The following is a 128,607-nucleotide window of genomic DNA, read 5'->3' as shown; positions in this document are numbered from 1 at the left end:
CAAATACGTGTGCCAAAAATTGTGAGTATCGGTCCATATTTTGGTATAGCCCCCATATAGACCGATCTCCCGATTTTACTTCTTGGGCTTATAGAAAATGCAGTTTTTATTCAATTTACCTGAAATTGGAAATCTAGAGGTATTGTAGGACCACAAATACGTGCGCCAAAAATTGTGAGTATCGGTCCATATTTTGGTATAGCCCCCATATAGACCGATCTCCCGATTTTACTTCTTGGGCTTATAGAAACCGCAGTTTTTATTCAATTTATCCGAAATTGGAAATCTAGAGGTATTGTAGGACCACAAATACGTGTGCCAAAAATTGTGAGTATCGGTCCATATTTTGGTATAGCCCCCATATAGACCGATCTCCCGATTTTACTTCTTGGGCTTATAGAAACCGCAGTTTTTATTCAATTTACCTGAAATTGGAAATCTAGAGGTATTGTAGGACCACAAATACGTGTGCCAAAAATTGTGAGTATCGGTCCATATTATGGTATAGCCCCCATATAGACCGATCTCCCGATTTGGGGTCTTGGGCTTATAGAAACCGTAGTTTTTATCCAATTTGTCTGAAATTGGAAATCTAGAGGTATTTTAGGACCATAAAGGGGTGTGCCGAAAATGGTGAGTATCGATCCATATTTTGGTATAGCCCCCATATAGACCGATTCCCCAATTTTACTTCTTGGGCTTCTAGAATCCGAAGTTTTTATCCTATTTGCCTGAAATTGGAAATCTAGAGGTATTTTCGGGTCACAAAGAGGTGTGTCGAAAATGGTGAGTATCGGTCCATATTTTAGTATAGCCCTCATAAGAACGATCTCCCGATTTAACTCCTTGGGTTTCTAGAAACCGTAGGTTTTATCTGATATGCCTGAAATTGTAAATATTCTGGTATTTTAGGCTCACAAAAACGTGTATCGGATTAAGTTTTTATCGGTCCACTTGGTAATGCCTCCATATAGACCGACTTCACTTCTTGAGGGTGTAGAAGGCGCACTGATCATGAAAATTGCTTGAAACTCAATGTAAAATTTCCAGATTTTACTTCTACAGATTTAAGATTTCAAATGAAGACGTTATTTTATAATTTTCTTGCACACTTACAAGAGATGTTAATGATTCCTCTAAACCTCAAACAAAAATGGTTCTTATAAATCCAGAATCTGATATAGTCCTCATAGGTGAAATCTTTAAATTTATCTTCGGGTTGTGTCCTCAAGTCCTCAAGCCCTCCTGAAATTTCAAAGGAAACCCTAATATTTGGTTCATGGTGGTGGGTATTTAAGATTCGGCCCGGCCGAACTTACTGCTGTATATACTTGTTATAGAAAATTTTGTCAACATTTTATTTCTATAGAAAATTTTGTAAAAATTTTAGTTCTATAGAAAATTTTGTCAAACTTTCATTTCTATAGAAAATTCGGCTCACTTTTATTTCTCTAGAAATTTTTGTCAAACTTTTATTTTTATAGAACATTTTGTCAAAATCTTATTTCTATAGACAATTTTGTTAAAATTTTATTCGTTGAGAAAATTTAGTCAAAATTTTATTTCTATAGAAAATTTTGTCAAAATTTTATTCCTAGAGAAAAGTTTGTCAATATTTTATTTCTAGAGATAATTTGTCGAAACTTTATTTCTATAGAAAATTTTGTCAACATTTTATTTCTATTGCCGAAAAAAAAACTTTGTGAAAATTTTATTTCGATAGAATGTTTTGTCAAAATTTTATTTCTGTAGAAAATTTTGTCAAAATTTTATTTCTATAGAAAATTTTTGAAAAATGTTATTTCTATAGAATTTTTTTTTCAAAATTTTATTCTTATAGAAAATTTTATCAAAATTTTATTCCTATAGAAAATTTTTCAAAATTTTATTTCTAAAGAAATTTTTGTCAAAATTTTATTTCTATAGAAATTTTTGTGAAAATTTTATTTCTATAGAAAAATTTGTCAAAATTTTATTTTTAAAGAAATTTTTGTCAAAATTTCATATCTATAAAAATTTTTTCAAATTTTATTTCTATAGAAATTTTTGTCAAAATTGTATTCCTAGAGATAATTTGACAAAACTTTATTCCTAGAGAAAATTTTGTCAACATTTTTTTTCTATAGAAAATTTTGTCAAAATTTTATTTCTTTACAAAATTTTTGAAGTACCTCTTGGGTGGAAATGAATATTTTGCAAAATCTACCAAAAAACATCAATAACCCTACCAATCTACCTAACCGTAAAAAAATTACCATTTTTGATATAATTCTACCAACTGTGGCAACCGTGATTTCAAATGGGCCATATCGGTCCACTTTTAGGTATAGCCTCCAACATATGACTTCTAAAGCCTCATGAAGGAACAAATTTCATACGGTTGATATTTTGGATCTCTCATTACACTGAAAAGAAAAAAATATGCCCGGTTCCAAAGATTTTGTCTTTACCCTAATGATTTTGGTAATGACTGACTCGACTTCCAGTAGAAATTAAACTAAGTTGAGAAATATGTTCTATTTTGAACACTTTTTTGCATTGTAGTCAAGATGCAAAAAGACAACAAGTTTAAAGACAATTTCATTAAGTTTAGAGAATTTTTCTGAATTATTAATGTCAGTCGAAAAAACATTTTCTTTCATGTTATCATACCCATTTTTAAGTCGAATCACTTAAAATTTAGATGATTTAGTCGAAATTTCATTTCAGTAGAAATTGTTATCAAAATTTTATTTATGTAGAAAATTTTATCAACATTTTTATTTTTATAGAAAATATTGTAGCTATTGAACTTCAACCCAAAATTTTGAGAAAATTTTCAATAGAACTAAAATTTTATGGGAGGTATATCTAAATCTGAACCGATTTTAATTTTTTAAAATTTGGCATACATAACGATACCTATAAACGTACCTCTCGTGCAAAATTTGAAGCAAATCAAAAAGCTGGCTTTTGAGGCCATATAAGTGCAAATCGGGCGAAAATATATATGGGAGCTATATCTAAATCCGAACCGATTTCAATCAAATTTCGCAAGCATTGGTAGAATGCCAATTCTACTCTCTGTGCAAAATTTCATAAAAATCGTTAGTAAACTTTGGCCTCTGTGGTCATATCAGTCAAACTCGGACGAAATATATATATGGGAGCTATATCTAAATCTGAACCGATATGGCTGATATTTGGCAAGTTTTTCCAGACTCATAAAATATTCGGATGTACGGAATTTGGAGAACATCGGTTGATAATCACGCCAATTATGACCAGATCTGGGATAAAGATATATGTGCAGCTATATCTAAATGTGAACCGATTTTTCTCAAAATCCATAGCGATTGTCTTTGTCCCAAAAAACGAGCCTATACCAAATTTGAGGACGATCAGACTTAAACTGCGACCTGTACTTTGCACACAAAAATATATGAACAGACAGACAGACGAACGGACAGACGGACATCGCTAAATCCACTCAGAATTTAATTCTAAAACAATCGGTGTACTAAACGATGGGTCTGAGACTTTTCCTTCTTGGCGTTACATACAAATACACAAACTTATTATACCCTGTACACTGAAAAAAATATTGTCGTGAGGTCAAAGATTTCATGTCTTTAAAATACGAATACAAATTTTGCTTAGCATAGAAGACGCATTTCTCTAAAATAAAGTTATTTTCCTTGTCGAAAAGTCGATAAACTTTTCAATGAAGTCGTATTGTCCTTATAATTAATTGATTTGCCTTAAAAATGGGTATCTTAACATGAAAGAAAAAATTTATAGGCTAAGGTCAACTTGACTTTAATAATTCAGAAAAATTCTTTAAATTTAATGAAATTGTCTTTAAATTTGTTGTCTTTTTGCATCTTGACTACAAAGCAAAAAATCGTTCAAATATAGGACATGTTTTTCAAACCATTATTTTAAAGAAGTTTTTTACTTCAAACATAGCATAATTTCTATTGGAAGTCGAGTCCTAATTTGGAAAATAAAGTTGCCGTTAAATCGTTTTTAAAGGATTTTGATAGCATATGAAGAAAAAAAGCTGAGAAAGCGAAAAATTAAAATTTGCTTCCTAGAAGCATGTACACAAAACCTAAATTTAAAATTCTCCGCTTCTTTGGCTCGGAATCAATATCAAATTTTTTAAAGTAAAGACAAAATCTTTGGAACCGAGTATGTTTTTTTTCAGTGTACCACAGTAGTGGTGAATGGTATAAAAAGTATTTGCAGTTCTGCCATAGGTTTTTGCGAAGCTGCACTCTTGGATTTTGTTTTCAATGCGATGAAAATGTTTTCTATTAACACTTAATTATCTGGCACAAATTAACGTATAGTCTGTATCTTATAACCCTATAAACCTCATATGTTTGTTATAGTTAACATGTTCGCAGTGCGGTATGTGATTTTATGCTACCGTATGATCATTATTGTCTCACAAAGCGAAAGGGTTGACATTGGCGTCTGCCTGAAAGAAAAGAAAATAAATTGTGCCAATTCATTACAGTGTAACACTCACCTTCTGACTGGCCAACGGCCTAACTGCCATTCGCAGTTAATAATAAAGAATTGGTGTAAAATTGTTTATTCGACATAGATCACTAAGTGTGTAGGGCACAGATATAAAGATATTTGGCATTCGAAATGAAAAAAAAGCAACTATAAAGAAAAGCACTCAGTGGCAAGCAGCTGGATATGTTGTTTTTGTTCTTAAAACCAGCTTATGACCAGGCGCATTTCGAATGTGAAGTAGGGAGTATGAACTATAATTTTGAGTTTATGTTTAAGTACACAGAAATACCCATAGTAATCAATTAAAATTAAAATTTTACAGAAATTAATGTTTATTCTTTGAAAAATGGATTGGCATGGTCAAAATATTTATGTCTATCTTTCCGCAATTACATTACAATTATGTCAGTATTTCCGGTTTAATCGTTGAGATTCAATTAGTCATTCGGAAGTTTTTTTTTTGATATTTTATTATACCCCAAACCACATAGTGGTCAGGGTATAATAAGTTTGATCTGCCAAAAAATGTGCCTACCAGAAATATTGATTTTAGACCCCATAAAATATATACCGATCGACTCAGAATCACCTCCTGAGTCGATCTAGCGCTTGGTGTCCGTCAGTCCGTCCGTCTCTCCATGTATTTGTTGTTCACAATTTTCAACCGATTTTGATGCAATTTGGTACAGGGTGTTTCTTTTTTGGCACAAGGACGAAAGCTATTGAATTTGGAAGAAATCGGATCAAATTAAGATATAGCTTCCATATATATGTATCGCCCGATTTTGACAAATGGGGCCACGTTGCACTTTTTTACCAACCGATCATCGTCAACTTTGGCACAAAGTAATCTTCTGCATCACCCTTTAAGTCTGCAAAATTTCATCGAAATGGGTTCAGATTTAGCTATAGCTCCCATATATATGTTTCGCCCGATTTTGCCAAATTTGGCCGTAAAACTCTTAATTATCAACCGATTGTACTCAAATTTGGATAAATGAAATCTTCTATAGCACTAACGGTATGTGCGAAATTTCATTGAAATCGGTTCAGATTTAGATATAGCTCCCATATATATGTATCGCCCGATTTTGCCAAATTTGGTCATAAAACCCTTATTTATTAACCGATCTTATTCAAACTTGGCTTAATCTAATCTTTTATAGTGCTAACAATATGTGCAGAAAATCATCGAAATCGGTTCTGATTAAGATATAGCTCCCATATATATGTATCGCCCGATTTTGCCGAATTCGGCCCAACAACCTTATTATACCCTCCACCATAGGATGGGGGTATATTAACTTTGTCATTCCGTTTGCAACACATCGAAATATTGCTCTAAGACCCCATGAAGTATAAATATTCTGGGTCGTGCTGAAATTCTGACTCGATCTGAGCATGTCCGTCCGTCCGTCCGTCCGTCTGTTGAAATCACGCTAACTTCCGAACGAAAAAAAGCTATCGACTTGAAACTACGCACAAGTAGTTGTTATTGGTGTAGGTCGGATGGTATTGCAAATGGGCCATATCGGTCCACTTTTACGTATAGCCCCCATATAAACGGACCCCCAAATTTGGCTTGCGATTGCTCTAAGAGAAGCAGATTTCATCCGATACGGCTGAAATTTGGTACATGGTGTTAGTATATGGTCTCTAACAACCACGCAAAAATTGGTCCATATCGGTCCACTTTTACGTATAGCCCCCATATAAACGGACCCCGAAATTTGGATTGCGATTGCTCTAAGAGAAGCAAATTTCATCCGATCCGGTACATGGTATTAGTATATGGTCTCTAACAACCATGCAAAAATTGGTCCATATCGGTCCATAATTATATATAGCCCCCATATAAACCGATCCCCAGATTTGAACTCCGGAGCCTCTTAGAGGAGAAAAATTCATCCTATCCGGTTGAAATTTGGTACGTGGTGTTAGTATATGGTCTCTAACAACCATGCTGTTAGTATATGGTCTCTAACAACCATGCAAACGTTGGTCCATATCGGTCCACTTTTACGTATAGCCCCCATATAAACGGACCCCCAAATTTGGTTTGCGATTGCTCTAAGAGAAGCAAATTTCATCCGATCCGGCTGAAATTTGGTATATGGTGTTAGTATGGTATCTAACAACCATGCAAAAATTGGTCCATATCAGTCCATAATTATATATAGCCCCTATATATGTATATATTACGGTATTAGGAAGTTTTAAGATACACAGAGAATACAGATTGGTTGTGATAATCGAATTTATTGCCAACCTCATTTTGGAAGTTGCAGCAACTATCTGTTGGCAGTTGTGTCACCTAAGTAATTCGGTCGACACAATCGAATGATGGGAGATGCAACTAATATCACTTCTGGTGTTGGTTGTGTCAGCCGATGAAATAGGTTATGGGTGACTTCGTTATTCGATTGTACCACCCAACCACATTAATACACCCTATCGAATTGAAAAGTAGATACATATATTTTATTAAATTACAAATTATAGGTTTATTATTATTTAGAGCATAATACAGAAGCACAAAAAATGATTATATGTTAGACGGCATACCCGGCCCAAGGGAAGTACATATGCCATAAGAGATTGAAATTTGCGAACGAAAATCTTTGACTTTTCATCATTACCCATGACACAAACACCTCCTCAATGAAAAATTTGATGAACAGTTCAACGAATGATATAGCCTTTAAAACGCCTTCAAAATAAAATCCGAATCAAGTTAGCGCCCATAACCCACCGTAGTATGCTTTACGGTCCAAAAACTAAACTTGATTTCCTCAGTCCGCATTTGATGATTTCATTGATTCCTGAAATTCGAAATTTTATTTTGTGTCCTTAAGCATAAACAGCTACAAACCATTGTTTGTTATTCGGTTTCAGTCCATTGCGAGCTTTTGAAGATAATACCTTGTATGCGGCCCATGGAGGTTTTACATCTTGGCGGTATTTTCCACCATATTTACTGGTTTTGAATTGAAATCCATGTTCACATGTTATGGATTTAATAATACAAAATATAATGAATTTAACAATGATGACATTGACATTTGAAAAATTATTCAAATCGAATTCGGCTGTGGTTACCAAATGTGAGTGATGATTACTAAATAACAGTTGAGAAATTTCTTTACGGTAGGTCGTACGTACCGATGTCAGGAAATATTTTTTATAGAAGAGACATTTGGTTGCCACAACTATTTATCTTGCAACACACAAGAAAACTTATTGGAATTTTCACCAAATGGTTGTAGGGGACAAAAAATATTCTACAATACTGGGAAACTATTGAGACAACTTATATTATGTTCTGAGTGTCGAATATTAATTACTGCAAACGTTTTCCAACCAATCTGTTTTCTGTGTGTACCTTGTCATCGGCAAAAGTTACCGCAACCAAACTAATTCGATTGTGGATGACAGTCTTCAGTAGAAGTTTCTACGCAATCCATGGTGGAGGGTACATAAGCTTCGGCCTGGCCGAACGTACGGCCGTATATACTTGTTTTTTACCATAGAGTCCTCATTTATTAACGGATCGTACCCAAATTTTGCCCAAGGTAACCGTCTGTGGTATCAATCATACCTGCAAAATATTATACAAATTGGTTCAGATTTAGATATAGCTCCCATATTTAGCTTTCGCCCGATTTACACTTATATGAGCACAGAGGCCAATTTTTAACTCCGATTTAGTTGAAATTTTGCACAGGGAGTAGAATTAGCATTGTAGCTATGCGTGCCAAATTTGGTTGAAATCGGTTCAGATTTAGATATATCTCCCATATATAGCCTTCACCCGATTTACACTCATATGACCACGGAGGCCAATTTTTCACTCCGATTTAGTTGAAATCTTGCACAGGGAGTAGAATTAGCATTGTAGCTATGCGTGCCCAATTTGCTGGAAATCGGTTCCGATTTAGATATAGCTCCCATATATATGTTTTTCTGATTTCGGCAAAAATGGTAAAAATACCAACATTTTCCTTGTAAAATCGCCACTGCTTAGTCGAAAAGTTGTAAAAATGACTCTAATTTTCCTAAACTTCTAATACATATATATCGAGCGATAAATCATAAATAAACTTTTGTGAAGTTTCCTTAAAATTGCTTCAGATTTGTTTGTTTCCCATATTTGAATATTACTAACATTGTGAAAATGCGGTTTATCACCCAAACCTATACCATTGATACCCCACAAAAAAATGTCTACTAATTTAGTAGGGATGGTTTATGATATAGTCGTCCCCGCCCGACTTTCTACATTACTCACTTGTTTCTAAGTAACATTTTAGATTGATATAAAAATATGCTACAACCATAATATTCTGTATTGAAATTCATAGAGAGTTTAGCTGGAACGGTTATCACAATGAACTTAATAGTCTAAGGGCGTTTTCGATTCGCAAAAAATATATTGACTTGGTGTTACACTACTTTTTCCCTAATTGACATTTCGGCCAAATGATAGTGTAATTCTAAAGTTATTATTAATTTATAATATTGTGAAGTATAAAGTATCCAAAATCTATGACAGTGTCCTTGATATCTTGCAATCAATTTCGAGAATATTGCACCTTTTTTCCCAATCGAAATCGCCGTAAGTGAGCCTGAACATTAATCGGACTGCCACTTTAATGTTTAAACAATTTATACACAAATGTTTAAAGAATTTATAAAAAAATTGATATAAATACGCAAATGTTATATCGGCTCAACGTTAGCTTAGGTTAGGTACAGTGCCAGTCCGATATTCACAGGCTCACTTAGACTATTCAGTCCATTGCGATACCACAGTGTTGAGTTGCTCTCTTATCACTGAGTACTGCCCGATTCTTTGTTTAGCTCAATGACAAGGGAGCTCTTTTTTATAGCCGAGACCGAACGGCATTCCACATTGAAGTGAAACCACTTAGAGAAGCTTTGAAACACTCAGAAATGTTACCAGCATTACATTAAAGTTTATAATCGTTGCTTCAAACAATTTTTTATTAAATTTAGGACACACATTTTGTTAATTTTCGTTCCTCCGCATGTCTTTCAACTAAGGCTAATTTTCCTTAAAGTAAAGAAACACATTTTTGATTTAAAGAAATTGTCCTTAAATTAACTGAAATATTAAAACTTTAGATTTAATATAAAAACGCTTTAAATATAGGCTAAGATTTATTTTGAGGACTTAGCGTCTTTCGATCAAAGCTTTTTTGGAATTAAGAAAACATTTGTTTGTACGTGAGTACCTTTACTAATAAATCGCGAAAAGAGAATGAAAATTTGATAAATGAGATCGGTATCCCAATTTTAATTTTATTTGTCCTAAATTTAAAGCCAGATAGGTCGCTAAAAAATTTCATTATTTTAAAGAAGCCGCATCTTTGGCTCGGAATCAATACCGATCCTTAAGGGAAGGTCAACATCTTTGGATCCAAGTAAACTTTTTTTTTTGATTGTACATAGGTTGTCAAACAACTGTATATCGATTGGTAAATACCTGGTCTCTAGCCGTATAAAAGAGCGATCTTTACCCGTTTCCAAAAGACGCATAGTTTATATCACTCCTCAATGAAGGCACGTGCAGAAGTGGTCAAATCGGAACCAAAATTTGCATTTCTCTTAGTTTTAGCCATCAACAAGGCTCTATAAGGTGTCACCTTCCTAGATAGCCTTCTTCTAACTTTGTCCATTCATTTTATGAGCCGTTGTAAGGCATTTATTTTTAGCCAACTAATAATACCCTGAAAATTGTGATTTAAGAGACATCCTCCACAGATATTGACAAGTCTGGCCTATATTATCCACCTCTGAATGTGAGTGGAGGTGGAGTGGAGAGACTACTTCTTCCTAAAAATATGCAATAGCCCTTTTCCGTATTAATTTTTGAATTGTACAAAGTATTGAATTTTGAATTGTAAGATTTTTTTAAATTTCGTCTTTGCCGACTAACTTTTTCCTCATTTTGCAAAATAATTAAAATCTTGAAATTAAGTGGTAAACTTAATATTTATTAACAACATTCCTAATAATAATTATGTTTTCACAGCATGGTCTTTAGTGATGGGCAATATAAGCGGCGGGGGTGGCAATATGAGCTACAGGAGCAACCGTCTTGACAACAGCAGCGGGAGCAGCATAGTGAGCTACAGGAGCAACTGTCTTGACAACAGCAGCGGGGGCAGCATAGTGAGCAACAGGTGCTACAGTTTTGACTACAGCAGCGGGGGCAGCATAGTGAGCAACTGGAGCAACGGTCTTGACAACAGCAGCTGGAGCAGCAAAGTGAGCTACGGGGGCAACAGTTTTGACAACAGCAGCGGGAGCAGCAGCAACAACAGCCTTAGCAACCAAAGGTTCACGATGGACGACAGCATTGAAACCATTGACATCATCAGCGGTATATTGGACAGTACGTTTGAAACCATCAGCATCGACCAAAGAGTATTCACCACGTACAACATCTCCATCACGTTCCTCAATTTGGCTCTTAGAGTCACCAGAGACAGCATCTTGGACATCGTAGGCGTATTTGTATTGGGGATGGGGATCGATTTCTTCAACGGTCTTTGTAACAACGGGATGAGCAGCAACAGCTACGGGTGCTACAGTTTTAACAACAGCAGCAGGAGCAGCATGATATACCTCGGCAGCTGGTATAACACCAGCACTTACAACAGAGAACAAAGCGATGACAGCAATGAACTGCAAAGAAATTTAATGATTTAGTAATTTTTTAAACAATATCCTTTTTGGGGATTTTATTTGTAATCCTCGGTCTTACCTTGAAGGCCATTTTGGTATATTTTGCTTATGATGTGGGAGTTGTTTAATTGATTTTGACTTCAAACAGACTATGCTCACATGTCACAACTTGGCAGTTTTTATACTAAATTCTCATAAACGGCAATCCACCACGATTTTTTCTTGGAGCATTTTCGTCTTGAGGGCTGAAACGAAATTTTTTGACAGTATTTACTTGTTTTGGCTTTAATCTCATTATTCACACTTTGTTACTTACATATACTTGTTTGCAGAGCAACAACAACAACAACAACAAAAATGTGTAATTGAGGCATTTGTTTTTTGTTTTTGTTTTTTTTTTTTTTTTTTTTGGTTACTCATGACATTGAGTGACATTGTGCTATGTACTTGTCAACATGGACATTGAGGGTTTTTTCACCTGTGGATTAGATTATAATTCTGGAATTCTTTAAATGTAACAAATACTGTATATCATAAAGATATGGAAATAACTTTTCTACTCCCGAATAAAATATTATTCAAATAGTGGTTTTAAAAATTGGAGATTTTGAATTATTCGATTTTCAGGCCTAAAAATTTACAGATTTCAGACCCAATTGTCATATCTATTATTGCTTATATTTCAAATAAAAAAAACAGTACGATGATTGCCTTTTATGCTTCGGTATTGGGCAACCCTACGAAAATTTAAAACTTTTATCACAAACAAAATTTGTTTTATTACAAAATTATTATTTTTGCAAAAAAATAGTATTTGATCCAAAAACACATTATATTTCTTTTATATCAAGCACTGTTCTTTTCTGACTGTAAGTCTTTAATAAGACATATTTTATAGGAGAAAATTAATATAGTAGTATGTCATTTTTGGAATATATAACTAAATGTATGGTTCTGCTAAATAAACTTTATTTACATCGACTCGTGGGCGCCCAAAACTATGTACTATAAATATAACTGCTTGACTGTATACGATGCTTGTGCGTTGATGGCTATAGCGATCATTGTCTGTAGACAATAGCTTGTTGGCTTACCAACTGTATGGTCCGCGGTTCGATTCTACGTTCAGGCGAATGGTAAAATTTAAAAATTTATAATATCTATTAATTTCTTCTACACTGTTTGTATTACACTGTATTTCGCTGTAAGGATGATTGTTTGGAAGAAAAGTATATACTTTTTGTGATAAACGTTGATTCTACTACGAGATGTGAAAACAATTTCATAACGACTAACTCAAAAATTTTTTTCTTTTCAGCTAATTGAATCGCCCTCACATCTTTCTCACTTCCACGAAGTTTTTTAGTTCTTAGCACCTTTTTCTGTAATACAAACAATGTAGAAGAAATTATACGATTTTATAAATTTTTAATATTTTTTTACCTTTCGCCTGGACGGAGAATCGAACCGCGGACCATGCAATTTGTAAGCCAACACACTATCCACTGAGCTATGTAGCCGTTATTGTCATCAATAGCTAACTATCCATATAAGTTATATTTATATAGCATAGCTTGCGGCGCCCACGAGCCGATTAAACAAAGTTTATTTAACAGAAAAATACATTTAGTTGGGCACCGTGGAGCAGTGGTTGCTACGTCCGACTTGCATGCCAAGGGTCGTGGGTTGGATCCCTGCTTCGACCAAAGTTTTTTTTTACATATATTCCAGATATGGTCGGAAGATTCCGAAAAAATGTTCAACATTACATTCTATTATATCAAATTTTTACTATGAACTGTAAAATGTGTCTTATTAAAAACCTAAAGTCAGAAAAGAACAGTGTTTGATATAAACGAAATTGACTGTGTTGTTGGTTCAAAAATAACTTTTTTTATTAAAAAAAAAATAAACATTTTGTAACAAACGAATTTTTTGGTGATAAAAGTGTATACTTTTCGAAGCAATTCAAAAAACTCTAACAAAAGAAAAACGTTTTCGGTACACGTTTTGCAAACGTTTTTTGTTTCTTTGCGTGTACCTTTCGCCTGGACGGAGAATCGAACTGCGGACCATGCAGTTGGTAAGCCAACACACTATCTACTAGACTACGTAGCTGTTGTCATCAACAGGCAATTATCGCTATAGCCATCAATGCACAAGCATCGTATACAGTCCAGCAGTTATATTTATAGAGCACAGTTCGTGCGCCCACGAACCGAGGTAAAGAAACTTTATTTAACCGAAACCTACCTTTAGATAGGCACTTTCTTACACGCAAAAAAAATAATTCTTTCCTCCCAAACGAAATTTTAGACAAACTAAGTTCGTTTCTCATTTGCTTTTCGCTGTAAGGAAGTGTATTTGGAAGAAAAGTATATACTTTTTGTGATAAACGTTTATTATTTTCCAGGATGTAAAACCAATTTCATAAAGACAAACTCAAAAAAAAAAAAAAAACATTGTTTTCTTGCTAATTACATTTTCCCTCACATCTTTCTCACATCCACGAGATTTTTTAGTTCTTAACACCTTTTCCTGTTTACCTTTCGCCTGGACGGAGAATCGAACCGCGGACCATGCACTTTGTAAGCCAACACACTAACCACTGAGCTATGTACCTGTTATGGTCATCAATAGATAAATATCCATATAAGTTATATTTATATAGCATAGCTTGCGGCGCCCACGAACCGAATAAACAAAGTTTATTTAACAGAAACAAACATTTAGTTTGGCACCGTGGAGCAGTGGTTGCTACTTCCGACTTGCATACCAAGGGTCGTGGGTTCGATCCCTTCGACCAAAGTTTTTTTGTTTTGTTTTTTTTTTTTTTTTACATATATTCCAGATATGTTCGGAAGATTGCGAAAAAATGTTCAACATTACATTGTAGTATATTAAATTTTGAACTGTAAAATGTGCCTTATTAAAGACCTAAAGTCAGAAAAGAACAGTGTTTGATATAAACGAAATGGACTGTGTTGTTGTTTCAAAAATAACTTTTTTTTTATTGAAAAAATAAAAATTTTGTAACAAACGAATTTTTTGGTGATAAAAGTTTAAAATTTTCGAAGCAATTCAAAAAACTCTAACAAAAGAAAAACGTTTTCGGTACACGTTTTCCAAACGCTTTTTTTTTTTTTTTGTTGCGTGTACATGTGGGAGCTATATCTAAATTTGATCCGATTTTTCCAAATTCAATAGTTTTCGTCCCTGTGCCAAAAAAGCACCACATACCAAATTTCATCAAAATCGGTTAAAAATTGCGACCGGAATCCTGCGAACAACAAATATATGGACGGACGGACACCAAGGGCTAGATCGACTCAGGAGGTGATTCTGAGTCGATCATAATATTTTTTATGGTATATATATAATGTCTGGTCTGGTAGGCATATTTTTTGGCAGATCAAAGTTATTATAACGCTATCACCAATTTGGGTAAGGGAGATCCCCCTCTCCAGGAATAGGAAACACGTTTCCTATAAATTTCAATCAACTTAGATAAATTAAGTTTTATAAATATAATACAAAACCAGACCGCATCTTATATACACTCTAGTATGGATCTACCAAAGTCTACCAAAGCCTGTATCAAGTTTGAAATCGATAGCATGTTTCGGTCCAAAGTTAGCGTGATTTCAACAGAGGAGTGGATGGATGGATGGCACGGCTCTTTATGCACCAATATATTCCAAATTGAGCACAGCCTAAAATACCCAAATTTCAAGCAAATCTGATAAAAATTGCTGCTTCCTTAAGAACCCAAATCCGGAGATCGCTCAATATGGGGGCTGTATCAAACCATGGATGATATGTACAAAATTCAGCACAGCTCCATAAGAGTCTAAAAAACTTCCGGATTTCAGAAAAAAATTACGGTTTCTACACTCATTAGAAGTTCAATCGGGAGATCGGTATTTATGGGGGCAATATTAAACAATGAACCGATATATATTAAATTCAGCACAGTTTCATAAAAGTCTCAAATACTTCCAGATTTCAAATTTTATGGAAGTCGGATGAAAATTGCAGCTTCATACCTCCAAGAAGTCAAATCGAGAGATCGGTCTATATGGGAGCTGTATCAAAACATGGACTTATATATAGGAAATGTAGCACAGTATGGACCTAAAATATTTCCGGATTTCACAATTCAAGCATACCGGATGAAAATTCTGCTTCCATGCCATGAAGAAATCAAATCGGGAGAACGGTTTATTTATATAACGGTTTATCCGATATAATACATTTTCGAACCTGACCAGCCTGCAGACCGAAGACGAGTTTGTGCAAAATTTCAGCACGTTAGCTTAATTTTTGAAGGCAGCCAGACGGACATCGTTGGATCATCTTATAATTTCTCCTTGATCAAGAATATATAGTATACTAGCGTAACCCGGCCCGCTTTGCTGCTCCTTCCGAAGCGTATTTGGAGAAACATTTTGCATTAACTTAGTCAACTATATCCTTCGTGCTGAAAACAAATTCGAAAAGATTTGAATTCTTTTAAACAAATCGGACTACTTGATTTTTCGTTTATAGGTACAAATACGGCGGGAGAGGGTGTACCCTTTCCTCCAAATTTTTTAAATAATGTTCTGTATTCAAGTAGTTGGACAATCTTCGATATTTCTTGTGAATCTGAAAATTAAGCACTATATTATAATAACATACAACGAATTACTCTTTCCCATCCAATAAATCGGAAAAAGCAAAAGTAGTGAAAAATTTTACCACATTAACATTTGCTAAAATGTTGGAAAATGATGCACCCTCTACGTTGGCTGTCAATTTCATGTAAATTTAAGTTCTTTACTAAAAAGAAGTCTGGCAGAAGCCTGCGCAAAAATCATAAAATTATGTACCGACTTCCCATTTACGGACAACCCTCTACTTTCAATTTAAGAAAAAAAAACGGACAAAAGTGAACCCTCTCCCCACCTTCGCTCCACTCCGACCTGATATCAGACTATCACGTACCCTATATTAATTTCGCAACGACTCAATGGTCCCTATAAATTCTATCGAAGTAAATCGACAAAGTTTATTTCTATCCCCAACCAGATATCGAAAAATCATATACTAATTTTAAAATCATGTATAAATTTAATCACCTCCTCCCACGTCCCTGTAAATTTCAAGTAGATCGGCGATGTTTAAATTTTGCTCTACTGTTTTAAAGGGACGTCACTTTCCCCGATACAATATCGACAAACACCGTAGTGAATAGCACCCCTAACCTTCCCTGAAAATTCTTGAAACTTTCCTTCAAGTCTGGGGCAAGGAAGGTTGCCTCTTCGTTCATAAACTTCCCACTGCCTACGTAAATTTCAAGAAAACTTAAGAATTGTTGTTTTTTTGCAGTTTTAGACTAAATATCGAAAAGTGATGTAGCGTATCTTTTGTAAACATCCCAGAAAATGTCAAGCAAATTATAAGCCTAAAAGGGCGGCCTCTCCTCCGTCCAAATATCACAAAATCAGGTATCAACTATTAATATCGTAACCTCTCCCCAGTCCTCTGTAAATTTCAAGTTACTCGGTAAAAGTTTAATTGTTTCTCTGTATGTACTTAAGAGAAGCGGATGTCTCCCTATGCCCTTTTATTTTTATTAAAAAATTAAGAACCTGATATAAATTTCATAACCCATTTTTTCCGTAAAATTTCAGTCGGGGGAGTTTAGTTTTGTTTGTACTTTCAAAAAAAAAAATAAAATTCGGGCAAAGACCAAATATCGAAAAATAATGTAGCGGATTTTTGTCTAGATGCCAACCCCAACATTCAATAAAAAGTTCAAGCAAATCGCATAATTTTGTTCCAAGTTTCAAAAAGTAGGGCAAGGGGGAGGTCCCCATCCACATATGAAATCATCGGGTACCCCATATTAATTCCATAACCTCACCACATGTTCTCTGTAAATCTCAGATAATTGAAAGAATTTTAGTTTTTTCACTGTACTTTAAAAAAGTCGAACAAAGGGGAGGCCCCCCTCCGCCACCAAATATCGAAATAAAAAGTAGCGGATCTTTGTCTAGATGCCAACCCCAATCATCAATGAAAATTTCAAGCAAATCGGTCAACTTTGGTCCAATTTTCAAAAAGTCCGACGAAGGGGAGGTCCCCCTCCGCGACCAGGTGTCAAAAAATGAGGTACCCTATTTTCACCACATGAACCCCCCTACGATCTCTGAAAGTTTCAAGTAAATCGGTTCAGCCGTTTCGGAGCCAACTCGGAACGTACAAACAAACAAACATAGATTGAATTTTATATATATAGATATATATATACTTTATATAGTCGGAAATAGATATTTCGATATGTTTTAAACGGAATGACAAACTTATTGTACCCCTCCTTACCATCCTTTGCTTGTGGGTATAAAAACGAAAGAATTTAACTAAAAACGGTTTTTAGGTTTTTAAAAATGTTCAATTATATATTTTTTTGCTATATACAATCTTAAAACTAATAATACTTTTAATAGATTATGATAATATTCACTAAATAACAATATACTGGAAATATGAGGAGTACAAATGAGGCGTACGGAAATGATAATAATGCGAAATCCTTTGAAAATCAATTTCATGTTAAAATCCATAAGCTTCTCAATGTTGATAGTGATCATGGATTTCATGTTGATTGGGTTCATAGGTTTCATATCCGTGATGTTGCTGATGTAGCTGTTCTGGATGGGCATGATGATTTATTGGATTTTCGTAGCCCTGCACTTGAGAATAATCAACTTGGGTATTACGAACGCTGGGAGTAACATAAGCAACTGGTGCCGCCTTCACTATAGCAGATGGTGCTACATGAGTTCTAATCACTGATGGCGTGGCGTGATGATATTCAGCAGGAGCAGAATGAACTTGATAGGTTGGGGCTGCATGAACGGCGGTGCTCACTACCTTATGCTCATGAATGGGTTCACGATGAACCACAGCCATGAAACCATTAACATCATCGGCAGTATATTTCACAGTGCGCCGGAAACCATCAGCATCGGTTAGCGAATATTCACCATGAACTATATCACCATCACGGGTCTCTGTTTGACTCTTTGAATCGCCGGATATGGCATCCTGAACTTCATAAGCAAAATTATATTTTGGATGTGGATCATGGGGATAATCTTCGTGTTGATTACTATGTTGATTGTGTGACAAGACAACGTGTTGAGTAGGAATCACTTTTTGATAGCCTCCATGTTGATATTCGTCACTTCCATGGGAATGTTCTTGTATGGGAATAAAACCAGCTCTTGTGACTGCCACTAATGCTAAGATAGTAAAAAACTGAAAGGAACAGATGGAGAGAGAATTTTAGAAAATATTTGACACTAAAAAGTAATGAAAAATAGTCGGGCTGAGAAGATTCTCATCAAAAAGAGGACGAAATTCTCGCTTTGAATTAAAATTTATGAATATTATACGTATGCTTCGTGTTAAATTTTCGTGTGTTAAATTTTCTACATAAAAAGTACGAAACATTTTCGTTGAAATTACCAAGAAGTCTCATTGATTGATTTTTGTTTCAATTAAAAAATTTGTTGAATCAATTAACTTTTTAATTGAATATTTTTTAAAACTCAATTAAGTCCTTAATTGGGAAAAATTTCGTGAATTTTTTTCTGTGTACAGTAGCTATATCCAAATCTGAATCTATTTCAATAAAATTTCGCGTACTTTAAGTGTGCTTAAAAAAATACTTTGCGTTCAATTTGAAGACGATCGGTTAGTAAATACTCGTAAGTGTAATACGACCCCATTTGCAGAAATCGAGCGGTATATATGTACGGGGGCTGTATCTAGATTTATATTCGATTTGTTCCAAATAATATAGTTGTTCGTCCTTGTGCCAAAAAATGCTCTGAACCAAATTTCATCAAAATCGGTTAATACTTGGGACCGGAATCCTGCGAACAACAAATACATGGACTGATGGACACAAAGGGCTGAATCGACTCAAATCAATATTTCTGGTAGGTACATTGTTTTGCAGATCAAAGTTATTAAGTTAATTTCATTAATTTAATTCGTTATACTTGTATTACTGAAATGCATAGTTGTGTTTGTTAATTTATGTTTTTATATGAAATAAATATTTTTGTGTTGTTTTAAACAAATAAAAAAATATATTTTATTTCAATATTATTTATATTACCGATTGTTTTTGACGATTTTTAAAATACAAGTGCCGATTATGACAATTTTTTTTGAAAAAAAATGACAATTTTTCTTGAAATTTTATTGGCAGCTGTGACTGGTCAATCGAACAAATTACGTTCCAAAATCGTGAACGGACGGTAACAAAATAAAATGGAAATGTTCATGAAAAATCAAAACTGAATGGTCACGATTTCCTTCACGGGCATTCACGATTTCTTGAACGGGTTTCATTTTGCTTTGACCAGGAAAAATCTTAAAATAATCTTTAGACGTTCTCCGTCGGTGGACCAATATGCTAAAGCGACAGTTAACGCGTATGGAGCAGACAATCAAGGACAATCGAGTCACGGAAGCGGATTTTTTTTTTATAAATTTGTAGCCCTTACGTTTTCAGATCATGAACGCTGGTTGTTGTTTCAACAATGCATGGTGTCATTTTATCGTTGTGAGATTGACACTGTCTGTTCTCAGTTTGACCCCTTTTTTGACCTTTTGATAGCCTCCACCATAGGATGGAAAATATATTAAAATTGTCTTTCAGTTTGTAACATATCGAAATATTGGTCTCAGACCCCATAAAGTATAAATATTCTGGGTCGTATCTAATTATACAATTATTCTTCGAGCTTTATGGACAGATATAGATTAAGGAACATGGTTAATAGAGCCATTGAAAAGAAAACGCCAGATACAAATCTATACACGCCTGGACTGTACATGTTTCGGTTTGGGCGAATGAACTTACCACAGCCTTTAGTATAGATCTGGCTGGGAGAGATAACTCAATTTTGGGCCCTTTATGCTAACTCCTTATGGAGAAAACATTTGGGAAATTTCCTCTTACAAATTGAATCATCTTTTCTCCCACTGTACATCATCTTTTAATATAACTTACAAGTCCCTTAATCTTATTTTTATTTCGTTTTGTTTCATAGTAATGCAACAACACTAAATTTATTTTTAGAAAGCTAATTTGTTAGAATTCACCTAAGTGGTGAACAGTCGAACAATGCTTATTGTTTCTACAGTCAACTACTACAACATGTGACAACTTACAGAAACTGGTTGATCCAATTAATTTTTAATTGAAATACCTACAATCACAAAAACGATAGTATCAATCACCAAAGTTAATTAAAACAAGTATATACGGCCGTAAGTTCGGCCAGGCCGAAGCTTATGTACCCTCCACCATGGATTGCGTAGAAACTTCTACTGAAGACTGTCATCCACAATCGAATTACTTGGGTTGCGGTAACACTTGCCGATGGCAAGGTATCTTAAAACTTCCTAAATTACAAGGTAGTCCATACGTAGTATATATTAAACTAAAAACGGTATATAATTAAGTTTAAGTTTCTATAGAAATAAAATTTTGATAAAATAAAATTTTGACAACATTTTCTATAGAAGTAAAATTTGGAAAAAATTTTCTATAGAAATAAAATTTAGATAAAATTTTCTATAGAAATAACATTTTGAAAATGTTTTCCATAAAAATAAAATGTTGGTAGATTATTTATGGCTCGAGTGGCAACCATGAATATGAACCGATATTGACCAATTTTTGCGTGTTTGTTAGAGACCACATTCTAACACCATGTTCCAAATTTCAATCGGATCGGATGAATTTTGCTCCTCCAAGAGGCTCCGGAGGACAAATCTGGGAATCGATTTATATGCGGGCTATATATAATTATGGACCGATATGGATTGGGGATCGTCTATATATAACTATTGACCGATATGGACCAATTTTGGCATGGATATTAGCGGCCTTATACTAACACCACGTTGCAAATTTCAACCGGATCGGATGAATTTTGCTCCTCCAAGAGGCTCCGGAGATCAAATCTGGGGAACGGTTTATATTGGGGCTATATATAATTATGGACCGATATGGACCAATTCTTGCGTGTTTGTTAGAGACCACATTCTAACACCATGTTCCAAATTTCAACCGGATCGGATGAATTTTGCTCCTCCAAGAGGCTCCGGAGGACAAATCTGGGAATCGATTTATATGGGGGCTATATATAATTATGGACCGATATGGACCAATTCTTGCATGGTCATTAGAGAACATATACCAACACCATGTACCAAATTTAATCCGGATCGGATGAAATTTTCGTTTCTTAGAGGCTCCGCAAGCCAAATCGGGGGATCGGTTTATATGGGGGCTATATATAATTACGTACCGATGTGGACCAATTTTTGCATGGTTGTTAGAGACCTTATACTAACACCATGTACTAAATTTCAGCCAGATCGGATGAAATTTGATTCTCTTAGAGGCTCCGCAAGCCAAATCGGGGGATCGGTTTATATGGGGGCTATATGAAATTATGGACCGATATGGACAAATTTTTGCATGGTTGTTAGAGACCATATACTAACACCATGTACCAAATTTCGGCCGGATCGGATGAAATTTGCTTCTCCTAGGGCGATCGCAAGCCAAATTTGGGGGTCCGTTTATATGGGGGCTATACGTAAAAGTGGACCGATATGGCCCATTTGCAATACCATCCGACCTACATCAATAACAACTACTTGTGCCAAGTTTCAAGTCGATAGCTTGTTTCGTTCGGAAGTTAGCGTGATTTCAACAGACGGACGAACGGACGGACATGCTCAGATCGACTCAGAATTTCACCACGACCCAGAATATATATATACTTTATGGGGTCTTAGAGCAATATTTCGATGTGTTACAAACGGAATCACAAAGTTAATATACCCCCATCCTATGGTGGAGGGTATAAAAATAATTGCTCCAAGTAAAAAATTAATTGATATTACTAATTCTTGTGATTGATTTTTATTTTAATTTAAAAAAAAATTGGTTTTATTAATTAAATTTTTAATTGACTATTTTTGAAAATTCAATTAAAATTTTAATTGGAAATATTTTGCTGAAAATTTTTCTGTTTGTAAACCGATCAAGTACTAAAGAAGCTTATGCAGGTATTTAAGCTGCCTTTATATCTAACAAATAATCCATATAGACTAACATGTAATTTAGAAGATTTGTCATCGGAAATTGTTACCACAACCCAAGTAATTCGATTGAGGTTGACAGTCTTTAGTAACACTTTGTACGCAATCCATGATGGAAAATATTTGTCTATGAAACACCAAGAATGTCGCAAGGTAGTCCATATTGTCCTTAGGCAAAAAATCCAAAAATTCGAAAATTATCTGTTTTCGTTCAGTTCAAACAATTTCAAGATCATGTCTCCGCATTTTCAAGGACTTCCTGAGAAACATATTTGCAAACTAAAAAATGTATGTTTGCATTTTTTAAATTGCGTTCACCACAATATTTCGATTTGCACTTAAATGCAATGAAAACATTTGAATTTGCAGATCAAATGAATGAATTGCATTTTTTCTGCTATAAATTAAATTTGGGCCAATATCACTAAAAGGCCAAGAAATCATACACACAAAACCGCAAAAGTTCATTGTTTAGATACAATAAAGCTACCACGTTTGAGCTACAATAACCAAAATCCATTTGAAAGTGTTACCAAGTGCAAAAAATAAATTGAATTCCGAAAGAAACAAAACAAAAACACACACACAAAGATATTTTACAAACACAACATAAACAACAATGATTTTCAATAAACGCTCCGTTTTTTCGATTTTGGATGATTGAAGGCAATTCCACAACAATTGTCGCATAATATAAAGCACCGAAATTCCACAACTCATTTGTTTTTTTTTTTTTTGGTTAGAGAGTAGACAAACATGGGCTACCACCCTCTCAAGCAGCTAACTTACCTTGAAGGCCATTTTCGTTTGGTTTGGTTCACGGGATCGCAGACAAGAAAAAAAATTGATTAACGTTTTATCCACTGGATTACTCGTACTCTAATATTTTGAGAGGAATACTCTATCCGTATATTATTTTGGCCCGAGACGAAAGACTATTAAACTCTAAGTCCTAACACTTGGATGTACGCGATTTGAATAATAATTGAAGTGAACATTGCATTTGTTTTTATACTCCCTTTTTGGGGCTTATGCGAAGAGCCAGGTATTATTTGTTGTTGGTACTCCCCATGTACTAACCATCCATCCATCCATTGATCCATTCATGTGTTCAGTACATCCCAACATCTATCTTAACATCATCCATGTATCCCATGAAATCATAATAAAAAATCTTTTGTTGCCATTGTTGATGTATGGGTATTTCTTCTATTTTTGCTTTTTTGATGATGGAAGGTGAGGTGTCTATGTGGATTCGCATTAAAAAAAATCCAAAATGTTTTTGTGTTCTGTTTTTTTTTTTATTATTTTTTTGTTTTCTTTTTCTGGCTTTTGCTTTCGGCATTTCACTTTTTATTTGTCTGGTACTTAATTTTTTGGGTTTTAAATCTTAGTTTATTGAAAATTTAAGGCAAAGGCCAATGCCAGGTAAGTTTGGCTATATTATGCCCTACAACACAATCAATACACTTGTATACCGATGTACAGAGTGGCTGCTATTTAATGCAAAAAAATAAAACGCAATATTTTTCAATTTCTGTATATATTTTTTAAAAAGCAATCATGTCTAAGTAGATGTTATTAAATTTTAGAACCAGTTTAGATTTCTCCAAATTGGCTACCATCGGCACTAATTATGAGCGACAAAGTCGTCATACGCTGCACAAAAGCGGCTACATGGTGTTTTGGTCCTAGTCCTAATTTTTAGGGCCAACCTTACCCTATCAATTTATCAGAGGTGGAAAAGTTCTGGAGATTTTGGTGACCATTGTGTGGTAGAAATGAAGCGACCGATAAAGCCATCACATGCTACACGAATGTGGCTCTGTGCACGGATGAAAAATACCATTATTCATATGTTTGGGTGTAAAAATTATATGTTTGGAACTCAAATTTTTTAACACAATATTTTTAAGTACAAGCATATAATGTTCATAAGCTAGCATAACATGTTTGGGACATATATGTTAATATGTTGCAACATCTTATGTTTGGGACATAAAATGTTTGTAAATATGATATGCTTAGATGCAAACATATATTAATTTAGAAATAGTCTATAAACATATCTGTGTTTAGAAAGAGAGACCTAAACAGTAAGCTGCATGTAAAATAATGGAAGTAACCAATTGGCGCCTTAAAAATATATCCACACAAAGAAAATTTCATTAAAATTTTTTTCTACCAGTGTATGCCCTAAGTTGAAACATAATATGTTTGAACAATACAAACAATATTTTGTTTGGACCTGTTTGTCCTGAAAATACACATGCTTGAAGCAAAATGTGTTTGTGGTATATGTTACACAAGCGTGTGGCTTTCAGACGAACCGTCAACTTAAATTAACCAATATTTTCGTATTTTGTAGGGCCAACCTTACTCTCCTAAATTGTCCAGATACAAAAGTTCAACAGATTGCACTTGAACCTAAAATAATTAAAATTTTGAAAATTTTCTACCAAAAAACTACCAAACAAGAAAATTTTCTATAGAAAATTTTATCAAAAATTCATTTCTATAAAAATTTTCACAAAATTTTATTTCTATATTGAAAATTTTGCTAAAATTGTTAGGACTGAGAGTTTAATAGTCTTTCGTCTCGGGCCAAAATAATATACGGATAGAGTATTCCTCTCAAAATATTAGAGTACGAGTAATCCAGTGGATAAAACGTTAATCAATTTTTTTTCTTATTTTTTTCCTATTTTGTAGGGCCAACCTTACTCTCCTAAATTGTCCAGATACAAAAGTTCAACAGATTGCACTTGAACCTAAAATAATTAAAATTTTGAAAAATTTCTATCAAAAAACTACCAAAAAAGAAAATTTTCTATAGAAAATGTTATCAAAAATTCATTTCTATAAAAATTTTCACAAAATTTTATTTCTATAGAAAATTTTGCCAAAATTTTATTTCTATAGAAAATTTTGCCAAAATTTTATTTCTATAGAAAATTTTACCAAAATGTTATTTTTATACAAAATTTTGCCAAATTTTTAATTCTATATTAAATTTTACAAAAATTTTATTTCTACAAAAAATTTTGTAAAAATTATATTTCTACAGAAAAATTTGTCAAAATTTTAATTCTGTAGAACATTTTACCAAAATGTTATTTCTATAGAAAATTTTACCAAAATTTTATCTCTATTGAAAATTCTGCCAAAATTTTATTTTTATACAAAATTTTGCCAAAATTTTAATTCTATAGCGATTTCGGCCAAAATTTTATTTCTATTGAAAATTCTGCAAAAATTGTATTTCTAGTGAAAATTCTGCCAAAATTTTATTTCTACAGATAATTTTGCAAAATTTTATTTCTACAGAAAAATTTGCCAACATTTTATTTCTATAGAAAATTTAGCCAATCTTTTTTTTTTTAATTTTGCAAAAATGTTATTTATACAGAAAAATTTGTCAAAATTTTAATTCTGTAGAACATTTTGCCAAAATTTTATTTCTATAGAAAATTTTACTAAAATTTTATTTCTATAGAAAATTTAGCAAAAATTTAATTTTTATACAAAATTTTGACAAAATTTTAATTCTATAAAAATTCTGTCAAAATTTCATTTCTATTGAAAATTCTGCCAAAATTTTATTTCTATAGAAAATTTTGCCAAAATTTATTTTTATACAAAATTTTGCCAAAATTGTAATTCTATTGAAAATTTTTCCAAAATTTTATTTCTATACAAAATTTTGTCAAAATTTTAATTCTATAGCGAATTCTGCCAAAATTTTATTTCTATAGAAAATTTTTCCAAAATTTTAATTCTATAGAAAATTTTGCCAAAATTTTGTTTCTATAGAAAATTTTGCCAAAAATTTATTTCTATAGAAAATTTAGCCAAAATTTTATTTTTATACAAAATTTTGCCAAAATTTTTATACTATAGAAAATTCTGCCAAAATTTTATTTCTACAGATAATTTTGCCAAAATTTTATTTCTACAGAAACATTTACCAAAATTTTAATTCTATAGAAAATTTTACAAAAAATGTATTTCTATAGAAAATTTAGCCAATTTTTTTTTTGAAAATTGTGCAAACATTTTATTTCTATAATAAATTTTACCAAAATTTTATTTCTCTTAAAAATTCTGCCAAAATTTTATTTCTATTGAAAATTTTGACAAAATTGTATTTTTATACACAATTTTGCCAAAATTTTAATTCTATGGAAAATTTTTCCAAAATGTTATTTCTAAAGAAAATTTTGCCAAAATTTTATTTCTATAGAAAATTTAACCAAAATTTTATTTTTATACAAAATTTTGCCAAAATTTTAATTCCATAAAAAATTTTGCCAAAATTTTAGTTCTATAGACAATTTTGCCAAAATTGTAATTCTATAGAAAATATTGTCTAAATTTTATTTCTATAGAAAATTTTGACACAATTGTAATTCTATAGAAAATTTTCTCAAAAATTTACTTCTATAGAAAAATTTGTCAAAATTTCATTTTATATAGAAAGTTTTGCTAACATTTTATTTACATTTCGTCCAAATTTTATTTCTATAGCAAATTTCGTCAAAATTTTATTTCCAATAGAAATTTTTTAGAGAAGAATATTTTCCAGAATCTACCGAAACAACAAGAATTCTACCAATTTACCAAACAGTAAAAAATCTACCATGTTTGGTAGAATTCTACCATCTATGGCAACCGTGATTGAGCTCCGGAGATTGTGGGGCCATTATGTGGTAGAAATGAAGCCAAGAATTTTCGGAGTCCTGTTAAAATGTCCACACCCTCAAAAAATCGTTTCTGTAACATATACTCCCAAACACATTCTGCTTCAAGCATATATATTTTCAGGATTGGTCCTACCAAAATATTGTTTGTACTGTTGAAACATATTATGTTTCACCTTAGTCTACACTGGTAGAAAAAAATCTTTTAATGAAATTTTCTTTGTATATATATATATATATATATATATATATATATATATATATATATATATATATATATATATATATATATATATATATATATATATATATATATATATATATATATATATATATATATATATATATTATATAAGTTAACACCAAGCACGCTATGAATTAATTTATAAACAATATTACAATTCAAGTGGGACATAGCTGACAATGCATTTCCCACCAGGTTAGGCAATGCATTGTCCGAATAACATCAACAAGCCACAGACGCTGACACAGCTACACGCGCCGATGACCGACACCCAACAACAAGGAACACTAGCCACGAGTGCAGAATATAGTATAAAGTCAGGGTAGCATTAAGAATTAGTGCTTTTTTCGTATCAAACGTCCGTAAATAAAGAACTCTGCTCATAAACGGAAGTTTGTGGCAGAAAAAAATATTTTTTTAAAAACTTTCAATTAAAAGAAGTTTAATATATATATATATATATATATATATATATATATATATATATATATATATATATATATATATATATATATATATATATATATATATATATATATATATATATATATATATATATATATATATATATATATATATATATATATATATATATATATATATATATATATATATATATATATATAATATATATATATATATATATATATATATATATATATATATATATATATATATATATATATATATATATATATATATATATAGGTGGCAAAAATGTTTATAAAGATTATATGTTTGCACTTAAAAATAATGTGCTAAAAATTTAATTCGAAGCATATAATTTTTACACCGAAACATATGAAAAACATACTTTTTTCTGCAAGCACGCTTGAATTCCATGACAAATAATCTTATTTATGAATGTAAACAATAGAATGAACTGTCACTGGAATAAATCTCTCAGCTGTCAGACGAGCAACAGACAGTTTTTTTCAAGTGATGATGTCATATTTTATTTTTTTATAAAAAAAATGTTCAATTTTTGTGTCCCTTTTAGAAATTAGTGACCCACAATATTTGACTGGAATAAAAAGTTTGACACGCCATAAGAATTAACCGGAGATCCTATGTTCAGGTGATATTTTGATTCAATGCAAATGTTTTCGATTGAATCAGACCGAAGCAGTGTAAAATCAAAAGTTGACACATTTCATAATGGAAGGAATTTGTGATCATTTAGAAGATTATTTCCTGTCTGAATTTATGGGCCTCATGTTCATTTCCGAAGCTACGAATATAATATGAAAATATTAGCTAAACGATTCAATTGTTACAACTGACAAAACAAATCTAACGAACAAACCCTATCTGTAGGGTTACACATAATTAAAAACAATTGTAATTGAATGCATGAAGGGACGCACACACATAAAAAATACATAACTTCATGCCAAACTCTATATAGAAATAAGTGATAATAAGAAAACCACCCACCCACAGGTCAGACACCATGTCAATGCCTTCACACAAGTGAGCGTAGGACTTGTTTGTATTACCGCATAACAACAGACCATTGATGGTCGAAACATAAAATCACCAATAAATGCAATAGTTGTATGTGTATTGCCCGTATGTATGGGATATCGCAAAACAAAAGACTTAAGCGAGCAACTTGATATTGATGGATTATACACGAGCTGCATGTGAGGTCTGGATAGTGTTGTCTGTCCCTTTGAACGACTGGCTTACTTATCAACTAGCATCGATTCATTGAAACTTTTTTTTGCCACTTGTGGCTTTAATCGAAGTGTTATTTTGTTTTGTATCGAATTTGAAGTACTTCAAGTATGATTGGATAGGTTTCATTTGTAAAGTACACTAATAAAGATAAAGCCAATTAAGTATTGCAACGATTTATGTGATGACCTGCTATGTTGATACTTTAGTCTAGGGCCTACAAAGAAAAAACTGTTTATGGGAAAAATGAGCTACCTCATGCGAAAATGTAACTAAATTGTATTCTATGTTTTTTTTTAGATTTCCATAATAGGTTGTTAAAACAACGGTAATTTTTTGATATTTTTGTATTTTCACACAAAAATCAATATCAATTAATTTTCTTGTCAATATAATTATGTTTAAATTTGAGCTAACAATGTAATTTGTAAATACAATTACGAATTTAGTAATATTTCGCCACATTAGCAACCAATTTTGTTATATCAACAAAAATTGTGGTTAACATAAACATTTTCTCTAACAACAATTTATTGTAAGTTCAAAAATTATAATATTATTTTGTGTCTTTAACTATCATTTACAAAATTCTTTTTATACCCACCACCATAGAATGGTATAATAAGTTTATCATTCCGTTTGTAACACATCGAAATATCGATTTCCGACTATATACACGCAAAGAAAAAAAACGTTTGGAAAACGTGTACCGAAAACGTTTTTCTTTTGTTAGAGTTTTTTGAATTGCTTCGAAAAGTATACACTTTTATCACCAAAAAAATTCGTTTGTTACAAAATTTTTATTTTTTCAGTAAAAAAAGTAATTTTTGAACCAACAACACAGTCCATTTCGTTTATATCAAACACTGTTCTTTTCTAAATTTAGGTCTTTAATAAGACACATTTAACAGTTCATAGTAAAAATTTAATATAGTAGAATGTAATGTTGAAATTTTTTTCGGAATCTTCCGATCATATCTGGAATATATGCAAAAAAAAAAAAAAAAAACTTTGGTCGAAGCAGGGATCGAACCCACGACCCTTGGCATGCAAGTCAGACGTAGCAACCACTGCTCCACGGTGCCCAACTAAATGTATTTTTCTGTTAAATAAACTTTGTTTAATCGGCTCGTGGGCGCCGCAAGCTATGCTATATAAATATAACTTATATGGATATTTATCTATTGATGACCATAACAGGTACATAGCTCAGTGGTTAGTGTGTTGGCTTACAAAGTGCATGGTCCGCGGTTCGATTCTCCGTCCAGGCGAAAGGTAAAAAAAATTTTAAAATTTATAAAATCGTATAATTCCTTCTACATTGTTTGTGTTACAGAAAAAGGTGCTAAGAACTAAAAAACTTCGTGGAAGTGGGAAAGATGTGAGGGAAAATGCAATTAGCCAGAAAAAAATTTTTTTGAGTTAGTCTTTATGAAATTGTTTTTACATCCTGGAAAAGAATAAACGTTTATCACAAAAAAAAAATATACTTTTCTTCCAAATACACTTCCTTTCAACGAAAAGCAAATGAGAAACGAACTTTGTTTGTCTAAAATTTCGTTTGGGAGGAAAGAATTATTTTTTTGCGTGTATAGTATATATATTCTTGATCAGGGAGAAATTCTAAGACCATATACGCATGTCACCAATGTGGTATCACAATGGACTGAATAGTCTAAGTGAGCCTGAAATATCGGGCTGCCACCTAACCTAACCTATGTCCGTCTGTCCGTCTGTCCGTCTATCTGTCTGCTGTAATCACGCTACAGCCTTCAATAATGGCGCTATCGTCTTGAAATTTGGCACAGATTCGGTTTTTGTTTGCAGGCAGGTCAAGTTTGAATATGGGCTATATCGGTCCAAGTTTTGATATAGTCCCCATATAAACAGACCTCCGTCTTGAGATTATAAAAACCGTAGTTTTTATCCAATTTGTCTGAAATTGAAAATCTAGAGGTATCTTAGGACTACAAATTGGTGTGTCGAAAATGGTGTCTATCGGTCCATGATTTGGTATAGCCCTCATATAGACCGATTTCCCGATTTTGCTTCCTGAGCATCTAGAGACTCTATTTTCTATCCGATTTGCCTGAAATTGAAAATCTAGAGGTATTTTAGGACTACAAATTGGTGTGTCGAAAATAGTGCCTATCGGTCCATTTTTTGGTATAGCCCTCATATAGACTGATCTCCCAATTTTACTTTTTGGTCGTCTAGAAACTGTATTTACAATCCGATTTGCCTGAAATTGGAAATCTGGGACCATATTTTGGGACCATTAAAAGGTGTGTCGAAAATGCTTCGTATCGGTCCATGTTTTGGCATAGCCCCCATATAAACCGATCTCCCGAATTTACTTCTTGGGCTTCTAGAATTCGTAGTTTTTACCCAATTTGTCTGAAATTGAATTTCTAGAGGTATTTGAGGACCATTAAGAAGTGTGTCGAAAATGGTGAGTATTGGTCCATGTTTTAGTATAGCCTCTATATAGACCTACCTCCCGAATTTCTTGGGCTGCTAGAATCTGCACCTAGAGGTATTTTAGGACCACAAATATGTCAGCCGAATATGGTGTGTATCGAACCATGTTTTGGTGTAGCCCCCATATAACAGGTTGACTGATAAGTCCCCGGTCTAACAAAGAAAAACACATTTTTTTGTCAAAATTCGTTTTTATTATTCAACATAGTTCCCTTCAAGAGCGATAAAACGAATATAACAAACTTCAAATTTTTATATACCATTTTGGTAGTACTCCTTCGGTTTTGCCTCAAAATAGGCCTTAGTTTCGGCGATCACCTCTTCATTGCAGCCAAATTTTTTCCCTGAGAGCATCCTTTTGAGGTCTGAGAACAAGAAAAAGTCGCTGGGGGCCAGATATGGAGAATACAGTGGGTGGGGAAGCAATTCGAAGCTCAATTCATGAATTTTTGCCAACGTTCTCAATGACTTGTGGCACGGTGCGTTGTCTTGGTGGAACAACACTTTTTTCTTCTTCATATGGGGCCGTTTTGCCGCAAGTTCGACCTTCAAACGCTCCAATAACGCCATATAATAGTCACTGTTGATGGTTTTTCCCTTCACAAGATAATCGATAAAAATTATTCCATGCGCATCCCAAAACACAGAGGCCATTACTTTGCCAGCGGACTTTTGAGTCTTTCCACGCTTCGGAGACGGTTCACCGGTCGCTGTCCACTCAGACGACTGTCGATTGGACTCAGTAGTGTAGTGATGGAGCCATGTTTCATCCATTGTCACATATCGACGGAAAAACTCGGGTGTATTAATAGTTAACAGCTGCAAACACCGCTCAGAATCATCAACACGTTGTTGTTTTTGGTCAAATGTGAGCTCGCGCGGCACCCATTTTGCACAGAGCTTCCGCATATCCAAATATGGATGAATGATATGACCAACACGTTCCTTTAATATCTTTAAGGCCTCTGCTATCTCGATCAACTTCATTTTACGGTCATTCAAAATCATTTAGTAGATTTTTTGATGTTTTCGTCGGTAACCACCTCTTTCGGGCATCCACTGCGTTCACCGTCCTCCGTGGTCATTTCACTTGAATTTTGCATACCAATCAATTATTGTTGATTTCCATGGGGCAGAGTCCGGAAACTCATTATCGAGCCAAGTTTTTGCTTCCACCGTATTGTTCCCCTTCAAAAAACAGTGTTTTATCAAAACACGAAATTCCTTTTTTCCATTTTTTTCACAATAACAAAAGTTGCTTCACAAAAGACGCTCCATCTCACAAACTAATTGAGTTACAGACGTCAAATTTTGACACGAATCATTTGAAGGTTGGTACTATATAAAAATAATATGCGTTTAATACTAGCGACGCCATCTATGTGTCAGACCGGGGACTTATCAGCCAACCTTAGACCGATATCCCGATTTACCTCACCGGGCTTCTAGAAACCGTAGATTTCATCCGATTTGCCCGAAAATGTAAACATACCCTCAAAAATCGGTATCGCATTTATTTTTACCGGTCCATTTGGTAAGACAAAGTAAAGTAGTTAAAATCTACAAAATTAAAATGTCAAATCAAGGCTTCTTTCATCAATTATACGATATGTTTATGATTTCTCTAAAACTCAAACAAAATTGGTTCTTATAAATCCAAAATCTGATCTAGTCTTCATAGGTAGAATCTTTAAATTTATCTTCGGGAAGCGTACTGGTTGGGAGAATATCTGTCATCAACCCCCCTGAAATTCTATATATTATCAAGTAAGCCGCCACGACGAAGAGTAAACTATTATATTTGATTCATGGTGGTGGGTATTTAATATTTGGCCCGGCCGAACTTACTATTGTGTATACTTGTTTTCCATAAAACCAAAAATTAACAAAATGTAAAGATCACATATTTTTTTTTTCATTTGGTTGGAAAAGAATATAACTTCGCTTGTATAAATTTGGCAGAATATAAAATAATTATTTGGCATGTGTCACCTTTACACCACAAGCAAGTGAATAAAGCCATTACTTTCATAAATACCTTAGCTTATTTTTACGTGGATTACTGACCTAAGACAATTTTGAATGCGTTGTGGGAATTTCCATTTATTAAACAAATGCTACGTGGAATATTTATGATTTGTTATGAGCCCAACATTAACATACAAAGTTTCCGATTCAAACCCAAAAAAAAAAAAACAAAAACAATATTATTGAAAAAATCATTGTAATAATGGGATTGGGTTATTTGGGGGGTATTTGTTTTTGAAAGACAAAAATGATTAATTGTATTAGTTTTTTTATTGGAGCATAGGTGTTATTATCACATCTGAATTTCTGAACATTTTTTAATTGAAAAATAAAAACAATGCACAATTTGGAGAAAAAATTTGAAAACAATCATTCTTAACTACATTAAAAAACATTTATATATTAATTTGAGATTTATGTTTGTGTAAAAATAAGTATTAAGTTTTGATGAATAATAATTATAATTAATTTTATTATTAAACAATGTTATTGTTTTTGTATATCCCGCCATCTATGGCCACTCCTAAATGGCGAATAAACTACATAATGTTTGTATGGTTCGTAAATTATAAGAAATAATACATAATTAGTAAATAATTGTTGCACTATGTTCTTCGACAATTTATCTATTTCATGAGTTGCAATACACTTGAATTATGTAGGAAATAATGACATTGAAAGAAGAGTCACTTTAGACAAACTAAGATTTCTTTTGAACACTGGAAAAAATATTGCCGTGAGGCCAAAGATTTCATGTCCTTAAAATACGAATGCGAATTTTGCTTAACATAGAAAACGCATCTGATATAAAGTTTTTTTCTTGTCCAAAAGTCGGTAAACTTGTCAATGAATTCGTTTTATCCTTATAGTTAAGTGACTCGTCTTAAAAATGGGTATCTTTACATGAAACAAAATTTTATTTGACTAAAGTTCACTTGGCTTTAATAATTCTGAAAAATTCTTCAAAATGAATGAAATCGACTACAAAGCAAAAAAGCGTTCAAAAATAGGACATGTCATTCAAGATGATTTTTACTTGAAACATAGCAAGAATATTTTTGGTTATTTTTAGATCTGTTCTAAAATGGGCTTTCAAGGTCTCTCAATATGCAAATAAAAATACTTTATTTCATATTTACATTCGACGTTTCGTTGGTGATTTCCAACTTCTTCTGGGATGATTTTTTTATAATTAATTTTATATTGTAAAAAACAACGGCAATGGCACAGGAACACCACGACATTAAACAAATATTTAAATTAAAAAAATAATTACAATAATTACAAAACTAAATATCACAGATGTTTTTCCTTATGACTACGATCATAGAATATTGGACGTAGAATATGTTTCCTAGAATACGCAACACGTAAATTAAAAGAGAATTCTTTTCTCCTAGCTTTCTACCAAAAATGATAGAGTTTTTAGTGGATTTTTGATGTTTTGGCAGATTTTTACATTAATTTTCTATAAAAATAAAATGTTGACAATATTTCCTATAGAAATACGATGCTGACAAAATTTTCTATGGAAACAAAGTCTTAACAAATTTTTCTTTAGGAATAAAGTTTTGACAAATTTTTTTATAGAAATAAAATTTTGACTAAATTTTGACAAAATTTTCTACATAAATCAGAAAAATTCCTATAGAAATAAAATTTGGACAAAATTTCCTATAGCAAAAAAAATTCCTATAGAAATGACATTTTGACAAAATTTCCTAAAGAAATGAAATTTTGACAAAATTTCTTATAGAAATGAAATTTTTATATAATTTGCTATAGAAATGAAATTTTGACAAAAATTTTTATAGAAAGGAAATTCGAACAAATACTTCTTTAGGAATAAAATTTTGACAAAAATTTTTATAGAAATAAAATTTTGACTAAATTTTGCCAAAATTTTCCACATAAATAATATTTTGAAAAAAATTCGTACAGAAATGAAATTTGGACAAAATTTCCTATAGCAAAAAAAAAATCCTATAGAAATGAAATTTTGACAAAATTTCCTATGAAAATGAAATTTTGAAACGAATTCTTATGGAAATAAAATTTTGACAAAATTTCCTAAAGAAATGAAATTTTGACAAAATTTCTTATAGAAATGAAATTTTTATATAATTTGCTATAGAAATGAAATTTTGACAAAAATTTTTATAGAAAGGAAATTCGAACAAATTCTTCTTTAGGAATAAAATTTTGACAAAAATTTTTATAGAAATAAAATTTTGACTAAATTTTGCCAAAATTTTCCACATAAATAATATTTTGAAAAAAATTCGTACAGAAATGAAATTTGGACAAAATTTCCTATAGGAAAAAAAAAATCCTATAGAAATGAAATTTTGACAAAATTTCCTATGAAAATGAAATTTTGAAACGAATTCTTATGGAAATAAAATTTTGACAAAATTTCCTAAAGAAATGAAATTTTGATCAAATTTCTTATAGAAATGAAATTTTGACAAATTTTTTTATAGAAATGAAATTTTTATATAATTTCCTATAGAAATGAAATTTTGACAAAAATTTTTATAGAAATGCAATTTTAACAAATTTTTCTTTAGGACAAAAATTTTTATAGAAATAAAATTTTGACTAAATTTTGCCAAAAATTTCCACATAAATAATATTTTGAAAAAAATTCGTATAGAAACGCTATACATAACGCTATCACAGAGTACAGACGCGTTTATTTTCGCTCCGATAAAACATTTAAAAACTAAAGTTCTATACCGAGTTATCCAAACTGTGCTATATTTGTTGCTGATTCACAAAAGGGGGAACCGTTGAATTGTATTGCTGCGGCCTGCTGTTGGTGTTATTGGCAAGTTTGAACACTCAAAATAAATCAAATTATTTTGCAAAACACAACAAATTGGAAAAATCACTGGAAATTTATACTTGTTCTGTTAACCGATTGCACATTTCTTTGGTATTATCCTCATTCCGTAAACAATAACAGCTGTTAACAACAATCTGTGATTGAGTTGAATTATTATACTCAACACTTTTAACTACCTGTGTTGAATAAAAATACTCACCATAACTAGAATCATCTGATCTTAAATTTGCACCTAAAGGTATGCTTTAATATTCAAATATAATTACCCATCATAACTGCCAATATCAATTCGAAACATAATAAACACTTCTGCATAAGAACAAAAAACAAACATATATATCCATATCTAAACATGAATTGCTCAAATCCGAAATGTTCAATAAAAAAAATTGAAGAACCAATGGTTTCATGTTGGCTATGCTATACCACATATCACGCCAAGTGTGTTGAGTTGGCAGCTCGAACTGCGGACAATCTTCGTGAAGATAAAGGTCTACGTTGGTGCTGCAAAAAATGCAAAATATTCGATGTGGAATTCTATGCATTCTTTAAAAACACTCGTACGGAATTTGAAATCATTAACAAGGATCTTATTGCATTGGTTGAGAAATTTGAAAAATATAAAGCTGTATTTGAAAATGCTTCTTGTTTAGAAAAATTTTTACAGTCTCCCATTGACTCAATTCGCAAGCGTAAAAAACCAACAATTCGTGCTGAAGATACTGAGTATTCCAATAATGTAGCTACTAACTCGAATATTTCTACTGAACCGAATAATCAATTAAACAGTGCTGTATCGTTTTCTTCTGACCCAATACAAATAATTTCACCGTGTAATATCACTTCACCACTAACAATTACTCCTTCTACTTCCACTACATCTACTCAACAAACTACAGCGACATCTATTTCAAATGTTCATACCTTACTTACGGCAACACCTTCTGGATCCAACAGATACCACACACCATTAACCTCACCTTTACCAACTGTTTCTCCAAAACCTTTAGAAGTGGTTACACCCAAAAAAACAATTTTTGCAGCAAGATTTGCAGCTCAAACTACGAATGAAGACATATCCTATTATATTAAATCTAAATTAAATAGAGATTTTGCAATAAGCGTTTTCAAATTTAAATATCGTGAAAGGCGAAGCAAATCATCCTTCAAAATTATTGTACCAATGGAGATCTATGAAACAATTGTTAATCCAAGTTTTTGGCCACCAAATGCATTCATTTCCGAATATGTCTACAAGGACACTCCTCGTACAGATATTGCTTACTTACCATCCATTAATGCTCCAAAAAACTAATAACTTCTTCTACCGATCTTATATCTATCGTATATCAAAATGTTAGAGGCTTAAACACGAAATTAACATCTCTTTACTCAGACAGTTTTGGTTTTGATTTCCAAATCTTTGCCTTTACAGAAACATGGCTCCAGAGTAAGATTTACGATATGGAAATATTGTGCTCAAAATACAAAATTTACAGGTGTGATCGGGAAAGCAAAGTTAAGAAGACTGGTGGGGGTGTATTGATCGCAGTCTCCACCGACTTTCCTTCAGAACAGATCCTTGTTCCAGTTATCGATAATATTGAAATTTTGATTCTAAAAGTAAATTTGGCTAACTTTTCATTATATATATCTTGCTCTTATGTACCTCCTTCTTCTGATAATGAAATCTATTCACAACACCTTTCGGCCATTAAGTCTGCTTTCAATTCTTCTTTACCGTCCGATGTTTTAGTCGTCTTGGGTGACTTCAACTTGACATCAGTATCGTGGATATTTTCTTCAGACTCTAATAGTCTTCTACCAATAACTTCTAATAGATTTTCTAACGATTTTCTTCATTCCTTGTTCAATTTCGGACTTTTTCAAATTAATAATATATTTAATTCCTATGGCAAACTACTTGATCTAGTATTTGTCAATCATACATCGGATACTTACCTTAAATCATGTGAACCAATAACCCTTCCAGCAGATACTTTTCATCCTACCCTGAGTGTAAATATATCTACCCCGAACCTCACACCACTAAAAAGCACCACAGTGAGGAAAGAATATTGCTTCGCGAAGGCAAACTTTTCTAAACTTAAATCATTACTTTCAGAAATAAATTGGAGTGACATATTAACTTCAAATTCGATAAACGAGTTGTCATCATGCTTCTATAAAAATGAAATTTTGGCAAAAATTTTTATAGAAATGAAATTTTGACAAAATTTCTTATAGAAATAAAGTTTTAACAAATTTTTCTTCAGGAATAACATTTTGACAAAATTTTTTATAGAAATAAAATTTGGCTAAATTTTGCCAAAATTTTCTACATAAATGACATTTTGAAACAAATTCCTATAGAAATGAAATTTGGACAAAATTTCCTATAGCAAAAAAATCCTATAGAAATGAAATTTTGAAAAAAATTCTTATAGAAAAGAAATAAAATTTTGACTAAATTTTGCGAAAAATTTTCCACATAAATGATATTTTGAAAAAAAAAATCCTATAGCAAAAAAAAAATTATAGAAATGAAATTTTGACAAAATTTCCTATGGAAATGACATTTTTAAAAAATTTCCCATGGAAATAAAATTTGGACAAAATTTCCTAAAGAAATGAAATTTTAACAAAATTTCTTATCGAAATGAAATTTTTATATGATTTCCTATAGAAATGAAATTTTGACAAAAATTTTTATAGAAATGAAATTTTGACAAAATTTTCTATAGAAATTAAATTTTGATTTTCTACAGAAATGAGAGTCACCGTGGTGCAATGGTTAGCATGCCCGAACACCAAAAAGTTTTTCAACGGTGGATTATCCCACCTCAGTAATGCTGGTGAGATTTCTGAGGGTTTCGAAGCTTTTCTAAGTGGTTTCACTGCAATGCGGAACGCCGTTCGGACTCGGGTATAAAAAGGAGGTCCCTTGTTATTGAGCTTAACATGGAATCGAGCAGCACTCAGTGATAAGAGAGAAGTTCACCATTGTTATATCAAAATGGACTGAATAGTCTAAGTGAGCCTCATACATCAAGCTGCCACCTAACCTAACCTAACAGAAATTACATTTTGACAAAATTTCTTAAAGAAATTAAATTTTGACAATATTTCCTAAAGAAATGAATTTTTGATAATTTTTCTTAGAAAACAGAAATATTGACAAAATTTTATATAGAATTGAAATTTAAAAAAAATCCTATAGAAATGAAATTCTGACAAAATTTCCTATGGGAATGAAATTGTGAAAAAATTTCCTAAAGAAATGAAATTTTTACAAAATTTCCGGTGAAATGAAATTTTGGCAAAATTCCTATTGAAATGAAATGCTGACAAAATTTCCTATTGAAATGAAATCTTGACTAAATTTTCCTAGGGGAAATGAAATTTTGACAAAATTTTCAATAGAAATGAAATTTTGATAAAATTTCCTATATAAATTAAATTTTGACAAAATTTTCTAAGGAAATAAAATTTTGACAAAATTTATTATAGAAATAAAATTTTCCAAATTTCTAATAGAAATGAAATTTTTACATAATTTCCCATCGAAATGAAATTTTGACAAAATTTTCTATAGAAACGAAATTTTAACAAAATTTCCTAAGGAATGAAATTCCCACAAAATTTCCTATGGAAATAAATTTTGACAAAATTTTCTACTGAAATGAAATTTTAACAAAATTTTGACAAAATTTCTTATGGAAATAAAATTTGACAAAATTTCCTATGGAAATGAAATTTTACAAAATTTTCTATACAAACGAAATTTTGATAAAATTTCCTATATAAATTAAATTTTGATAAAATTTCCTATGGAAATGAAATTTTGACAAAATTTGTTATAGAAATGAAATTTTGCCAAAATTTCTTATAGAAATGAAATTGTTACATTTTTTTACATAATTTCCTATCGAAATGAAATTATGACAAAATTTTCTATAGAAACGAAATTTTAACAAAATTTCTTAAGGAATGAAATTCCGACATTTTCCTATGGAAATGAAATTTTGACAAAATTATCTATAGAAATGAAATTTTAACAAAGTTTCGTATGGAAATGACAAAATTTCTTATGGAAATGAAATTTTGACAAATTTTCCTATAGAAATGAAATTTTGATAAAATTTCCTAAGGGAATGAAATTGTGACAAAATTCCCGGTGGAAATGAAATTTTGGCAAAATCTCCTATTTAAATTAAATTTTGACAAAATTTTCTATAGAAATGAAATTTTAACAAAATTTCCTATGAAATGATTTTTGAACAAAATTTCCTATGGAAATTAAATTTTGACAAAATTTCCTATGGAAATGAAATTTTGACAAAATTTCCTATGGAATCGAAATTTTATAAAACTTTGAATAGAAATGAAATTTTGATAAAATTTCCTATGGAAATGAAATTTTGACAAAATCTCCTAATGAAATGGAATCTTTACTAAATTTTCTATAGAAATGAAATTTTTACATAATTTTCGGTCTAAATAAAATTTTGACAAAATTTTCTATAGAAACGAAATTCTATGGAAATGAAATTTTTACATTTTTTTACATAATTTCCTATCAAAATGAAATTTTGACAAAATTTTCTATACAAACGAAATTTTAACAAAATTTCCTAAGGAATGAAGTTCCGACAAAATTATTACTATGGAAATGAAATTTTGACAAAATTTTCTATGAAATTAAATTTTAACAAAGTTTCCTATGGAAATCAAATTTTGACAAAATTTCTTATGGAAATGAAATTTGGCAAAATTTCCTATAGAAATTAAATTTTTATAAAATTTCCTATGGGAATGAAATTGTGAAAAAATTCCCGGTGGAAATGAATTTTGGCAAAATCTCCTATTTAAATGAAATTTTGATACAGTCTCCTATGGAAATCAAATTTTGACAAAATTTCTTATGGAAATGAAATTTGACAAAATTTTCTATGGAAATGAAATTTTGACAAAATTTCTTATGGAAATTAAATTTTGACAAAATTTCTGATGGAAATGAAATTTTGACAAAATGGAAACGAAATTTTAACAAAATTTCCTAAGGAATGAATTTCCGACAAAATTTCTTATGGAAACGAAATTTTGACAAAATTTTCTATAGAAATGAAATTTTAACAAAGTCTCCTATGGAAATCAAATTTTGACAAAATTACTTATGGAAATGAAATTTGACAAAATTTCCTATGGAAATGAAATTTTTACAAAATTTTCTATGCAAACAAAATTTTTGATAAAATTTCCTATGGAAATTAAATTTTGACAAAATTTTCTATAGAAACGAATTTTTAACAAAATTTCCTAAGGAATGAAATTCCGACAAAATTATTCCTATGGAAATGAAATTTTGACAAAATTTCCAATGGAAATGAAATTTTGACAAAATTTCCTATATAAATTAAATGTTGATAAAATTTCCTATAGAAATGAAATTTTAACAAAATTACCTATGGAAAAGAAATTTTGACAAAATTTCCTATAGAAATGAAATTATGATAAAATTTGCTATAAAAATGAAATTTTCTTAAACCACACAATAAAAGAAATAAATTTGCATTTATCCTGCAGACTTCTTAAATTTATTGCAATATATACAAACAATTTACAAAACAATCATATAACAATTATATAATATCCAACGAACCATTTAGTATTTTATAATTTCATCAATGATGACGGAAAGGAGCAGCACCTGAGTAGTGATCGTAGCTGTTAATCGCACGAGCAGGAGCAGTCAAATGTGATTTTACAAGAATAGGTGAAGTATGAAATATCTTCGATAAGGGTTCACGATGGACTACAGCATTAAAACCGTGTATAGAATCAGCTGTATATTTTACCGTGCGTTTATAACCATCAGCATCTATAAGAGAATATTCTCCACGAACTACATCTCCATCACGTTCCTCGTATTGGCTCTTCGAATCTCCCGTATGTTGATCATCAACACTGTAGGAGAATTTATACTGGGGATGAGGATCATATTCATGTAGAGATTTTGTGTGGCCATGATGGGGAGGAAGGCTATGGTAGATTTGATGTTGAGTTTCAGGATGTTGATTAAAATGAGGATTTCCAATAAATCCTGCATTACTAACGGCCACTAAAGCCAAAATAGCAAAATACTGAAATGAAAAAAGTTAATTTAAATAAACAAAAATTCAATTTAATTTTTTTTTTTTTTCAAATACCTTAAAAGCCATTGAATATTCCAAAGTGTTCCGTATTAGAATTTTATTCTTAACACTTGTATTAACAAATTAAAAGTGATAAATTTAAATACTAATTAGCCAGCTTATATAGTGATTAACAATATTTTTAAATCACAGCTGGAGTTGGCAAAGATGGCAGAAATTATCCCCAAAAAATGTTTGCTCTAATTTAATTAATCTATTTTTTGTTTGTATAAATATAGCAAACAAAAATATATGTGTAATTGTTTTATGTGTTATAATAAACAATATAGCAACAACCATTGACTTGGTAATTAATTTTGTTTATTATATCACAGAAGACTTATAATTTTAGCTTCAAATGAATCATATCTAAGGAATGATGACGATTATATCTAGTGTAGTAAGTGTTTATTGTACAGTTAAAGCAGGCACTTGATGTTTGTAAATGAAATACCATAAATGTTACTAATTGCACACCAGGGGTCTCATACCTCTAGCAGGTGCATATCGTTTTGTTTTAATTGATTATTCTGTTCCAGCAAAACTGGGTAAGAGGAAAAAAACTTCACAAGAGGAATTTGCGAGGGACGCAAATTCCAAATTTATTTAGTTAGTAAGTTAAAAAAAGGATTGCGTTTTCTTTTTTTTGATCATGTCGGCTGACCATCGTTGCCAGAATTGTTTCACCAAAAACCGCTAGATTTGCCCAAAAAAAGCTAAAAAATAGCTAGAAAAAAAGTTAATTTTTTTTTGTATCAAAAGTTACATTTTTGATTGAAATTTAGCAAACTTAAAGGCTTATTTCACTTAAAATGCATATAATTTTAATTGTATTGATTTTAATTCTACTTCTGTGAGACTATGTTATTTTAAGGACATGAACTCTTTGGCCTCACGACAATATTTTTTCAGCGTACAAAGCAATTCACATCTACTATTTTAATTTAGTAATATCATAATAAATTTAGAATATTATCTATATATAAAATTCAATCTTTGTTTATTTGTTTGTTTGTTTCTATGTTCCGAGTTGGTTCCGAAACGGCTGAACCGATTTACTTGAAACTTTCAGAGATCGTAGGGGGCATTCATGTGGTGAAAATAGGGCACCTCATTTTTTGACACCTGGTCGCGGAGGGGGGCCTCACCTTTGTCAGACGTTTTGAAAATTGGACCAAAGTTGACCGATTTGCTTGAAATTTTCATTGAAGTTTGGGGTTGGCATCTAGACAAAGATCCGCTACTTTATATTTCAATATTTGATGGCGATGGGGGACATCCCCTTTGTTTGACTTTTTTTAAAGTACAGTGAAAAAACTAAAATTCATGCGGTGAAGTTATGGAATTAATATTGGGTACCTGATGATTTCATATGTGAACGGGGAGGGGGACAAGGGGGCTTGCCCTACTTTTTGAAACTTGGAACAAAATTATGCGATTTGTTTCAAATTTTCATTGAATGTTGGGGTTGGCATCTAGACAAAAATCCGCTACATTATTTTTCGATATTTTATCGGGGAGGGGGACCACCCGACTTTTTTTTAAAGTACAGTGAAAACAAAACTAAACTCCTCCGACTGAAATTTTACGGAAAAAATGAGTGAGGTTATGAAATTTATATCAGGTTCCTGATTTTTTAATAAAAATAAAAGGGCATAGGGAGACATTCGCTTCTCTTAAGTACATACAGAGAAACAATTAAACTTTACCGAGTTACTTGAAATTTACAGTGGACAGGGGAGAGGTTACGATATTAATAGTTGATATCTGATTTTGTGATATTTGGACGGAAGAGAGGCCACCCCTTTAGGCTTAAAATTTGCTTGACATTTTCTGGGACGTTTACAAAAGATACGCTACATCACTTTTCGATATTTGGTCAAGGAGGAGGTCCTCCTCTAAAACTGCAAAAAAAATTCTTAAGTTTTCTTGAAATTTACAAAGGCAGTGGGGGAAGGTTATGAACGAAGAGGCAACTTTCCTTGCCCCACATTTGAGGGAAAGTTTCAAGAATTTTCAGGGAAGGTTAGGGGTGCTATTCACTATGGTGTTTGTCGATATTGTATCGGGGAAAGTGACGTCCCTTTAAAACAATAGAGCAAAATTTAAACATATCCGATCTACTTGAAATTTACAGTGAACGTGGGGCGTGGTGATTCAATTTATACATGATTTTTAAATAAGTGTATGATTTTTCGATATCTGGTTTGGGGAAGGGGAAAATTGAAATAAACGTTGTCGATTTACTTCGATAGAATTTATAGGGACCATTGGGTAGTTGTGAAATTAATATAGGGTACGTGATAGTCCGATATCAGGTCGGAGTGGAGCGAATGTGGGTTCCCTTTATTCCGTTTTTTCTTAAATTGAAAGTAGAGGGTTGTCCGTAAATGGGAACTCGGCACATAATTTTATGATTTTTGCACAGACTTCTGCCAGACTTCTTTTTAGTAAAGAACTTAAATTTACATGAAATTGGCAGCCAACGTAGAGGGTGCATCATTTTCCAACATTTTAGCAAATGTTAATGTGGTAAAATTTTGTACTAGTATTGCTTTTTCCGATTTATTGGATGGGAAACAGAAATTCTTTGTATGTTATTATAATATAGTGCTTAAATTAACAAGAAATATAGAAGATTGTCCAACTACTTGCATACAGAACATTATTTAAAAAATTTGAATACAGAACATTATCTTCGGAAGGCGCAGTGAAGCGGGCCGGGTTACGCTAGTTTATTATATATTTTCATATCTCCTACTAGCGACAATTTTCAGGGCGTACAAATATTCCTTAAATTGTAAATGTGTCGAATATTAAACGTTACAAGGATTTTAGCTTGCACCCTTAAGGGAAATTTACTACGTTTATAGAACATTTTGTTAAAATTTAACTACTCTAGAAAATTTTATCAAAATTTTTACTCCTAAGAAAATTTGCTCAAATTTTTATATCTCTAGATATTTTCTCAACATTTTATATCTCTAGAAATTTTTGTCAAAATTTAATTTCTACAGAAAATTTTGTTAAAATTTTATTTCTATGGAAAATGTTGTCAAAATTTTATTTCTATAGAAAATTTTGTCAAAATTTTATTTCTATAGAAAATTTTGTGAAAATTTTATTTCTATAGACAATTTTGTCAAAATTTTATTCCTATAGAAAATTTTGTTTCTATAGAAAATTTTGTCAAAAATTTATTTCTAAAGAAAATTTTGTCAAAATTTTATTTCTATAGAAAATTTTGTCAACATTTTATTTATATATAAAATTTTGTCAAAATTTTTTTCTATAGAAAGTTTTGTCAAAATTTTATTTTTATAGAAAATTATGTCAAAATTTTATTTCTATAGAAAATTTTGTCAAAATTTTATTTCTATAGAAAATTTTGTCAAAATTTTATTTCTATAGCAAATTTTGTCAAAATTTTATTTCTATAGAAACTTTCTTAAAATTTGTTTTCTCTAGAAATTTTTGTCAAAATTTTATTTCTATAGAAAATTTTGTCAAAATTTTATTTCTATAGAAACTTTCTTAAAATTTGTTTTCTCTAGAAATTTTTGTCAAAATTTTATTTCTATAGCAAATTTTGTCAAAATTTTATTTCTATAGAAACTTTCTTAAAATTGTATTTCTATAGAAATTTCGGTATAACATGTTTGCCATTCCGTCTGTAACAAATCAAAATATCGACTTTCGACTATATAAAGTACGGTATATACTTTTGATCAGGGTGAATTTCTAAGACGATCTGATGATGGCCGTCTGTCCGTTGTAATCTCGCTACAGCCTACAATAATGGAGTTATTTTCCTGAAATTTGGCATAGACTCATTTTTGTTTGCAAGAAGGCTACAGCCGACAATAATGGAGCTATTTTCTTGAGATTTGGCATAGATTCAATTTTGTTTGCAAGTAGGTCCGTTTTCTCAAATTTTTATTTCTCTAGAAATTTCCTCAAAATTTTATTTCTCTAGAAATTTCCTCAAAATTTTATTTCTCTAGAAATTTTTGTCAAAATTTTATTTCTATAGAAAATTTTGTCAAAATTTTAATTCTATAAAAACTTTTGCCAAAATTTTATTTCTATAGAAAATGTTGTCAAAATTTTATTTCTATAGAAATTTTGTTAAAATTTTATTTCTATAGAAAAATTTGCCAAATTTTATTTCTATAGAAAATTTTGTCACAATTTTATTTCTATCGAAAATTTTGTCAAAATTGTATTTCTATAGAAAATTCGGTATAGAATGTTTGCCATTCCGTCTGTAACAAATCAAAATATCGACATTCGACTATATAAAGTACGGTATATATTTTTGATCAGGGTGCATTTTTAAGACGATCTGATGATGACCGTCTGTCCGTTGTAATCTCGCTACAGCCTATTTTCCAGAAATTTGGCATAGACTCAGTTTTGTTTGCAAGAAGGCTACAGCCGACAATAATGGAGCTATTTTCTTGAGATTTGGCATAGATTCAATTTTGTTTGCAAGTTTTCTCAAATTTTTATTTCTATAGAAATTTCCTCAAAATTTTATTTCTCTAGAAATTTTTGTCAAAGCTTTATTTATGTAGACAAATTTGTCAAAATTTTATTTATGTAGACAAATTTTGTTAAAATTTTATGTCTATAGAAAATTTTGTCAAAATTTTATTTCTCTAAAAATTTTTGTCAAAATTTTATTTCTATAGATAATTTTGCCAAAATTTTATTTCTATAGAAAATTTTATCAAAATTTTATTTCTATAAAAATTTTGTCAAAATTTTATTTCTATAGAAAATTTTGTCAAAACTTTATTTATGTAGACAAATTTTGTCAAAATTTTATTTCTATAGAAAATTTTGTCAAAATTTTATTTATGTAGACAAATTTCGTCAAAATTTTATTTCTATAGAAAATTTTGTCAAAATTTTATTTCTATAGAAAATTTTGTCAAAATTTTGTCAAAATTTTATTTCTATAGAAAATTTTGTCAAAATTTTATTTCTATAGAAAATTTTGTTAAAATTTTATTTCTATAGAAAATTTTGTCAAAATTTTGTCAAAATTTTATTTCTATAGAAAATTTTGTCAAAATTTTATTTCTATAGAAAATTTTGTTAAAATTTTATTTCTATAGAAAATTTTGTCAAAATTTTATTTCTATAGAAAATTTTGTCAAAATTTTATTTCTCTAAAAATTTTTGTCAAAATTTTATTTCTATAGATAATTTTGTCAAAATTTTATTTCTATAGATAATTTTGTCAAAATTTTATTTCTATAGAAAATTTTGTCAAAATTTTATTTCTCTAACAATTTTTGTCAAAAATTTATTTCTATAGAAAATTTTGTCAAAATTTTATTTATGTAGACAAATTTCGTCGAAATTTTAGTTCTATAGAAAATTTTGTTAAAATTTTATTTCTATAGAAAATTTTGTTAAAATTTTATTTCTATAGAAATTTTTGTTAAAATTTTATTTTTATAGAAAATTTTGTCAAAATTTTATTTCTATAGAAAATTTTGTCAAAATTTTATTTCTATAGAAAGTTTTGTCAAAATTTTATTTCTATAGAAAATTTTGTCAAGATTTTATTTCTATAGAAAATTTTGTTAAAATTTTATTTCTATAGAAAATTTTGTTAAAATTTTATTTCTATAGATAATTTTGTCAAAATTTTATTTCTATAGAAAGTTTTGTCAAAATTTTATTTCTATAGAAAACTTTATCAAAATTTTATTTCTATAAAAATTTTGTCAAAATTTTATTTCTATGGAAAATGTTGTCAAAATTTTATTTCTATAGAAAATTTTGTCAAAATATTATTTCTGGGGAAAATGTTGTCTAAATTGTATATCTATAGAAAATTTTGTCGAAATTTTATTTCTATAGAAAATGTTGTCAAAATTTTATTTCTATTGAAAATTTTGTAAAAATTGTATTTCTATAGAAAATATTGTCAAAATTTTCTTTCTATAGAAAATTTTGTCAAAATTTTCTTTCTATAGAAAATTTTGTCAAAATTTTATTTCTATAGAAAATTTTGTCAAAATTTTATTTCTATGGAAAATGTTGTCAAAATTTTATTTCTATGGAAAATGTTGTCAAAATGTTATTTCTATGGAAAATGTTGTCAAAATTGTATATCTATAGTAAATTTTGTCAAAATTTTATTTCTATGAGAATTTTTTCAACATTTTATTTCTATAGAAAATTGGAGAACCTCTGTGAGTATGAGTCGCAAAATAAAAATTTTTACAGCCTGACTACATTTTGACTTTAAATATACAAAGTAGAAAATACAATAAAAATATTCAATATGGCAGAATCCACATTCATTTGGATCATTCGATAACTCGAAATCTCACGGGGTTATCGGTAATTCAAATTTAACACTGAATTACGCACTGGTAGCGGTAATGGCAGGTGATAAACCATGGCAAGAATCTACGTCAAAGCAATTCATTCATACAATTGGAGTAGCCGTTTTTTGTTTTTCTTCACACATTGTCACCTGAGATTAGAGATACACATCGAATTTCGTATGAGACAGACATAAATGCAGATATCAGGTTGACACTTTTAATTTGTCTTTGTCGTATAAAAGCTGTTGACGGAACTCAAGTCTTATCACAATTAATTGGTCATTCAGTTCAGTTACATTTAAGCCACTTTCCAGTGTCACTTCCATATTAACGCTAAACGAAATGGCTTTCAAGGTAGGTGAACTCGACCTCGCACTTTATTTAGAGCAACCAATCAAGTAGCTCCCCAATCAGCCAGTCAAGCATAAACGATTGTCTGTGAAAGGATTAATAAATCTTTGGGGATAACACGTAGCTTTAACAGAGGTGACAAGACACTTATGATCGTCGTTCTTTTGTTTTTGCAGTTTGTCACTCTCTTTGCCTTAATCGCTGCTGCCAGCGCTGGCCTCATCCCTGCAGCACAAGTCTATCATCATGCTGCTCCCGCTGCTGTGGTCAAGACTGTAGCTCCCGTCCATGTTACTGCTCAACCTGTGTATGCTAAGGCTGCTGAAGAATACGATCCTCATCCTCAATACAAATTCGGTTATGGTGTTCAAGATGCCATCTCTGGTGACTCAAAGAGCCAAGTTGAGGAGCGTGATGGTGATGTTGTTCGTGGTGAATACTCCTTGATCGATGCTGATGGTTACAAACGTACCGTACAATATACTGCTGATCCCATCAATGGTTTCAATGCTGTAGTCCATCGTGAACCTTTGGTAGCTAAGACTGTTGTCAAGACCGTTGCTCCTGTTGCCCATTATGCCGCCCCAGCTGCTGTGGTTAAGACAGTCGCTCCTGCTTATACCACCTATTCTGCTCCTGCCGTAGTTAAATCGGTGGCTCCAGCCTACACTACCTATGCTAGTCCAGCCACTTATGTTGCCCATCATTAAGGAAGTTGCCAAATTCGTTAGATTTTTGACACAACTATGAATCATTATCACAGATATGCTGTAGCCTTGTTATTGTTGTTCTAATAAATTATTTAATTTAATTGTTGTAGAGTTTTTACATTGTTGGCGGCATAACAAGTTTGCCATTCCGTTTTCGACTAAGCAATGGCGATTTAACAAGGAAAATGTTGGTATTTTGACCATTTTTGTCGAAATCAGAAAAACATATATATGGGAGCTACATCTAAATCTGAACCGATGTCAACCAAATTTGGCACGCATAGCTATAATGCTAATTCTACTCCCTGTGCAAAATTTCAACTAAATCGGAGTTAAAAATTGGCCTCTGTGGTCATATGAGTGTAAATCGGGCGAAAGCTATATATGGGAGCTATATCTAAATCTGAACCGATGTCAACCAAATTTGGCACGCATAGTTACAATGCTAATTTTACTCCTTATGCAAAATTTCAACTACATCGGAGCAAAAAATTGGCCTCTGTGGGCAAATGAGTGTAAATCGGGCGAAAGCTATGTATGGAAGCTATATCTAAATCTGAACCGATTTGGCTGACATTCTGCAAGTTTTTCGAGGCTCATAAAATATTCGGATGTACGGAATTTGAGGAAGATCGGTTGATATACACGCCAATTATGACCAGATCGGTGAAAAATATATATGGCAGCTATATCTAAATCTGAACCGATCTTTTCCAAAATCAATAGGGATCGTCTTTGAGCCGAAATAGGACCCTATACCAAATTTTAGGACAATCGGACTAAAACTCCGAGCTGTACTTTTCACACAAAAATCTGTTAACAGACAGACAGACGGACAGACTGACAGACAGACAGACGGACATCGCTAAATCGACTCAGAATTTAATTCTAAGCCGATCCGTATACTAAAAGGTTGGTCTATGATTACTCCTTCTTGGCGTTACATACAAATGCACAAACTTATTATACACTGAAAAAAAGAGCATACTCGGTTCCAAAGATTTTGTCTTTACTTTAAAAAATTTGGTATTGATTCCGAGCCAAAGAAGTGGAGAATACAAGTAAGGATACTTTTAAGACGCAATTCTCTTTTAAATTTAGGTTTTGTGTACTTGCTTCTAGGAAGCAAATTTTAATTTTTCGCTTTCTCAGCTTTTTTTCTTGATATGCTATCAAAGTCCTTTAAAAACGAGTTAACGGCAACTTTATTTTCCAAATTAGGACTCGACTTCCAGTAGAAATTATGCTATGTTTGAAGTAAAAAACTTCTTTAAAATAAAGTTTTGAAAAACATGTCCTATATTTGAACGATTTTTTGCTTTGTAGTCAAGATGCAAAAATGCAACAAATTTAAAGACAATTTCATTAAATTTAAAGAATTTTTCTGAATTATTAAAGTCAAGTTGACCTTAGCCTATACATTTTTTCTTTCATGTTAAGATACCCATTTTTAAGTCAAATCACTTAATTATAAGGACAATACGATTTCATTGAAAAGTTTGTCGACTTTTGGACAAGGAAAATAACTTTATTTTAGAGAAATGCGTCTTCTATGCTAAGCAAAATTTGTATTCGTATTTTAAAGACATGAAATCTTTGACCTCACGACAATATTTTTTTCAGTGTACCCTGTACCACAGTAGTGGTGAAGGGTATAAATATGGGAAACATTTAAATCTGAAGCAATTTTAAGGAAACTTCGCAAAAGTTTATTTATGATTTATCGCTCGATATATATGTATTAGAAGTTTAGGAAAACTAGAGTCATTTTTACAACTTTTCGACTAAGCAGTGGCGATTTAACAAGAAAAATGTTGGTATTTTGACCATTTTTGTCGAAATCAGAAAAACATATATATGGGAGCTATATCTAAATCTGAACCGATTTCAATCAAATTTGGTACACACGACTATATTACTAATTGTACTCCTAGTGCAAAATTTCACATTGGGCCAAAACTCTGGCTTCTGGGGCCATATAAGTCCATATCTGGCGAAAAGTATATATGGAAGCTATATCTAATCTGAACCGATTTCAATCAAATTTGGCACACTTGACTATACGACTAAGTGTTATGTTTGTACAAAATTTCAAGCAAATCGTTATAAAACTCTGGCTGCTGGGTCCATATTAGTGCATATCGGGCGAAAGATATATATGGGAGCTATATCTAAATCTGAATCGAGTTCTTCCAAATACAATAGGGTTCTATTCTGACCCAAATTAGGAACATGTGCCAAATTTGAAGGCGATTGGACTTAAATTTCGACCTAAACTTTGATCACAAAAATGTGTTAACAGACAGACGGACATGGTTATATCGACTCAGGGACCCACCCTGAGCATTATTGTCAAAGACACCATGTGTCTATCTCGTCTCCTTCTGGGTGTTACAAACATATGCACTAACCTATAATACCCTGTTCCACAGTGTGGCGCAGGGTATATCAAGTGCGTCTCCTTAAGTTCTAAAAGGATTGAATACTTCTTAGTACGAATGAATTAAAATATTTTTCGCCGCTAAGTGTTATTATACCCACCACCATAGAATGGTGATGGGGGTATAATAAGTTTGTCATTCCGTTTGTAACACATCGAAATATCGATTTCCGAATATATAAAGTATATATATTCTTGATCATGGAGAAATTCTAAGACGATATAACGATGTCCGTCTGTCTGTTGTAATCACGCTACAGTCTTCAATAATGAAGCAATCGTGCTGAATTTTTGCACAAACTCGTATTTTGTCTGCAGGCAGGTCAAGTTCGAAGATGGGCTATATCGGTGCAGGTTTTGATATAGTCCCCATATAAACCGACCTCCCGATTTGGGGTCTTGGGCTTATAGAACTCGTAGTTTTAATCCAATTTGCCTGAAATTTGAAATCTAGAAGTATTTTATGACCATAAAGAGGTTTGCCAAAAATGGTGAGAATCGGTCCATATTTTGGTATAGCCCCCATATAGACCGATCTTCCGATTTTACTTCTTGGTCTTATAGAAACCGCAGTTTTTACTTCAGAACCGTAAAGAGGTGTGCCAAAAATGGTGAGCATCGGTCCATGTTTTGGTATGGTCCCCATATAAACCGACCTCCCGATTTGGGGTCTTGGGCTTATAGAAACCGTAGTTTTTATCCAATTTGCCTGAAATTGAAAATTTAGAGGTACTTGAGGACCATCAAAAGGTGTGCCGAAAATGGTCCGTATCGTTCCATGTTTTGGTATAGCCCCCCATATAGACCATTCTCCTGATTTTACATCTTGGGATTATAGAATCCGTAGTTTATATACAGTTTGTCTGAAATTGGAAATTTATAGATATTTTAGGACCATAAAGAGGTGTGCCAAAAATGGTGAGTATCGGTCCATGTTTTGGTATAGCCCCCATATAGACCGATATCCTGATTTTACTTCTTGGGCTTCTAGAAACCGAAGTTTTTTTCCAATTTGCCTGAAATTGGAAATCTAGAGGTATTTTCGGGCTATAAAAAGGTGTGCCGAAAACGGTGAGTATCGGTCCATATTTTAGTATAGCCCCCATAATAACGATCTCCCGATTTAACTCCTTGGGTTTCTAGAAACCGTAGTTTTTATCCGATTTACCTGAAATTGTAAATATTCTGCTATTTTAGGCTCACAAAAACGTGTGTCGGATTAAGTTTTTATCGGTCCATTTGGTAAAGCCTCCATATAGACCGATTTCACTTCTTGAGGGTATAGAAGGCGCACTGATCATGAAAATTGCTTGAAACTGAATGCAAAATTTCCAAATTTTACTTCTACAGATTTAAGATTTCGAATCAAGACGTTATTTTATAATTTTCTTGCACACTTACAAGAGATCTTAATGATTCCTATAAAACTCAAACAAAAATGGTTCTTATAAATCCAGAATATGATATAGTCCTCTTTAAATTTATCTTCGGGAAGTGTCCTCAAGTCTTCAAGCCCTCCTGAAATTTCAAAGGAAACCCTAATGTTTGGTTCATGGTGGTGGGTATGTAAGATTCGGCCCGGCCGAACTTACTGCTGTATATACTTGTTCGTATGTATGATAGGCTTTCTATAATAAAGGAAGTCAGAATTATCATTATACCCTGCGCCACACTGTGGAACAGGGTATTATAATTTTATAAGAAACTTTACTAAATTTGAGGAAACATTAAATTGTTTCACATCCTGTAAAAGAATTAACGTTCATCACACAAAGTATATCATAAAATACTATTTCCTTGAATATATCGCAATCGAACGACATAAAAAATTCCCCTTCAAATTAAATTCTGTTAATTGCTCGAAAAACGTCAAATAGGCAAACAAAAAACATCAACACAGTTATCGTCACACCTCCAACACGGTATAATAAAGATTTATGAATTATTTTCCCAATCATTTGTCAATACAAGTAAAAACAAACAAACAAACCAAAAAAGCTGAGAGGTAAACGTAAATTCTAATCATATTTAATCGACACGTGAGCTAAAATCTTATTGTAGGTGTTCTATGCTCTGCAATTCATTGCGGACGTATTAACCAGCATAATCACCACTGGAGCAGGATTTATCACAATTGAGCCAAAAGAAATCAAATTAAAAACCCAAACTGGTAATGTCTCGCATACAATGATTGGCAAAAATTCCAAAAATGACCATTATTTATTATGATTCGACAAGTTCGATAACAGCATTTGGACCAGTTAGAATCATAGCTGTGAGTAAAGAACAAAAGCCCAAAATAAAATAACAAATCAAATTTGTAATATTTGTGAATTTGTTATTGTTCTATTATATTTCGTTATTTGTGTGTGTGTTTTTTTTTTTTTCAAGAAAAATTAATTGTTTGGGAAGTTCTAATCTGACAATAGACTGATTTGTTTGATATGTCTCCGCCATTTATTATGTAACTATGGAATTATGGAAGTATTTCGAATAACATTAAAAAAGGCAAAGAATACGATTTTTTATAGAGAAGCTTTTTTATGCGATCTACTCTGTTGCAATGGTAACATAAACGTATCCTCCTTGCATAAGAGGTTGGCTGATAAGTCCCTGGTCTAACAACGAAAAACACATTTTTTTTTGTCAAAATTCGTTCTTATTATTCAACATAGTTCCCTTCAAGAGCGATACAACGATTATAACGACCCTCCAATTTTTTGATACCATTTTGGTAGGACTCCTTCGGTTTTGCCTCAAAATAGGCCTCAGTTTCGGCGATCACCTCTTCATTGCAGCCAATTTTTTCCCCTGCGAGCATCCTTTTGAGGTCTGAAAACAAGAAAAAGTCGCTGGGGGCCAGATCTGGAGAATACGGTGGGTGGGGAAGCAATTCGAAGCCCAATTCATGAATTTTTGCCATCGTTCTCAATGACTTGTTGCACGGTACGTTGTCTTGGTGGAACAACACATTTTTATACCCACCACCATAGAATGGTGTCGGGGGTATAATAAGTTTGTCATTCCGTTTGTAACACATCGAAATATCGATTTCCGACTTTATGAAATATATATATTCTTGATCAGGGAGAAATTCAAAGACGTTATAACGATGTCCGTCTGTCTGTCTGTCTGTAATCACGCTACAGTCTTCAATAATGAAGCAATCGTGCTGAAATTTTGCACAGACTCGTCTTTTGTCTGCAGGCAGGTCAAGTTCGAAGATGGGCTATATCGGTCCAGGTTTTGATATAGTCCCCATATAAACCGACCTCCCGATTTAGGGTCTTGGGCTTATAGAAATCGAAGTTTTTATCCAATTTGCCTGAAATTTGAAATCTAGAGGACTTTTATGACCATAAAGAGGTGTGCCAAAAATGGTGAGTATCGGTTCATGTTTTGGTATAGCCCCCATATAGACCGATCTCCCGCTTTTACTTCTTGGGCTTATAGAAACCGCAGTTTTTATTCAATTTACTTGAAATTTGAAATCTAGAGGTCTTTTATGACCATAAAGAGGTGTGCTAAAAATTGTGAGTATCGGTCCATATTTTGGTATAGGCCCCATATAGACCGATCTCCCGATTTTACTTCTTGGACTTATACAAACCGCAGTTTTTATTCAATTTACCTGAAATGGGAAATCTAGAGGTATTGTAGGACCACAAATACGTGTGCCAAAAATTGTGAGTATCGGTCCATGTTTTCGTATGGTCCCCATATAAAACGACCTCCCGATTTGGGGTCTTGGGCTTATATAAACCGTAGTTTTAACCCCATTTGTCTGAAATTAGAAATCTAGAGATATTTTAGGACCATAAAGAGGTGTGCCGAAAATGGTGAGTATCGGTCCATATTTTGGTATAGCCCCCATATAGACCGATTTCCCGATTTTACTTCTTGGGCTTCTAGAATCCGAAGTTTTTATCCAATTTGCCTGAAATTTGAAATCTACATGTATTTTATGACCATAAAGAGGTGTGCCGAAAATGGTGAGTATCGGTCCATATTTTGGTATAGCCCCCATATAGACCGATCTCCCGATTTTACTTCTTGGGCTTCTAGAATCCGAAGTTTTTATCCAATTTGCCTGAAATTGGAAATCTAGAGGTATTGTAGGACCACAAAAAGGTATGCCGAAAACGGTGAGTATCGGTCCATATTTTAGTATAGCCCCCATAAGAACGATCTCCCGATTTAACTCCTTGGGTTTCTAGAAACCGTAGTTTTTATCTGATTTGCCTGAAATTGTAAATATTCTGCTATTTTAGGCTCACAAAAACGTGTATCGGATTAAGTTTTTATCGGTGCATTTGGTAATGCCTCCACATAGACCGACTTCACTTCTTGAGGGTGTAGAAGGCGCACTGATCATGCCAATTGCTTGAAACTCAATGGAAAATTTCCAGATTTCACCTCTACAGATTTAAGATTTCAAATCAAGACGTTATTTTATAATTTTCTTGCACACTTACAAGAGATGTTAATGATTCCTCTAAAACTCAAACAAAAATGGTTCTTATAAATCCAGAATCTGATATAGTCCTCATAGGTGAAATCTTTAAATTTATCTTCGGGAAGTGTTCACAAGTCCTCAAGCCCTCCTGAAATTTCGAAGGAAACCCTAATATTTGGTTCATGGTGGTGGGTATTTAAGGTTCGGCCTGGCCGAACTTACTGCTGTATATACTTGTTCTTCTTCATATATCACTATCGCCGTCGAACGGAACGGACGTGTTTTTTTAATAGCGGATAAAATCATTGTAATAAGTACCTACTACGAATTTCAAGTGTGGTGGGATATTAGGCCACCATGCAGAGAAATTCAAAGACATCCACTGGGTTGCTAACTTCAGGGCCCAGTGGACGGGTATCGACTGGAGTTATAAATTTGGGCAATGACCAAGAGTTAGGCCCAATTAGTCGACCTGTAGACGGGTCGACAGGTGGCGACAATTTGACAAGTCGGACCTTTTCCAAGGTAACGGCATCAAAAGGAGGTAATCCCTCACGAAAGAGATTCAAAGAACGCAGAAATGCTTTGTTTATCCTAACGAAATTAGGATCAGTCGACCCAAGCACGTTGTCGGCTAAACAAAGCGATTCCTTAAAATGGGCTCAAGGAATTCTTGAGGCTGGAAAAAGGGAACGATCACCGGATGAGCTGCCATCCTCCAAAAGGGATCAACGATCGTTTGCCTCAGTTGCTAAAGACAGCCTTGTGATGGCTATCATAAATAAAGGAGCATTGGACGGTATGGTTCCAAAGCAAAAATGGGGGGAAATTGAGAATGCTTTGTCTGGCGTCTACTCACAGGTGCTGGAAAAGTTTCCCGGCCCAGAACCTCGACACCAAGAGGCTGGTTGGTATCAAGGACGATTTAAGCTAGTCGCATTTGAGGACCAGAGGTCTATAGAATGTTTTAAAGCTGCTCTGATACTAATTGGTGAAGTTTGGGAAGGAGCTGCTCTAGAGTTAGTCGAGAAGAAAGACATACCGGCTAGACCAAGAGCACATGCGTGGATACCTGCAAACCCTCCTGACCCTGAATCTATTTTAAATAGACTGAAACAATGCAATCCAGATCTTCCAACAGCTGATTGGAAGGTTGGCCGTTTGGATGAAGTGGATGGGCCAAGACGGCATGCAGTGTTTATATTGAACACTCAGTCTTTGCCACATCTAGCAAAGTCTCAGGGCCGTGTATGTTATGGCTTTCATTATATCCAAATGAAGGTGTATAAAAACGATCAGCTAAAGGATTCAGAAATGGACAAGCCTCTGTCTGAATCAGAAGTAAGCGGATCCTCTTGCGAAGTCGAGGGGGATACCAAGACATTTGAAGACATGGATAGATACCGTATGCGTGAGGAGGCTTCTACTGCCTCAGAACTCACCAAAGTTGAACCTATGGTTATTGCGAGAGTCACCGATATCTCTGAAGAGGACATTCTTGATGACTCGATTGAAGCGGCTGATGTGACGGTTGTTGAAAATCTCGATGGTCCTACGGATCCTCCAGATAAATCTTCATCATTGTAAGGCTGCATGTGCTGCCTTAAAAGTTCTCCTGATGAAAGGGGACATAGATATAGTTCTTATTCAAGAACCATATGTTTATAAAAACAAAATATGTGAATTAAGTACTCCGGGGTTCAAACTATTGCAGTATACTGGTAATGGTGTAAATCGAGCCTGTATAATTGCTAAAAACGAGCCCAACTTGTTTCTGCTTCCTTCAATGTGCAATACAGACACTGTCGTTGCAAGTTTAGAAATAGCCAAATGCAAATATTGGGTATCTTCGGTCTACATGGGACATGACAGGGAGATGCCTCCATATGCCGTTAAGACCTTAGTGGAGGAGTCACTGAAAACAAAGACGAAACTCATTATGGGATGCGATGCGAATGCGCATCATAGTATTTGGGGAAGCAGTGATACTAATGCAAGGGGAGAGTCGCTAATAGAGTTTATTTTGCGTACTAATCTGGTAGTTTGCAACAAGGGAGATGTCCCAACCTTTGTCACTAAAAACAGGCAAGAGGTTTTGGACATCACCTTGGCCTCGCAAGAACTGAATGAAATGATATCTGAGTGGCATGTTTTAAGTGAACACAGCTTCTCAGATCATCGCTACATCAGTTTCAAATTTGATGTTCATATCACCAAGACCATATTTTCGCCAAATGTTAGGAAAGCTGACTGGAATAGGTATAGGGAATCGTTCAATATGATGATACCGGAAATAACAGAGACAAATATGAGAAATGTGCAAGATATCGAACACGCAGTGGAGCGGATTACTAAGGCCTTCAATATCTCACTGAAGGCTGCATGCCCTAGAGGAAAGCCAAGGGGGAGACATCGACCACCATGGTGGTCTACGGAATTAAGTAATATGAGGAAATCCTGCAGGAAGCTCTTTAACAAGGCAAAGTCCACCAGAGCCCCTGAGGACTGGGACGCTTACAAGAAGAATCTGAGAGGATACAAGCGAGAACTGAGAAAGGCTCAGCATAACTCTTGGAATGCTTACTGCAGCAGTATTGAGAATACGTCCGAGGCTTCCAGACTACGGAAGGTTCTAGCATCCACCAACTCCGCTCCAGGTTTCATTAAAACATCGGAGGGCAATTGGACAACGTCCAGTGAGGAGACGCTGGAGGTACTATTGGACACACATTTTCCTGGAAATCAGACGGTTGAACCATGTACTGGCGGTGCCACAGTTGCTCAGCGGTCGTTTCCTGTCGAGGAAATTGTATCGGAAACTAGAATAAGATGGGCGCTAAATAGCTTTGGACCATTCAAATCCCCTGGACCTGATGGAATTACTCCGGCGGAGTTACAAGCTGTAACTGACAAAATTATCCCCTGGTTGTCGGTGATATATAAAGGATGTATCAACTTATCATATATCCCAGGAAAGTGGAGGGAAACAAAGGTCGTTTTCATACCTAAACCGGGAAAAGCCTCTCACTCGAGGGCGAAGGATTTCCGACCAATCAGCTTATCCTCATTCCTACTTAAGACTCTGGAGAGGATGATAGATATTTATCTTAGAACTAGCATCAATTCAAGTTTGTTCTCGAAACGACAGCATGCATACTCGAAGGGCAGGTCTACTGAGACCGCACTACATGAACTAGTCAGCTTTATTGAAAGCTCACTATCTGTCAAAGAATACACAATAGTGGCGTTTCAAGACATCGAAGGGGCGTTCAATAATGTCCATCCGAGCTCGATATTAAATGGACTGACAACTCTGAATGTTGATCCATGTATACTCAGGCTGTTAGACGAACTGCTAATGAAGAGACGTATTTCAGCCACACTAGGACAAGCAAACATACAAAAGTATGTGAACAGAGGCACTCCCCAAGTAGGAGTTCTATCACCTCTTCTTTGGAATGTTGCTATAAATAGCCTTCTGGTTACTCTAGAAAAAGAAAGGATAAAAGTGGTGGCATACGCAGATGATGTAGCTCTGGCAGTCAGGGGAAAATTCCCATCCACAATCAGAGATATTATTCAGAAGGCCCTCCGGATGACTGAACAATGGGCGAAAGACAATGGTCTTGGGGTAAATCCTGCAAAGACAGAATTAGTCATGTACTGCAAAGATCGCAAAACTCCCACGGTTAGACCTATTTCCTTAGGGGGTATTGAAATTCCCTTTGGTGATTGTGCAAAATACCTTGGCGTTATTTTGGACAGGAAGCTGAACTTTAAGCTTAATATTGAAGAAAGGGCGAGGAAGGCAACTGTAGCTTTGTACTCGTGCAAAAAGGCAATAGGAAAAAAGTGGGGACTAAAACCAAAAATTGTGCATTGGCTATACACGGCAGTGGTTAGACCTATAATACTATATGGTGTTGTAGTCTGGTGGCCGGCACTTCAGAAACCGACTGGTTTAGATAAAGTTCAGCGTATGGCGTGTTTGTGTATTTCAGGCGCATTCAGCAAGACAGGAACAAATTCCCTTAATGTCATGATGCATCTATTGCCTTTAGACATTTTGGCCAAACAGTCAGCTGCAACAACGGCTGTGCGGTTGCGCGAACTATCGCTGTGGTCGGAAAATGGTTACGGTCACAGTTCTGTCCTCAAAATAATGTCAGATGTGCCTAACGTAGTGGATTACACTTTGGCGAGTCCACTTTTCGACAAAAAGTTTGAGACTCTAATCCCCAACAGTGAGGCGTGGTGCACACAGACCCCGGGGAATAAAGAATATATAGATTTCTACACTGATGGCTCCAAATTGGATGGACGGGTGGGTTTCGGAGTGTATTCTAGTGATCTGGAACTTCAAATAGCGAAAAGATTACCTAATCACTGTAGTGTTTTTCAGGCTGAAATATTAGCAATAAGAGAGGTGGCGAATTGGCTGAGAAGTAATGTTCCAAAAAATGTGGGCATTAATATATACTCAGACAGTCAACCTGCAATAAAATCCTTGGACTCTGTGTTCCTCAACTCGAAAACGGCCATCGATTGCCGCAAATCTCTCAATGAGATGGCTGAGCAGTACAATATTCACCTAATATGGGTGCCTGGCCATAGGAACATACCGGGGAACTGCGAAGCGGATGAGTTGGCAAGGCTAGGGACTACCTTACATATTCCAGGGGAACTAGAATTTGTTGGTATGCCCCTAGCTACCTGCAAGCTCATGCTGCGTGAGAAGGCTGTTATGATGGCAAATGTTCGATGGGAGAATTGCAAGAGTTGTAACGACACCAAGCAAATATGGCCCCATTTCAACTTAAACCGCACACTAGATATGCTAATGTTCTCGAGACGTCAGGTATCACTCCTGATATCTGCTATAACGGGTCGCTGCCTTATAGGAGATTTTGCAAAAACTATTGGCGCGAAGTATAATGACTATTGTATGAGCTGTCATGATGCGGAGGAAAAAGAATCAATTAAACACCTCTTGTGTGAGTGTCCTGCATTTTGTGTAAAGCGCAAGCAACTTTTAGGAGCATATAGCTTCAAATTACTGGCGGATCTGGAAAACATTAACTTAAGCAGTCTGCTAATATTTTTGGAACAATCTGGTTGGTTCAACAAAGAAAAATAATCAAGAAGGTTCAGCGGTTAAAACTAGAAGTGCCCATATGTAATAGGTACTTTTAGTTAATGTGGTATCACAATGGACTGAATAGTCTAAGTGAGCCTGAATCTTAATCGGGCTGCCACTTTAACCTAACCTAACCTAACCTTCATATGGGGCCGTTTTGCCGCGATTTCGACCTTCAAACGTTCCAATAACGCTATATAATAGTCACTGTTGATGGCTTTTCCCTTCTCAAGATAATCGATAAAAACTATTCCATGCGCATCCCAAAAAACAGAGGCCATTACTTTGCCAGCGGACTTTTGAGTCTTTCACCGCCTCGGAGACGGTTCACCGGTCGTTGTCCACTCAGCCGACTGTCGATTGGACTCAGGAGTATAGTGATGGAGCCATGTTTCATCCATTGTCACATATCGACGGAAAAACTCGGGTGTATTAATAGTTAACAGCTGCAAACACCGCTCAGAATCATCAACACGTTGTTGTTTTTGGTCAAATGTGAGCTCGCGCGGCACCCATTTTGCACAGAGCTTCCGCATATCCAAATATTAATGAATGATATGACCAATCGATCAACTTCATTTTACGGTCATTCAAAATCATTTTGTGGATTTTTTTTTTTGATGTTTTCGTTGGTAACCACCTCTTTCGGTCGTCCACTGCGTTCACCGTCCTCCGTGCTCTTTTCACCACGCTTGAATTTTGCATACCAATCAATTATTGTTGATTTCCCTGGGGCAGAGTCCGGAAACTCATTATCAAGCCAAGTTTTTGCTTCCACCGTATTTTTTCCCTTCAGAAAACAGTATTTTATCAAAACACGAAATTCCTTTTTTCCATTTTTTTTTTTCACAATAACAAAAGTTGCTTCACAAAAGACGCTCTATCTCACAAACTAATTGACTTACAGACGTCAAATTTTGACACGAATCATTTGAAAGTTGGTACTATATAAAAATAATATCCATTTGATACTAGCGACGCCATCTATGTGTCAGACCGGGGACTTATCAGCCAACATGTTACAATGGCTCATGGATTCTATCCTAATTTCAGCTGAACACCAAAAATATGATCTGCGTTGGCTTATCTCCTTTGGGGATGCTGGGGACATATCTGTTATATCTCAAGAAGAGGTACTTCATTTGTCATTGGGGCTAAATCCAAAAAGTCTCCCTGAATATACACTAGCGTAATAAGAACTATACTTACACAGACGAAAAAGACTGTTTTTCATATGTTTGGGTGTAAAATGTATATGTTTGGAACTCAAATTGTTTAACATAATATTTTGAAGTGCAAGCATATAATGTTCGTAAACTAGCATAACATGTTTGCGACATATATGTTAATATGTTAAAACATATTATGGTTGGGACATAAAATGTTTGTAAATATAGTATGCTTAGATGTAAACATATATTAATTTAGCAATAGCCTATATACATATATGTGTTTAGAAAGAGAGACCTAGAGAGTATGCTGCAAGTAAAATAATGGAAGTAACCCATTGGCGCCTTAAAAATATATCTACACAAGGAAAATTTCATTAAAATTTTTTTCTACCAGTGTATGCCCTAAGGTGAAACATAATATGTGGACCAATCCTGAAAATATATACATATGCTTGAAGCAAAATGTGTTTGGGGTATATGTTACAGAATCGATTTTTTTGAGGGTGTACGTACCCATCGGTAGTATGATGGACTTCGATGGAGAATAAATGTTACTTAAGAACCCTGCAACTGGTCCAATGGATATATGACTTGGTATAAGCGGGCCTATAAGGACCATATAGAAACGACTCTAAACGCCCTACCTATATCAAATCAAAAGTTAGGCAGCCATGACGGCGTTGAGGCTCAAAATGATGGAAGACACGGGTAATTTAGAAATTCTACATGATCGTATACTTGACGAAACACTAGCGAAAGAGTGCAAAATTCTGATACCGAAGAAGCAACAATGATCTAACGGCACCTTTAAAGAGCCCTCTTATGGGTAACAGTTGTTGAACAGGGAACATGAGGCATTGGGGGTATACATAGTAGACTCTGACAGCGTGAATCCGAGCTATCACGGAATGTGCCAAATGTATCAGCGCCAACCCAAGGCTGCTTTGTGCAAATATTCTCACCGATAGCAAGATGGTTGTAAGAGCTACAACATCAATTAAAGTTAAATAGTTTTGAAATGCAATATAGAAACCCTGAAACGGCTCCAACGGACATGTTTGTCTTGCTGTATGTGGGGCTATGAGAACCACATCAGCTAAAACGCTAGAAATGACTCTAAACGTCCTACCTATACCGCGAAGATGGGGTATAGATCGGGATACTCCCATTTCCGACGCACACAATACTATTCTACAAGCGGAAATCCGAGCTATCATGGAATGTGCCAAATGGCTCAGCACAAACACTAGGCCGCTAAGTGTAAATGTTTGTGATACCAATGTGGTGAAGAGAGAATTTCACCACTGCGGCATCACAATGAACTGAACAGTCTAATGGCGTTTTCTTTTCTTGTAAAAAATACACACTTTTTTTGCATTTTGCCCGGAAAATGTACTCTTTAGGTTCTTTTCTAAAAAAACAGGCAAAAGTGCGAAAAGGCTTCGAATTCTGTTGTGAAAATAGCGCCACGCATAGAGGCAAATTACGGGCATTTTCAGCACTGCCAACAAACGAGAGTGCTGCGATTGCCCTGTTTCCTTCTTTGAATTCTTTTCTGCCCGCTGAAATGATAGCATTTTTTTAGGTTTCTGGTAACATTTTAAAAATGCGCATTCTGTACAGACAAAATGAAGGCAAAACACTTTTTTCAGAAAAGAAAACACCATAAGTGAACTTGAAATATCGGGCTGCCACCTAACCTTACATAAGTGTAAATGTTCTCACCGATAGCCAGATAGCTACAAGTGCTATAGCATCCCCTACAGTTAAATCACAAACTGTTTTGTAATGCAAAGAGATAATAAAATCCCTATTCCGAGTATGGCACCATTCCACGGTGGTCGGTGCTGTATGGAGTTAGCGGCCAAAACTACTTCCAGTATAGGTATCATTGTGAAACCTCGGTCACAGCTTTATAATTATGTCGGAACTATATAATGATAAAATGGAATTGATTGATGACGTTTTGGTATAGCCCCCTATATAGAACGATCTCCCGATTTTGCTTCTTGGGCTTCTAGAAACTGTTCTTTCTATCCGATTTGGCTGAAAATTGGAATCTAAAGGTATTTTAGGACCAAAAGTAGGTGTGTATCGGTCCATGTTTTGGTATAGCCCCCTATATAGAACGATCTCCCGATTTTACTTCTTGGGGTTCTAGAAACTGCACTTTCTATCGATTCGATTCGATTTCCCTGAAATTGGAAATCTAGAGGTATTTTAGGACCACAAATAGGAGTGCCGAAAATGGTGCCTATCCATGTATTAATATAACCCCCATATAGACCGATATACCGATTTTACTTGTTGGGCTTCTACAAATCGTATTTTCTATCCGATTTGCCTTAAACTTCAACTACAGAGGTATTTTAGGACCACAAATAGGTGTAAAGATAATAATGGTTATCGGTTTATGTTTTGGTATAGCCCCCATATAGACCGTTTTTCCGATTTTATTTTTTGGGCTTCTAGAAAACATACTTTCTGTAACGGACCGTCGAACGGAACGGACGTGTTTTTCAATAGCGGATAAACTCATCGTAATAGGTACCTACTACGAATTTCAAGTGTGGTGGGATATTAAGCCACCATGCAGCGAAATTCCAAGTCATCCACTGGGTTGCTAACTTCAGGGCCCAGTGGACGGGTATCGACTGGAGTTATAAATCTGGGCAATGACCAAGAGTTAGGCCCAATTAGTCGACCTGTAGACGGGTCGACAGGTGGCGACACTCTGACAAGTCGAACTTTTTCTAAGGTAACGACATCAAAAGGAGGTAATCCCTCACGAAAGAGATTCAAGGAACGCAGAAATGCTTTGTTTATCCTAAAGAAGTTAGGATCAGTCGACCCAAGCACGCTGTCGGCTAAACAAAGCGATTCCTTAAAATGGGCTCAAGGAATTCTTGAGACTGGAAAAAGGGAACGATCGCCGGATGAGCTGCCATCCTCCAAAAGGGATCAAAGATCGTTTGCCTCAGTTGCTAAAGATAGCCTTGTGATGGCTATCATTAATAAAGGAGCATTGGACGGTATGGTTCCAAAGCAAAAATGGGGGGAAATTGAGAATGCTCTGCCTGTCGTCTACTCACAGGTGCTGGAAAAGTTTCCCGGCCCAGATCCTCGACACCAAGAGGCTGGTTGGTATCAAGGACGATTTAAGCTAGTCGCATTTGAGGACCAGAGGTCTATAGAATGTTTTAAAGCTGCTCTGATACTAATTGGTGAAGTTTGGGAAGGAGCTGCTCTAGAGTTAGTCGAGAAGAAAGACATACCGGCTAGACCTAGAGCACATGCCTGGATACCTGCAAACCCTTCTGACCCTGAATCTATTTTAAATAGACTGAAACGATGCAATCCAGATCTTCCAACAGCTGATTGGAAGGTTGGCCGTTTGGATGAAGTGGATGGACCAAGACGGCATGCAGTGTTTATATTGAACACTCAGTCTTTGCCACATCTGGCAAAGTCCCAGGGCCGTGTATGTTATGGCTTTCATTATATCCAAATGAAGGTGTATAAAAACGATCAGCTAAAGGATTCAGAAATGGACAAGCCTCTGTCTGAATCAGAAGTAAGCGGATCCTCTTGCGAAGTCGAGGGAGATACCAAAGTTGAAGACATGGATAGATACCGTATGCGTGAGGAGGCTTCTATTGCCTCAGAACTCACCAAAGTCGAACCTATGGTTATTGCGAGAGTCACCGATATCTCTGAAGAGGACATTCTTGATGACTCGATTGAAGCGGCTGATGTGACGGTTGTTGAAAATCTCGATGGTCCTACGGATCCTCCAGATAAATCTTCATCATTGTAAGGCTGCATGTGCTGCCTTAAAAGTTCTCCTGATGAAAGGGGACATAGACATAGTTCTTATTCAAGAACCATATGTTTATAGAAACAAAATATGTGAATTAAGTACTCCGGGGTTCAAACTATTGCAGTATACTGGTAATGATGTAATTCGAGCCTGTATAATTGCTAAAAACGAGCTTAACTTGTTTCTGCTTCCTTCAATGTGCAATGCAGACACTGTCGTTGCCAATTTAGAAATAGCCAAATGCAAATATTGGGTATCTTCGGTCTATATGGGACATGACAGGGAGATGCCTCCATGTGCCGTTAAGACCTTAGTTGAGGAGTCACTGAAAACAAAGACGAAACTCATTATGGGATGCGATGCGAATGCGCATCATAGTATTTGGGGAAGTAGTGATACTAATGCAAGGGGAGAGTCGCTAATAGAGTTTATTTTGCGTACTAATCTGGTAGTTTGCAACAAGGGAGATGCCCCAACCTTTGTCACTAAAAACAGGCAAGAGGTTTTGGACATCACCTTGGCCTCGCAAGAACTGAATGAAATGATATCTGAGTGGCATGTTTTAAGTGAACACAGCTTCTCAGATCATCGCTACATCAGTTTCAAATTTGATGTTCATATCACCAAGACCATATTTTCGCCAAATGTTAGGAAAGCTGACTGGAATAGGTATAGGGAATCGTTCAATATGATGATACCGGAAATAACAGAGACAAATATGAGAAATGTGCAAGATATCGAACACGCAGTGGAGCGGATTACGAAGGCTTTCAACATCTCACTGAAAGCTGCATGCCCTAGAGGAATGCCAAGGGGGAAACATCGACCACCATGGTGGTCTACGGAATTAAGTAATATGAGGAAATCCTGCAGGAAGCTCTTTAACAAGGCAAAGTCCACCAGAGCCCCTGAGGACTGGGACGCTTACAAGAGGAATCTGAGAGGATACAAGCGAGAACTGAGAAAGGCTCAGCATAACTCTTGGAATGACTACTGCAGCAGTATTGAGAATACGTCCGAGGCTTCCAGACTACGGAAGGTTCTAGCATCCACCAACTCCGCTCCAGGTTTCATTAAAACATCGGAGGGAAATTGGACAACGTCCAGTGAGGAGACGCTGGAGGTACTATTGGACACAAATTTTCCTGGAAATCAGACGGTTGAACCATGTACTGGCGGTGCCACAGTTGCTCAGCGGTCGTTTCCTGTCGAGGAAATTGTATCGGAAACTAGAATAAGATGGGCGCTAAATAGCTTTGGACCATTCAAATCCCCCGGACCTGATGGAATTACTCCGGCGGAGTTACAAGCTGTAACTGACAAAATTATCCCCTGGTTGTCAGTGATATATAAAGGATGTATCAACTTATCATACATCCCAGGAAAGTGGAGGGAAACAAAAGTCGTTTTCATACCTAAAGCGGGAAAAGCCTCTCACTCGAGGGCGAAGGATTTCCGACCATTCCTACTTAAGACTCTGGAGAGGATGATAGATATTTATCTTAGAACTAGCATCGATTCAAGGTTGTTCTCGAAAGGACAGCATGCATACTCGAAGGGCAGGTCTACTGAGACCGCACTACATGAACTAGTCAGCTTTATTGAAAGCTCACTATCTGTCAAAGAATACACAATCGTGGCGTTTCTAGACATCGAAGGGGCGTTCAATAATGTCCATCCGAGCTCGATATTAAATGGACTGACAACTCTGAATGTTGATCCATGTATACTCAGGCTGTTAGACGAACTGCTAATGAAGAGACGTATTTCAGCCACACTAGGACAAGCAAACATACAAAAGTATGTGAACAGAGGCACTCCCCAAGGAGGAGTTCTATGACCTCTTCTGTGGAATGTTGCTATAAATAGCCTTCTGGTTACTCTAGAAAAAGAAAGGATAAAAGTGGTGGCATACGCAGATGATGTAGCTCTGGCAGTCAGGGGAAAATTCCCATCCACAATCAGAGATATTATTCAGAAGGCCCTCCGGATGACTGAACAATGGGCGAAAGACAATGGTCTTGGGGTAAATCCTGCAAAGACAGAATTAGTCATGTACTGCAAAGATCGCAAAACTCCCACGGTTAGACCTATTTCCATAGGGGGTTTTGAAATTCCCTTTGGTGATTGTGCAAAATACCTTGGCGTTATTTTGGACAGGAAGCTGAACTTTAAGCTTAATATTGAAGAAAGGGCGAGGAAGGCAACTGTAGCTTTGTACTCGTGCAAAAAGGCAATAGGAAAAAAGTGGGGACTAAAACCAAAAATTGTGCATTGGCTATACACGGCAGTGGTTAGACCTATAATGCTATATGGTGTTGTAGTCTGGTGGCCGGCACTTCAGAAACCGACTGGTTTAGATAAAGTTCAGCGTATGGCGTGTTTGTGTATTTCAGGCGCATTCAGCAAGACAGGAACAAATTCCCTTAATGTCATGATGCATCTATTGCCTTTAGACATTTTGGCCAAACAGTCAGCTGCAACAACGGCTGTGCGGTTGCGCGAACTATCGCTGTGGTCGGAAAATGGTTACGGTCACAGTTCTGTCCTCAAAATAATGTCAGATGTGCCTAACGTAGTGGATTACACTTTGGCGAGTCCACTTTTCGACAAAAAGTTTGAGACTCTAATCCCCAACAGTGAGGCGTGGTGCACACAGACCCCGGGGAATAAAGAATATATAGATTTCTACACTGATGGCTCCAAATTGGATGGACGGGTGGGTTTCGGAGTGTATTCTAGTGATCTGGAACTTCAAATAGCGAAAAGATTACCTAATCACTGTAGTGTTTTTCAGGCTGAAATATTAGCAATAAGAGAGGTGGCGAATTGGCTGAGAAGTAATGTTCCAAAAAATGTGGGCATTAATATATACTCAGACAGTCAACCTGCAATAAAATCCTTGGACTCTGTGTTCCTCAACTCGAAAACGGCCATCGATTGCCGCAAATCTCTCAATGAGATGGCTGAGCAGTACAATATTCACCTAATATGGGTGCCTGGCCATAGGAACATACCGGGGAACTGCGAAGCGGATGAGTTGGCAAGGCTAGGGACTACCTTACATATTCCAGGGGAACTAGAATTTGTTGGTATGCCCCTAGCTACCTGCAAGCTCATGCTGCGTGAGAAGGCTTTTATGATGGCAAATGTTCGATGGGAGAATTGCAAGGGTTGTAACGACACCAAGCAAATATGGCCCCATTTCAACTTAAACCGCACACTAGATATGCTAATGTTCTCGAGACGTCAGGTATCACTCCTGATATCTGCTATAACGGGTCGCTGCCTGATAGGAGATTTTGCAAAAACTACTGGCGCGAAGTATAATGACTATTGTATGAGCTGTCATGATGCGGAGGAAAAAGAATCAATTAAACACCTCTTGTGTGAGTGTCCTGCATTTTGTGTAAAGCGCAAGCAACTTTTAGGAGCATATAGCTTCAAATTACTGGCGGATCTGGAAAACATTAACTTAAGCAGTCTGCTAATATTTTTGGAACAATCTGGTTGGTTCAACAAAGAAAAATAATCAAGAAGGTTCAGCGGTTAAAACTAGAAGTGCCCATATGTAATAGGTACTTTTAGTTAATGTGGTATCACAATGGACTGAATAGTCTAAGTGAGCCTGAATCTTAATCGGGCTGCCACTTTAACCTAACCTAACCTAACCTTCATATGGGGCCGTTTTGCCGCGATTTCGACCTTCAAACGTTCCAATAACGCTATATAATAGTCACTGTTGATGGCTTTTCCCTTCTCAAGATAATCGATAAAAACTATTCCATGCGCATCCCAAAAAACAGAGGCCATTACTTTGCCAGCGGACTTTTGAGTCTTTCACCGCCTCGAAGACGGTTCACCGGTCGTTGTCCACTCAGCCGACTGTCGATTGGACTCAGGAGTATAGTGATGGAGCCATGTTTCATCCATTGTCACATATCGACGGAAAAACTCGGGTGTATTAATAGTTAACAGCTGCAAACACCGCTCAGAATCATCAACACGTTGTTGTTTTTGGTCAAATGTGAGCTCGCGCGGCACCCATTTTGCACAGAGCTTCCGCATATCCAAATATTGATGAATGATATGACCAATCGATCAACTTCATTTTACGGTCATTCAAAATCATTTTGTGGATTTTTTTTTGATGTTTTCGTTGGTAACCACCTCTTTCGGTCGTCCACTGCGTTCACCGTCCTCCGTGCTCTTTTCACCACGCTTGAATTTTGCATACCAATCAATTATTGTTGATTTCCCTGGGGCAGAGTCCGGAAACTCATTATCAAGCCAAGTTTTTGCTTCCACCGTATTTTTTCCCTTCAGAAAACAGTATTTTATCAAAACACGAAATTCCTTTTTTTCCATTTTTTTTTTCACAATAACAAAAGTTGCTTCACAAAAGACGCTCTATCTCACAAACTAATTGACTTACAGACGTCAAATTTTGACACGAATCATTTGAAGGTTGGTACTATATAAAAATAATATCCATTTGATACTAGCGACGCCATCTATGTGTCAGACCGGGGACTTATCAGCCAACATGTTACAATGGCTCATGGATTCTATCCTAATTTCAGCTGAACACCAAAAATATGATCTGCGTTGGCTTATCTCCTCTGGGGATGCTGGGGACATATCTGTTATATCTCAAGAAGAGGTACTTCATTTGTCATTGGGGCTAAATCCAAAAAGTCTCCCTGAATATACACTAGCGTAATAAGAACTATACTTACACAGACGAAAAAGACTGTTTTTCATATGTTTGGGTGTAAAATGTATATGTTTGGAACTCAAATTGTTTAACATAATATTTTGAAGTGCAAGCATATAATGTTCGTAAACTAGCATAACATGTTTGCGACATATATGTTAATATGTTAAAACATATTATGGTTGGGACATAAAATGTTTGTAAATATAGTATGCTTAGATGTAAACATATATTAATTTAGCAATAGCCTATATACATATATGTGTTTAGAAAGAGAGACCTAGAGAGTATGCTGCAAGTAAAATAATGGAAGTAACCCATTGGCGCCTTAAAAATATATCTACACAAGGAAAATTTCATTAAAATTTTTTTCTACCAGTGTATGCCCTAAGGTGAAACATAATATGTGGACCAATCCTGAAAATATATACATATGCTTGAAGCAAAATGTGTTTGGGGTATACGCCCTACCTATATCATATCAAAAGTTAGGCCATGACGGCGTTGAGACTCAAAATGATGGAAGACACGTGTAATTTAGAAATTCTACATGATCGTATACTTGACGAAACACTAGCGAACGAGTGCAAAATTCTGATACCGAAGAAGAAACAATGATCTAACGGCACCTTTAAAGAGCCCTCTTATGGGTAACAGTTGTTAAACAGGGAACATGAGGGATTGGGGGTATACATAGTAGAGGTGTGCACGTGAGTAATATTTTACTCACGCTCACGCACACTCACGACGGAAAAATCTTAATCACGCACACTCACGCACGAAAAATTTTCGAACCGCTCACGCTCACGAACACTCACGAATGAATTTATTTTAAAAAATCACGCTCACGCACACTCACGATAGAAAAATTCTACTCACGCACACTCACGCACGAAAAAAATTCGAGGCATTCACTCTCACGCACACTCACGAAAGAAAATTTTTGCTCACGCACGCTCACGCACGAAAAGTATTCGAGCCGCTCACACTCACGCACACTCACGAATGGATTTATTTTAAAAAATCACGCTCACGCACACTCACGCACGAAAAAATTTCAAGGCGCTCACGCACACTCACGAAGGAATTTATTTTCAAAAACTCACGCAAGAAAATTGTTCTTGACACTCACACTCGCGACAGAGAATTGTTACAAATGCACGAAAAATTTTGTGAAGAATTTACGCACATTCACGACTGTAGAAATGCTAATTTGACGATAAATAATATATATATACCCAGAAAAAACTAGGCAACTACATCTCATTAGAATTGGCATTACCAGGAGTAAAGCTGTCATTACACGTTGCATTACATTGCGGTGAGTTATAATGACTTATTTGTAATGACAAAAATAAATACACCCATAGAAAAAATCATGAACGGCGTGGTCATTTTGAAACGATCCGTTCATGAAAGTTAATCAACACACATGTGTTGTCAAACTGAGAACAGATGGGGACAATCTGACAACGTAAAAATGACACCATAAGTTTTCAAAACAACAACCAGCGTTCATGATCTGAAAACGTAATGGTTACGAATTTATAAACAAAAAAAAAAATAAAAAAAAAGATTTCCCCTACCGTGACTCGAACCTGTGCTGCCTGCACGATACACGTTAACAGTCGCCTTAGCACATTGCACCAACGGCAGAGTTGACATAACAACGTCTAACGATTATTTTAAGACATTTCATGACCAAAGAAAAACGAATGGCGTCATGAAATCGTGAACGCCCGTGGACGAAATCGTGAACATTCCGTTTTGATTTTTTGTGAACGTTTCCGTTTCATTTTGACAACGTCCGTTCACGATTGTGAAACGCAATTTTTTCTATTAGTGTACTTCTTGGTAATTTTCGAATTGTTATTCTCAAATGTTTAGGCAGTTGGCTTAATTGAAAGGTTGAATACTTCTTAGTACGAATGAACTAAAATATTTTTCTATGCTAACTTAATGGAAATTAAAATACATATATACCGATCGACTCAGAATCACCTCCTGAGTTGATCTAGCCCTTGGTGTCTGTCCGTCCATATATTTGTTGTTCGCAGGATTCCGGTCGCAATTATTAACCGATTTTGATTAAATTTGGTATGTGGCTCTTTATTGGCACAAGGACGAACGCTATTGAATTTAGATATAGCTCCCATATACACAGTCTCACATAAGTTTACATACCCTTGAGGTTTTTACCTTATAACTAAACATGTTTCTTGTTGTTGTTTATAATCCAGACTAAAAACATATTCTTGAAAATGGACAAATACTTTGTTTCTCAAATTAATTTACAAAATCTAAAGCATATGTATGCATATTTTATTATATTTTAATAATTAAAGAATTTACTAACCGATCGGCGTCAAATTTGTCACCATGTAATCCACTGACTCTATGTGCAAAATATCATCCAAATCGCTGCAGATTTGGATATAGCTGCCATATATATGTAGCGCCCAATTTTCAAAATTTGCCCCTTATAACCTTATTGTTGACCATTGTGGCCTCATTTATTAACCGATCTTACTCAAAGTTAGCACAAGGTAATCTCCTGTAATATCAACAAAACCTGCAAAATATAATCCAAATCGGGTCATATTTAGATATAGCTCTTATATATATTTTTCGCCCGTTTTTGAAAAAATGTACCCCTTGTAACTTTATTTCTAACCATAGTAGCCTTATCTAATAGCCGATCTTACTGTAATTTAGCACAAGGCAACCCTCTGTGGTATCAACCAATATATGGATATAGCTCCCATATAAATGCATCGATCGATTTTCCCAAATTTGACCATAATACTCTTATTTATTAACCTGTGTTGCTCAAATTTCAAATAAACATGTATTAGCCGATCGTATTGAGACTTGTATGTAGCTATTACATAAATCTATTACCCTATTATCAGAAATTTGAATTTATTACCCACACTAATTGAGCGATTTCCAGTTTTTTTAATAAAGGACTCAATATTAGTAGCATACTAAATAACTCTGTAGGTTCAGAATCAACTATACTCCTATGTTAATATCAGACATTTCTGTTCAGATTATGATAAAACTCTCATGTACCCAGTAATGTTACTAAATCTGGAAATGTGGTTTTCCCCAAACCTATATCATTGATACCCTACAAACAATGTTCACTAATTCAGTAGGGGTGATTTGGGGTATGATGTAGTCGGCCCGGCCCGACTTTCTACTTAACTCGTTAATTCGAATTTTATTTAATCTACCAATTTTTTATGGTACACTTTTTCGACAATATTTCTCATTTTCGTTAGAAAAAAAAAACAAAGCAATATTTTATAAAAGGTTTTATTGTTTAAGGAACGGCACTATACTCAGTTTTTGCACCGAAAACCAGCGCTTCAACATTACTTTTTTAATCAATTAATTTTAAATGAAAAAAAACTATTACACAATCCATACATTGGAAGGTTTAGTGTGACCAATGTCGTGAGCGTGATTAAAATCGTGGGCGTGACTGACATCGTGAGTGCGATTGACATCGTGATTCAAATCGAGATCGTGATTCAACTCGTGAGCGTGATTCAAATCGTGAGCGTGATACAAGTCGTGAGCGTGATTCAAATCGTGAGCGTGATTAAAATCGTGAGCGTGATTTAAATCGTGAGCGTAATTAAAGTAGTTATCGTGATTCAAATCGTGAGCGTGATTTTGTTTTCGTGAGTGTAATTATCAGACATTTTTACTCACGCACATTCACGAAGAATTTTTTTTCGTGACTCACGCACGCTCACGAGATTGACTCCGTGAGTCACGAAAATTTCGTGTCACGTGCACACCTCTAATATATAGTAGACTCTGACAGCGTGAATCCGAGCTATCACGGAATGTGCCAAATGTATCAGCGCCAACCCAAGGCTGCTTTGTGCAAATATTCTCACCGATAGCCAGATGGTTGTACGAGCTACAACATCAACTACAGTTAAATAGTTTTGAAATGCAATATAGAAACCCTGAAACGGCTCCAACAGACATGTATGTATGTGGGGCTATAAGAACCACATAAGCTAAAACGCTAGAAATGACTCTAAACGTCCTACCTATACCGCGAAGATGGGGTATAGAGCGGGATACTCCCATTTCCGACGCACACACTACTATTCTACAAGCGGAAATCCGAGCGATCATGGAATGTGCCAAATGGCTCAGCACAAACACTAGGCCGCTAAGTGTAAATTTTTGTGATACCAATGTGGTGAAGAGAGAAGTTCACCACTGCGGCATCACAATGAACTGAACAGTCTAATGGCGTTTTCTTTTCTTGTAAAAAATGCACACTTTTTTTGCATTTTGCCCGGAAAATGTACTCTTTAGGGTCTTTTCTAAAAAAACAGGCAAAAGTGCGAAAAGGCTTCGAATTCTGTTGTGAAAATAGCGCCACGCATAGAGGCAAATTACGGGCATTTTCAGCACTGCCAACAAACGAGAGTGCTGCGATTGCCCTGTTTCCTTCTTTGAATTCTTTTCTGCCCGCTGAAATGATAGCATTTTTTTAGGTTTCTGGTAACATTTTAAAAATGCGCATTCTGTACAGACAAAATGAAGGCAAAGCACTTTTTTCAGAAAAGAAAACACCATAAGTGAACTTGAAATATCGGGCTGCCACCTAACCTTACATAAGTGTAAATGTTCTCACCGATAACCAGATAGCTACAAGTGCTATAGCATCCCCTACAGTTAAATCACAAACTGTTTTGTAATGCAAAGAGATAATAAAATCCCTATTCCGAGTATGGCACCATTCCACGGTGGTCGGTGCTGTATGGAGTTAGCGGCCAAAACTACTTCCAGTATAGGTATCATTGTGAAACTTCGGCCACAGCTTTATAATTTTGTCGGAACTATATAATGATAAAATGGAATTGATTGATGACGTTTTGGTATAGCCCCCTATATAGAACGATCTCCCGATTTTGCTTCTTGGGCTTCTAGAAACTGTACTTTTTATCCGATTTGGCTGAAAATTGAAATCTAAAGGTATTTTAGGACCAAAAGTAGGTGTGTATCGGTCCATGTTTTGGCATAGCCCCCTATATAGAACGATCTCCCGATTTTACTTCTTGGGGTTATAGAAACTGCACTTTCTATCTATTCGATTCGATTTCCCTGAAATTGGAAATCTAGAGGTATTTTAGGACCACAAATAGGAGTGCCGAAAATGGTGCCTATCCATGTATTAATATAGCCCCCATATAGACCGATATACCGATTTTACTTGTTGGGCTTCTAGAAATCGTATTTTCTATCCGATTTGCCTTAAACTTCAAATACAGAGGTATTTTAGGGCCACAAAAAGTTGTAAAGAAAATAATGGTTATCGGTTTATGTTTTGGTATAGCCCCCATATAGACCGATTTTCCGATTTTATTTTTTGGGCTTCTAGAAAACATACTTTCTGTAACGGAAGTGAGGTGAATAAGCCCATGTGTTGGTATAGCCCACATATAGACCGATCTCCCGATATTACTCTAAGGGCAGTAGTTTTTATCCGATTTTCATGAAATTGCAAATCTTGTGGTATTTTATACATAAAGTCCCCAGCAAAAAAATTTGGAAGTTCTTCCAAAGGCACAACTTTAAAAGCATTTCCAGAAGATGCACTTCCAATGATGTTATTTATTTTAACTACCCAGGAAGTTCTTTTGATTCAATTTTTTATAACTTGATTTTTTCATACTTTTAATGCACTCAAAAAAAGTGAACTCTCTATTTCACTAAATCCAATTTAACTTTCGTTTAGTTCATGGAATTATTATGTTTGGAGAAAGTTTCCTTTACTCTAATAATTTTTTGTGTACGTTAGTTAAATTAACTAAAACCGAGGAAAAAAATATACTCAAATGAAACACAAAATAGTTCACAAAATAGTTCAGAATTTCTTTAAATTTGTAAATTTTACCAAAACTACGTCCATCATGAACTTCGTATGTCACTAAAGACAATCTTGCAATTTTGAACACCAAGTTTTTCCCTCAAACTACAAAATTTTCTTTGACAAGTGAAAAAACTTAGTTATGTCTAATAAATTTTCTTGAATTTGTAGAAAAATATTTACTTATATTTATGATCTCGGCGTGATGTCAACGTTTTTAATACTGTTTAGTTAAAATTTTCTACAAATATTCAAAATTTTCTAAAATTAACCGAAAGTTTTCTTCCTGGTGGGTTCACTGTTTTTTCAGTGTGGGTAATTATATCTTTTTATACCCTCCACAATAGGATGGGGGGTATATTAACTTTGTCATTCCGTTTGTAATACATCGAAATATTGCTCTAAGACTCCATAATGTATATATATTCTGGGTCGTGGTGAAATTCTGAGTCGATCTAAGCATGTCCGTCCGTCCGTTGAAATCACGCTAACTTCCGAACGAAACAAGCTATCGACTTGAAACTTGGCACAAGTAGTTGTTATTGATGTAAGTCGGATGGTATTGCAAACGGGCCATATCGGTCCACTTTAACGTATAGCCCCCATATAAACCGATCCCCAGATTTGGCTTCCGGAGCCTCTTACAGAAGCAAATTTCATCCGATCTGGCTGAAATTTGGTACATGGTATAGGTATATGGTCTCTAATAACCATGCAAAACTTGGTTCATATCGGTTCATAATTATATATAGCCCCCATATAAGCCGATCCCCAGATTTGAACTCTGTAGCCTCTTGGAGGAGCAAAATTCATCCGATCCGGTTGAAATTTGGTATGTGGTGTTAGTATATGGTCTTTAATAAACATGCCATAATTGGTCCATATCGGTCCATAATTATATATAGCCCCCATATAAACCGATCACCAGATTTGGCTTCCGGAGCCTCTAAGAGAAGCAAATTTCATCCGATCCGGCTGAAATTTGGTACATGGTATTAAAGGGTGATACGGTCAAAATTTGGTCAAGGGAAAACGCGTGTAAATCGGTGAAATCGTTTATTTAAAAAATCCAATTAAATTTCTTTTTCAAGTTCAATTAGTATAAAATTCAGGAAAAACATTCAGTTAGGCTTTCGCTTTTCCAAATCCGAATTGCCGGGCCTCTCGCATGACACCTGCCATCAGAGATTGTATAGCCACCTTGTCCACCTTCTTCGCCGCAGAAAACCAGTTTGGTTTTCTGGTTGGTAGGTTCCGCTTGACAATAGCCCAGTATTTCTCAATTGGGCGGAGCTCTGGCGTGTTGGGAGGGTTCTTGTCCTTGGGAACCACCTGCACGTTGTTGGCCTTTTTACCGTAATGGCAAGATGCCAAATCCGGCCAAAACAGTACGGAACAACCGTGTTTCTTCAGGAAAGGCAGCAGACGTTTATTCAAACACTCTTTCACGTACATTTCTTGGTTGACAGTCCCGGAAGCTATGAAAATGCTGCTTTTCAAGCCACAGGTACAGATGGCTTGCCAAACCAGATCTTTGCGAACTTTGACAGTTTTATGTGTTTGAAAATATCTGCTACCTTTCCCCTTCCTTTTGCCGTATAAAACTTCTGTCCCGGAAGCTGCTTGTAGTCGGCTTTGACGTAGGTTTCGTCGTCCACGCAGTCAAACTTCGTCAGCATCGTCGTGTACAGCCTCCGGGATCGCGCTTTGGCCGTCGTATTTTGTTTATCTTCGCGATTTGGAGTCACTACCTTCTTGTAAGTCGATAGTCCGGCTCGTTTTTTGGCTCGATGCACGGTTGTAGACGATACACCCAGCTTATTTGCGGCATCTCGGAGAGAGAGAGGTTAGGGTTTTGCTTGAAACTACCTCTCTACCAACTCTCTTTGTCGTCTCAGCTGCTTCCGGTTTTCGATTTCCCCCCGATCTAGACTTCCTGGCTGTCGACAAACGTTCCCCAAACACTTTAATTACATTTGTAACGGTTGATTTGGCAACTTTTAGCGATTTTGCCAGCTTTGCATGCGAGTAGCTCGGATTTTCGCGATGCGCGAGCAAAATTTTGATACGCTGCTCTTCTTGCTTGGACGGCATTTTGACAACTGAAGAGTGAATTCCAAAATCAAAATAGGAGCAACATTCTACACACACACATCTTCAAAATGAGGGGTGTTCAGGTTTTTTAAATGCAAAATTGAAAGAAATACATCAAGTTTATATTGACCAAATTTTGACCGTATCACCCTTTAGTATATGGTCTCTAGCAACCATGCACGAATTGGTCCATATTGGTCCATAAATTTATATAGCCCCCATATAAACCGATCCCCAGATTTGACCTCCGGAGCCTCTTGGAGGAGAAAAATTCATCCGTTCCGGTTGAAATTTGGAACGTGATGTGAGTATATGGTATCTAACAACCATGCAAAAATTGGTCCATATCGGTCCATTATTATATATAGACCCCATATAAATCGATCCCCAGATTTGACCTCTGGAACCTCTTGGAGGATCAAAATTCATCCGTTTCGGTTGAAATTTGGTACGTGGTGTTAGGATATGGTATCTAACAACCATGCAAAAATTGGTCCATATCGGTCTATAGTTATATATAGCCGACCCCCGAGTTTTATTTGACATTTCTCTATTTCCGACTTACTCAATTTGAACCGTGGACGTCGTGAATGGACAGATTGGTTCCAAGAAATGGCAACAGTGGATGATCAATTTTCGAAGAAAATCATCTTCAGTGTTGAGGCAAATTTTCACCTCAGTGGATTCGTCAATAAACAGAATTGCCGCATTTGGGCGAATGAGAATCCAAGAGTGATTGTCGAAAAACCAATGCACCCACAAAGAGTGACAGTTTGTTGCGGTTTATGGCTGGCGGCATCATGGGGACGTATTTTTTCCAAAATTAGGCCGGTCAGGCAGTTACTGTGAATGGTGTTCGCTATCGTGAGATGATAACGAACTTTTTATGGCCCGAATTGAAAGATATGGATGTGGACGATATGTGGTTTCAGCAGGACGGTGCCACTTGCCACACAGCTAACGAAACAATGGCTCTTTTGCGCAACAAATTCAATGGCTGTGTTATCTCACGTAATGGCGATTTCAATTGGCCGCCAAGATCATGTGATTTGACACCGTTGGACTTTTTTCTTTGGGGTTATTTGAAAGAAAAGGTGTACGTCGATAAGACAGCAACAATTCAAGAGCTAAAGGATGAGATAATTCGGCACATTAACGGCATAGAACCTTCATTATGCCTCAGCGTCATCGAAAATTTGGACCATCAGATGAAGGTGTGCAACCGAGGTCGCGGCGCCCATTTGGCCGATATTTTGTTCCATACATAATTGAGTAATACCAATATATCATAATAAAACCAGTAAGGAAAGTCTAAAGTCGGGCGGGGCCGACTATATTATACCCTGCACCACTTTGTAGATCTAAATTTTCGATACCATATCACATCCGTCAAATGTGTTGGGGGCTATATATAAAGGTTTGTCCCAATTACATACATTTAAATATCACTCGATCTGGAAGAATTTGATAGACTTCTACAAAATCTATAGACTCAAAATTTAAGTCGGCTAATGCACTAGGGTGGAACACAATGTTAGTAAAAAACCAGTAAGGAAAGTCTAAAGTCGGGCGGGGCCGACTATATTATACCCTGCACCACTTTGTAGATCTAAATTTTCGATACCATATCACATCCGTCAAATGTGTTGGGGGCTATATATAAAGGTTTGTCCCAATTACATACATTTAAATATCACTCGATCTGGAAGAATTTGATAGACTTCTACAAAATCTATAGACTCAAAATTTAAGTCGGCTAATGCACTAGGGTGGAACACAATCTTAGTAAAAAAATTGTGGGAAACATTTAAATCTGAAGCAATTTTAAGGAAACTTTGCAAAAGTTTATTTATGATTTATCGCTCGATATATATGTATTAGAAGTTTAGGAAAATTAGAGTCATTTTTACAACTTTGCGACTAAGCAGTGGCGATTTTACAAGGAAATTGTTGGTTTTTTGACCATTTTTGTCGAAATCAGAAAAACATATATATGGGAGCTATATCTAAATCTGAACCGATTTCAACCAAATTTGGCACGACTAGCAACAATGCTAATTCTACTCTCTGTGCAAAATTTCAACTAAATCGGAGTTAAAAATTGGCCTCTGTGGTCATATGAGTGTAAATCGGGCGAAAGCTATATATGGGAGATATATCTAACTCTGAACCGATTTCAACCAAATTTGGCACGCATAGCTACAATGCTAATTCTACTCCCTGTGCAAAATTTCAACTAAATCGGAGCAAAAAATTGGCCTCTGTGGTCATATGAGTGTAAATCGGGCGAAAGCTATATATGGGAGATATATCCAAATCTGAACCGATTTCAACCAAATTTGGCACGCATAGTTTCAATGGTAATTCTACTCCCTGTGCAAAATTTCAACTAAATCGGAGTTAAAAATTGGCCTCTGTGGTAATATGAGTGTAAATCGGGCGAAAGCTATATGGGAGATATATCCAAATCTGAACCGATTTCAACCAAATTTGGCACGCATAGTTACAATGCTAATTCTACTCCCTGTGCAAAATTTCAACCAAATCGGAGTTAAAGATTGGCCTCTTTGGGCAAATGAGTGTAAATCGGGCGAAAGCTATATATGAGAGCTATATCTAAATCTGAACCGATTTGGCTGGTATTTTGCAAGTTTTTCGAGACCCATAAAATATTCGGATGTACGGAATTTGAGGAAGATCGGTTGATATACACGCCAGTTATGACCAGATCGGCGAAAAATATATATGGCAGCTATATCTAAATCTGAACCGATTTTCTCCAAAATCAATAGGGATCGTCTTTGAGCCGAAACAGGACCCTATACCAAATATTAGGACAATCGGACTAAAACTGCGAGCTGTACTTTGCACACAAAAATACATCAACAGACAGACAGACAGACAGACGGACAGACAGACGGACAGACAGACGGACAGACAGACAGACGGACATCGCTAAATCGACTCAGAATTTAATTCTAAGCCGATCCGTATACTAAAAGGTTGGTCTATGATTACTCCTTCTTGGCGTTACATACAAATGCACAAACTTATTATACCCTGTACCACAGTAGTGGTGAAGGGTATAAATATGGGAAACGTTTAAATCTGAAGCAATTTTAAGGAAACTTCGAAAAAGTTTATTTATGATTTATCGCTCGATATATATGTATTAGAAGTTTAGGAAAATTAGAGTCATTTTTACAATTTTTCGACTAAGCAGTGGCGATTTTACAAGGAAAATGTTGGTATTTTGACCATTTTTGTCGAAATCAGAAAAACATATATATGGGAGCTATATCTAAATCTGAACCGATTTCAACCAAATTTGGCACGCATAGCTACAATGCTAATTCTACTCCCTGTGCAAAATTTCAATTAAATCGGAGTTAAAAATTGGCCTCTGTGGTCATATGAGTGTAAATCGGGCGAAAGCTTTATATGGGAGATATATCCAAATCTGAACCGATTTCAAGAAAATTTGGCACGCATAGTTACAACGCTAATTCTACTCCCTATGCAAAATTTCAACTAAATCGGAGCAAAAAATTGGCCTCTGTGGGCAAATGAGTGTAAATCGGGCGAAAGCTATATATGGGATCTATATCTAAATCTGAACCGATTTTTCTGATATTTTGCAAGTTTTTCGAGACTCATAAAATATTCGGATGTACGGAATTTGAGGAAGATCGGTTGATATACACGCCAATTATGACCAGATCGGTGAAAAATATATATGGCAGCTATATCTAAATCTGAACCGATTTTCAATAGGGATCGTCTTTGAGCCGAAACATGACCCTATACAAAATTTTAGGACAATCGGACTAAAACTGTGAGCTGTACTTTGCACACAAAAATACATCAACAGACAGACAGACAGACAGACGGACAGACAGATGGACAGACAGACAGACGGACATCGCTAAATCGACTCAAAATTTAATTCTAAGCCGATCCGTATACTAAAAGGTTGGTCTATGATTACTCCTTCTTGGCGTTACATACAAATGCACAAACTTATTATACCCTGTACCACAGTAGTGGTGAAGGGTATAATTACAATAATTTCCTAAATAGTTTGTATTTTATTCAAAATCAACATCGGCCCTTGAAATTTTAACCACCCTTTAGTTTATGAACATTATATGCTTGCACTTAAAAATATTTTGTTAAAAATTTTTAGTTGCAAACATATAATTTTTACACCCAAACATATGAAAAACAGTATTTTTCTTCTGTGTAGTTAGTCAAATATTGTAAATTAACTCAAAATATTTTCACACCAAAAAAACTATAGTTGTTTAAATTAGTACCACTTAAATATTTGTTATGGAAATTTTAAAAATGTATGGATTCGTTTAACAGTATTCACTTTTATTTTCTATAAATTTTCATAATAATAAATTATTAAATAAAAATATACAACAACAATGGGTCTAGAAAACTAAGGAACAAAGCGACTAACCTAACAAACATTGGCTTAATGATGGTAGTTGTAGACTGGTGATCCATAGGAAGCATAATGTGAAGGAGCAGCATATGTGGTCACAGTAGGGGCAGCATAGTGAGCAACATTCTTTACAACAGCTGGAGCGGAGTAGTGAGCAATAGGAGCTACACTTTTGACCACAGTGGGAGCAGCATAATGGGTGGGAGCAGCATAGTGGGCAACGGCTGGAGCAGTATAATGGGCAGGAGCAACAGCAACCGCCTTAACCAAAGGTTCACGATGAACGACAGCATTAAAGCCATTGACAGCATCAGCTGTATATTGAACGGTACGCTTGTAACCATCAGCATCGATCAAAGAGTATTCACCACGAACAACATCTCCATCACGTTCTTCGATCTGGCTCTTGGAATCACCGGTAAGTTTGTCATCGACACCATAAGAGAATCTGTACTGAGGATGAGGATCATATTCAGCAGATTTCACTACAACCTTTTGGGCCACGGCCACAGGAGCTGAATGATAGACAGCTGGGGCAGAGTGATAGGTGGCAGGAGCTGCATGGTATACAGCTGGAGCATAACCAGCACTGGCAGCAGCAACTAAGGCAAGAGCGAATACAAACTGCAAAAGAGTGTAGAATTCATTACTGCACACTTTTTCCATGGATTATTTTCGGTCCATGAACTTACCTTGAAAGCCATGTTATTACAATTGAATGGTCTGTGGTTGACGCTTTTTGTTCTTCGTAGAAGTAGATTGGACAAGTGAATGATAATCATTTGAGATTTTCAATCAACTTTTATAGCAAAGTAAATTGATTTTGTTTCGCCTTTATCTAGAGCAGTTTGTTGTCGTCAATTGTTTTTCATATTTGAAGGCAAAAACAAACGAAAATACTTTCAGAGTTAAGGTCTTGAGGCTTGATGACAAACTCATGTAGTCAATCATCCATCCATTCATTCATTCATTCAGAGATTTGTGTTGGTCATATTTTTGTCAAATCTGGGTCTAGCCGTTAAAATTAAAACAAAATGTTTTGCGATTATATGTTATATACATGTGTGTATATGTATGTGTGGGTGTTAATGTTTATGCTTATAAATTTTCAATGTTTATCGATTTCAATTATTATTGTCGCAATTATGCAACTTCATTGATTTCGATTGAAATTTGGTGATTAAATATTAGTTTAGAGCCATCGTGGAGTATTGGCAAAGCAACTTTGAATAGAAATTCTCATGGGTTCTATACGATTTTCTATCGAAAGATTTTCTCTGGTAATATACTAAAGTGGGCAAAAACTAAGGTCAAGTTTAAATTTTTCGATTTAGTTTCTGGAGTTGATTTTTCGATTTTCTTGATATATTATGTTCTCGTTTTTCGCGACGAGTTCACGTAAAACTCTATTTCACAACCACCGTGTCTCTCTAATGTGGCTCCATCGAACTTCTGACTATTCCAAAAACTCTAGTGAATCCGTAGCGACTAAGAAAATGGAAAATCGAAGAAGGCGCTGTCGAATAAAAAGTGAACTCTAAAGCCAATTTAACTCTGCTTCATCATTATGTTTTAGTTAAAAGCCACCTAATACAGGAATGTTCCTTTCACATTAATAATTTTTTTATACCCTGCGCCACACTGTGGAACAGGGTATTATAAGTTAGTGCATATGTTTGTAACACCCAGAAGGAGACGAGATAGACAGATGGTGTCTTTGGCAATAATGCTCACGGTGGGTCCCTGAGTCGATATAACCATGTCCGTCCGTCTGTCCGTCCGTCTGTCTGTGAACACATTTTTGTGATCAAAGTCTAGGTCGCAATTTTATTCCAATCGCCTTCAAATTTGACACATATTCCTAATTTGGGTCAGAATAGAACCCTATTGATTTTGGAAGAAATCGGTTCAGATTTAGATATAGCTCCCATATATATCTTTCGCCCGATATGCACTAAAATGGACCCAGCAGCCAGAGTTTTGTACCGATTTGCTTGAAATTTTGTACAAACGTAACACTTAGTCATATAGTCAAATGTGAAAAATTTGATTGAAATCGGTTCAGATTTAGATATAGCTCCCATATATATCTTTCGCCCGATATGGACTAATATGGTCCTAAAAGCCAGAGTTTGGCCCAATTTGGTTGAAATTTTTCACTAGGAGTACAATTAGTAGTGTAGTCAAGTGTGCCAAATTTTATTGAAATCGATTCAGATTTAGATATAGCTCCCATATATATCTTTCGCCCGATATGCACTTATATGGACCCAGAAGCCAGAGTTTTATCCCGATTAGCTTGAAATTTTGCACAAGGAGTACAATTGGTAGTATAGTCATGTGTGCCAAATTTGATTGAAATCGGTTCAGATTTAGATATAGCTTCCATATATTTTTTTCGCCCGATATGGACTTATATGGCCCCAGAAGCCAGAGTTTTGGCCCAATTTGGTTGAAATTTTGCACTAGGAGTACAATTAGTAATATAGTCATGTGTGCCAAAATTGCTTGAAATCGGTTCAGATTTAGATATAGCTCCCATATATATGTTTTTCTGATTTTGACAAAAATGGTCAAAATACCAACATTTTCATTGTAAAATCGCCACTGCTTAGTCGAAAAGTTGTACAAATGACTCTAATTTTCCTAAACTTCTAATACACATATATCGAGCGATAAATCATAAATAAAGTTTTGCGAAGTTTCCTTAAAATTGCTTCAGATTTAAATGTTTCCCATATGTTTTTTACTAACATTGTGTTCCACCCTAGTGCATTAGCCGACTTAAATTTTGAGTCTATAGATTTTGTAGAAGTCTATCAAATTCTGTCCAGATGGAGTGATATTTTAATGTATGTATTTGGGACAAACCTTTATATATAGACCCCAACACATTTGACGGATGTGATATGATATCGAAAATTTAGATCTACAAAGTGGTGCAGGATATAATATAGTCGGCACCGCCCGACTTTAGACTTTCCTTACGTGTTTTCATTTATAATTTTGATTATTTCAGGTAATCGCGAAAATATGGTGATTTTCAACTCGAAACCCGAACATAGTACCCACCAAAACACGCAAATTTTTCTTGATCTAAGGAAAATTGTTGAAAACTTTTAATTTTATATATTTCTAATGATCTTACTTCTACTTTTTCAACTCGCCGTTGGCCATTTCGTCCAAGCAATGATGTTGTAACTTCTTCTTCGTCGTCAGAAAAACTACTCTCCAATGGCGTATCTACAATGGTGTTGGCCAAAACAACGCATTTGTTTTTTGCATTTTGCTATTATATTAAAAATATTTAATATCTAATTTTGTTGTCGCGGCACTAAATAATTGATATGCTTCTTCTTGGTAAATTAATCAACTGTGTTGAAGAAATTGGAAAGCAACCACAATACACGCGTCACGCACTTTCTTTTGTATTTTCAACAACGCTATTATTTAGGTCGAAGAATAAAAGCGTCTTCCACATCTGATTGAAAGTGTAACCATCTGCACCGTAGTAGACCAGCTACGGTGTAAAATGGGTTACACTTTTGCTCTTGCAATGGGTAACACCCCGTCAATCGAACGTGCACATTTTGGGTAGGCTGCACTGAATTTTCCAATCGAACAAAAATTTTCGATTTATCGAAAATTTAAATTTCTTAATGCTAATCGGCCGGGCCGAATCTTAAATACCCACCACCATGAATAAAAAAATATATATGTTTCCGTAGCCACCGTGGTGCAATGGTTACCATGCCCGCCTTGCACACACAAGGTCGTAGGTTCGATTCCTGCTTCGACCTAACACCAAAAAATTTTTCAGCGGTGGATTATCCCACCGTGGATTATCCAACCACTTCTCTAAGTGGTTTCACTTCAATGTGGAACGCCGTTCGGGCTCGGCTATAAAAAGTAGGTCCCTAGCCATTGAGCTTAACATGGAATCGGGCAAGACTCAGTGATAAGAGAGAAGTTCACCAATGTGGTATCACAATGGACTGAATAGTCTAAGTGAGCCTGATACATCGGGCTGCCACCTAACCTAACCTAACCGTAGAAAACTCTTTGCCAGGTTACTTCTTAAAAATACATATACAGAATTTCAGGTGGATACTCTGCCAAGCAAACATGTGTACCAACAAGGAAATCAGGAGACATAACACATAAATTCCATGCAAATCTCAAACAAATTGGGATGTCTACACACTTAAGAGGTCAAATCTGGAGATCGGTCTATATGAGGTAAATACCAAAACATGAACCGATACGCACCCATTCGGCGTACTTATGCGTAGACCCACAATATCTCCAGATTTTGAATTCCAGGTAAATCTGATAAAAAAAATTACGGTGTCTAGAAGCCCAAGAAGTCAAATGAGGAGATCGGGTTATATGGGGGTTATACAAAAACATGGACACGCCATTTTCGACACTCTTCTTTGTGGTCCTAAAATACCGGTCTAACAAAGAAAAACACATTTTTTTGTCAAAATTCGTTTTTACTATTCAACATAGTTCCCTTCAAGAGCGATACAACGATTATAACGACCTTCCAATTTTTGATACCATTTTGGTAGTACTCTTTCGGTTTTGCCTCAAAATAGGCCTCATTTTCGGCGATCATGCAGCCAAATTTTTTCCCTGCGAGCATCCTTTTGAGGTCTGAGAACAAGAAAAAGTCGCTGGGGGCCAGATCTGGAGAATACGGTGGGTGGGGAAGCAATTCGAAGCCCAATTCATGAATTTTTGCCATCGTTCTCAATGACTTGTGGCACGGTGCGTTGTCTTGGTAGAACAACACTTTTTTCTTCTTCATATGGGGCCGTTTTGCCGCGAAAAACAGAGGCCATTACTTTGCCAGCGGACTTTTCAGTCTTTCCACGCTTCGGAGACGGTTCACCGGTCGCTGTCCACTCAGCCGACTGTCAATTGGACTCAGGAGTGAAGTGATGGAGCCATGTTTCATCCGTTGTCACATATCGACGGAAAAACTCGGGTGTATTACGAGTTAACAGCTGCAAACACCGCTCAGAATCATCAACACGTTGTTGTTTTTGGTCAAATGTGAGCTCGCGCGGCAACCATTTTGCACAGAGCTTCCGCATATCCAAATATTGATGAATGATATGACCAACACGTTCCTTTGATATCTTTAAGGCCTCTGCTATCTCGATCAACAACTCCATCAACTATCATTCAAAATCATTTTGTGGATTTTTTTGATGTTTTCGTCGGTAACCTCCTCTTTCGGGCGTCCACTGCGTTCACCGTCCTCCGTGCTCATTTCACCACGCTTGAATTTTGCATACCAATCAATTATTGTTGATTTCCCTGGGTCAAAGTCCGGAAACTCATTATCAAGCCAATTTTTTGCTTCCACCGTATTGTTTCCCTTCAGTATTTTATCAAAACACGAAATTCCTTTTTTCCATTTTTTTTTTTCACAATAACAAAAGTTGCTTCACAAAGGACTCTCTATCTCACAAACTAATTGACTTACAGACGTCAAATTTTGACACGAATCATTTGAAGGTTGGTACTATATTAAAATAGTATGCAAAAAAAAACTTTGGTCGAAGCAGGGATCGAACCCACGACCCTTGGCATGCAAGTCGGACGTAGCAACCACTGCTCCACGGTGCCCAACTAAATGTATTTTTCTGTTAAATGAACTTTGTTTAATCGGCTCGTGGGCGCCGCAAGCTATGCTATATAAATATAACTTATATGGGTAATTGTCTATTGATATGATAATAATGGTTACATAGCTCAGTGGATAGTGTGTTGGCTTACAAATAGCATGGTCCGCGGTTCGATTCTCCGTCCAGGCGAAAGGTAAAAAAAATTTTAAATTTATAAAATCGTATAATTTCTTCTACATTGTTTGTATTACAGAAAAAGGTGCTAAGAACCAAAAAACTTTGTGGAAGTGAGAAAGATGTGAGGGAAAATGTAATTAGCCAGAAAAAAAATTTTTTGAGTTAGTCTTTATGAAATTGTTTTTACATCCTGGAAAATAATAAACGTTTATCACAAAAGGTACATACTTTTCTTCCAAATACACTTCCTTTCAACGAAAAGCAAATGAGAAACAAACTTTGTTTGTCTAAAATTTCGTATGGGAGGAAAGAATTTCTTTTTTCCGTGTAGCTTTACTGGGGGAGGCAAATTTCAAATATTATTGTCTTTAATTTCACGAAACTGCTTTTTAAGCCAAAGATTATGAACTTTCTGTTAATACGTTTTTGATTTAAAAAAAAAAAAAAAAACTTGCTACTTGCACTTGTGTCATAAAATTTAGGTTGTATAATTTTTCATATTAAGTCTATACTGTCCTCTATGTGGAGCATCGTTGTACCAGGTTTAACGAGTTCAGACCAGGATCTGTTAAAAAATATATCGCCACACGCCCACAATGTTTTTTGTTATTTAACTCCAAGATTATGAACTTTCGTTTAATATTTTTTTTTTCATCTAAAAAAAATTGCAAGTTGTGTCATAAAATTTAGTTTATATAATCTTTCATATTAGGTCTATACTGTTCTCTGTATAGAGAATCATTGTACCAGGTTTATTGAGTTCAAAGCAGGTCCTGTCAAAAAATATATAGCCCCATGATCATTTTTTTGTTATTTAACAGGCTAAGTACTTATTTGACCACCTTTATAATGTGAGGAAAAAAGTAATACAAACTTTTTGATTTTTGAGAATTCTGTGAATTCATTTTGCTATAATTATCTAAATAAATACATATTTAAACATAGTTAACGATAAATACAATCAACAATTATATGAATGTTTAGTGATGATAACTGTAAGTGGGAGTTTCGTATGAAGAATAATGAGCTGGGGCGGCATAGTGAGCTACAGGAGCAACTGTCTTAACAACAGCTGGTGCAGCATAATGGGCAACGGGAGCTACATGCTTGACAACAGCAGGGGCGGCATAGTGGCTAACAGGATGCTCGTAATGAGGGGCAGCATAGTGGGCCACTGGAGCTAAGGTCTTGACAACAGCGGGAGTGGCATAATGGGCCACAGGGGAAACAGTCTTGACAACAGCGGGAGCAGCATAGTGGACAGGAGCTACAGCTACAGATTTAACCAAAGGTTCACGTTGGACAACAGCATTGAAACCATTGGCATCATCGGCTGTATAATGAACGGTACGTTTGTAACCATCAGCATCAATCAACGAGTATTCACCACGAACAGCTTCACCATCACGTTCTTCAGCTTGGCTCTTGGAATCTCCAGTCAATTTGTCTTCAACACCATAAGAGAATTTGTACTGAGGATGAGGATCGTATTCCTCGGATTTGACAACGACTTTTTGGGCTACAGCCACAGGGGCAGAATGGTAAGCAACTGGAGCTGACTGATAGGTCACAGGAGCATAACCAGCGCTGGCCACAGCTACAAAAGCAAGTGCGAAAACAAACTGGAATAATAAAATAAAACAAAAAACCATGATTGAACGGTATGGTCAGTGGATCAAAATTGTTGATGTACTCGTATAGCACCGAACTTACTTTGAAAGCCATGACTGTTTGAGTGCAAATGTTTTGGGTTGTTTTATTCAGAATTAAAGACAAGAAGTGAATGATAGTGATTTGGAAATTTTGTTCCGCTTATATACCAAAATTTGCCGATTTGGTTTTCAGTTATGGTATGAGGAGATTTTTTTTTTAAATGCATACTGAACTAATTATGCTATTATTATTATGATTTTGTTTTTGGATTGAATATATTCTTCTCCTACAAAATCGAGTAACAATAGAAGATACGCATATTTTAGATTATTAAATGTAATTTCTAAATACTATAGCCCAATACTATATGATTTGGTAGGAATATGCACTCTTTTATGTTAGATTGCCTATCAGATATAGATATAAGTTCTAAATTCCAGATTATAGTAAACATATAATAGACTTCATAATTTGTATATCTAAATGCCAGGAAGCAACCAAGATATTAGAGAAAAACATTTTTAAAAATTTATTAAAAAAATTAAACCAAATATGCAAAATCATCCAAAATAAACATCCCAGTTAATTTTAAGACTTTTTTAATGCTATGGTCACACCAGGCAAATATTTGACCAAAATGAGTGTCAAACATTTTTCCAGAACCATTTTCCAAATATCTGGATCAGGGTTGATAAAGTTGACACTTTTGTGCTTTTTTTTTGATACATTTCGACATTTCGACAAAAGCACAGAGGCACGACCGTGAGCCATTTGGTACCTTTTCATCATAATTACTCTATATAGAGTTATTCTGTCCTAAATGATTCTCAGATTCAACTCTTAAAATTATAAACAGTGGACATTGAAGAAATAACGTGAAGTGTGATTTTTTCCGCCACTCTGAGGAACAGAGTATTATAAGATAGTGTATATATTTGAAACGCCCAGAAGGGTTGGCACAGTTGGTAGAATTCTACAAAAATTGGTAAATTTTTTACTATTGTTTAAAAATGATAGGTTAAGGGGGGAATTAGCGACGATGATAGTGGGCAGAGTACAGAGTGGACACCAATTCCGAGTGTGGTTGTTGTGGACTGTATTATAGGTTTATGGGACAGCAGGTGGATGTTTCCCTTTACACTAGGAGAAATGGACGTCAATCAGTGGTCATAATTTCTCAGAGCATGAGAAATTATGACATCACATACACAGAAAACCAAGAGGTAAGAAAAAAAAGACACAAAGTCGAGGGTTACAAATGAGGATTTTGGTTTTATTAGGGAGTTAGAGAATGCTCACCGTTTGGGTTATCAAAAAGAATAGAATCATTGTATGTTGTTAATCTTAACAAGAAACCTACATACATATATGTTGTCTATGAGTGTTCATTCACAATAGTTTAAGTAATTGGTAATTTCGATAAGTTTAAACTTCATAGATACATTAACAATTCACCATAATTCATAATAAATTCAGTTAATTCAAGATATTTAACGGAAATGTATATAAGTGTATATAAGTCTAAACGCAAGGTTAGACATGCTGCCACCTCGAACTTATTCCGACGAGGAACATAAAACCGATGCTAAGGCACGAATAGCCTCAGAAAGAATCTTTTGGTTTGGTGAGGTTTCCTGTGACCCATTGGTGTTGGTTCTGGATGTGATGGCGTTGTTGCTTCGCTGCTCATTGGTGTTGTTGGTTGCTGATTTAGATTTTCGTTGTTGATAATTTGGATGCAAAAGGGTGTTGTGCGGTCTTCCACATTTTCTACACATATTTTCTGACCGACAATCACGAAAACGGTGGCTTCTGGCAAGGCAATTTACGCAGTAAACTTCTCGCAGTACCAAAATATTGCGTTGTTTGGGAGTCATCTTCAAGAACTTCGGGCACACTTTCAATGAGTGGAATTTGTTACACAGTTTGCACTTGTAAAAGTTTGGAGACCTCCGGTTGCTAGATATTGACGATCTGAAAGTATGAGATGTTGTTAGCTTGTGCAAATGTTAGTGTAATGAGTAGTATGTTCATGGCATTTGGAGTTAGTTATTATTTGTGTGAGTGTCATCGGTAGTATTTGAGAAGGGCAAATAGCATAGCTTCGCTATGGGTCTTGTTATAGTTCCATTTTCAGTACGTACATCAGCTACTCGAACTTTACTGTCCGAACCAGAATAAGTTTTTACGATACGGCCCAAAAGCCATTCGTAAGGGGGGAGTAAATCATCAATAACAACTACTAAGTCGTTTATATTTAAATCAGGCAAGGGTGACTTCCACTTGTAACGTTTGTGCATTGCTTTTAGATAGTCTTCCCTCCATCGAATCGAAAACTGATGGTGGAGAGCTTTTAGTTTTGTCCATTTATTGATAAGAGACAACTTCGAAGACATTGGTTCAGGGAATGCTAGTAAGGGAGATCCTCTCAAAAAATGGCCTGGAGTTAAGGCGGTGAGATCGGATGGATCTTCGGTCATTGCTGAAATGGGACGGGAATTCAAAACTCCTTCTATTCGTGCTAGAAGAGTTGCAAACTGCTCGAATGTAAACCGGTGAGCGCCGGCGAGTTTCTTAAAATGGGTTTTGAAGCTTTTTACGGCTGCTTCCCATAAGCCGCCCATATGAGGTGCATGGGGTGGTATAAATTTCCACTCGAAGCCCTGTATTGCGTATTTTTGAGATATGTTGCTAGAGGCTGTTTTAAGAAAGTGTGTGAATTCTCGCAGCAGAGTTCTACTGGCTCCCACAAAATTGCGACCGTTGTCCGAGAATATCCTGCAAGGGAGCCCTCGCCTCCCCACAAATCGAGCAAATGCAGCCTCGAAGGCTGCTGACGACAAGTCAGAACATACTTCTAGGTGTATGGCTTTGGTGCTAAAGCACACAAAAACACATACATAGCCTTTAATTAATGGGGACTTTCTTAGAGACGAACTTTTGAGCTCAAATGGCCCTGCAAAATCAATTCCAGTAACGTGAAATGGTGGGGAAAAGTTGCAACGGTCCGGTGGTAATGGAGCCATAATCTGAGAACTGTGTTTATGCTTATAAATTAAGCAAGTTTTACACCTGTGAATCACTGCTTTTACACGGGGTTTTAATCGAGAAATGTAATATTCAGTCTGAACAAATCTGCACATCTGATTGCATTCTCCATGAGCCAAAAATGTATGTAAGTGTAATAAGTAAATGCGACAAAAATGAGAATTGCCAGGAAGTATTATGGGATAACGTTCCTTATATGGCAAAGACGAGTTAATCAACCGACCATTCGCTCTGATTATGTTTTGGGAATCTAAGAATGGATTTAGAGTTGATAAACTGCTTTTGGGAGAAAGTGTTTTAGAGTTACACAATGCTTCATATTCAGTGTGGTAATATTGTTGTTGAGCTAGAGATATTAAACGAGTTTTTGCAAATTGAATCTCCGCTTGGGACAAATCAATAGACTGAACAACTTGATCGGTTTTATGCTGGGGGTGAGAATGCCGGTAAAATCGGAATACGTACGAAATAACACGTAGAGCTCTTGAATATGACGAAAACCGAGATACAACATCATTTTGTTGGGCAATTGATTGATGAGCAGTTACTATTTTAGGTGCTAATTCGGGAATTATTGGATTTCGAGTTGGCCATGTGGATTCTGGATTGGTTAACCATGATGGTCCATTCCACCAAAGTGAATTTGAAATGAGTTCACGTGGCCTTGAACCACGAGTACCAAGGTCGGCCGGGTTTTCGTGGGTAGATACGTATTTCCATTTTGCATTTGGGACGAGTTCATGTATCTGGGACGTGCGATTGGCTACGTATGTTTCCCAAGTGTATGGGGGTTTAGATAACCATCCCAGAACTATGGACGCATCTGACCAAAGAGTTATAGAAGTTATGTTACTGTCAAATGTTTGTGTAACATATTTTACGAGACTGGATAATAATAATGCACCATTTAATTCCAGTCTGGGCAATGAAACGGGTTTGAGAGGAGCAACTTTACTTTTCGCAATGAATAGATTCGAGAAGACAGTGGAGGTAGAGGTTTGAAATCTTAAATAGACGCATGCACAGTAAGCTCCTTTTGATGCATCACAAAACCCATGTATTTGAACCTTGTCCGTAGGCATAAATTGGATCCATCGTGGTATTTCAATAATGCTAATTTGAGACAAATCGTACAACAATTCATTCCAGGCACGAAGGGAATCTGAAGATATTTCATCATCCCAGCCCGAGGTTTCCAGCCAGAGTTGTTGCATGAGCATTTTGGCCTTGATAATCACAGGAGTTATCCATCCCGCAGGGTCAAAGAGTTGAGCAACAAGAGAAAGCACTTGACGCTTTGTGCCAGAATTTTGAGGTTCGCAAGATATAGTAGTGTAAGAGAATTTGTCACTTAAAGCATTCCATTTTATTCCGAGGGTTTTCGTAGAGCTAGCCTCAGACAGACGCAATAAATTAAGATCATATAAATCTTCCGAAGGAATCCCAGTAAGCAATTCGGAATCATTTGCACTTATTTTCTTTAGGGGAAAGCCAGCAGAATTGAGAACCTTGACGAGCATTTTTCGAAGTTCAATTGTTTCTTCTATTGAGAAACCACCCCACAGAATATCATCAACATAAATCTCCCGTTTTAAGATATTAGAAACTTGAGGAAATTGTCTCTCAGTATCATGAGCGAGTTGTAGTAAAGTGCGTATCGCGAGAAAAGGCGCACAGTTAATACCAAATGTTACCGTTTTAAGCTGGTAATCTTGAATTGGGCCTTTGGGATCTTTTTGGAATAAAATCCTTTGGTACGCTCTATCATCGGGATGTATCTTTATTTGTCGATACATTTTTTGAATGTCTCCACAGTAGACATATTTGTACTTTCTCCAATTGAGAATAGTAGAAATCAAATCGTTTTGGAGCGTGGGACCTGTGTAGAGCACATCATTAAGGGATAAGCCCGATTTGGATTTCCGGGAAGCATTGAATACAATTCTAACTTTTGTGGACTTATGCTCCGGACGTACTACAGCGTGATGTGGGAGGTAAAAAGAAAAAAATTTACCTTGGGAACATATTTCCCGGGAGGAAGTTTCTTCCATGTGGTCAAGCGATAAATATTCATGCAATACAGAATTGTATTGGTCTTGAAGCTGGGGATCTTTAGATAAATTTCGTTCCATCCGAGCGTATTGTCCAAGAGAAATGAATCTCGACGAACCCAGAGAAATTGTTTCGGGAAACTCTTTCTTAAACGGGAGCCTTACAACGTATCGACCATCAATGTCACGAGTTGTTGTTTTGGCATAAAGTTCCTCGCAAAACTTATCAGCATCCGAAATTTCGGGAACCGAAGGGACTTCTTCAATTTCCCAGAATTTTCGAAGTATATCAGAGAGTACATCAGATTCGCATGAGACTACTTTGGTAGTAAAAGCCTCGATGGTTTCAGTTGGTATTGGGCCACTGAGAACCCATCCGAAGATTGTGTTATATGCCGAAGCAAACCCGCAAACATTTTTCCTAATACCATTCAGATTGATGAAGCGCTCAGAGTCATTTCCAAGTATAAGATCAATATTGGATGAGACATTGAAATTAGGATCTGCTAAATCGAGTTTGAATAGGTCGGGACAATTAGGCTTATCGAAGGAGATAGCAGGTAATCTTCTCGTAACCTTTGATAGGACAATAGCGCTAACAGAAAAACGAACCTTATGTTTTTGAGCGAAGAGAACAATATCGCACTCCTTGTCAGAAAACTGTGTCATCCCTCCAATTCCACCGATTTCGAAACGCGACTTACGATATGGGATTTGTAACAAATTGCGAATTTTTTCAGACAAAAACGTTCTTTGGGAGCCTGGATCAATTAATGCTCTCACAGTGTAAAGTTCGTTTTTGTGCTCAATATGGACTAATGCCGTTCTAAGTAAAACAGTATCGGTATTTTGCGAGAAATTTGCCTCAACTCGAGTGCAACTTTCTTTAGAAGTAGAAGGAACAGATGGATCGGTTTGATATATAGAATCGTTTCGCTCGGGTTGATATTTGGAATTGTTTCGTTTCATTTCATCACCACCAGATATGGCATTTTGAGAATCATTCTTATCGGTTTGATTGGGATTTAAATGTAGAAGCGAATGATGTCGCTTTTTACATGAGAGACAAACGTGTCTACTTTTACATTTCAATTTTGAATGCGACGGAGACAGGCAGTTGTTGCATAGTTTCTTCTTAAAAACAAAATCAACACGCTCTTGGGGAGAAAATTTACGAAAATCGGGACAGATGCGAATGTTGTGATCCAAGCTGCACAATGGGCAGGAATGATTTAAATTCTCTTGAGATGCGTATGCGTGTATTTTGTTACTACTTTCGGTAGAAGTTTTTGGTAATTGAAAACTTTGAACTTGTGAATTTCTAAAATTGGATATTCTTTCTACAACCTCGAATCGGTTGACTAAGAACTCATCCATTTGGGACCAACTCGGTAGTTCACGGTGAGATTTGAGAGACTGCTCCCATTGAGAAATCGTTTCATTAGGAAGTTTTGTAGAAACTAGGTATATCAGTACCGGATCCCAAGTTTCAACTTTAACTTGCAAGGAACTTAATGTACTGAGGCAGTCTTTTACAGTCGAATGAATTCTTTGAAGTGATTCACTGTTTTCCGTTGTTGCTACGGGAATATTAAACAATATTTTCAGTTGGTTATCTACCAAAACTCGCTTGTTTTCGTAACGCGTTTTCAACGCAGTCCATGCCAAGTTGAAATTTTCATCGCACAAAGCGTATCTTTTTACTATGGCACCTGCGCTTCCTTTAGTTTTATTTCGCAAATGATAAAGTTTCTGAGCTGGTGTCAATTTTGGGTGATTGATATATACGGCCGTGAACATGTCACGAAAGGATGGCCAATCTTCATAACTTCCCTTAAATACCTCTGTGTCGCATGGAGGAACCTTTATGCACACTTCAGAGTTGTTAAGGGGTTGCGGTTCTGAGAGTCTATCAGAAAAAGAGGATAATCGAGTTGTCCTACGTGGTGCTGTATTCACCGACATTCGCAGGATGTCTAGAATTCGGGCTCGAGTTTCGTAATAGGATTCTGAGCAAATACTAAAATTTAATTTCGCATTTTGTTTCACTTCATTAGAGACATTTGATTCAGGAGATATCATCAAGGTTTCATATTCAACTTGAACCTTTTGCCATCGGTCTCCTAAATCTTCCAACTTGACCTCTAGAATAGTATTTGTTTGATCCCCAATTTCAGAACTCTCAAAATCTGAGCAAAAGTCTGTGAGTTGATTGCAAATGAATGCGAATTTTTCGTACATGGGAGACTGTTTGAGAGTGCTTTGAGGATTGTGAGAGTCTGTTGGATTAGACATATTGAAACAAAAAATCACGAATAGATTCAACAACAGTGACTGTGATTTTCACCGTGAAAAACGCGCCAATGACGATTGATCGTTCGTTCGAAATAAAAAAGTTAGTGGAAAAGCGGATGAGAAAATCGTATAGTAGTTATACGTTGTAATTTATCGAATTAAGTTTAACAATTGTGAGTAGCAAAATATTTTAATAGATTTGCGAGAAATTCCCAAATGAAAGGAATAACGTATAGAATTAAAATAGTTTCTAGTTATTTATAACCATTAAAAAAAGTCAGAAATTCACCAAGTGTATCAGATGACAATTACGAGAGTTATTGCCGCTTAGACCATTCACAACGAGTGTAAGTTTGCTATTCTTTAGCTAAAAGAATAGTTGTTGATAGAAATGTGTAGTTTTGATTATATGTAAATTAGATGTAAATTTCGAATGTAAAGGGGATTGGAAATATTTGGTGCTATACCAGTAGAAATATATAGCAGTAAAGTTAAATGAAAACCCAAAAAAATCCCTTTTGTTTGAAAACAGTAATTGTTATATACCAGTTATCAGCATATAACTCAGAGGCAAATTTTAAGCCCGAATTTTAGAGTTTGGAAGCTATATTTGTTTGAACCACATGCCGTGGGCAATTAATTTCTTCCTTTTGTTGAATTATTCGAAAAAATAAGAAAGCGGTATGTAATTAAACTAATTGTCACTGGGAAAATTGTAGATAATTTCCAAGCAACGCTTTGGTTGACGTCAGAGAACTTTCCTTTTCTCACAAGTACGGTAGTTTTCGCACCAGAATTAAATTGAATTAAATTCCACAGAAAAAGAGAAAATTATCCACTTTATTCCTAGTATTAAGTTCGTTTGCGAAGTCAGAATATCACTTTGAATCGGGTACCAAACATAGGGTCTTTAACGTTTACTGGGAAATAATATGCGCATATACTATTTCGTGTGAAAATTTAAAACCTTTGAACTTAGTACTAGGCTTACGGGATCAGCCAGAAATTTGTTACATAAACACATATGATTCCACAATTAAATAAATCCGCGTTAGGGATCAGCCAAAAATTTTAAAGACCAGTGCAAAATGATTTTACAAATCAACACACAGTTTGGTCTTTCACTAATATATCCACGTTAGGGATTTTTTTTTAATAATGGATATAGAAATAAAATGTTCAAATAGTGTAAGTGATATTGTTAGTAATATATTAGTGTTAAATTTATGGAATAATTATGTTGTTTCAATTTGAACTTTGATTTAGTATTTAATTGATATTTTTTATGGGTGTAAGTTCAGGCGCAAGCTATCCATCCAGTTTTTTATCCAATTATTACTTTCACGTAATTTACTTTGAATACCTTTGTTTTCGGGATGAACAGTTATTTATTTCGGTTTGTGTAAAAATAATTTTTTCCTGATATTTTCTTCCAGATTTTTTTCGTAAATGTTTTAAATAACGTAATTAGGAGACACTGTGCGTGTCTAGCTTTCCTTTTATTTTTAAAAAAATTTAACTGTTATTTGTTTTTTAAAAAAATCGTAATGGGGACACTGTACGTGTCTAAATTCCTTTTTCGTAGAATTTAAATTGTAAATCCTCAATAATCGTAGTTAGTTATATTCGAATTTTACATATTTCTCCACTGAATTTTATATTATATTTTAAATAACGCAGCTGGTAGACACTGTGCGTGTCTATATGGTATTCCTTAGAATTTGTAATTGCCAATATTTTTTTTTTAACGTAGTTAGAAGACACTGTGCGTGTCTAAATTCTTTGTTTTACAATTGTTGCTGCGAAACACTGTGACAGTATAAGAGTTTTCTTGAGTTGAGTTTTGTTGTTATTGCGTGAGTGAGAGCGGCTTGCTCTCTTTATCTCGTGCACAGTGGTTCAAAGAAAGCAATTAGGTGTGGGTTAGTTACTAGTAAATGTTATCTACATTTGTTAGCATATATTATGAACAAGTTTTACCTTCCATATTACTAGTTGTTTAGACCATTTTATTAATCCGACCCGAAATACCGATTGTCTTTTTTTTTTTACCGCAGCAGCTTTATAGAATTTAATAATCTTTATAAATTTAGACAATTATACACGAAATGAAAATTTGAAATCGTGTGTTTGGTAATCACTAGAACACTTTGATGAAAAATTCTTGAAATTTGCCAAAATTTTGCTTTTTTATATATTTTTGTTTTTGCATTACCATTTGACTATTTTTATTTCCACAATTTTCGTTTTATTTTACATCTTTCGTTGTCATAACTTTTTCACTTTCACTTGCATCCACACTCTCTCCTTTTTCTACTTTTAAATGTCACTCTCTTTATTGTGACAAACTTTAGATGTAACAAGTATGAAAAAAAAATTAAGGTGAGAACGGAATGGAAATTTGAAGATAAATGAAGACGTGACACATAGAGCAACGAAAATAAAGGCCAAGAAAGAATATGAGATATGGCAAAATTGTTGTTATATGTACTTTGTATATTCCCAAGTTTTATAACGGTGATTTCGAAATGGGAGTAAGATAAATGAAAAAATATTTTTTTGGTATACAGAAAATAATTTTGCAAAATATTTTGTTGTTGCCAATTTTAACGGTAATATAGGAAAAAATTCTTGTTTTATATTTACCAAACACAATATGTGTATTTTTTATGGAGAATTCCAGATTTTTACAAGGCAATATTGTGATTTTATGGTTTCCAAAAATGGGAATTATGTACAATTTCAGATTTTAGAAATTTTGGAAGCCTTTTTTAGACAAACTATTATATGGTTTTCTCGTTTTTTTTTGTATTGGCACTTTTGATATTTACAATATTATGCAAACGACCTGTGATATAGGCTTAAGAACCAAATTGAGTTTTAGAACCTGTTTTAACGATAAATTTCCTTGAGTGTGTAATGGTAGAATTTGTAGAGATTTTAAAACATTGTAACTACGGATTTTAATGCATGTATAAATAACTTAATTTATTATTATCTTATGGTGAGGTTTTATGGCGTTTTAAGCAACCTTTTTCGCGGTTTCTTAAAAAATTTCCCAGTAGTTATAGCGCAGATTTTATGTAGTTTTATGTAGTATTTTGGAAAATTGTATAGTTCTATAGAAGTTTTATGTAGTTTTAGCACATTTTTTTATAGATTTACAGCGAATTTTATGTAGTTTTAGCAAATTTTTCATAGGTTTACAGCGAATTTTATGTAGTTTTAGCAGGTTTACCATAATTTTTATAGTTTTAGCAAAATTTTTATACTTTTTACAGTCTTAAAGCAGTTTTTTGTAGTTTTAGAGCAAAATTTTAGGAATTTTTTTATAGTTTTTTAACACAAACTAATTTTAACTAACGGTCAGCGAAATTAACCACGACATTTTTATAATACACGAAATTACCTTTTTTTCTCACACTTTTTTTTACACGATACACGTTTCCGATTAAATGCTTTGCGATCGACGTCTCAATTCGACTAATGTGGAAGGTTTTGTTCTAATTATCATTTACCTTCTATCCTCTTTGTTAGTGTTTGATGATGCTCTCCGTTCATTTGAGTATCCTCTCCTCGAGTGGACCATGTTTAAAAATGATAGGTTAAGGGGGGAATTAGCGACGATGATAGTGGGCAGAGTACAGAGTGGACACCAATTCCGAGTGTGGTTGTTGTGGACTGTATTATAGGTTTATGGGACAGCAGGTGGATGTTTCCCTTTACACTAGGAGAAATGGACGTCAATCAGTGGTCATAATTTCTCAGAGCATGAGAAATTATGACATCACATACACAGAAAACCAAGAGGTAAGAAAAAAAAGACACAAAGTCGAGGGTTACAAATGAGGATTTTGGTTTTATTAGGGAGTTAGAGAATGCTCACCGTTTGGGTTATCAAAAAGAATAGAATCATTGTATGTTGTTAATCTTAACAAGAAACCTACATACATATATGTTGTCTATGAGTGTTCATTCACAATAGTTTAAGTAATTGGTAATTTCGATAAGTTTAAACTTCATAGATACATTAACAATTCACCATAATTCATAATAAATTCAGTTAATTCAAGATATTTAACGGAAATGTATATAAGTGTATATAAGTCTAAACGCAAGGTTAGACAACTATTTTGTACATTGGTAGAATTCTTAATTTTGGTTGATTTTTCAAAGAGGGACTTCTTCATAAATTTTCTATTGAAATAAACTTTCGACAAAATTTTGTATAGAAAAAAAATTATGACGAAATTTTCTATAGAAATAAAATTTTGTAAAAATTTTTTATAGAAATAAAATTCTGTTAGGTCGTAAACCTTAGATGTAAGTACCTTCATTTTGTATTTATGTTCATAATTTATTATGGTTTTAAATAAAATAATACTTATAATAAAATTTTGTCAATTATTTCTATAGAAATAACATTTTGAAATAAAATGTTGACAAAATTTTCAACAGAAATAAAAATTTGATAACATTTTCTCTAGAAATAAAATTTTAACAAAATTTTCTATATAGATAAAATTTGGACAAGATTTCCTATAGAATAAAAATTGGACACAATTTTCTATGGAATTAAAATTTTGACAAAATTTCCTATAAAAATAAATTGTTAACAAAATTTTTCAAAAAATGTTCTATAGCAACCCAGCAAAAAAAGCGTCGCCAAAAGGTGGTAAAAATGTTCTTTTTGGATCCGGAAGTTGTGCAAAATTGACGCAGAAGCGATGAACTTAACATCCCAGCAAAAAAAGCGTCGCCAAAAAAGTGGTAAAAATGTTCTTTTTGAATCCGGAAGTTGTGCAAAATTGGCGCAGAAGCGATGAATTTAACATGGAATTGTCATAGGACGGATGTCCACCATTTCAACAGCCGGTGCACTAAATTCTCATCACTTCTTAAGGTGTGATGCAAATTCATTGTTTTGGATGTGAATTAAGAAATTTTGTGATATTTTGACAAATAAATAGTTTTTAATTTTTATGATGCAGTCTAACGCTTATCTAGAACGCTTGACATCAATTATTTTCAAAAATTCGCAATTTTTCTGACATAGATTTAGATTTTTTCGGCCAAATTTAAATAATTTGTACCATTTTATTAATTCTTAATCTGTTTAAAACTATTTGAAGTAAAAAATTTTAAATTTCCCATTAATTATATGAAAAAAGCCAGTTATAAAAAAATTGACTCAAATGAACTTCCTGTGAAGTTAAAATAAAGAACCCCTTTGGGAGGACATTTTTGGAAGTGCTTTTAAAGTTGTGCCTATAGAAGAACTTTCAATTTCAATTTAGCTGGGAATAAATTGCTGAAAATAGAAATAAAATTTTGACAAAATTTCATATAGAATAAAAATTGGACCAAATTTTTTATAAAAATAAAATTTTCAAAAAAATTTCTACAGAAATAAACTTTTGACACAATTTTCTATAGAAATAATATTTTGACAAATTTTACTATAGAAATAAAATTTTGACAAATTTTACAATAGAAATAAACTTTTGACTAAATTTACTATAGAAATAAAATTTTGTCATTTTCTATAGAAATAATATGTTGACAAAAATCTCTATAGAAATAAAATTTTGACAAAATTTCCTATAGAAATAAAATTTTGACAAAATTTTCTATAGAAATAAATTTTTTACAAAATTTTCGCCGAAATAAAATAGTTACAGAATTTTTTGCAGGAATAAAAATATTGCAAAATATTTTTATACCCTCCATCACAGGATGGGGGGTATATTAACTTTGTCATTCCGTTTGTAACACCTCGAAATATTGGTCTAAGACCCCATAAAGTATATATATATTCTGGGTCGTGGTGAAATTTTGAGTCGATCTGAGCATGTCCGTCCGTCCGTCTGTTGAAATCACGCTAACTTCCGAACGAAACAAGCTATCGACTTGAAACTTGGCACAAGTTGTTGTTATTGATGTAGGTCGGACGGTATTGAAAATGGGCCACTATTACGTATAGCCCCCTTATAAACCGACACTCAGATTTGGCTTGCGGAGCCTCTTGGAGGAGCAAAATTCGTCCGATCCGGTTGAAATTTGGTACATGGTAGTTTTATATGGTCCCTCAAAATCGTGCAAAAATTGGTCCAAATCGGTCCATAATTATATATAGCCCCCATATAAACCGATCCCCAGATTTGGCTTGCGAGGCCTCTAAGAGAAGCAAATTTCATCTCATCCGGCTGAAATTTGGTACATGGTGCTAGTATATGGTCTTTAATAAACATGCAAAAATTGGTCCACATCGGTTCATGATTATATATAGCTCCCATATAAACGGATCCCCAGATTTGGCTTGCGGAGTCTCTAAGAGAAGAAAATTTCATCTGATCCGCCTGAAATTTGGTACATGGAGTTAATATATGGCCTCAAACTCCCATGCAAAAATTGGTCCAAATCGGTCTATAATTATATATAGCCCCCATACAAACCGATCCTCAGATTTGACCTCCAAAGCCTCTTGGATGAGAAAAAGTCATCCGATTGAAATTTGGTACATGGCGTTAGTATATGGTCTCTAACAACCATGCAAAAATTTGTCCACACCGGTCTTAATTATATATAACCCCCATTTAAACCGATCCCCAGATTTGACCTCCGGAGCTATTGGAGGAGCAAAATTCATCCGACCCGGTTGAAATTTGGTACGTGGTGAAATTTGGTATATTGCGCTAGTATATGGCCGCTAACAACCACGCCAAAATTGGTCCATATCGGTCTATAGTTATATATGGCCGATCCCCAAAAATAATCTACCAAAATTTTATTTCTATAGAAAATTTTGTCAAACTGAATTATTTACGTATTTAATCGGCCTTTTTTTTGTTTAATATATACCCCGTATGAACTAACTTACAATACAGCATAATCAATTGTATTTCGGAGGGTCGTAGGCTGCACGAAAAAAAAAGTTTTGGTGTTCTGAAATTGTCTTCGAATATGCTACAAAACTGGGGGGTGACCGCATCAACTTTTTTTTTTTTCATTTCGACCGTGACCCTATCTATTGCACACCTCTACTTTAAAGAAGTCGTTTCTATAGCTCGGAATTAATACCAAAATTCCGAAGAAATGTTTCAAATATTTAGATCCAAATAAACTTTTTTTTAGTGTAAAGGTTAGAAAAGGTGCAGCGATAACACATGATATCTATCCTCAGGTGAAAAGTGTATAATACTGGATATGCAAGAGATAAACCCATTCTCTTAATCGCTACGGTTATTGTGCTTATGTTACAAAGCCTTGGTATACAATGTAAGCACAATTTAGTTTGCATTTAACAAAATTTGGCGATACAGATTTCATATAAAAGTCGAATACAAACTTCAAATCCATATCAATCACTTCTTGTCTTTTATTCTATACTCACATCACTCTCCAACAGTCATGGCTTTTCAAGTAAGTGTTGGGATGCTGAACATTTAAGTCCAATGACAATATCAATCAACTACAAATATTTTTTTTATTTCTTTCCAGTTTGTTTTCGCACTTGCTTTCGTAGCTGTGACCAGCGCTGGTTATGCTCCCGTGGCCTATCATTCAGCTCCAGTTGCCTATCACTCAGCTCCTGTGGCTGTAGCCCAAAAAGTCGTTGTCAAATCTGAAGAATATGATCCTCATCCTCAGTACAAATTCTCTTATGGTGTTGAAGACAAATTGACTGGAGATTCCAAGAGCCAAGCTGAAGAACGTGATGGTGAAGCTGTTCGTGGAGAATACTCGTTGATTGATGCTGATGGTTACAAACGTACCGTTCATTATACAGCCGATGATGCCAATGGTTTCAATGCTGTTGTCCAACGTGAACCTTTGGTAAAATCAGTGGCAGTAGCTCCCGTCCACTATGCTGCCCCAACTGTTGTCAAGACCGTAGCTCCCGTTGCCCATTATGCCGCTCCACATGTTGTCAAGACTGTAGCTCCCGTTGCCCATTATGCTGCACCACACTACGAAACACCAGTGGCCCATTATGCTGCTCCAGCTGTTGTCAAGCATGTTGCTCCCGTCACCCACTATGCTGCTCCAGCTGTTGTCAAACATGTAGCTCCTGTGGCCCATTATGCTGCTGCTCCCTCAGTAGCTACTTACTCAGCTCCTAACCATTATTCATCATATGAAGCTCCCACATACAGTTATCACCATTAAAAGCGCCATGATTTTATTCATTTAAATTCATATTCATTTATTTATATAAGTGTTACTATTTACATAGGGAAATTTTTTCGAAAAATAAATTAAATGAAATTGAAAGTTTATTTTATTTAAATTTTTTGAGAGATGGTTAAAAAATACAAACCCAAAAGAGACCGTGGGAAACTTTGATAAAATCAGTGTTATTGGTTCCAGTCCACTATGCTGCAAATTTTGTCAAAACTGGTCTTTCCGCTGCTCACTATGATATCCCTGCAATAGTCTATGTTAGACTCTTATTCCAATGGCTCATTATGCTGCCCCTCAATACGAGACACCATTATGATGATCCAGCTGTTGTCAAGCATGGAGCTTCAGTTACCCATTTGCTCATTATTCTCCTCCTGTTACTATCCTTTGTTTATTCTTTGTTACATTTTGAAAATAGTAGGTTTGAAATTTGTTAAAAATAAATTAAACAAAACATTAAAAAAAAAACAAGTATATACGGCCGTAAGTTCGGCCAGGCCGAATCTTATGTACCCTCCACCATGGATTGCGTAGAAACTTCTACGAAAGACTGTCATCCACAATCGAATTAATTGGGTTGTGGTATCTTAAAACTTCTTAACATCGTTTTCTAAATTGTGAGTTAGTCCATACGTGGTACAGAGCCAGAATTGAAATATGGGGGTCGCTTATATGGCTATATACAATTATGAACTTGATATGGACCAATTTTTGTGTGATTGGGGATCGATTTATCTGAGGGATATATATAACTATAGACCGAAATGGACCTAGTTAGGCATGGTTGTTAACGGTCATATACTACCACAATGTACCAAATTTCAACTGACTCGGCTGAAATTTGCTCCGCCAAGAGGCTCCAAAACCAAATCTCGGAATTGGTTTATATGGGGGCTATATATGATTATGAACTGATATTGACCACTTTTGGCATGGCTGTTAAATATCATATACTACCACCACCTACCAAATTTCAACCAGATCGGATGAATTTTGCTTCTCCAAAATGCACCAGAAGTCAAATCTGGGGATCGGTTTATATGGAGGCTATATATAATTATGGACTGATAGGAACCAATTCCTGCATGGTTGTTGGATACCATATACTAACATCACGTACCAAATTTCAACCGAATGGCAAGAATTTTGCTCTTCCAAGGGGCTCTGGAGGTCAAATCTGGGGATCGGTTTATATGGGGCCTATATATAATTATGGACCGATATCGACCAATTTTTGCATGGGAGTTTGAGGCCATACATTAACACCATATACCAAATTTCAACAGAATCAGATGAATTTTGGTCTTCCAAGAGGTTCCGGAGGTCAAATCTGGTGATCGGTTTATATGGGGGCTATATATAATTATGAACCGATGTGGACCAATTTTTGCATGGTTGCTAAAGACCATATACTAACATCACGTACAAAATTTCAGCCGGATCGGATGAAATTTGCTTCTCTTAGCGGCCTCGCAAGCCAAATCGGGGGATCGGTTTATATGGGGGCTATATATAATTATGGACCGATGTAGACCAATTTTTGCATGGTTGTTAGAGACCATATACTAACACCATGTAGCAAATTTCAGCCGGATCGGATGAAATATGCTTCTCTTAGAGGCTCCACAAGCCAAATCGGAGGACCGGTTTATATGGGGGCTATATATAATTAAAGACCGATATGGACCAATTTTTGCATGGTTGTTAGAGACCATATACCAACATCATGTACCAAATTTCAGCCGGATCGGATGAAATTTGATTCTCTTAGAGTCTATACGTAAAAGTGGACCGATATGGCCCATTTGCAATACCATCCGACCTACATCAATAACAACTACTTGTGCCAAGTTTCAAGTCGATAGCTTGATTCATTCGGAAGATAGAGTGATTTCAACAGACGGACGGGCGGACGGACGGACATGCTCAGATCGACTCAGAATTTCACCACGACCCAGAATATATATACTTTATGGGGTCTTATAGCAATATTTCGATGTGTTACAAACGGAATGACAAAGTTAATATACCCCCATCCTATGGTGGAGGGTATAAAAAACAAAAACTTTAAATATTGATCAAGGGCTGATATCGAACAGCTACCTGAAAACAACCAAAGACTGCCATAAGTCTATCAACGAAATTGTTGAGCAGTTCCATATACACCTAATGTGGGTACCTTTTGACAAGAACTTATCATGCAATTGAAAAGCGAATTAGTAAGCAAGACCAGGTACATCATTGCGAAACTGGAATATATTGATAAGGCTCTTGCTACTTACAAACTCATACAGCTTGAAAACGCAATTATGATGACGAATTGCAGATTTAAATTTAATACAAGTTTTAGATGAGCTAACGTCCTCTTTTTTATCACTCCTGATGTCTGTACACTCAGAAAACCACCGTTTCTTACACTTATGTCTCAAACATATTTTTGGCGAAGCACGTACTTTTTCGAAATTTTTTCGTGAATGGGGACAAAAATTTTGAGTTGGGGACTTCATGCAGTGTCGCCAGTTTTTGGGATTTTTCCCCAAAATGGGTAATTTTTTCGTAAATTAGGACAAAAATTTTAAGTTGGGGACTTGGGGATTTGATGGGGAGTTTCTATACATTTTGGGATTTTTGCGGGGAATTTTTATACCCTTCACCACTACTGTGGTACAGGGTATAATAAGTTTGTGCATTTGTATGTAACGCCAAGAAGGAAAAGTCTGAGACCCATCGTTTGGTATACCGATCGTCTTAGAATTAAATTCTGAGTCGATTTAGCGATGTCCGTCTGTCTGTCTGTCTGTTGATGCAAAATATCAGCCAAATCGGTTCAGATTTAGATATAGCCCACAGAGGCCAAGTTTTTGCTCCGATTTAGTTGAAATTTTGCACAGGGAGTAGAATTAGCATTATAGCTATGCGTGCCAAATTTGGTTGAAATCGGTTCAGATTTAGATATAGCTCCCACATATAGCTTTCACCCGATTTACACTCAAATGACCACAGAGGTCAATTTTTAACTCCGATTTATTTGAAATTTTTCACAGGGAGTAGTATTAGCATTGTAGCTATACGTGCCAAATTTTGTTGAAATCGGTTCAGATTTAGATATATCTCCCATATATAGCTTTCGCCCGATTTACACTCATATGACCACAGAGGCCAATTTTTAACTCCGATTTAGTTGAAATTTTGCACTGGGAGTAGAATTAGCATTGTAGCTATGCGTGCCAAATTTGGTTGAAATCGGTTCAGATTTAGATATTTCTCCCATATATAGCTTTCGCCCGATTTACACTCATATGACCACAGAGGCCAATTTTTAGCTCCGATTTAGTTGAAATTTTGCACAGGGAGTAGAATTAGCATTGTAGCTATGCGTGCCAAATTTGGTTGACATCGGTTCAGATTTAGATTTAGCTCCCATATATATGATTTTCTGATTTCGACCAACATTTTCCTTGTAAAATCGCCACTGCTTAGTCGAAAAGTTGTAAAAATGACTCTAATTTTCCTAAACTTCTAATACATATATATCGAGCGATAAATCATAAATAAACTTTTGCGAAGTTTCCTTAAAATTCCTTCAGATTTAAATGTTTCCCATAGTTTGTACTAACTTTGTTTTCCACCCTAGTGCATTAGCCGACTTAAATTTTGAGTCTATAGATTTGAGTCTATAGATTTTTCAAATTCTGTCCAGATCGAGTGATATTTAAATGTATGTATTTGGGACAAACCTTTATATATAGCCCCCAACACATTTGACGGATGTGATATTGTATCGAAAATGTAGATCTACAAAGTGGTGCAGGGTATAATATAGTCGGTCCCGCCCGACTTTAGACTTTGCTTACTTGTTTCGAATCGGTTAGTATAATAAATCAAGTTTACAATAATTATTTATATAAAATTCTACTTATTTCTATGTTACATTATTAAACAAGATGCAAAAGAGTGCAAATTAAGCATTTGGACTAGAAACGGACACAAGATTTTATTTTGGGGGATCTAATTTATCTTCTTACTCAACTTGGCTAAGACATTTCCCTACAATTGTGGAATCATTTCGGGAGGATTCGGGCCTAAAAGTTGCCTTCTAATCGGTGTCCAACACTTATTTGAACAATATATTCCATAATTATAGAAATGATAAAGACGGTTTACCTTTTATATTAATCTTCAACTCTATTATATTACTTGAATATTTAGAAGTAAGTTTCACTCGTAAATAGCAGGTTGGCTGATAAGTCCCCGGTCTGACACATAGATGGCGTCGCTAGTATTAAATGCATATTATTTTTATATAGTACCAACCTTCAAATGATTCGTGTCAAAATTTGACGTCTGTATGTCAATTAGTTTGTGAGATAGATCGACTTTTGTGAAGCTACTTTTGTTATTGTGAAACAAATGGAAAAAAGGAATTTCGTGTTTTGATAAAATACTCTTTTCTGAAGGGACTCCGGACTCTGCCCCAGGGAAATCAACAATAATTGATTGGTATGCAAAATTCAAGCGTGGTGAAATTAGCACGGATGACGGTGAACGCAGGACGGTGAACGCCCGAAAGAGGTGGTTACCGACGAAAACAACAAAAAAATCCACAAAATGATTTTGAATGACCGTAAAATGAAATTGATCGAGATAGCAGAGGCCTTAAAGATATCAAAGGAACGTGTTGGTCATATCATTCATCAGTATTTGGATATGCTTAAGCTCTGTGCAAAATGGATGGAACATGGCTCCATCACTACACTCCTGAGTCCAATCGACAGTCGGCTGAGTGGACAGCGACCGGTGAACCGCCTCCGAAGCGTGGAAAGACTCAAAAGTCCGCTGGCAAAGTAATGGCCTCTGTTTTTTGGGATGCGCATGGAATAATTTTTATCGATTATCTTGGGAAGGGAAAAACCATCAATAGTGACTATTATATGGCGTTATTGGAGCGTTTGAAGGTCGAAATCGCGGCAAAACGGCCCCATATGAAGAAGAAAAAAGTGTTGTTCCACCAAGACAACGCACCGTGCCACAAGTCATTGAGAACGATGGCAAAAATTAATGAATTGGGCTTCGAATTGCCCACCCACCCACCGTATTCTCCAGATCTGACCCCCAGCGACTTTTTCTTGTTCTCAGACCTCAAAGGGATGCTCGCAGGGAAAAATTTGGCTGCAGTGTAGAGGTGATCGCCGAAACTGAGGCCTATTTTGAGGCAAAACCGAAGGAGTACTACCAAAATGGTATAAAAAAATTGGAAGGTCGTTATAATCGTTGTATCGCTCTTGAAGGGAACTATGTTGAATAATAACAAGTAAGGAAAGTCTAAAGTTGGGCGGTGCCGACTATATTATACCCTGCACCACTTTGTAGATCTAAATTTTCGATACCATATCACATCCGTCAAATGTGTTGGGGGCTATATATAAAGGTTTGTCCCAAATACATACATTTAAATATCACTCGATCTGGAAGAATTTGATAGACTTCTACAAAATCTATAGACTCAAAATTTAAGTCGGCTAATGCACTAGGGTGGAACACAATGTTAGTACCACAGTAGTGGTGAAGGGTATAAAAATATGGGAAACATTTAAATCTGAAGCAATTTTAAGGAAACTTCGCAAAAGTTTATTTATGATTTATCGCTCGATATATATGTATTATAAGTTTAGGAAAATTAGAGTCATTTTTACAACTTTTCGACTAAGTAGTGGCGATTTTACAAGGAAAATGTTGGTATTTTGACATTTTTTGTCCAAATCAGAAAAACATATATAAGGGAGATATATCTAAATCTGAACCGATTTCAACCAAATTTGGCACGCATAGCTACAATGCCAATTCTACTCCCTGTGGAAAATTTCATCTAAATCGGACCAAAAAATTGGCCTCTGTGGTCATATGAGTGTAAATCGGCCGAAAGCTATATGTTGGAGCTATATCTAAATCTGAACCGATTTCAACCAAATGTTGCACGCATAGCTACAATGCTTATTCTACTCCCTGTGCAAAATTTCAACTAAATCGGAGCAAAAAATTAGCCTCTGCGGTCATATGAGTGTAAATCGGGCGAAAGCTATATATGGGAGCTATATCTAAATCTGAACCGATTTCAACCAAATGTGGCTCGCATAGCTACAATGCTAATTCTACTCCCTGTGCAAAATGTCAACCAAATTGGGGTAAAACTCTGGCTTCTGGGACCGTATTAGTCCATATCGGGCGAAAGATATATATGGGAGCTATATCTAAATCTGAACCGATTTCAATAAAATTTGGCACACTTGACTATAGTACTAATTGTTCTTCTTGTGCAAAATTTTAAGCAAATTAGGGTAAAACTCTGGCTTCTGGGGCCATATAAGTCCATATCGGGCGAAATATATACATGGGAGCTATATCTAAATCTGAACCGATTTCTTCCAAAATCAATAGGGATCTATTCTGAGCCAAAACACATACTTGTGCCAAATTTGAAGTCGATTGGACTAAAACTGCGACCTAGACTTTGATTAAAAAAATGTGTTCACGGACAGACGGACATCGCTATATCGACTCACGAGCCCACCCTGAGCATTTTTGCCAAAGACACCATGTGTCTATCTCGTCTCCTTCTGGGTGTTGCAAACATATGCACTAACTTATAATACCCTGTTCCACAGTGTGGAGCAGGGTATAAAAACGAATTTTGACAAAAAGAAATGTTTTTTTTTTTGTTATACCGGGGACTTATCAGCCAACCTGTTATATGAGAGCTATCTAAATCTGAACCGATTTCAACCAAATTTTGCACACTTGATTGTACTACTAATTAGACTCCTCGTGCAAAATTTCGAGCAAGTCTAGGAAAAACTCTGGCTTCTGCAGCAACACCGGAGTTTGGCCCAGAATAAAAATATTTCACGTTTAATTTATTTGGACTGGAATTAATATGGACCATTTCATAAATGAAAGTAATTTCATAATATTGCCTTACAGACATTATGTAAAAGACACATAAGCTTGTTAATAATGTCATTAATGCAAAGTTTTGGGTGACTTTTTTCTGCAAAGTTTTGTTTTTGCAGTAAATTCGAGTTTCATTGAAATTTGATTCATTTCATATGTAGATCAAAAACAAAGGGACAGCTATGGATATTGCAGTGTAGCAGTCCATATCAGTAAATAATTTGCAGAGTTGTTTGACTATAAAAGTCAAATCAAATCTCCAAATATGTATCAGTCACTTCTTGCCTTTAATTCTATTCACAGCAGATAAAGCTCATTTCACCAGGTTAAGAGACATGGCTTTCAAAGTAAGATATGAATTAAAGAGCTTATACAGAAACACCCAAAATATTGTAGGCTTTTGAGATTGACAATTGTACTAATCGCCTTTTGTATTTCCAGTTTGTTTTCGCACTTGCTTTTGTAGCTGTGGCCAGCGCCGGCTATGCCCCCGTGGCCTATCACTCGGCTCCAGTTGCCTATCACTCGGCTCCAGTTGCTGTGGCCCAAAAAGTCGTTGTTAAATCCGAGGAATACGATCCTCATCCTCAGTACAAATTCTCTTATGGTGTTGAAGACAAATTGACTGGAGATTCCAAGAGCCAAGCTGAAGAACGTGATGGTGAAGCTGTCCATGGTGAATACTCTTTGATTGATGCTGATGGTTACAAACGTACCGTTCATTATACAGCCGATGATGCCAATGGTTTCAATGCTGTTGTCCAACGTGAACCTTTGGTAAAATCAGTGGCAGTAGCTCCCGTCCACTATGCTGCCCCACATGTTGTCAAGACTGTAGCTCCTGTCGCCCACTATGCTGCTGTCCCACATGTTGTCAAGACTGTAGCTCCCGTTGCTCATTATGCTGCCCCTCACTACGAGACACCAGTGGCCCATTATGCTGCTCCAGCTGTTGTCAAGCATGTTGCTCCCGTCACCCACTATGCTGCTCCAGCTGTTGTCAAACATGTAGCTCCTGTGGCCCATTATGCTGCTGCTCCCTCAGTAGCTACTTACTCAGCACCTACCCATTATTCATCATATGAAGCTCCCACATACAGTTATCACCATTGAAAGCGCCATGATTTTATTCATAAACATTCATTATCGTTTTATTTATATAAGTGTTGCTATTTATGTAGGTAAATTTTTTCTAAAATAAATTAAATGAAAATGAAATTTAACTTTGTTACAATTCTTTGACAATCTTTAAAAAGTATTACAATAATACACATCGTTAAAATGATCCTTCCAAAAAAAGCGTCGCCAAAAAAGTAATGAAAATGTTCTTTTTGGATCCGGAAGTGGTGCAAAATTGAAGCAGAAGCAACGAATTTAACATGGGCTTGTCATAGGACGGAAGTCCTCCATTTCAATAGCCGTTACACTGAATTTGCATCACTTCTTTAGGTGTGATCCGAATTCAATGTTTTGGATGTAAATTAAAAAATTCTGTGATATTTTGTCAAATAAATAGTTTTTAATTTTTTTTATAATTTTTAATGGATTCTAACGCTTGTCGGAAACGTTTGACCTCAAATATTTTCAAAAATTCACATTTTTTCAGATTGAATTTACTATTTTTTTTTTTTTTGACAAAATTTAAATGATTTGTACCATTTTATGAATTCTTACTCTGTTTTTAACCGATTTGAAACAAAAGAAGTATATACGGCCGTATGTTCGGCCAGGCCGAAGCTTATGTACCCTCCACCATGAATTGCGTAGAAAGACTGTCATCCATAATGTAATTACTTGGATTGTGGTAATACTTACTGATGGCAAGATATCTTAAAACTTCTCAACATCGTTTTCTAAATTGTGGGTTAGTCCATACGTGGTATATATAAGACAAAAAAGTATATATAGGGAAGTCTACAAATAATTACGAATTGATAGGACTTTTGCACATTACTTAGAGAGCCAGAATTGAAATATGGGGGTCGCTTATATGGGACCTATATAAAATTATGAATGCACCAAGTTTTGTGTGATTGGTGATCGATTTATCTGAGGGCTTTATAACTATAGACAGATATGGACCTAGTTAGGCATGGTTGTTAATGGCCATATAACATGCTAGCAAAATGTACCAAATTTCAACTGACTCGGATGAAATTTGCTCCTCCAAGGGGCTCCAAAACCAGTGATAAGAGAGAAGTTCACCACTGTGGTATCACAATGGACTGAATAGTCTAAGGGAGCCTGATACATCGGGCTGCCACATAACCTAACCTAACCTAGTAGCTACAAAAACCGCGGAAATTTTATTTAATTTTTAGCACAATTTTAAAGGGTGGTATGGTCAAAATTTGGTCAAGGGAAAACGAGTGTAAATCGGTGAAATCGTTTATTTAAAAAATCAAATTAAATTTCTTTTTATACCCTTCACCACTACTGTGGTACAGGGTATAATAAGTTTGTGCATTTGTATATAACGCCAACAAATAATTGTCATAGACCCATCTTTTAGTATACCGATCGGCTTAGAATTAAATTCTAAGTCGATTTAGCGATGTCCGTCTGTCTGTCTGTCTGTCCGTCCGTCCGTCTGTCTGTATATGTAATTTTGTGCACAAAGTACAGGTCGCAGTTTAAGTCCGATCGTCCTCAAATTTGACATAACGTCTTTCTTCGGATAGAAGACAATCGCTATTGATTTTGGAAAAAATCGGTTCAGATTTAGATATAGCTGCCATATATAGTTATCACCGATTTGATCATAATTCACGTATTTATGAACCGACGTTCTTCAAATTTTGTACATCTGAATGTTTTGTCAGTTTCGTAAAAACTACCAAATATCAGCTAAATCGGTTCAGATTTATATATAGCTCCCATATATATCTTTCGTCCGATTTGGACTTATATGGCCACAAAAGCGAGAGTTTTGCCCTGATTTGCTTCAAATTTTGCATAACGAGTACGTTTAATAGTATCGTTAATTGTGCCAAATTTAGTTGAAATCGGTTCAGATTTAGATATAGCTCCCATATATATCTTTCGTCCGATTTGGATTTATATGGCCCCAAAAGCCAGAGTTTTCCCCTGATTTGCTTCAAATTTTGCACAACAAGTACGTTTAATAGTATCGTTAAGTGTGCTTAATTTGGTTAAAATCGGTTCCGATTTAGATATAGCTCCCATATATATCTTTCGTCCGATTTGGATTTATATGGCCTCGAAAGCCAGAGTTTTGCCCTGAGTTGCTTGAAATTTTGCACAAGGAGTACGTTTTATAGTATCGTTAATTTTTGAAGTCGGTTCAGATTTAGATATAGCTCCCATATATATCATTCGCCTGATTTGGACTAATATGCCCACAGAGGCAAAAGTGTTACTCTGAGTTACGTGAAATTTTGCAGAGGGAGTAGAATTGAACTTGAAACTTTACACAGGCAGTATAATTAAGGTTCTGCATATGCGTATTTACTTTGGTTGAAATCGGATCAGATTTTGATATAGCTCCCATATATATCTTTCGCCAGATTTTCCGCCATATGACCACAGATGTCAAAGTTGTTATCCGATTTACGTGAAATTTTGCACAGGGAGTAGATTCAACATAGTAACTATGCATGTGAAATTTGATTGCAATCGGTTTTGATTTCGATATAGATTCCATATATATGTTTTTCCTATTTAGGCAAAACTGGCCGAAATACCTACATTTTCCTTATCAAATCGCCACTGCTAAGTCGAAAACTTATCAAAATGACTCAAATTTTCCTATTACTCTATTATACATCTATCGACCGATAAATCATAAATACACTTTTGCGAAGTTGCCTCAAATTTTTTTTACTAACATTGTGTTGCACCTCAGCGCATTAGCCGACTTAAATGTAAAATCTATAAGTATGGCAGAACTCTGTACAGATCTGCTCAGATATACAGAATATACGTGTATGGATTCATATAGCATCCAACACATTGGACGGATTTAATATGGTATCGAAAATGTGGACTTACAAAGTGGTGAATGGTATAATATAGTCGGCCCCGCCCGACTTTAGACTTTCCTTACTTGTTTCAAGTTCAATTAGTATAAAATTCAGGAAAAATATTCAGATAGGCTTTCGCTTTTCCAAATCCGAATTGCCGGGCCTCACGCTTGACACCTGCCATCAGATTTTGTACAGCCATCTTGTCCACCTTCTTCGCCGCAGAAAGCCACTGAACTGCTGCTCGTCCTTAGCAGTTTTTTTGGTCTTCTTTAGGTTCCGCTTGACAATAGCCCAGTATTTCTCAATTGGGCGGAGCTCTGACGTGTTGGGAGGGTTCTTGTCCTTGGGAACCACCTGCACGTTGTTGGCGGCGTACCACTCCATGGCCTTTTTACCGTAATGCCAAGATGCCAAATCCGGCCAAAACAGTACGGAAAAACAGTGTTTCTTCAGGAAAGGCAGCAGACGTTTTTTCACGTAAATTTCTTGGTTGACAGTCCCGGAAGCTATGAAAATGCTGATTTTCAAGCCACAGGTACAGATGGCTTGCCAAACCAGATATTTCTTTGCGAACTTTGACAGTTTTATGTGCTTGAAAATATCTGCTACCTTTCCCCTTCCCAGCAAAAAAAATTGGAAGTTGTTCCACAAACATTTCTTTTAAAGCCCATCCCAGAATCCCCCATCGAGTTTTTCCAACTTCCGATGCAGTCCTTTTGGACAAGTCCACAAACATTTCTTCTGAAGCGCGTCTTGGGATCCCCCAATGATTTTTTTCTACTTCCGATGCAGTCCTTGTGGACAAGTATTAGAAAGAACGCAATCAGGCTATTTTATGTGCAAATTTTATACAATTAAATTTTACAAAAAAAAAATAGAAAACTAATAAAAAAACTAAAAAAAATAGAAATAGAAAAGAAAGAAAAAAAAGTAAAAAAATAATAAAAAAAAATAAAAATAAATTTCATCCGCGCTGGGAGTTGAACCTGTGCCGATTGACTTTTTTCCCTTCCATGGAAGTTCTTTTGAGAAGGTTTTGCAAATTACGAGAATTTTTAATTTTTTTGTTGATTTTTAATGGAAAAAATATATTTATACGAAAACATATGCCGAAAATAAAAACTAAAAACGATGCATGACATGAAAAAATATTTTTTTAGAAAAATATTTGATAAAAAAATTGCCGCTGGTGAGATTTGAACCTGCGTTTCTTATTTTTTCGTTCATACTAATAAAGAACATCTTGAGAAGCAATTAAAATATTATTCCTTGGTGTCGTATTACGATCATATCATAAACATTTGAATTGACCTTTCGACGCTCTATGTTCAATGGCGTTTGTGGCTAAGTGTGCTAAGGCGTTCTGTTATGGTGCCAGCAAACCCAGGTTCAACCCCTGTCGGAGCGAAAAAGTTTTTAAATTGTAAAAATTAGATAATAGGAAAATAATTGTGTAATAAAACATATGGATGAAAAAAAGTGAAATTGGTAGAAAAATAAAAAAAAAAATTTTCGCTTTTTAAATTTCTTCATTCTAATTAACTTCCAGGGCACAACTTCTAAAGCAATGCAAAGGATCCAAAAAGGGAGTACTTCCGTCTTATGACAAGCCCATGTAAAATTCATTGGAGATGATCCAAGTTTGCACTACTTCCGGATCACAGATTGGGGATCCAAACCTTTTTTGGAAGCTCTTTTTTTGCCGGGCTACTTTTGCCGTATAAAACTCCTGTCCCGGAAGCTTCTTGTAGTCGACTTTGACGTAGGTTTCGTCGTCCATTACCACGCAGTCAAACTTCGTCAGCATCGTCGTGTACAGCCTCCGGGATCGCGCTTTGGTCGTCGTATTTTGTTTATCATCGCGATTTGGAGTCACTACCTTCTTGTAAGTCGATAGTCCGGCTCGTTTTTTGGCTCGATGCATGGTTGTAGACGATACACCCAGCTTATTTGCGGCATCTCGGAGAGAGAGGTTAGGGTTTCGCTTGAAACTACCGGCAACTCTCTTTGTCGTCTCAGCGGCTTCCGGTTTTCGATTTCACCCCGATCCATACTTCCTGGCTGTCGACAAACGTTCCCCAAACACTTTAATTACATTTGTAACGGTTGATTTGGCAACTTTTTAGCTTTGCGTGCGAGTAGCTCGGATTTTCGCGATGCGCGAGCAAAATTTTGATACGCTGCTCTTCTTGCTTGGACGGCATTTTGACAACTGAAGAGTGAATTCCAAAATCAAAACCGGAGCAACATTCTACACACACACACACCTTAAAAATGAGGGGTGTTCAGGTCTTTTAAATGCAAAATTGAAAGAAATACGTCAAGCTTATATTGACCAAATTTTGACCGTATCACTCTTTATGTATATAAAGGGTGATTTGTTAAGAGCTTGATAACTTTTTTTAAAAAAAAACGCATAAAATTTGCAAAATCTCATCGGTTCTTTATTTGAAACGTTAGATTGGTCCATGACATTTACTTTTTGAAGATAATTTCATTTAAATGTTGACCGCGGCTGCGTCTTAGGTGGTCCATTCGGAAAGTCCAATTTTGGGCAACTTTTTCGAGCATTTCGGCCGGAATAGCCCGAATTTCTTCGGAAATGTTGTCTTCCAAAGCTGGAATAGTTGCTGGCTTATTTCTGTAGACTTTAGACTTGACGTAGCCCCACAAAAAATAGTCTAAAGGCGTCAAATCGCATGATCTTGGTGGCCAACTTACCGGTCCATTTCTTGAGATGAATTGTTCTCCGAAGTTTTCCCTCAAAATGGCCATAGAATCGCGAGCTGTGTGGCATGTAGCGCCATCTTGTTGAAACCACATGTCAACCAAGTTCAGTTCTTCCATTTTTGGCAACAAAAAGTTTGTTAGCATCGAACGATAGCGATCGCCATTCACCGTAACGTTGCGTCCAACAGCATCTTTGAAAAAATACGGTCCAATGATTCCACCAGCGTACAAACCACACCAAACAGTGCATTTTTCGGGATGCATGGGCAGTTCTTGAACGGCTTCTGGTTGCTCTTCACTCCAAATGCGGCAATTTTGCTTATTTACGTAGCCATTCAACCAGAAATGAGCCTCATCGCTGAACAAAATTTGTCGATAAAAAAGCGGATTTTCTGCCAACTTTTCTAGGGCCCATTCACTGAAAATTCGACGTTGTGGCTCGTTAGTAAGTCTATTCATGATGAAATGTCAAAGCATACTGAGCATCTTTCTCTTTGACACCATGTCTGAAATCCCACGTGATCTGTCAAATACTAATGCATGAAAATCCTAACCTCAAAAGAATCACCCTTTATTTGTATAAGCTTCGATATATCGGCCAGCAGTAAACGAGCGTTTTTCATAGCGGAATTACCCAGGAAAGTCAGCGTTTTTTTTTTTGTTTGCAAAACGAACTTTGTGACGTTCTTGTTCCTTTTTCTTCTTTTTTTGTAATTTACTTGTGCCCGTATTCAATATCGACGACTGTCATGGAATATTAAAATTTTATACCAAAACTTTATTTATGTCTGTACCACATATCAGTAGCTCTTTTTATACCCTCCACCATAGGATGGGGGTATAGTAACTTTGTCATTCCGTTTGTAACACATCGAAATATTGCTCTAAGACCCCATAGAGTATATATATTCTGGGTCGTGGTGAAATTCTGAGTCGATCTGAGCATGTCCGTCCGTCCGTCTGTTGAAATCACGCTAACTTCCGAACGAAACAAGCTATCGACTTGAAACTTGGCACAAGTAGTTGTTATTGATGTAGGTCGGATGGTATTGCAAATGGGCCATATCGGTCCACTTTTACGTATAGACCCCATATAAACTGACCCCCAAACTTGGCTTGCGATCGCTCTAAGAGAAGCAAATTTCATCCGATCCGGCTGAAATTTGATACATGGTGTTAGTATATAGTCTCTAACAACCATGCAAAAATTGGTCCATATCGGTCCACTTTTACGGATAGCCCCCATATAAACGGACCCCCAAATTTGGCTTGCGATCGCTCTAAGAGAAGCAAATTTCATCCGATCCGGCTGAAATTTGGTACATGGGGTTAGTATATGGTCTCTAACAACCATGCAAAAATTGGTCAATATCGGTCCATAATTACATGTAGCCCCCATATAAATCGATTCCCAGATTTGTCCTCCGGAGCCTCTTGGAGGAGCAAAATTCATCCGATCCGGTTGAAATTTGGAACATCGTGTTAGAATGTCGTCTCTAACAAACACGCAAGAATTTGTCCATATCGGTCCATAATTATATATAGCCCCCATATAAACCGATCCCCAGATTTGATCTCCTTGGAGGAGCAAAATTCATCCAATCCGGTTGAAATTTGCAACGTGGTGTTAGTATAAGGCCGCTAATATCCATGGCAAAATTGGTCCATATCGGTCTATAGTTATATGTAGCCGATCCCCAATCACACAAAAATTGGTCCATATCGGTTCATATTCATGGTTGCCACTCGAGCCAAAAATAATCTACCAAAATTTTATTTTTATGGAAAACATTGTCAAAATGTTATTTCTATAGAAATTTTTGTAAAAATTTTATTTCTATAGAAAATTTTGTAAAAATTTTATTTGTATAGAAAATTTTTTCCAAATTTTATTTCTATAGAATTTTTTTTCCAAATTTTACTTCTATAGAAAATGTTGTAAAAATTTTATTTCTATAGAAACTTTAAACTTAATTATTACGTATTCAATCGAAAATTTTGTAAAAATTTTATTTCTATAGAAAATTTTGTAAAAATTTTATTTCTATAGAAAATTTTTTCCAAATTTTATTTCTATAGAATTTTTTTTCCAAATTTTACTTCTATAGAAAATGTTGTCAAAATTTTATTTTGTCAAAATTTTATTTCTATAGAAACTTTAAACTTAATTAGATACGTATTTAATTGGCCTTTTTTAGTTTAATATATACTACGTATGGACTACCTTGTAATTTAGAAGACGGTGTTAGGAAGTTTTAAGATACCTTGCCATCGGCATGTGTTACCGCAACCCAAGTAATTCGATTGTGGATGACTGTCTTCAGTAGAAGTTTCTACTCAATCCATGGTGGAGGGTACATAAGCTTCGGCCTGGCCGAACTTACGGCAGTATATACTTGTTAACTTTGCTCTTAATTAAGCTATCACTTGACCATATTAATTGGAATTGAAATTAGATTTTAATTGAAATTTTGCGCATTACTCTTTAACACCAATACACCCACAATAAATACATCAGGTAAGCTAGAATTTATGAACAAGTTCTGAACCGGAAATTCACAGCTAACCAACCATAAATGGAGAGATAAAATTGCGAACTAGAATTGAGATTGAGAAATTGTGATTTGCTCTTATTATTTCGATACGCCCTGTATCTGTAACTGCGAAAACCAAGTGTAATTGAATTCCCGTCACCAGTACCCAAAACAGAATAATCGCAAAAAATGGCCAAAAATTGAAATAATCAAACTATAAAAGATGACGAATAACACTAAATTGTATCATTCGTTTCTTGAGTTCATTTCTGCAAAGAACAGCCCAGTCTTGTCAACCTAAATCGATCTCCATATCATGGCTTTCAAGGTAAGCATAATAACAACGGGTGGGCAAACCAAGAAAACAAAAACAAAAAACCCTCAACAAATCATAAAAATCAACGTTACAAGCAAATTTAAATTGAAATCAACAAATTTGTTTTTCTTTTACGGAATAAAAACGAACGAAAAACGCTTGTAATTGAATTTGAATGCTAACCATTTTGTTGTCTACTCGTTTCAGTTTGTTTTCGCACTCGCATTTGTTGCTGTGGCCAGCGCTGGTTATGCTCCAGCCGTTTATCATAATGCTGCACCTGCTGTTGCTGCTGTCCATACAGCCCCTTTGGCCGTGGCCCAAAAGGTCGTTGTCAAATCCGAGGAATATGATCCTCATCCTCAATATAAATTCTCGTATGGTGTTGATGATAAACTGACCGGTGATTCCAAGAGCCAATTTGAAGAACGTGATGGTGATGTGGTACGTGGTGAATACTCCTTGATCGATGCTGATGGTTACAAGCGTACAGTTCAATATACTGCTGATGCCGTCAATGGTTTCAATGCTGTTGTTCACCGTGAACCCTTGGCCCACTATGCTGCCCCAGCTGTTGTTAAGACAGTTGCTCCCGTAGCCCATTATGCTGCCCCAGTTGCCCATTATGCCGCCCCTGCTCACTATGCTGCCCCAGCTGTTGTTAAGACAGTTGCTCCCGTAGCTCATTACTCTGCTCCAGTTGCCCACTATTCCGCTCCCGTAGTAAAGACTGTTGCTCCTGTGGCACACTATGCCTCTCCTGCTGTTGTTAAGACAGTTGCTCCCGTAGCTCATTACTCTGCTCCAGTTGCCCACTATGCTGCTCCAACTTACGTTAAATCTGCCCCAGTTGCTTATGCTGCTCCTGCCGCCCACTACACTTCATACGGTACCCCAGCTGTAGCCTATCATCATTAGAAATGTTCATCTAATTTATTGTTGATTTTATTCGAAATATTTATTAAACGATTACTAAAGAAAATTTAAAACGTTTGTTAGTCATTTTTTTTCGGCAATGTTTAATAAAGGGTGATTCTTTTGAGGTTAGGATTTTCATGCATTAGTATTTGACAGATCACGTGGGATTTCAGACATGGTGTCAAAGAGAAAGATGCTCAGTATGCTTTGAAATTTCATCATGAATAGACTTACTAACGAGCCACAACGTCGAATTTTCAGTGAATGGGCCCTAGAAAAGTTGGCAGAAAATCCGCTTTTTTATCGACAAATTTTGTTCAGCGATGAGGCTCATTTCTGGTTGAATGGCTACGTAAATAAGCAAAATTGCCGCATTTGGAGTGAAGAGCAACCAGAAGCCGTTGAAGAACTGCCCATGCATCCCGAAAAATGCACTGTTTGGTGTGGTTTGTACGCTGGTGGAATCATTGGACCGTATTTTTTCAAAGATGCTGTTGGACGCAACGTTACGGTGAATGGCGATCGCTATCGTTCGATGCTAACAAACTTTTTGTTGCCAAAAATGGAAGAACTGAACTTGGTTGACATGTGGTTTCAACAAGATGGCGCTACATGCCACACAGCTCGCGATTCTATGGCCATTTTGAGGGAAAACTTCGGAGAACAATTCATCTCAAGAAATGGACCGGTAAGTTGGCCACCAAGATCATGCGATTTGACGCCTTTAGACTATTTTTTGTGGGGCTACGTCAAGTCTAAAGTCTACAGAAATAAGCCAGCAACTATTCCAGCTTTGGAAGACAACATTTCCGAAGAAATTCGGGCTATTCCGGCCGAAATGCTCGAAAAAGTTGCCCAAAATTGGACTTTCCGAATGGACCACCTAAGACGCAGCCGCGGTCAACATTTAAATGAAATTATCTTCAAAAAGTAAATGTCATGGACCAATCTAACGTTTCAAATAAAGAACCGATGAGATTTTGCAAATTTTATGCGTTTTTTTTTTTTAAAAAAGTTATCAAGCTCTTAACAAATCACCCTTTAGTAATTAATAAGGTTAGGTGAGGAGAACACTGCAGCCTAGTACAACAGCCTCTACAAGGTAAATAGTCCTGTGGGACCATTGTAACTGCAATAGACGGGAAATTGAGCGGAGATATCTGACAAATGGGAATAGAAAAATTAACCATCTTGAAATAAAATGTTTACAAAGTTTTCTATAGAAATAAAATTTTGACAAAATTTCCTAAAAAAATGAAGTTTTGACAAAATGTTTATAGAAATAAAATTTGGACAACATTTTCTAGAGAAATAAAATTTGGAAATATTTTGTATAGAAATAAAATGTTGACAAAATTTTCTATAGACATACAATTTTGACAAAATTTTCTATAGACATACAATTTTGACAAAATATTCTATAGGCATACAATTTTGACAAAATTTTCTATAGACGTAAAATTTTGACAAACAATTTTGACAAAAATTTTTTTTAAAAATTTTTCAAAAATTTTATATAATAATAAAATATTTCAAAAATTTTCTATAGAAATAAAATTTTGACAAAATCTTCTATAGAAACAAAATTGTCTAAAGAAAAAAATTTTGACAAAATTTTCTATAGAAATAAAATTTTGAAAAAAATTTTCTACAAAAATGAAGTTTTGACAAAATTTTGTATAGAATATATTTTTAAAAAATTTCTATAGAAATAAAATGTTGACAAAAATTTCTATAGAAATACAATTTTGACAAAATTTTCTAGAGAAATAAAAATTGGCAATATTTTCTATAGAAATAAAATGTTGACAAAATTTTTTTGACATAAAATTTTGACAAAATTTTCTATAGAAATAAAGTTTTGACAAAATTTTCTATAGACATAAAATTTTGACAAAATATTCTATAGGCATAAAATTTTGACAAAATTTTCTATAGAAATATAACTTTGACAAAATTTTCTATAGAAATAAAATTTTGACAAAAATTTCTATTGACGTAAAATTTTGACAAAAATTTCTATAGACGTAAAATTTTGACAAAAAAAATTTTAAAAATTTTCTATAAAAATAAAGTTTTTCAAAAATTTTATATAATAATAAAATTTTTCAAAAATTTCCTATAGAAATAAAGTTTTGACAAAATTTTCTATAGAAACAAAATTGTCTAAAGAAAAAAACTTTTGACAAAATTGTCTACAGACATAAAATTTTGAAAAAATTTTCTACAAAAATGAAGTTTTGACAACACTTTCTATAGAAATTCAATTTAAAAAAAAAATCTATAGAAATAAAATTTTGACAAAATTTTCTACAGAAATAAAATTTTGACAAAATTTTCTATAGACATAAAATTTTTAAAAAATTTTCTACACAAATAAAATTTTGACAAAATTTTCTACAGAAATAAAATGTTAACAAAATTTTCTATAGAAATAAAATTTTGTTGTTTTTTGATTTCAGCTTAAAACCATGCATTGACTAAACTACAAGTGTAGCTTAACCAACAGAGGAAAAGAATATTTGTCAAATTTATTTGGGCAAAGCCCTATAGACTGCAAAAGCCCTATAGACTGCAAGATGGTTTGTACAAATTTATTTCGGCATAAGCCGGCTATCAAAACCTTTTTTCGGAAGGTTCTAGTGTGGTTCATTGTTGGGTTTAATGAACTGCTTGAATTTATTCTGATAATTGGTTGATAGTTTTGCTGCAAGTAGAGAATGCTGTGAGGAATGTGGTAATTCCGAAATGTGCGTCCATCCAACCAATTATTCAATAAATATTATTCAAATATTAAAATTCCAGCAAAAAAATTTGGAAATTCTTCCAAAGGCACAACTTTAAAAGCACTTCCAGAAGATGCATTCCCAATGATGTTCTTTATTTTAACTACCCAGGAAATCCTTTTAATTCAATTTTTTATAATTTGGTTTTTTCATACTTTTAATGGATAATTTTAACTTTTTTTGATTCAAATAGGTTAAAAACAGGGTAAGAATTCATAAAATGCTGCAAATTATTTAAATTTTGTCGAAAAAAATGCTAAATCCAATCTGAAAAAATTGTGAATTTTTGAAAATATTTGAGGTCAAATAATCCCGAGAAGCGTTAGAATCCATTAAAAATTATAAAAAATTATAAAAACTATTTATTTGACAAAATATCAGAGAATTTTTGAATTTACATCCAAAACAATGAATTCGAATCACACCTACACGCAAAAAAATAATTCTTTCCTCCCAAACGAAATTTTAGACAAGCAAAATTCGTTTCTAATTTGCTTTTCGCTGTAAGGAAGCTTGTTTGGAAGAAAAGTATATACTGTTTGTGATAAACGTTTATTCTTTTCCAGGATGTAAAAACAATTTCATAAATACTAACTCAAAAAACAATCTTTTGTGGATAATTGTATTTTCCCTCACATCTTTCTCACATCCACGAGATTTTTTTAGTTCTTAGCTCCTTTTTCTGTAATACAAACAATGTAGAATAAATTATACGATTTTATAAATGTTTACAATTTTACCTTTTTTACCTGGACGGAGAACCGAACCGCGGACCATGCAATTTGTAAGCCAGCACACTATCTACTGAGCTACGTAGCTGTTATTGTCATCAATAGCTAATTATCCATATAAGTTATATTAATATAGCATAGCTTGCGGCACCCACGAGCCGATTAAATAAACTTTATTTAACAGAAACAAAAATTCAGTTGGGCACCGTGGAACAGTGGTAGCTACGTCCGCCTTGCATGCCAAGGGTCGTGGGTTCGAGCCCTGCTTCGACCGAACTCCAAAAAGTTTTTTTGTTTTTTTTTTTACATATATTCCAGATATGTCCGAAAGATTCCGAAAAGATGTTCAACATTACATACTACTATATTAAACTTTTACTATGAACTGTAAAATGTGTCTCATTAAAGACTTTAAGTCAGAAAAGAACTG

The 128,607-nt window shown here is 35.0% G+C and overlaps 7 protein-coding genes and 2 long non-coding RNA genes across 11 annotated transcripts; 4 read left to right on the top strand and 5 right to left on the bottom strand.

Moving 5' to 3' along the window:
• Positions 1–6,984: 6,984 nt before the first annotated feature.
• Positions 6,985–7,873, bottom strand: LOC142222278 (uncharacterized). The gene is made up of 2 exons (XR_012718296.1): positions 7,382–7,873; positions 6,985–7,331 (listed from the first exon to the last, which is right to left on the bottom strand). It is a non-coding gene; the product is annotated as an uncharacterized LOC142222278 (long non-coding RNA).
• A 2,632-nt stretch (positions 7,874–10,505) lies between these two features.
• On the bottom strand, positions 10,506–87,515 carry LOC142233587 (uncharacterized). Its single transcript, XM_075304550.1, has 6 exons — positions 87,330–87,515; positions 84,874–85,192; positions 84,218–84,805; positions 42,093–42,525; positions 11,300–11,325; positions 10,506–11,220 (listed from the first exon to the last, which is right to left on the bottom strand). The coding sequence occupies exons 2-6, from the start codon at positions 84,961–84,963 to the stop codon at positions 10,573–10,575; spliced, it is 1,785 nt and encodes a 594-aa protein (XP_075160665.1). The 5' UTR covers positions 84,964–85,192; positions 87,330–87,515; the 3' UTR covers positions 10,506–10,572.
• On the bottom strand, positions 17,678–23,365 carry LOC142222273 (cuticle protein-like). The gene is made up of 2 exons (XM_075292311.1): positions 23,191–23,365; positions 17,678–18,525 (listed from the first exon to the last, which is right to left on the bottom strand). The coding sequence occupies exons 1-2, from the start codon at positions 23,200–23,202 to the stop codon at positions 17,836–17,838; spliced, it is 702 nt and encodes a 233-aa protein (XP_075148426.1). The 5' UTR covers positions 23,203–23,365; the 3' UTR covers positions 17,678–17,835.
• Positions 49,210–50,088, top strand: LOC142222276 (larval cuticle protein A2B-like). The gene is made up of 2 exons (XM_075292315.1): positions 49,210–49,280; positions 49,454–50,088. The coding sequence occupies exons 1-2, from the start codon at positions 49,269–49,271 to the stop codon at positions 49,985–49,987; spliced, it is 546 nt and encodes a 181-aa protein (XP_075148430.1). The 5' UTR covers positions 49,210–49,268; the 3' UTR covers positions 49,988–50,088.
• LOC142222279 (uncharacterized) lies at positions 54,356–54,751 on the top strand. Its single transcript, XR_012718297.1, has 2 exons — positions 54,356–54,432; positions 54,489–54,751. It is a non-coding gene; the product is annotated as an uncharacterized LOC142222279 (long non-coding RNA).
• Positions 87,516–90,977: 3,462 nt separating the features above from the next.
• On the bottom strand, positions 90,978–91,649 carry LOC142233576 (larval cuticle protein A3A-like). The gene has a single exon (XM_075304541.1). It carries the CDS (start codon positions 91,647–91,649, stop codon positions 90,978–90,980), a length of 672 nt encoding a protein of 223 aa, XP_075160656.1.
• A 1,246-nt stretch (positions 91,650–92,895) lies between these two features.
• Positions 92,896–102,749, bottom strand: LOC142222277 (uncharacterized). 2 transcript variants are annotated; one of them, XR_012718295.1, is made up of 3 exons: positions 102,454–102,554; positions 101,025–101,392; positions 92,896–93,624 (listed from the first exon to the last, which is right to left on the bottom strand). XR_012718295.1 is itself a non-coding variant. In XM_075292316.1 (2 exons), exons 1-2 carry the CDS (start codon positions 102,631–102,633, stop codon positions 93,207–93,209), a joined length of 489 nt encoding a protein of 162 aa, XP_075148431.1. In that variant the 5' UTR covers positions 102,634–102,749; the 3' UTR covers positions 92,896–93,206. The 2 variants fall into 2 exon arrangements, 1 of the variants encoding a protein (XP_075148431.1); XM_075292316.1 differs by lacking the exons at positions 101,025–101,392; positions 102,454–102,554 and adding an exon at positions 102,563–102,749.
• A 3,705-nt stretch (positions 102,750–106,454) lies between these two features.
• On the top strand, positions 106,455–107,234 carry LOC142233568 (uncharacterized). Its single transcript, XM_075304534.1, has 2 exons — positions 106,455–106,466; positions 106,539–107,234. Exons 1-2 carry the CDS (start codon positions 106,455–106,457, stop codon positions 107,211–107,213), a joined length of 687 nt encoding a protein of 228 aa, XP_075160649.1. The 3' UTR covers positions 107,214–107,234.
• A 7,225-nt stretch (positions 107,235–114,459) lies between these two features.
• Positions 114,460–124,731, top strand: LOC142222271 (cuticle protein-like). 2 transcript variants are annotated; one of them, XM_075292310.1, is made up of 3 exons: positions 114,460–114,523; positions 114,618–115,264; positions 124,081–124,731. In XM_075292310.1, exons 1-3 carry the CDS (start codon positions 114,512–114,514, stop codon positions 124,658–124,660), a joined length of 1,239 nt encoding a protein of 412 aa, XP_075148425.1. In that variant the 5' UTR covers positions 114,460–114,511; the 3' UTR covers positions 124,661–124,731. The 2 variants fall into 2 exon arrangements, with proteins under 2 accessions (XP_075148425.1, XP_075148424.1); XM_075292309.1 differs by lacking the exons at positions 114,460–114,523; positions 114,618–115,264 and adding an exon at positions 123,613–123,754 and having other exon boundaries at positions 123,950–124,731.
• Positions 124,732–128,607: the final 3,876 nt, after the last annotated feature.

Source organism: Haematobia irritans, chromosome 1 (assembly GCF_050003625.1).
Source record: "Haematobia irritans isolate KBUSLIRL chromosome 1, ASM5000362v1, whole genome shotgun sequence".
In the NCBI taxonomy this organism is placed as follows: Eukaryota; Metazoa; Arthropoda; class Insecta; order Diptera; family Muscidae; genus Haematobia; species Haematobia irritans.
This window is presented reverse-complemented; position numbering and strand designations above follow the sequence as displayed.

Coding starts and splice junctions, on each gene's coding strand:
- LOC142222277 (XM_075292316.1), bottom strand. CDS start 102,633: ATGGTCCACTCGAGGAGAGGATACTCAAATGAACGGAGAGCATCATCA. Junction 93,625..102,562: donor ACTAACAAAGAGGATAGAAG/GTAAATGATAAT, acceptor TCATACTTTCAG/ATCGTCAATATCTAGCAACC.
- LOC142222271 (XM_075292310.1), top strand. Junction 115,265..124,080: donor CATTATTCATCATATGAAGC/TCCCACATACAG, acceptor GGTCGTTGTCAA/ATCCGAGGAATATGATCCTC.
- LOC142233587 (XM_075304550.1), bottom strand. CDS start 84,963: ATGATTATCATTCACTTGTCCAATCTACTTCTACGAAGAACAAAAAGC. Junction 11,326..42,092: donor CAGCTACGATCACTACTCAG/GTGCTGCTCCTT, acceptor CCACATCATAAG/CAAAATATACCAAAATGGCC. Junction 11,221..11,299: donor ATACCAAAATGGCCTTCAAG/GTAAGACCGAGG, acceptor ATTTCTTTGCAG/TTCATTGCTGTCATCGCTTT.
- LOC142233576 (XM_075304541.1), bottom strand. CDS start 91,649: ATGGTTTTTTGTTTTATTTTATTATTCCAGTTTGTTTTCGCACTTGCT.